The sequence below is a fragment of the Denticeps clupeoides genome, chromosome 17, assembly GCF_900700375.1.
Source record: "Denticeps clupeoides chromosome 17, fDenClu1.1, whole genome shotgun sequence".
Taxonomy (NCBI): Eukaryota; Metazoa; Chordata; class Actinopteri; order Clupeiformes; family Denticipitidae; genus Denticeps; species Denticeps clupeoides.
In genome coordinates this window covers 16,302,233-16,446,411 of record NC_041723.1, presented here as the reverse complement: position 1 = coordinate 16,446,411, position 144,179 = coordinate 16,302,233, and the positions used below count along the sequence as shown (strand labels likewise).

At 43.0% G+C, this 144,179-nt stretch overlaps 1 protein-coding gene and 1 pseudogene across 1 annotated transcript; one reads left to right on the top strand and one right to left on the bottom strand.

Moving 5' to 3' along the window:
* Positions 1-28,109: 28,109 nt before the first annotated feature.
* Positions 28,110-30,358, bottom strand: c2cd4a (C2 calcium dependent domain containing 4A). Its single transcript, XM_028958832.1, has 2 exons — positions 29,625-30,358; positions 28,110-29,513 (listed from the first exon to the last, which is right to left on the bottom strand). The coding sequence occupies exons 1-2, from the start codon at positions 29,850-29,852 to the stop codon at positions 28,116-28,118; spliced, it is 1,626 nt and encodes a 541-aa protein (XP_028814665.1). The 5' UTR covers positions 29,853-30,358; the 3' UTR covers positions 28,110-28,115.
* Positions 30,359-33,768: 3,410 nt separating this feature from the next.
* LOC114766749 (talin-2-like) lies at positions 33,769-134,603 on the top strand (annotated as a pseudogene).
* The last annotated feature ends 9,576 nt before the right edge of the window (positions 134,604-144,179 follow it).

Below are 144,179 nucleotides of genomic sequence, written 5' to 3'. Positions count from 1 at the left end.
GTAAATATGAATACAATCTTATGGGAACTATGTACTTTGTTATGCATTCATATGTCAATCAGATTTAAATGACTTTTCAAATATTTTTTTTGTATTCCAAAGCTTTTTAATACCTTAAAATCTCTTTTCAAATTCCATTTTTTTTCTCAGTTTTTAATGTACGACCAAAAGAACCTTGTGGAATAATCACACTTGGCTTATTTGAGTTTGCTTTCGATTCAGTCAGGTCATTCATAGGCTGTCTTGACCCCCTTCCTAAAAAAAGCCAAGGGAACTATTTTTTAACTAATGGTAAAAAAAAAACCATGATCTTTAATGATGTTTAAATTAGGAATGTGTGGGCCTGGTACTGCTGGCCTGCAGGAGAGCTGGAAGTGCTCATTCAAATAAACTGTCTTTTTCCCTACCCTCGGTGTCCATCATTTCCATTCCTCCCTCGGTCGGGACATTTGTAGTGCAGCATATCACTGTTGATTTGTGATCTGAACCAATGACTCTTCACAGTTCGGCAGGCACGTAAAAAATGATCCTGTGCACACAAGTTATTTATCTTGTGTGCACAAGTTATTTAAAATACATTTACTCTCAATTCATTTACATCTCTAAAATTGAAGATAGTGGCCTGGAGTGGGACTCATCTTCAGCCCTGGAGTTTCATGCCTCAGACTGGCCAACTTTAGATCACGATCTATTATTATTAAAATCATTTAATTTTAACCTTACATGTTAAGTCTTTAATAGCGCACTGTTCTGTAAAGCTTTGAAATTCTTAAAGCTTTTAACCCATCACCCTTAGTGAGCTGTAGGCAGCCATGACAGGTGCCCAGGGAGCAGTGTGTGGGGACGGTGCTTTGCTCAGTGGCACCTCATGGCACCTTGGCAGATCGCGATTCGAACCGGCAACCTTCTGAATTCGGGGCCGCTTCCTTAACCACTAGGCCACCACTGCCCTATGAGGCACTTCTCCAGCAAGTGTTCACAGTCTCCATCATATTAATTCTAATATCATTCACTCAATGAGGAATCCTACCTGCCCATTCTGGACTTGTGGGCTCATAGTCTTTGTGTTGCTGGATCTTGCTTCTGACTTTGAGGGGATACAAGTTTCCCAGTAATTCAAGATTCAAGATTGGTTTATTGTCAGTACAACAGTATACACAGTATACCGTGTATTAAAATAATGTGTCACACAGACCCCCCCAATACATACACACACACACACACACACACACACACACACACACACACACACTAAACTATACTAACTAAATCTAATGCTTAAATACTGAAGAGGTTTCTCTACAGGAGAAAAGTAGAACTTTTCTGTACAAAGAAACAGGACATAGCTGGACAACATCATATAGGATGCTTGTAAGTGGATATGTTGGATATTTCAAACAGGACACACAAGACAAGACATACATGCAAAATGTGTAGGAATGTGCAAAAAGAGTGTTCCTTTTCTCCACGTAATCCTAGCTCTTTCTACTTTCCATCTTTCAAAAAACACTGGCCCAATGCTCTGACACCTCAGCAAAGTTAACAGTGAGTTTTGTATTCAACAGATATTCATAGAACTTCACTAAATTTTCTCTTATTCATTTAACTTTTACAAAGTCGTGTATGTCTGTGAACCTACACACACAGTCATGAAAATAAAGAAAAGACATTGAATGAGAAGGTGTGTCTAAACTTTTGGCCTGTACTTTCTCCAGAACCTGGTGCTACATTTGAATGATTAGACAAAGTTACATACTGACATAAAGGGCACATGTGTGACACAGACAAACCGGGCTCCATAAAGTGCGAACAGGGTACACAGCCAGAGCAATTTATTGATTCTTTATTGAATGATTTTCATCACTCGATATTGAAATAGTTCTACATGATAAATGTATCTTCAGATGAAGTACGTAAAAAAATGTTGCACGTAGTGCAATCCAATTTGTTTTTTCAGTGTAGAGTAACTTATTAAGGGTTTATGCATGAACTTTGTGGCCTTGAAATGAGTACAAACACATATCTTGAGGTACAAATTAACCATTGGGGGTACATTCTTGAAGATTGTTAGAAACAAAAACTGACTCATACTGTTTCTAGCTGTGATTTCTTTTTACTTTCTATTTATTATTTATTTATTCATTAAGAAGTATAACTATGGAATCTATATCCAGCCAATAAAAAAATCCCCCTCTGCTATAGTTGGAGACTTCTTTTTTTGTGTATATAAATTTCTTGTTTGTACTTGGTGAGTCCTCTCAAAGATTAAAGGGAAGTGGAAGACACCCTGAAATGTGACATCCCATGATATCAAAGGCGGCGAATGCCTTTAGACTATTTACCAGTGTTTACTGACGTTTCCTCCAAAGAGTATTCAATACCAATTTTCCTCTTCATTTTTATTTTTTACTCTTTTAAATAAATGACACTTTATGAATAAATTTAGGTGGCCTGATTTGGAAAACTAAAACCCAGAGTCACATTTGTCTTTAAATCTTGCAGCTGTGTGAGATTTCTTGGCCATGATTCCCTGTTAGTGTCATGGTTGTATCTACAGTATCATTAATTTATTAGAAAGTGTATTTTATCTGCCTGATCATCAGCTCTCTCTTTTCCATGTGTTTAGTGTAGCTCCTGCATTAATAAATTGGAGTTGGTGAATAATGAAGAGGCGCTGTCTGCGGTGCTGATTCCTGAGTTTTTAGGGTTCTTCATGTCACGACAAGACGCAGCGAGACTTCGCGGCTTCAGAGGCTGGGTGTGTGGCACAGATCTTGGTAGGGAAGGAAAAAAAGGAGAGTAATGGGAATGGTGAACGTGATGCACAAGTGCACCGTTTGCAGTAATATTTCTGTTACCGATGAATGCTGCAAACCCCCCCCCCCCCTTTTTTTTTTTTTTAAGAAGCAAAAATATTTTTAGAAAAAGCAGAGAGATGATCTGAAGCTGCCGCGCCATTTGGATTATTCTGGCTGCACTCAAATGAGACACAAGAGAGAGGATGAAGCTGGGAGAGACTGAGAGACACAAAGGCAGAGGGAAGAAAGAGAGATTCTTTTTTGCATCGCTTACAAAAAGAAGACATTCATATTTAATGTTCGTCATTGCGGCCAGGCTGGAGTATGGAAGATGCTTCTGCTATTTTCCCACACCCCTTGAGCCAAGTCCTTGACAGGCCTCCTCCGCATCCCGGCGAATTACCCGCATGAGCTGCCATGAACAAAAACAGCACAGTGCAGGGGTAGCAAGGCCCAGCCGTGGAAGCCGGCCCGTGGTGGGGAGACACGTCACTTTGCATCAGCTCCATCCACATACACTCGCATCATCTCGAGTGGAGGATAACATGAATGCTAGGCAGGAGGGGAGGAGAAAGTAAGACAGAAAGACAGAGAGAGTCCCCGGCGGTCGGCTCTTACTGCCCACCAACCTTGTCCAGCGGGGTTGCTGGAGCGAAGGCTCTATGCGGTTCATTGATGGCCTCGATGTAATATTTGTTGGTGTAATATATCTTTTGGATTGTATAATTGTGCAAGCAAAAATCTCTGACTCAACTCTGCGCTGTTTGTCCACATATTTCTGTGTGTACATTGAAATGTGCAAGCATTTTAGGCAGTAGCGAAACTAATTTAAGGTTTTTCATCTTACCATCAGTAACTCTGTAATTATAAAACACACAAATACTAACGATTAAAAAGTGTTGGTCTCTCCCAACTAGTGAACAATCTACAAGCAAAAGTCTACCGTCTTGCTGCTCAGAGGACAATATCATCAGGTCTTTGTCTCTACACACATAATGTCATTGAAAATATGAAATGAACTCTGATCAAATTAATATTTTTGTTTTTTGTGCTTAGGACTTTAGCATAATGCTAATACAATAATATAAAGCAACACTGTGTTTAAATTCGGATGACATTCACATCTTCCCCTGTGAGCCCTGATTTAGGAAAGAACACTGCATTTCCTTATAATCTGCAGGAGATTAGATACATTTATATCCATGGATGCATTTAGAAAGAAGAAGACGTGATTTTACTTGAAAGAAAATTCCCCCCTTCCTGTACATCAAGGCATAGATGTGGTATTATATTTGTATTTGTTATGAGTTTTCATTGCTACTCTTTTGATTGAATTTCCTGGCAAAATAAAGAAAGCAAATAAATCTTCAAACTACAGCATAAAATTGCTGTGATTTCATACGCTTTGTTTGTCCATGTACCTTCACAAAGGAGGCAATATGGATTTGAGCGGCTGGAAAAATAGCAGCAAAAATGGATTTGTGCACGCAACAAAGGTGATTTATTGCAGAAACCGGCTGCACTGGGTCTTAAAAACCAAGGACAGCAGCACCTTCGATAGAGTTGCCATACCAATGACAGCTTTTTTTTGTTAAAGCCGTGTCTTTACACTTCATCCCATATTTCCCTGTAGTGCCCCATAGTGAACTGAACATTTCATTATTTTTTTTTTTGCCACAGATCTCCATCTCACACTTGCACTCCGAGTGGCACTTCGCCACCATCCTCCCATGGTGTGGAATATTGCTCCGGTGCGCTGCCCCTGGGGCCCGTGCTGTTGATGCTCACTGTGCAATCCATTAGGCTCTCTGAGAAACAGCCCGACATTTCAGCTCCGACATCCTGCCTGGAGGAGCCTGGCCTCAGACGGAGCTCAACAACGCCCCATGCTGGATGGCCGTGCCAGTGCAGGCTGGGTAAAGCCTGGTCCAATCTGTCCGCCGTTCTTCTGAGACCTGATTACGAATCAGCTCTCCTTTCTGACCTCTTTCTCAAGGATATGAGATGACGCTTAAGGAGAGCTGAAAAATTGAGCATCGCAAAAATAAACTTGTCTTCCAAGATGTATGCTCAGCCTGCCCAAATTGGCCTATCTAAAGCTATATACATAGACATCCTTTCAATTATGACCCAACAGGAAAGAACAAGGCGGACGAACCCTGGCTCTCATTCAGATATTTATCAAGGCAATGTGGGAAAGATCATCTTTGAAGGCACTTGGTTCAACCAAAAATTAATAAAAGACAACAATAGAAATCAAAACGACTGCTGATGTATTGCACCAGACATACGCTTTCGAGAAGCTGGTGGCATTCAGCACAGTTTTGGTTGGGGAGAACTCTGTCTGAATACAGAAAAGCAAGTATGAAATCCTGTGTCATACTATGTGCCGTGTAAAATTTCGTTTCCGAGTGCTAAATATAAACACAATAGCACTTGCACGGCAATACAAAATGTTTAAAGGCTCATTTCCATTTTTAGTGAATCAGTGGTGTGCTTTTTCCCCCCCTTATATTTTTCTGTAAAAATAAGGAGCTTTAATACATTAATATTCATACCTTTTATAATATGGATTTGTATTTATGTTGTTTGGAGGCTGCCTTGAGTAACTCGGCACAATCTATTTCTGTAAGCACTCAAGATCACAAAGGCTGCATTCTGATCTGTGAAGCAGACAATGAAAAGACTTAAATAAAAATGCAGACTGCAAATTCTGTCACTCTTTATCACTCCAGTTTAAAGCCTTATCTCACTAATGACCAATTAGAGCAGTAGACAAATACCTTTTATTTTGAATCATTTGGAACTTAAGTGGAACATTCATTCTCAAGATCATTACATTTGAATAAATGATGATGTGTTCAGTAGCTAGAATGGTTATACACTGACTTTATTAACAGTCATTTGTTATTAGCAGTAACTCTTTAAGTGTTTATTAAATATGGCCTGTGTCCCCCAAAGTTATTAATAGTGGGTTTCATGTAGAGAATTTATGAAAGAATCATACACATGAACTTCTAGCCTGATTGTGTTTCTGTCTCTCTTTTTTTTGTGCTTAAAAGCACATTCAAGCGCAGCGCGCAAGATCCATATTCATGTGGTTATGGCTGGAAGGCATTTTTTTGTCTCCTAAAATAGCTTTGAGACGAATACGGCCTTGTAAAAATGCACATTTCTACATTCAGAAGGAGCATCTGGAGAAATGTCAGCTTGCCGCTGTGTGAACTTCTGTAAATTATTTCCGGGGTCAGTTTGCAAAATTTTATCGCTGCTAAAATACTGAAAACATGGAGAGAATCTACTTTTTTCATGGATTTTTTTAATTAAGAGGTGTGGCAAACCAGGGTCTTCTATGCAGTATATGTGTATATTTTCTAAAGGGCTTTTCAAAGGTTGACAAAGCAACCGGTAAACCCCGCACTGATTCATTTCATTTTACATTCCTACTTCATATCTCAAACAGACAACAATGAAACACAGATTCTGCGGGGGTGGCAAAAACCTTTCTTTACTGAGCAAAATGCATATTTGAGGATTTATGTGGCTTTGAATGTGACTGCCTTCTTCTGAATGCTCTGAGCATGTGACTGAGCCCTAAAGCAATCAAAAACTACTGGGATGAAGTGTACATTGCCATCTAAATATAAGCAGCTCTTCTGCACTGTTCAGAGCATTTAGCAGAGATTAGTAGGATTTTGTTGAGGGGCTTGGAATGTGGAAATATTTTTACATGATTATTTTTCTTTTAATTTAATTTATATAAATGTTAGCCAATATAATGAGCTTAAGAATATGTGCAAACGGTACAAAGAAAACATTTTGCACCTGTATAGAGATCAAAACCGGTTATTTTACTCATTCTATATACTGACTTATTAATAAGCTGAACAGAGGCAGAGCAGGTTGTGGTGCAAGTCCAGGCTACCAGCAGAGGACAGCATTCACCTACATATGTCAGGTCCAGAGATTTCCAGGCAACATACCAGTCTATTTCTCTTCTTATATTTCTCTTATTTCTCTTTATATATTAATTACTCCTTCTTTTTGTTTCGGTGAGGAACCATAAACACTGCAATATATACAAGACGTCCTACCATCATGTCATGGAACGTTTCCCTGCCTGCATCTAAACTAGATTTATTATAGAACGTTTTTCATTTTGTGATTGGAATTTTTCATTTTGGAAACAAGCACAACAACACACACACACCTACACACACTAAGCACATGTTTTTTTTTTTTTTATCTTTGTCCCTTCCTCTCTGTACCCTGATAAGACTTTATTTCCAAACAAATGCAGGCAGAAGCACATAAAAGCAGCTCAGTGGACCATGGCAAAGGTTGAAGTTGCCTCCTTTTCGGAAACACTAATTTCCGCGGATCAGAGGAAACTGCTGGCCCGCCTGGGGCCACACTCTCCCCGTCGCACATAGCAGGCCGAGTAGCCGTGGAAAATGTGGTGGGGTGGGGGAGACCAGGGCATGATGGGTACCATCTGTGGTCAATGAGCGATGAGCGATGTGTTCAGAAGTGGGGTGTAGCATTATCTCTGTGGGACATAATGACAGTGATGAGTGTAATGATTGCATTTTAAAAAATAGGAATCTGATCTCATTTACAGCACATTAAGAATTATGCAAATATTTTTACAACCATAGTTAATTTTTACAACAATAGTTCTATTCACAGCTAACATGATAATGGAATTTAAATGTATAAACCTCTAATAATGTACTGTTCACTATGCTTCCATTTTTTTTCCAAGTATTTTTATTGTATCTGTTGGATGTTCCTTTTATAAGGTTTTTATGACAGAACTGCTGTACAGACAGATGCAGTGAGAAAAGCTGCTCTCTTCCACATTAATTAAACTGAGGGCTTCACACACTGTAATGAGGCATGCTGGGAAAGATTTTCAGGGTGAAAACACAAAACATGCCTAAGGCTCTATTCAATTGGGCTGTTTCACAGGAAAAAGAAATTGAGAGATCAATGGCAATTTCCCACAAATTACTCAACTAAATTGAGCCTTTAGACGGATCTTAGATTTGATCTGTTGCTGTTTGATATTTTTGCCTGATTTGTTATTAAACCACCACCAACTCTGCCTTTACTAAAAAACTAAAAAGCGCATTAACTTTACGTTTTACTGCTTATGTACAGTCTACTGCATGCTGCCATTAGCAACTCCCATCTGTTCCTGCTGGAATTGAGGTTTTTCTGGAATGCAGCTTGTCCAAATTGGTTAGCCTGATATATGAATAAAGTGATGCACCTGCATCAATGCAAACCAAGAAGAGTTCTGCTCTCACACGTGACTTCTGAGATCAAATGTACCTACACATGGACACACACACAAACACACAGCATGTGTAGCAGATGACATGTACTCTAGCCTCATGTATGGACATGACAAAGCTTGACCACAAGCAGGAACATGTGCTTCATAGAGTCTGTGAGATCTGAGCCACTTGGCCTTTAGATGGTAAACTGATCCGCTGACAGCACACAAAAGCTCGGACCTAGAAAATCAGCAAACCCAACAAACAGCTTTAAAATTCTGCTTTGGTCAATGAAATATCTTTAGTGGCAATAAAAAAAAAATGTTTATATACATATTTTTGTTCAGTATGTGTTTATGAACATAATAGATACATAATATAAACATGTGTTAACTTGATTTTAATACATCACTGTATTCAGAACAAATTAATATACAGAGATAAATATATTAATACTGCTCAATGAGCAACAAAAGCATCTTGGACTCTTAACCATAATTTGGATTTAGTTTTTTCTGAAACCTTCTCTGAATCCATTTAACAGAATTACAAATCAGTGTCTGAACTGCTTGTCAACTGTTGCAACCGGAATGCCACAAAAAATGTCACTGTTTTGGTTCAATGATGGTGAAGATGGTGAATTTTAGATGGTCAATTTCTTCAACATGAGAATCTTAACCTTTTCAACTTTACACTATATTTATCTACCCATATTTCTATTTAAATATTAATGTAAGCTTTGGTGAATAATATTATTGAGTTGACTTGGTGTTAAATTCAAGTTTACCTCTAACAAACTATGACACATGAAATGCAACACCTGAAGCTTCTGGACCTACGAAGGTTATGAAAGCCCCACCAGACTAAACCTCCAGACAGCCATGATGTTCATTATTAAAAGGGCAAAGATCCTAGCCAGTCAACCTCTGGTCAGTTTTGTTAGATAAATGTCAGTAGGACTACATCTATCAGATTTCCATGAGCTAAAGATAGATGCAGTAAGTCCTAAGCTATTAATCCAAATAAGAGACCTCAGATTCACACAATATAATATTTCGAAAGATAATTCCTTGCCATCCTTGACATTCACCTCTCATCCAAATGCCAGACATGATACACACACCATTTTTCATCTCAACTGAGGACACAGTTTAGCATATTAGGCAGTGAAGAGACCTGGGGAGAACTTGATCCTGTCTGTGCAGCCAGTCAAGGCCTCAGGTCTGGGTCACGCTGACCTTTTTCAGGTGACTTGGAGGACTTGTCTGCTCACACAGAGCATGTCTTCATCAAGAACATCCTTAGGACCTATGATAGATAAAATAAACAAAAAAGAAAATGAATACTTTTTCAGTTATCTTTAGCAGTTACAGGAGCAAACATATGCTGAGCCATACTGTCAATTATGATATTGAAAAATGCACTTCTAAAAAAATGTCTTGCATGCAATCTTTACTGCTAGGTCTTCTCTCACACCCTTCTATCTAAATTTTGGACACATCCTGGACTGAGGGAATGGGAGATCAGACAAATTGAAATGTGCTTACTTGAAATGTAATAATAATATTTCTCTAAATTATTATTATTACTCTCAAAATATGAGCTAGAATTGTGAACCCAGTCAAAGTTTAAAGTCATTTATTGGATGTGAACAGCACTTTGTGCATGGCCTTCAGCGTTAAAACCCTGAGATGCTGCTGCAGATACCTCCTTGCATTAGCCTCTGTGTTTTGACTACCTCCACGTCTCATTAACACTGTATTCCACCCACACGCAGACAAATCTCTGTAGCAGACATGTGTGTGGGTGTGAGAAGAGCACTAAAGGAGGCAAAAAAGTGTTTTTTTGTGTTTGTTGTTGTATTTTGTGCACATCTTTAAATATGATCCTGATTGTATTTGTATTGTATTGTACTGTGTTGCTTGAGCAACAGTAACGAACGGAACCAAAGTCCTTGTGTATTGTGCTAACATATACTCACGCTGGTTTGACATGGTGAGGAAAGAGATCTGGAATGATGGCTGGACATGGCGAGGAAGGACGCATACGCAAGATGTCACGAAACAGGGGTTTAATACATGGTGAACAGGACAGGGGAGACATCCAGTAACAATGACCCGACGTCGAACAGACACGAACTGGGCAGCTTTATACAATCAGACACAGGTGAAAACAATCAGGAAATATAATATCACAGGAGGAACATGAAACTCCGGTCCAAATTCCGGATCCGGAGTAGCTCCTTCTGGACCGGATCCTGATACATACTTGGCCAATAAACATGATTCTGATAAGAACATTAATATTGAACATAAAAAACATGTTCATGGTTGTAAAAACTGCAACAGTTGGATACCAGGCTCATATTTCCCAAACATGTCATAATTTGATTGATTGATAAATTATTATGTGCATTATGATGTATTGCATTGGAGCTCTCAGTAATATTGTTCTGCTCATTGTCTGTTAGATTGCAGATATCTGTGTTTTTAATGTACTGTAGACAATTGCTTATTAAAAAGCTATCAATTGTCATACATAAGCAGCTGTTAGCAGGTGATATTTTAAGACTTTATGATAATGGGCCATTATGGAGAAAATGTATTTCAGTAATAACCCATAATAAAAAAACAAAGAACTTTTATGATGCTATTAGTGCTCACAGCGAAGGGTAAAAGCCATTTGATTCCATTCTGTCACTTGTTCAGGTGAAACAGTAAAAAAATTATAGTATTTCTGTCACAAACACCAGACTTTGCAGCTCAGAGTATTATGTTCCAGCATCATTATTCTGTTTGCGATTATGAATCCAAATCAATATCATAAACATTTTTAAGGCTTTCTGCACTAAGCACTTAGCAATGGACAGCAGGACACGTTGTGACAGACAGGGAATCGTGTTGGATATTCAGAGAATGGAGATAGCATCTTGTCAGCCCACTAAATGTGTCAGTTCCCCCATTACTATACTGACTGTATGTCAACAGCAGCTATTTGCCTTTACGAGTCAAACAAAAGGTCCTATCAGCAGCTCAACTGATTATTCTACTGAGCTCTTTCACACACAAAGCGGTATCTGGGACAGACAGCAATCACAGCAATCACTGTTATTTATCTCATGTGTTGTCAATACGTGGTTCCAGCTTTGTTCATTGTCAAGTAGTATTTCAAATGTTTCAGTTCAAACTACCTGCGCCTAGTCCAGCCAACAATGGGGTTTTATAACCCTTTTCATAGAACACATTGCCTTACATCAAAATAAATTAAAATGGCCTGAAGCTTTCAATCATTTATTTAGTGTCATGGGATTCAAGTCAAATTTAGTTTCTTCAGAGCCACATAAATGACGGTAATTTGCTCTCCTTGCCTGAGGCAAAATCAGAGCATGTGCACAACCAAACATGGCTCTTGGCCTAAATAGCAAATCAACAGACAATACTAAATAAAGCCACCGTGCACGGTTACCCTGGATAATCATGAATGAGTCTTAAGCTTGAGCCCGTTTCCAGTACAACTCATTTTCTGACCTTTTACATTGTGACGTGATGAAATATTATGACCTGCACAGACCCAGTTGGTTGAAACACAGTGCGCATGAACAGGAAGGGCCATAGAGGGAAATTTGAAGAGCATCACGAGCAGTGAGAGAAACCCTTCAGGAACACTTTATATTCAAATCTGCAGCATCTGTGCTTATTTGAGCTCCTGATTAAATCAAGGGGTCCATCTAGCAGCTCCAGGCCTTATGGTTCCTCTTTTGGGGGTTATTTTTGATAACTGAAGGGATAATGTCAAACTTGCTTTGAAAGAGGGAGACTTGTGCTGAAAATATCTCCTAATCATTCCCTTTCTTTTGTCCTGAGCTTGAATTTAAAATCCATGAATGGAAGGGTGCCATTGCAGAGCAGGTCATGACATACTTAGCATTTGGCTTACATGCATTTTTCACATACCCCTTGTTTTTTCACATTTTACATAAATATATTTTATTTATTTATTTGTTTGTTTGTTTGTTTTACATGTATTGTAAAAACAATTTGGGAAAACATAAACATTATAGGCAACCAACTCTGAAGCATTTTTAAGTTGAAATGTAGTTGTGACATAGGCTTGAAGTTGATAAATTTAAAAAATGCTTCACAGCCAATTACTTTCCATTTGAAAGTTATCCTAACTTCTTTGTACTCTGTGTGTGTGTGTGTGTGGGTGTATAAAATCCACTATTACACTGAGTGTAACAAATTGTACAAAACCACCTAAAAATTGTCAAGCTAATTAAAAAAAACTAAATTAAAAAACATTACAGGCAAGCACACTTTTCATAATTTCTCATTTCTAGCATTTCTAGTTGATTTAGCTGTGGTGCTAATCTTGCTTTCCAGTCTGGTGCATGAACTTCAGAGCTGTGCAAACAAGACATCTGAACTGCAGGAAATTCCTCATTTTTAAAAATATTTGTTCATTTAATTTAATTAGGTGGCTGCTATACACATGTTATTCATGCTTATTTTTCAGGTCTCTGAAAAAAAAAATATTTTGTTATTGTTAAGTTCATGCTTTTACATTTCCTGTAGGGGTAGCTGTTGCTGTGTGACATCTCAGTTCCATATCATTATCATCGTCTTCATCATCGTTCTGCATCATTCTTCATTGAGTAAGAGGTACAAAAAGTAAAAAGGTTACAAAAAATATTTTTTGCATCATTTGCATCCTTGGTTTCAAGAGAGAAAAAAACAGCGTGAAATTTGCCAGAAGGCTGTACCAGGCCTTTGCAAATAAGTGTAAGCATCATGTGGACCTTTAAAGAGCAAAAAGTTTTATTATTAGTCATTTTCCCCAAAAACAATGGCAAGAAACAGAATAGGTTGGTGAGAAGGGAAGCTCTCCTTTAATCTTGTCAAAATGCAGTGATGTTTCTTCACAGCAGAATTGTCCTTTGTGCCCCTAATGGGGCTCATCAGGAGTAATAAATTCCATGAAAAACTCAAATGATTTCTTTCTTCAACCCATCGGACTCTTGTGTGCCCCTGGCTGGTTAGAGCAGAAAGATCCTGCAGTAGATATAAGTGAGACTTCCACATTGGTGGCTTTTCAAAGCAGGAAACCTTGCTTACAACGTGAAATCCATTGTTATGCTGGAACTAGGTCAATCACTCAAGCTAAGGAAATTGAAAGTCGACTGCAAATCCGGTTGCAGGTAAGAGCCTAAAACCTGGTGCTATACCTAAATATTTAGCATTCAGTCATAAACATATGAGCATTCATATCAAATCATATTCTTTCAAGTGTGGATCACAGTACCACGGTCAATCAAATGAAACTGAGATTTGTCTGCATGTGGGTGGAATACAGTGTTAATGAGATGTGGAGCTCAAATCACAGAGGCGAACACGAGGTATCTGCAGCAGCATTTCGGGGTTTTACCAGTGAAGTCAAAGTGAAGTGATTGTCATTGAGAAATGCTGCCGCACAGCACATGGTGCACACAACAAAATGTGTCCTCTCCTTTTAAACCATCACCCTTAGTGAGCAGTGGGCAGCCATGACAGGCACCCTGGGAGCAGTGTGTGGGGACGGTGCTTTGTATGGTGGGATTCGAACCGGCATCCTTCTGATTACGGGGCAGCCTCATAAACCTCTAGTGGTGCAGTTCACTTCCAAACCTGCCTGCTAAGCAGCTTGGGTTCACAATTCTAGCTCATAATAAGGAATTTCAAATCTATCCAGCATTCCATTTTCATTGTGCTCACAATCTTGGGACACTATTCCCACAATATTCGGGTCAGAATGGTTTTCATGAGGAGAAAAGTATGGGTGTGAGTTTAAAAATGGATCAACAGTATGAGCTCTCCTGAATGGTTTCAAGCTCATGAATTGCACTCTCCAAAGACCTTTGTCCATGGAGAAAGAGGAATATGTGACAGGGACAAGAGATGAGTGGCAAGACTATTCCAAACAGCATTTCAGACCTACTCAGTATGTGGGAGTGAATCAATACACAAAGTAAGTCAGTTTCCAAACTATCTCAGTTTCCACACTAACTCATCTAAAGCATCTGTTGGTTTCACTTAGATTAGATAATGATGCTTTAGTAGTCTCAGAAGTGGGAAATTTGTAAGACTGTAGTAAACTGTAGGGTGCAAAATGAGAAGCATATGGGCAGTGACGAGTACATTCATTTGCACAGTCCCTGTTGCTGATATGGACTTGAGCTGAAAGAGATCGGCAGCGCTCCTCTGAGATTAATAGTGTAGGTGTCTGCATGAAAGCCCCTCACACTTGAAAGGCGGGATCTCCATGGTTTCTCTTCGCAAGGCTTCGTTGCCATGGAGAGAATGGGACAGCCATTAGGACAGGAGAGGGGAAAAAAGGCCATGTTACAAAAGCAATTGTCTCTATTCCAATGCAAATTTCAAATAACTTTCTTATCAGCTTTTTAGAAATGGATTTATGGGGAACCGCCTTCTGGGAACTGCTGCTGGTCACCGCTTCAAGCTAAGTACAAATGTGAAGTGGTCAGACGGAGCAAATAATTTGAACAATTCCTTTGATAAGCATGGCCTATTCACAATGTTCTGTGTTCAGTACAAATCTTTTTGTAATACAGCTTAATGCTGTGTTACATAATTTCACTTTCTCTCATGAGATGGAGAAAAATGCTTGGTCTGGAGCCAAGTGAATGTAATACATTAGATTTTGCTGAGTAAACACAGTTGTGTCTTTTATAAAGCCCACTGAGACTGTTTAATACAGAAATACAGCAACATTTCTCAAGCATGTAATGCTTTATATGTAATGTAATTAATGTAATCAGAGTCAAAATTACATTTTAAATGAGCTGAAATCCAATAATGTAAACATTTTACTAAACAACTAACAAGTTTGCACCCACTATTAAACACTGTAATAAAGACAAACAATATGAAATAACAGGGAAAATTCCAGATCAGCAGTTTTTAAACCTTTCTTTGATTGGTGAGATTTGGCTAATCATCGTGTGTGTTGGTATTGCCAAAGAAAAAATTCATTGGTTTCCAATTTATTCCAGCTATCTTGTTGTCATGACTGGATCTTGAGTCATCTTAATTATCTCAAAAATATATGGGGATCTAATTATTCCGGAGTAGCTGGAAATGAACCCATGGGCATGACTGAAAATTCTCACATCCTGCACCATCCTCCCTTTCTGATTGTTACCTTCTTTTTTGACACTCTAATACTGCTTGTACATGGGGTGAACATCAGTGTGACCTCTGCTATAGACATCTCTGGATCACAGCAACTACTTGCAGATAGATTATCGGCACTTTAATGTAAGCGTTCAGAGCATTCTATTCAACAGGGCTTTAGCAAACACTCCTAGGTTTGTAATAACAGCATTAAAATATGGCCCTGTAACATACCAGACATGCATGCAAGTGCAGTTCTGGATTAATATGTATTATGATCATAATCAATTAGGAACGCTGGTAGACTCAGTCTTTTTCTTTCATCTACTTAAAGTCCAGAACTTGGGTCAGCCAGTTTACAGAGACCACATCTTTCCAGGCAGACCGACCCACACTACTAAGCTTAATGACTCCTAAGAACCTTTATTACACAACTTCCTGTAGGGTCATTAGTCTGGCCATCTGCAAGCACCTGCATCTGGTCAAAGTGGAGAGCAGGGGAAAACCACTCCTACTTTCGTAGGGTAACCAAATTAGAGTACAGACCCTGGTGTTTTAATGGATCGGCACTAGAATGGCATACCCTTGGATAATGTGCATGTGTAGTGTGATCATTGTTGCATCATACCACCGAATAGAAGTAAGAAATTGTACATAATGTCAGTATACATGTAAGTAGGTTTAGGCTTAGAGCTATCAGTTTGCTCTACCTGTATGCTATTCTGACAAAGAATGCTGATCTGTCAGAACACCGTCCTTGTCACTTCCAAATTGGTAGCACTTGCACATGTACAGTAGTTAGGGTTAGGTTTAGGGATAGGGTTAGGTTTAGGTTTAGGCCATACCATTGTGGATGTTATGCGATTGTGGATGCGCATGTGAACCGATCACAATATATGGTACGGTTTGGATACTGACAGGCCCTAACAAATTTGGAGCATGATTAAATAGTACACCGGCCCTGTTAGAGTAAATTTCTTTTGCTGTATAAAATACAGTCAGAGCAGGTAGGGCATTTAGTGCAGTAAATTGTAAGCCATATTTCATAAACCACCCTAAACTGACATTGAACATATGTCATATTATATATTATACAGCTGGTTTGTTCAAATCAGGGTGATAGAGTGATGTGGTTGATACTGTGTTATGCTCCATCATGTTACGGTTGCTATGTACTCTTGGGCGTGGCTGACGTCACATCCATATGGTGCCTCGAGTGATTTAGAGGGTCTATATAACCTGTGCAGGTATAACCCCTACCAGATCAGTCCAGTACATGCAGCACAAGCAGGCCTCCATGCTGCCACCACGACCCCCGACTGAGGTTCATCCAAATTAGCCTGGTCATTCAGTCTGGTGCCTTTCTAGGGCATGTTTGAAGTGTCTTTTTTTTTTTAAGAGATAGTTATCTCATCAGATAACACAATCTTTTGACCCACTGATTCTCTCTTCTGGGGGCTGGAAAATCAATAGCCATAGGAATATAGAATATCTCTTCAGATTATAATCAAGTCATAAAAATGAAATGAGAACATTGAGACCTGGCATCAAAACAAACAAAAAATTTCATAACAGAAACAACCTTCTAAACGTGAACTGTTACATATCGGTCGCTATCAAACTCATTTTGTCTTTTGGCATGTTGTCCATCTACCAGAAACAGATTTTGATTAGTCTATGGTTTTGTCATGTGATAAGTGTACATTACATTTTGTACACATACCTGTGTATCATACTCTCATTGCCATTAAGATAGCAAAACAACATCAGAGACTAATTTTGTTTTATGTTAAACTAATGAAAAACTTCAAAATTAAATACATGCGCTAGTCCTAATAAAATATAGATTAGGTTAGTCAACTGTGAAACTGGTAATTTGAGTATTGTATTCATAGAATCAACCTCATGAACTGAAATGTCATTGCATTATTATTTTTTTTTTTTTTTTTCTAAGTGAATCCCTCAAACATAGTTCTGAATTATAAAGCTTAAGGCTTGATACAAAACATGGACATGTAAGATATAATGATGTAGGCTCTTTGTGCTGTTTCTCTGTGGACACTGCAGCCTCAGCCCTACCCTCTGTCCACCAGTTGGCACTTTGCTGAGAATGCACTGTTGTATTAACCAGAGAGCCTCTTAGACAAGCATTTATGCCCCACAAAGAGCCTCCTAATAGCCAGAGGCAATGGGCTGTGAAAGACGACAGCATATTTTTAGAATGGCTGGGCTTGTGGACAAGGCAGGAGAGATTCTAAGAACCAAGGCGATCACCTGAGCTCTTTATTACAGCAGATGCTGCCTCAGGAATGGTCCGGGTCTCTATGAAGTCATCTGGGCAAACGAGGACAGCGACACGGCCCCTCGGGCCCGTGACTGCCACCCAGCACGACTGCTCCCTCTCACGATGTGTGACGCAAGAACATGACGCAGCTCCGATACTCGTGCTCAGGAAATTACTTCCCAATGATTGCTCCTGGGCCTACAACCAGTGCTGGGGGCTTTAATTAAGTCAGACAGCTCAAATTCATCATAGACAAAAACACATTATCAACATGCAAGAAAAGGCAGCGCTGCAAGACATCTAAAGAGGAGAACCTCAACGGCGATGCTTCAAGAGTAGAAAGGAATAACAGGCATGCATCATATCAGAGATACTATCAGACCAAATAAACAATGGCCCGCTTCCTCAAACACATTTTACGCAGCTTAAAAGGCCCTGCCAGTAAGTGAGGGCTTTTAGTTGGACAAGGAAACACTTTCAAAGGCTGTAAAATGATACATGTGGCAGTATATTCACAGGTGAACGTCCTTCCATCAATTTGACTGGCTCAGAATGATGAAACCTTTCAATTGTTTTTATTCATATGCAGATGCTGCTTTGGGTTTTTGCATAGATGTATGTTCACTGTCCATTATTCTGAATCCTTTAATTGCTGAAGGAGGCTGAAGTTTATCACACCAATCTCCTGGTGCAAAGCAAGAATGATCCCTGGCCAGGGTCCTCAGCCACGCACGCACGCACACACACACACACACACACACACACACACAAGCATACGTGCACCTGGAGACCTCACTTAATGTTCCAGAGCACAATAAACAGCCTGAATTTTGGCATAAAGTCAGTGTTGAATCTGTGTGCATGTGTTGTAATCTGCAATTAATTAATTTTACTGATAAGCCAAACCAGTAAATTGCTGCATGCAAATGGAAGCAAGTTGACAAAACCGGTCCAGCAGACCATAGGCTGCTAAACAAAACGTTTACATGCACGAATCAATAAATATATTCATTCTTGCTGACGAAAGTCAAAGTCAACTTCGGTGTCATCTTAGCTACACACAGTCCAGTATACAGAAAGACAAGATGACGACGCTCAAAACAAATCAACAAATAGGACACAGATTAGATATATTTACATGGGGTGTGCGTATGTACACGGACTAGGCATATGAAAGAAAAAGAAATATCTACATACTCTAAGCTCGAATGACCAGAGGATGTGAAGTTAAGTTACATATAGCAGGACAGTGATGCTGCAGCTTGCATCACTGGATACACCTTGCATCTGGTTTGCCACGAGATGCATTTGGGGAACAGCAGTGCATCATCAATTAAAGAGTCATCTGCCACGTTGTCATTTACATGGTCAAAAGGCCAGGTTTCCATGGTGATACAACACTACTATTTGAAAGCCTGTGAGTCAGGCACATGCTTTTACGTCACCAGCTAATGCCAAATCCTTTGTGCTGGAGCGTGTAAATATATTCAGGGATGTTGAAGTTAAGGCGTTAGCCATGATTTGGACTTTCAATTGCGGTCAAAACACGTTACTCAACACCACCGGGCTTTTATCTAGAGTACAGTCTAATCCCAGAAGATTTTTCCCAGGCACTGTGGCCAGCGCTGTCTTATTTTGGCAAGGGCGCTGCGGCAGCTGTTGAAACACCGACGTGTGATAAGGAAGGAAGGTGCCGGGTTTTTTTTGAGTAATGGACGGTTATCGCCAGAGATAGCAGGGAGGGTGGGACTGTTGTGTGTGTTTTGGCTTTGGGGCACATTTGTGTACACACACCCCATGACACCTATGAGTAAAACTTGTCCACCTACGTTACAGGTCACACAAAAACAGAAAGGTCGTGCATGTTATCTGGACAGCATCACTTCGCATTCGGAATGAGATGTTATTTTCTAGGAAACACAGTGTGATTCGGGCAAACTTTGTGTAGGTGTCATAAATTCTGCAGGTCGAGATTTGTTTCTCAACTACACAGTTTGGGTGGCCGGTGATTTCACATCAATTAGTAATTTATCGGCCCTTGTGTCCTGTTGAATGCCCGTGGGGTCAACATTGTCTTTTGTTGACTTTTGGAACACAGCAAATAAATCTTGGGTCCAAACACAGAGAGGGGAAATATTAATGAACACTGGTCTCACGCGTCCCTGACACAGACAAAGGACAGAAGCCTTAGTCTCCAGCAGCTATAAACAAATAACAGTCAGTAGAAGAATATATTAACGGTCAGGTTTCAATACACTGAGAAGTATGGTTATTCAATAAGCCAGTGATAAATGGCAGGAAGTTTAAATATGTGTTTTATATTGTTGTTATTATTATGTGCTAATAAAACTAATAAAAAGTAGCATTTTCATTTGTCTTCTTGTAATTCTTATATTTTTTTCTGTATTTGTAACATATTATTATTGTTTTGTATTATTGTTGTTTTATATTAATTATATATTGTTTTATATATTATTAATGTTTTATTAAGGATGTAATATTACCAAATTATCTGACAAAAAATAAATAAACAGAAGTAAAGGGTCATTGAAGTGCAGGCGGAAGCCTGTTCTGATTGACAGTCAGATTAATTTGACAACTAGCCTCGACCTTTCTTGACCTTATATGATGTCTAAATACAATAAAGGATTCAATCATTAAATATGATACAATATATGATATGATGCTTTCTTCAACACAATATGCAAGTAGTGATATTTGAGGAATTAGAGATATTTTTGCACAATAATGTGTTACATTCATGTTTTTTGGTGTTTGTCTCTTTTAGGTGCAGTGGGTGTCCTCATTATTCACATCCCAACATCGGCTGAGACTGGAGCATGACGCTTTAAAATGCTGACTTTTTGGGGTTATTGTAACCATCACCAACATTTAATTCTTACGACTGAAACTGGTGGTGAACATATTTCCCTTGGATGGTTAGGCTACAATATCCAGTTCTGTCATGTGCTGCAAGAAGATCACATTGTAACCAAGCAACCGATGAACACACAAGACGGCCTTTTCGGTCTCAACCAATGCTGACCTAAACCAAAATTTACTTCCAGTCCATCCATAGGAACAACGTAACATTCTGAACAAGTTCCACGTTTGTATAATAAATGTGGTGATAAGTCCCACCACCTGGCCCCCAGGGGGCATGCAACAGGAGACAACGACCCAGAAGTGAAAGAAGACAGGGTTAATGCTCAGATTTACATCATTTATCAGACGCCCTTATCCAGAGTGACTTACAATCAGTAGTTACAGGGACAGTCCCCCCCTGGAGACACTCAGGGTTAAGTATCTTGCTCAGGGACACAATGGTAGTAAGTGGGATTCGAACCCGGGTCTTCTGGTTCATAGGCGAGTGTGTTACCCACTACGCTACTACCACCCTATTATTTCTCATTGATGCTCGCCTTTTCGTATCGACTGCCTTTTGATCTCCGACCCTTGCCTGATTAATCAACCACAAGTTTCTCCTACCCCTTCTGAACTTTGACACCTAAATGACCACGAACCCTTTGTCCTGACACAACAGTCCTACACCTCCCCCTCACCGGACCGTACTCAACAGGCCGCATTCCTGTTTTTTCCTGCCGCAGAAACCCAAAGCCCTAATCCCACAACCCCAGTCCCAACGCTCCCCACTGAGCCCGGCTTTCCCTCACCTCGCGTCTCGTCTTCCCCTCCCGTTCCAGCTCACCTGCAGCCTCCCTTCGCCAAGCACAATGTCGGCCAGTCACTTCTTCTGCCTCCCCGGAGCTCGCCTTCCCTCCAGCATGCCAATCTGAACCCGCTATGTCTGCCTGTGTGTCCCCGGACTCCGGCGGTGACATCAGCAGTTACATGACTGCTTGGCAGATATCTGTACCTTGAAGAAGAGAAACTTCCTTTTGTTGTTGTGTAATTATTTGTACCCAATCTTTAATGTTGTTTTGGTGAACATAGCTTAAAATGGGAGGAGCCAAATGATTGACATCGAGTGGTAGTAGCCTATTGGGTAACACACTCAGGTGTAAACCAGAAGACCACAAAGTCACAGGTTCAAACCCCAAGACACTTTACGCTGAGTGGCTCCAGGGTGACTGTCCCTGGGTGTCCGATAAATGTTGTAAATGTAAATGACTGTGCGGTGTTTCACAATGACACTTCACTTCAATTGGGGAAGTTCTGGCCTAGGGGGCAAAAGAGCTCACCCTTAATGGGAATGTTGCCTATTCCAATTCCCAAACCACCAAGGTGCCACTGAGGTGCCACTGAGAAAATCACACACTGCACCTGTCATGGCTGCCCACTGCTCACCAAGGGTGATGCAGAGGACACATTTCATTGTGTCACCGTGTGTTGTACTGCAGTGTTTCACAATGATCACAATCACTTCACTTTCGTCTGGATCACCGCACTCCTCACTACATCAAATGCAGAAAAATGTAGTTGCCTTCTGTTGTAAAATGTAAATCCTGAGGATGTCTTTGACCCCAGATCCAACACTCCAGTTCCCTTAGTCTTTCAATGATGTAATTGTTGTTACAAGCCATTTACGTCACAATACATATTATATGCATATGTAATGCATATAATTCCCCAAATTTTTGTCTGCAGCCCCAGGACCACAGATTTAAATAAATTTAGCAACATTTAAATTACAATCATTACAGGCTATGACGGTGGATGCAAAGAAAACAGACATTGTAGCGATTAATCATGAGCTAATCAGTTGACAGCTGGCTGGGGAGAATCTCTAGTAGGGTCTTCTTTTATTGCCACCATGTCACAGCTAACCCAACACAGAACACAAATAGGACAAACAGACCCTGTTCCCACTCAGAACCACAAACAACAAGCAGCGTCATCTGCATTGTTCGAGGGGCCGGGCATGAAAGGTTGGGGGTGGGGGAGGATGACACTGTCCACATCAGTGATTCAGGCTGGAATACCCTGTGATGTGAGTTTTGTGCACAGAATAATGCCGCCAGGCCTTGGATTGCTTGTGTGCACAGATTTGCAATTAAAATGGACACGTGTCCCTAAGCAAATGAGGCTCATGAGCCAGGCTTTTCCCTGAGCTTCTCCTATCAGCAGTACCACATACAGGATAAGGGCCACTTTTGTAAAAGGCCAGCACTTCAACAGTGCACTAGGTCGCATCATGTGCACTAGGTTGCATCATGTTACACATAAGGTTACGATGCAATCACAATTTATTGCACTGTTTGATACAGAAATATGTGACATACTTCAGCTTCATTGTTTTCTTATATTTCATAAATGTGATGCAAATATCATTTAAACTGCATCACATGGTCAGATACTGATTCATTTCATTGCTGTAGACAGTATCATCTCTCACAGTGTATTCAGATATATGTCTGCAGGGTTCAGAATCCTCTTTGATGTTAATCTTTAACTCTGATTGATGTGAAATGACTGAACAGAAGCAGGTGCTTTAAAAAAGGAACTGGGCAGCAGAGAGCAGCAGGATGTGGCTTTTTTTACCACAGTTGTCACAGGGTCACAGTTTGAGGTAAGAAAAAACCCTGAAAACAAGGCCAATCTCGCATTGTGTCAAACCCTTTTAAGTAGGGTTAGGGTCTAGTAGGTGATTTTGTCTCACTTTATAAGTTAGTTTCTTCCTCACCCACAGTTCTGCATTAATGGGCTTTCAGTGCTTTGTGTGTTTTCAGTTTATGTGTCCTGTATGTTTTGGCCATTGTGTCGTTTTCTTTTTGTTTTTTTAAATAACACATTTACTTTAGAAAATTGAGCATTTGCGCCTTCTTCCTTCTTCACCTGTGTGGCATGGCACAATGCAGGATCTGTCTTGTTGACAATGGCGTAGACAATGTAGACCAGGGAAATCGTAATGGGAGCTGGATTTCACTTGGATCGCCAGAGTGCCACACGAGGCAGTGAGTTGTCCTGGGGCGGAGTGACGTGTGTCGAGTTGCTGACCCCAGCGACCCTGGGAATGGTTCTTCCAGTCGGCGTAGTGCTGGGATGACTAGCCCAACGGACACGACAGCAAGCAGGAGGCTGACTGCTGAGAGGAGCCCTTCCAGGTCCCCACCAGGTGCCGAGCCCTGCCTTCTAGCCTCCGGTTCCAGCGGGGCTGACTATGTCCACCCCCGATGCCCACGATCCACAGCAGCTCAGAAGTCAGTTCCGCTGAAACCACCTTGGCGTCTGGGCGGGCCTGCCTCCTTACTGGCGGAACTAGGAAAAGATCGGTGATATCCAAAGGGATGCCGCCAGAGTGCCCTACCACGCCCCTGTGCCTGAAGCAAAGAGGGAAAGCACCTGAGGGTCCGAGTCCACCTGTGCCTTGGAGGATGGACCCTAGTGTTGTGCTTCCTGCTCAGGTGCCACTGGGCTTACCCACCTGGTGCCAGTTGTCCTGATTATTGGGTCCTGATCACTCAGAGCAGCCGCTCATGAAGCTCGAGGGATCGGAACCCTATAATAGTGTGCTGGCAGGACTAATAGGTTGGAAATTTAGCTGTTTCATTGTATGCTACAGGTTCTATTTATGTTTATGGCCATCATGACATTTATTTTTTGAATTCATAAATGAATCTGTTTGATCACGATGCTGATCGATTGAGCCTGTCTGTTCCTTTTCCGCCATGGCATGACTATTGTTAAAATTAAGATTTTGTCAACAAGTGTGCTGCAAAGGTAGAGACCTAAACTCCTCACTGAGACATTAACTGTTCCATTTACTATCAGGGGCAATATCTTAAACATGATTCATGTTCTTTGCCCCAGCGGTGTTGGCCTAGATGGTAAGAAAGTTGATTGGAAGGTTGCTGCAGTGCCACTGACGCCTTTCATGGCTGCCCACTGCTCAATGAGGGTTAAATGCAGAGGATTTTGTTGTGTGCATTGTGTGCTGTGCTTGCAGTGTATCACAACGGCAATCACTTCACTTTCACTTTTGAATGCCCTCTGGTCATTCATTATTTCACCATTCTCTCAGGCAGACTTTGTGCATCTTGTCAGGTCCCGGTCTTACTGAGTCTTGGGGACTAGGGGACTTGGAGACTATTGGGCTCGGGGACTCGGGTCTGATGGATGCGTAATTCGAGGTCTCGGCTGTGCCCTATTTGCTTGTGCATAGTTTTTCCTGCCTCATGTCTCATGCGCTTGTTGGCTAACTGATGGGTTTACCCGTATTTGTGAGTAAAAAGAAAAAGATTTGGTTTCAGTTTTGAAACCAGTTTTTTGCCTTTGGGTACATTATTTTTCACAAGAATAAAGGGCATAAGAAACTTTGCATTTGTGCCTTGGGCCATCATTACATTTTGCTATTATGAAATGGGCAGCTCACTGTTTTTTCAGTAAGTATCTCTGTTACACAATACATTGACATATTTGCCATAACAGCAAAAACACAATTCCTTTCCATTCTATTAATAATTTGTAGTAGTTTTTTTTAACATTCTAAATGTTTTTAAAATGCAGACAAATTATGGAATGTTTCTGGAGTGCTTAGTAAGATAAATCTCAGATCAAGGTTGGATATTGTGCTGCAATTCCCATTATTTAAGGTAAATCAAGCTGGAACGGGTGTCTACTGGTGACTGGTCAATCAACATGGTGTCACTGGAAGAGGCATGGGCCCTTTATTACGTATGTAGACAGGGAACAGTTAATTCACCTGGAAGACTAATAATACATTACCACTGGCCTTGTCTCAGCGTTCAGTTCTTGACGTGGCAGTGGGCCTGATGAGTGTAAATGGAGTTGCTAGGCAACTGTCCTTTCTTTCAGGTTGGGTCTTGACTGGATCACCCACCGGAAATCAGTGTAATCTCATTATTCATACCACTCTGGCATTTGTTTTCAGCTCATAAATCATTGCTGAACAGTGACTGCTTAATGGCACAGGATAAAAGACATATATTCATTATTTCATGAAATGTGCTAATCCTGTGTTTTCTACTCAGGTCAGGGACACCTTTTGTGTCAGCAAGATATCATTTCAAGCTATTCACATTCATTACACTTGACGTGGAGCTTAGAATATTGTTGATCAGTCACTAACAGTTTATATTTGTGTGAGTGTGTGTTTGACTGGGTCAGCATTAATATGAAAGCATGTAAACTTAATCTGCTTTCTCTGCTTGTTAATGCAGTAGTGAACAACAATTAATTTAACAAAAAGAAGACAGATTACAGGGAAGCAAGTGCATATGAGCACATGTGAACATAACGTGGTCTGGGAATGCTCTCCTCCTCCCAGGGGAGTCTGAGTTCAAAGTGCAGAGTGACTGGAAAACTACCAGTTCGACCACGTCATAAGGCAACGAACTGGACTTCCCATAGACTTCAGTGGCTATGAATTCCCAATGGATCCAGACCTTTAAAAAATGCGGTGTTTATACTTCATCAGTAGCTCCGTTCGTAAGAAGGGTGATGAAAGTGAGAACTACTCACATGCAAGGTTCAGCTGGCCATCCACGCGCTGGACTCGTCATCACGCAGACATCTGATTTGAAGTGAATGGCCGAGGTTTCAGGTTACCATGGATATTTTCAATCTCTGCAAAGGTCAGGAGAAACAACTGGCTTAGAGGAAATGAGAGAGGCTGTGTTTTCCTCAATGCACTACAGGAGGCATGTTTACCACTCAACGCAACTAAATTCATCAGGAAGAAGAAAAACAGTGTATCTGTAATCACCATTGGGGCATTGAACCACAATCGATTTTATTTCAAATAAAAGCCATGTTGAAACTTCAGTGTCCATGTTCACTATCTCATTTTCTACCTTCCTACTTAGTTCATTAGACTTACACCTGCTAATTTATATTAAGTGTCATCACTTGACACCTTTTTTATAAATGTGCAAATATAAAGACAAGTTGTGTAAGTTTCGAAGGAAGTCATTTCTACATTCTACATGAGTTGATTGCACTACTTGGATAAAATGGAAGTACAGCAACGGAATCACCTCGAAATAGAACCTCGAATGGGCAACCCTGTGCTGATGTCTGCAGAAATTAGTTTTTGGTAAAACAGTGCCTTGTACCTGTAATTGACATGTTATTTAGTCTTGTTTTATGAGATGGATTTGTACAAAGTGATAAAAGCCCCTAAAATGTTCCGTTGCAGCCAATCAAAAGTCACATAATTATTGAAATGAAGTCCACTTGTGTGCAATCTAAGCGTCGCCTGATCTGTCAACATAAAAACCCTTTTCCACAACAAACCCGCCAAAACTCACAGACCCGGCAAGAAGCACATTGATCAGAGAGACAGCACAGAGACCACACCCTGAAAGAGTTTAAGAGTTCCACAGCAGAGACTGGAGTATCTGTCCATAGGACCCCAATGGAAGAGTGGCCAGAAAAAAAAACATTACTCAGTGTTAACATTAAGAAGGCATGACCTGAGGTTGCCCAAAGGCATGTGGGTAACTCTCCAAATGTATGGAGGAAAAGTAAACTTGAACTATTCAGCCAAATAGGAAAAGGTTATGTCTATCGCAAATACAAAGCATCCCACTGGCCAGCTCACAGAAATGTATTCGACTTGCAGCTGTAGTTGTCAAAGATTTATTTTTGTTAACATTAAGTTAATTTCTGTAAATGAAGTGGCACAATCCATTTTATTTCTAGGTTATGAGGCATCAAAACATGAAAAATACGAAGGCAGTAGCCTTGTTTGTTTTCTTCAGGCCCTCAAAAATGCTTGAATGTAATTAATAGAAAAACAAAGTAAAAGTAAAGTGAAAGTCTCGTGTGCTTCATGTAGTTTTCTTGTTTCCCAGGGAATTCTGTTGAATTTGTATTCAGGAAAGCAAATTTGTTCTTGAATCTCAGCAATGAGCTTTCAAAACTATCATGCACATCCATTAAACTAATTAAAAATTAGATATGCATCATTTTAATTTGCAATGTCAACAATGTCATATTGTTACCTACTCCATCAACACAGGCATGTGATGAGATGATTAGTTAAGAAAAGATAAAATAAAGTTATCTAGTATAAAGGTCAGTGAGTAGATAGCACTGAGGCATGGTCGTCTTTGCTTTCAATTGGCTAATGTGGTGACAGAGATTTGGAAACATTGTTGCACAGTGAAGAAATGTAAAATCTTTGGAATATGATTCTTTTTTTTATGTGCGTCACCTTTGATATGGTTTATTTGGAGTCCATCAGAAATGTGCTTATCTTTAATTACAGTTAGATTGTGGATATGGTCAGATATGTTATCAGTTCATGAAAGACTAATATCTTGCATGTACTTTGTTTTGTGATTGCACTGTACTTTAAAGTTGTTTTGTAGGATTTATCATTTCATTTTATTTATTTATCTACCTTCGTCATTGAGAAGCAGGAAAACTGATTAAATGAATGTTTCAAATGTTTACTATTGTTTGTGTCAGTGCTTTGAGGAATTATTCATGGCAAAAGATTAAATGATTTGAAACAAAAGCAAATTTCTATATATTAAAAAAGTTTTTATTATGACATACATAAAATTATTTTAAAAATCTGTAAAAAAATAAAATAAATAAATAATATATTTTATATTTACACACTGAATAAATAGAGAGGAGTGAATGAAAGATTTCAGCATGTGACGATGCTAGTGAGGGGCAGCTCACAGTCTCCCAGCACATAGTCTCTTTTCATGGATGACATTTTGTTGACCACTTTAAAGCGCATGAACCACTGAGAGAGTCCCTCCTCAGAGATCCCATCAAAGAAAAAGTCCTCATTGAAAATGGGATTGCGACTCTTCCTAATGACTGTGCTGCGCTGCTTCTGGACCTTTCCGGGTATGAGGGACAGGCTGATGCTGCAGTTGATGCTCTTTGGGTCCACAGACAGTGAATAGAGACCTTCTGCACTGATCAGTCGTACCCGGAGACGCTGGTTCTCTGAGCAGTACTCGGCTGAGAGGTGCAAGATGCCATCCCTGCCCACGGGCACAAGGCTCTCTTTCATGACCCGCTCCCTCTGTAGAACCAGGTCCATGGGAAAGATAGCTGGGGGAGCCAAGCCATAGCTGCACGTCATGGGCTCCATCAGACCTTCTGAGGCCCTTCTCAGTACGTTGGGACTGTTGTCCGTGGAACTGCCCTCATCGGTAGACAGGGAGTTGTTTCGGTAAACAGCAGCCTTCCTGATGTTACGATAGAGCAGCCGCTCGTGGCTCAGAGCTTTGAAGAGGGAGGACTTTGGAGGAGACCTGGGCAGCAGTGGTGAGCTGAAGGGAGAAGACTCTGTAGAGGAAGTAGTGTCACTGTCCAGAGTTCCCTGCCTGTTGAGCCCGAAGACCTTTGGGGAGAGTCTTGAGGTCAAAGTGTTCAGGTTAAAGGAGGAAGATGAGGAGGTGGAAGGAGTAGGGGATGGTGGTAATGAAGTTGGGGACACTCTGGAACAAATGTTTGACCTGCTCCTTGGGATAACAAGAGGGATTCCGACCGAATTTGGATCATTGTGGAAGAGGGACTCTTTCCTCCTGGTGTGGGGACTCTCCAGCAGGGTGCAGAAGCCATAGCAGGTTTGGGCTTTGGCCAGGTGGGGCAGTGAGAGGGCAGCCTGACTCTGGGGGTCAGCGTTGGTGTTCTCCTCGTCACTGTAGCCATCAAAGGGCCCATCATCCACACTCTCCACCTGGATGAGTGTGATGATGTCCTGCGACAGGGGTTCCCTCTTGGGGCTTCCCTTCTCACAGGAGACCTTGATGCCAGGAACGGGCTTTGCCTGCTCTGTGTTCTTCATCTCCGACGGGGATGAGATCTTGGGAGGGATGCAGAACTCTGGGATTGTGTCCGGGGTGATGACGTTGGGACACAGAGAGGCCTTCTTGTTCTTGTCAGAAGGAAACTTGTCCCCAAACATGATGTCTCCGATTTTGAAGCTGTATTCTGTCACAGGAAGGGACAGGTTCGTGCGCTGGACTGACACGCGGATTTTTTCAACCACCCACATCAGCACTTTACTATGGATCTGCTGAGAAAACTGCAGAATAGGTGGGTACCATTAATCTCACTCTATACACAAATATCTTTTTATGTCAAAATTAGTATAGATTAAAACTATAATAAATGTAATTATTTTTTTAGTGCTTACCTTAGAGGTGAAGTAAATCCACACGTGAGCTAAGTAGCTGTGTTGCAGGTGATGTGTCCAACAGCTGACTTTTACAAAAGCAGACTCAGATCTCTCATCTGTGACCGCACCGGCTTCAATGGAACCGGCTGCAGGAGCCTCCAGCGTTTTTATACCGGTCTGATACGTGGGTGGAGCCCAGAGCCTCCCGCTTACACCCTCCTGGGTTGCTCTCTTATTTGTTCCCATGGGGACAAACTAGAAACATTACAATCAGGTAAAGGCCAAGCAGATAAGTCAACTGCTCTCAAATCCCTCAAATGCACTTGATAAAAAAATGTTAGTTAGTGTGTTTGTTTTTCCATTCGTGCTGTAGGGACGGGACGCCAACCTGTTCTCTGAATCACAGATGCACGCATGGCTGGTAAAAAATACATCAGGGCACAGGTGGTCAAGGTCACTGCAGATATGTAAAGGAAAATAAGCTCAGCTATTTCGGGGAATGTGAAATATAACTGTGACTTAAGGAATCTAGGTCAGTTATGTTTGAATGGTGCAAATAAAGTTGAAATTGGCAAACAATGTAAAGTGATTTGTGGTTTCCAGTTTTATTCTTAATGGTACGTCAGGCTTTGTATGTTATTGTCACACCTGAATGTGAAATGTCAAATAATGAATGTCTTTCTTTTTGTTAAAATTGATATACTTTATGTTGAAATAGCTTTGCAAAATATATTACTTTAGTTTTACTGGAGGGCCTTGGTTCTCAAGCTGGTGCTAGTCAAGCTCCCTCTAGTGGTCCTGGCCAGGAATTTATTGGTAATATTCACAGCTGCTTATTCTTATTCTTAATATCCTCAGCATAGTACAGATAATATTGTGTGTTTGACTGCAATATTGGCAGGGGATTGGCAGGGGGTTCATAGTAAAAAATATTCATATTAGAAATATTTTTTTGTGTGTTAAACAGTTAAACACTACTGTTTCTTGATTGAAGTACTTGTGGAAATGTTCTAGAATTGTGTATGGTTTATGATAACAAGTCATGTAGCACTATATAATTATTTGTCAGTGATTGAGAATTCATTTGAATTGTTTTAAGACCAAATAACTTAATACTTCGGTTAATTTACTTTAAGTAATTTATTTTTCAAATAAAAAAACTAGGACTATTTTCTGTAACTAATCTGTACGTTTTTGCCAAATGTAGGGAAGAAGAAAAAGCATCTAAACAAGTAAATCAAGTAAAGTAAAAGTAAAATTAGTCAAGCATAAGTAAAATCAATTACTGGCTTAAACTGGTCGCTTCTGAACTCTCAGCACTGAGTTTGTTCTCCCTATGTATGAAACATCTCAAGAGTACACTCTTGTGGCGGAAAATTGTGCCTTGAGAAAATTAAAGAAGACAATAGTGCATCAGCAGAGGCATATACACCAGTCAGCATTAACATTATAATCGCTTGTAGTTGAAGTAAATAATATTGAGTATCTTGTTATAATGTCAGCTGGAAAATCTGTGGAAAATCATAACCATGTGAGAGACTTTGATATAGATGAGTGTCTATAAAACTACAAATGGGGTGTTGCTGGGTGAAGAGTACATTAGAAAACCTTAATAATGGGCACAGAAGACCCTGTTCACCTACAATACACACATGAGTGTTATAAATGGACAGTGGAACAGTGAAGAAGGTGACCTGATGGGATGAAATTGGATTTTGACCCGTACATCCAATGCAAAGATTGCTGTGGAGGCCCCTTCATGGTGATCTGTACTCCCTTGTGGCAGTGGCCTCTTTCAGCATGGTGACATGTCCTTTCACACTACAAATGTGGCTAAAAGTGGTGCAAGAAATGTTGACTTGGATTCCAAATCCACCAGATATTTGTAATATATTTTTAGGAGGCTTTAATGCTCTGGCTGTTTGGTATATGACACATTGAGAGGCTGCAAAAATTAAGCATTCAAAGCATCAATGAGATTTTCTGAGAATGTTAAATTTGAAAAATGTAAGCCGCACTTTATCAGCAACAGGTGGCAGCTACTCCAGAGCTCTTTGACTTTATAGCGTTGTGTTTTACAATGGGTGGTGAGCAAATAAAGCCAGAGGGGACATCCCAGGCATCTGTTTCATATTCTCATTTAATACTGTTACCCCTGTTCAGATGATCACATGCCATATGTCTCCACATTTAAACCAGTACCATAAAGCTGACACAAAATATGCGTCCTGCACCAAATGTAAGTGACCCTGTGAAAGTAAACAGTCTGTGTCTAGCCTGCTTTTAATAAACTCAGAGGGTTGCCATGTAATGAGAGTCATGTGTCTGGAGTTTGCCTTATGGTATCGACTCTGCTCCCTCCAGACAACTTCACAGTGGTCCTCCTTTCACGTCACGCTGGTAATTAAACATGATTGATGGGCTAGTGTGTGTATTTCTAAAGAAAACCACTAGATGGCGGCACTTCAGCACATTTGAGTCTCAGAGCCAGACACGCAGACTAAGTGATGTATTAGTGAGAGCAGGAACTATACAGATTACATTACATTACAGGGGCATTGAAGGTCAGCCTCTCTTAACTGAATTAGATCCAGGACACTTTGCTGTGTTTGGCCTTTGTTCTGTGCCATTTTGGGCACTTTTAGAAACAAGTCACAATCATCAAACTCATGGCCATTTGCAAGGACAAAGACTTGCTCCTACTTTAGATTTTCAGCCTTGAAACTAAATCCGGTTTCAGCAGCCTCATGATGACCATGAATACACAACATCAACATCGACTATTAATATTGTAAATTCATTTCTAAACATTTTTAATTCAAATTCTTCCCCTTATCCAGAATCTACAGGCAGTTCTGGCCTAGCAGTTAAGGAACCTGCCCCGTAATTAGAAGGTTGCCGGTTCGAATCCCGGTCCGCCAAGGTGCCACTGAATGAAGCACCGTCCCCACACACTGCTTCCCGGGCGCCTGTCATGGATGCCCACTGCTCACCAAGGGTGATGGTTAAAAGCAGAGGACACATTTTGTTGTGTCACTGTGTGCTGTGCTGCAGTGTTTCACAATGACAATCACTTCACTTAAAAACTCACAGCCAGGCACAAATACGCACATCCTTCAAATGCAGATCTACCTAATTCAAGGTGCTGGGATGGTTCAGATGGTTTCTGTCCCCTTTAACGAGCGTCCCTTCTCATTCTGAGCAAAGCACCGACCCCACACACTACTCCTGCCTGTCATGGCTGCCCACTGCTCACCAAGGGTGATGGGTTAAATGCAGAGGACACATTTCACTGTGTGCACCGTGTGCTGCGCTGCTGTGAATCACAATGACAATCACTTCACTCTGTCACTTTCCTCCTCTGCAACTTTTTGCTGCAAGTGGTAGCACTCCAGTACACAGGCCGCTCTCCTGGGCTCCATTAATCTGCTGTGGAGGAAAATCACTGTGGCATGCGGCTCCTCCCCACTGGTGATTTCAACCCAGACAGGAGAGCACCTCTCCGCCCGGAGAAAAGGAGGGAGAGGGTAGAAAGGAGAAGAAATGATCGGAGAGGTGGCATGGGCAGGCACGCCCCGTTTGACTGCCACAAATTTATTTCATGACCATCACTCCCACAACTAGTGTTATTTCGCGGTAAATCAGAGGCTAATAAATATCTTCAGGACACGACACCACATCCTTATTCATGGCTGAGCCACATAAACAACTGTTTCAGAATGTGGTTGACACCAGACCAGCATGTTAACATGTCCCACATACAAACACACTGAAACACGTGACCAAAAAATAATAATCATTTTTTTCTCTTAAAAATGTACGCCACAAAGTTAACACAGCCAAGACCACAGGATTATTATTATATTTTTTGGGAGATTGTAGAACGTACACATAATATTATGCACGCACGTAACTAGTAAAACGACGAGTATCTTTATTTTAAGAACCACGTGGCCTTTTTTAATCCGCAGATTTCGAGAGAACGAGCGTCGCTGCACGCGAGTAATTCGTCGGCATTTCGGTTGTTTGTGAAGGATTAAAAATCCCTGGGCTGAAACGAGCGAGGCCGCCGATTGGCCGCCGTCGGCCGTGGGCGGGGCCTGCGAGCGGAGAGGCGGGGCCGCAGCCTGCTGTTCCCACATCCACTCATCCCTCCGGCAGGCACGAGGACTGGATCTCAGGTAGGCACCGTGGGCCTTTCACTCGCGGCTTTTCCGGCCCGGCTGCTGGTCGCGGTGTGTCCGAAACGACGGTTTTTCGGTGCGGCGTCGCCGCGGCCGCGCACGCGCTGTCGGTGATTCCACGGGTCGGTGTGAGAGGGTGAATGAATGGGTTTGGTCTCGTGTGTCGGGATTTCTGCACGCGTCGCGAATGGCCGGTTTGCTGGTTGCCTGTTGATTTTCGCGATGTGTTCGTTCCCGTGTGAACGCGCTCCAGAAGTCCCGCGTGTCGCGGAGCTGGCGTCCAGGCGCGCGACCGGGATCCCGGGAAAAGGAAAATCCCGTCAGCGTTCGCGTGGAAGCGCCCCGCGCCTTCGTCTGCAGCCGCAATCGCACGATCGCCGGGGTCATTCGCTAAAGGGCGACATTTGACGCCGCCATATTTCCCACCCGCGGATTTTTAATCTCACTCTCGTTATTTCCAATATCCTCCGCCATCGGGGGTGGAAGCGTCGCGAGTGGGTCGGCGTATGAACGAGGTACCGTTAGGATGGACGGCGGCTGCGTGGAGGGCTCCTCTCGCCGCCAGCAACTTTTGCTGTTATTAGCGCAGGTCAGCTGACACGAGTGGGAGTGGGAGGGGGGGTGCTTGACGCAGAGGCGTCGCTCTGCTTTCGAGTGGCCGTGGGCGTTTTGTTGTTTTTTTTCCCCCCCCTTCTTTGCTCGTTTACTTGTTTGGGGTGGTGAAATGGAGGAAGTCGAGGTTCCCGCCGCGAGGTGTGGCGCGATCCCGCCGTTCCACGCCGGTGGTGTTTTCCGCGGAGCTCGGGCCACACCCCTCAGGATGGAGCACGAGGACCACCGGATTACAGAAGCCACCAAGACATGAATACGTGTTATCAACCCATTTTCACACCCCTGCGTTCCTTCCATCCCTCCTTCCATCCCAACAGGATTAATAATAATTATGGGTACAGTACAGTCATCGGGGAAGTAGCATACATCATCGTGCTCAATGCTCGTCCTGTAAAACTTGTATTCAGTGTACTAGTATTTTTATAAAAAGTGAAGTGACGTTCGGACGGAAAGGAAGGGTGAAACGTTGGAAGGACCTTCACAGTGATGGACATTGTGAGACTCAGCAGCACAGCACACGGCGACACAGCGTATTTAAAACCATCACCCTTGGTGAGCAGTGGGCGGCCATGACAGGCGCCCGGGGAGCAGTGTGTGGGGACGGTGCTTTGCTCACTGGCACCTTGGCGGTTGGGGATTCGAACCGGCAGCCTTCCGATTCCGGGGCCGCTTCCTTACACTCCAGGCCTCCACTGCACCACTCATCCGTAAGGGAGCCAATGCAGTGTTTGCTGTTGCTTGGTATCTGAAGGTGGCGTGACCTCACAACCTATGAATTTGCTTAGAATCACCATCAGTTTACCGGTGTATCTTGTACACCAACAAATATTTCAAACGTTCAATTGAACAATCAATGGGACTCGATCTAACAAGACTGCGTCAGCCAATCAATGAAAGCCGAGTGAAACCCGAGCTGCACCTGTAACGGCCGCGGCCGGATGAGAAGTCGCTGCTGGCTGTCTGTCTGGTCACGGTGACCGTCACCGGGAAGTGCGCAGGTCTCCCACGCGGAGCTGCCGGAGAGACAGACACGACGATGTCCGGCAAGTGGGACCGTGTGCTGAGAGGAGCGGTTTGCCTCTGCTCTCGCCATGTGACATTTGGTGTCGAGCCATCTGTTTATATATCGCCACTCTCCTGTAATGGACTCCGTTTGGCAGTCATGACGTTAAATTGTGCTTTTGCATTTGGTCCATTACGCCTAAAATGTTATTTAATGGATGCTAGTGGTGGCCTAGCGGTTAAGTAAGCGGCCCCGTAATCAGAAGGTTGCCGGTTTGAAGGTGCCACTGAGCAAAGCACCGTCCCCACACACTGCTCCCCGGGCGCCTGTCATGGCTGCCCACTGCTCACCAGGGGTGATAGGTTAAATGCAGAGGACACATCTCACTGTGTGCACAGTGTGCTGTGCACAAGTGACAATCACTTCACTGTCTTTCTTCTTTATATTTTTGTGCCCCCCCATCTCAAGCCCCAGGTAGTACATTGACCCTCACCAGCGAGTCAGACATTTTTTTTTTTTTTTTTTTTTACGTGCCGGCGGTGTCTGGCGCAGAAGGTTTCAATAATGGATGAAAGTGGCAGTGGCTTCCCGCTGAAAGGGCTTTTCCTGAAGTCGGGCTGACATGTGCCAAGAGGGATAAAGGTTAACACGGCGAGAAACCTCCCTTCCTAAAAATAATAATATTAATAATGGTGGTGATAATGATGAGATTTAAGGCCCGATGTGTTTGGGTGCATGATCCATCCTTGTTTCTGCTTTTAGGTTCTTTTATATGGCTCGTATAAGGATGGCGGTGGGATTTTTAAAGATCTGTAATTCCATCCCGTCGCACCTTTAATGGTTTATGAAACAGCCTGCGATCACAAGTGACCCCGCAGGTTGGTTTTTTTGTACACCGCCAGTGAGTCCTCTGAAATGCATGCTGAAATTCCGGCGTTAACCCTGCGGCCGCCCGGGAGCGAATCCAGCGACTTCTCCGCAGCCCCGCCCGCCCTCGCATGTGCACCGTTATAATTAGCTCGCCGCACGGCGAGTGGCGCGGACGTACATGCGGCGGCGCGCTTGCCAACAGCGACTGATGAAGTGCTTCAGGTCCGCTGACACGTCCTGCTGTCGCGAGGCCGACAGCCATGAAAAGTAGGGCCGCGCAGTAAAGCCTCTGGAGGGGGTGCGGCAGAGGGTAATATTAAACTGGCCTGCAGTGTATGGGGTTAAACGCGGAAGTAGAGCGTCATTTTGGGATGTTTTTTGGGAGTCGTGGCTTGATTTCCACGGACGTGTTTAAAGACGTGAACTGAACGTTATTTTTGGTCTTGTTCGTGAGGCTGGAACCCCGTCTTCACCCTGTAATGTAGCCTTCGCCGTATTGCATAGGAAGAAATGCAAGAGAATACAAATAAATAAAAATTGAAAGTGATTGTCACATGTGCACACATTGAAATGTGTCCTCTGCATTTAACCATCACCCTGAGTGAGCAGTGGGCAGCCATGACAGGCGCCCAGGGAACAGTGTGTGGGGACGGTGCTTTGCTCAGTGGCACCTTGGTGGATCGGGATTCGACCTTCTGATTACGGGGCCGCTTCCTTAACCGCTAGGCCACTGCTGCCCCGTACAGTAATAATAATAACTGTAAGTGCTATCAGTTTACGTCTCATTGTAAGTTCCTCTAAAGTAGTCTCATATTAAAACCATGTTTTTAATATAAAAAAAAATGTATATTAAATCTGTATGCCGTCTCTCAAGTGGTGTCCATTAAAGAAGACATTACCACAGCGGTGTTTGGATTTGTACGGGTGGGTCCATGTAGTGCTCCGTCCTTTTACGTTTGATTAGGATAAAAGTAGGTATGCTGTTTTCCACAAAAAGGCAGTGCTATAGATGAGTTGTGCGTCCTGGAGTATAAACTGTAATGTCCTAGTCACCCCCCGAAGTGCTCTCTTGCGCCCATGTAAATGTTTTATTAACAGCAGTGGGTGGGAGCAGTGTGGAACACACTTTTAAACCTTATCGTAAGAGTATAATCAGCTTTTGTCAAATGTTAAGTAGCCAAATTGCACTATTATCCACTGTAATAATCCATTTTACAGATTAAGTTTTATTCTACTATTTAGTAGGAAATAATAAAGCCCTTTTGTGTTGAGTGCATTTCAATTGAAACAGGACATAGAAGTGTAGTGTTGGTTAAATCCAGTTAGTTTAGATGTTTCTGGACGTCCCTCTTTCTTTTTTTTTTTTTTATATGAATGAACAGTGGACTGTGGGACTGAGGGATGGACTGTCCTAAGAGGAAAGACAGATGCTGAAGTTTATTAGATCAACTGTTGTCCATTAGCAAGCCCTGTTATTCCTTTGATTCTGATGCTAGATAAGTGTGTGTGTGTGTGTGTGTGTGTGTGTGTGTGTGTGTGAGACGGAGAGACATGTCGAGTGACCTTGCCCTGTTTCTGATGTTTCAGGTTGCTGTTGTGCTTGGAGTATTTATAGAACACGTCCAGATATTGTATTACATTTATGTAATTGGACGTTGACACGGCAGATACCTTATTTCTGAGTTGGAGGAGCAAGCAGTGACATCTTAATATTAAGAATTATGAAAAGTCTGTGCCAGAACATTTCCCACTTAAATTAGAATTAGGGCAATCAGGATTTAGGATGAATAAGAGCGTTCATATCTGAAACAATCTGTGCACCAGCGCAGCGCAGCACAGCGTTCCTGGTTGGAAGTCCCCAGGAAGTGTTCAGGAGGTCTGGGAAGTGAAAGGTTTTGTTGGAGTGGTCACGACTGTGAGAACATGTGTGCGCTGCGGCCACGCCCTCCCCTGGAACTGCTTTGCGGAGCCAGACTGGCTTTTTTTTTCTTTTTTTTTCTTGGTTTGTTTATGATGGTAAAAACCTCATAATTCTCACCAGCTGTCCTGAATATGGAGCAGTGATGTAATTTGGAAGATCTGGGTGAAAGGCGCGTTACGTAGGCTGTGGGCGAGTGATGGTGGCGCTATTCTACATGCTGTGCGTGTCGGCGGTGTTTGTCCAGACCTGGACAGGTGCACCGTGGGTAATCTGGGTGTGCGCACGGTCGTGTGTGTGTGTGTGTGTGTAACGGTGCACGCTGCTCACTGTTTCTCTCATCAGAGAGATGAAACCCGCTCCTCCGGGGACGGAGTGTTTGGGGTGGCCGCACCTTCGCTCTGTATAGGTCCGCGTTTTCCAGATGATCTAACCGTGGTGAGCAGCACGTTTGTCCACCTCGGCCCAGGGGAAGGATGGACTTGTCCGGCCGAGTGAGTGACTGGGCTTCATTGTTTGAGGTTTTTTTTTTTTTTTTCTTTCCTGAGCTTCTCTCATTTCCTCTCTCGCCCCTCCTTCACCTCGAAAGCCAGCACTTTTCCAGCGGAGTTTTTGTGGTGTGTCGGAAGTAGAAATAATGAAGGGAAGACCCACAGAGCGTCCGACTGTGCATCTGGGTGGTTATAAAGCCGTTCACAGAGCTCCGCCGGGTACGGCAGCAGCAACTTTTTTATATTTCAGGAAATGCTGGAGCGGTTTTGATTAAAAAGGTCTTTTGGATAAGTCCTCCTTACATAATGCCCATTCCAGCTTTTCCCAGATATTTAATGTCAGTTTCTAGCTCTGATCCCCTGGCTGCATATTTTACATTTTTTTTTTTTTTTTTGTCTTTGTCCAAATGTAATCGGTCAATGCGTCTTCTCTTATGTGGTGCAATATGATCGCTTTGATGAAGTCATGGCTGTGTGCTGACTAATGGCAGATGGAAATGTGATGAATGTGTCCAGCGAGGTAGCGTGTGTTGGACATGGGACACAGGCGGGCCAGAAGTAGGTCAGTAGACTACAGTGCGGCATCTGACCTGGTGTTCCTCAATATCGCCGTGTGTGTGTGTGTGTGTGTGTGTGTGTGTGTGTGTGTGTGTGTGTGTGACCTAATGGCATGGTAGTCGTTGTATTTTACTGCCTTTTTGTGCATTTTATTTTAAAATAAATTTTTTGGAGGCTTTTCTTTTTATTTGGCGAAATAATCTTCATTCGGCCCAACATTTAAGTACAAGTGGGAAGCCATGAATTCAGTTAAATCTGATGATTTAATGGATTGCAATTCTATGTAAGGTATTATATACAGGGTATACAGATGTTTACTATTTTACTATATTCAGTATCTGTATTGTGATTTGGAAAATCACTGTATTACCACAAAAAAAGAAGCATATCCATTTTTTAAATATATATATTTATTTATTTTTGGCTTTTATCTGTCTCTGGTAAGATGCCTCCTTTTGAATGGTGAGGAACGTAATGGTGCCTGCAACAGGGTTGAGATTATAAGTTTTAGGCCGCTGTCACACAACAAGTTTGTTCCCCCCCACCCCTTGGTGCGGTTTGCTTGGTCCAGTGTGAACACCGTAATCACCCCAGAAAAGAGTCTTGATTTGAATCGAATAGCGACCTCTGGCCATTTTGTTTGTGCACTCAGCACAAACAGTGTGTGGGGACAGTACTTTGCTCAGTGGCACCTTGGCAGATCGGGATTCGATCCTTCTGATTACGGGGCCGCTTCCTTAACCAATAGGCCACCACTGCCCGACTCACCGACTGGTTCGGGCCAAAGCACTCTAACTCAGGGCTTCCCTGGTGCCTAGGCACCACCCTCACAATGCTTTCAACTTGCCAAAAACAGAATTACAATCACCAAATACTAATTAAACAACTCGTAAAGAAGCTGTCTGGTTTCTTCAACTGTTTTGCTGGTCTTGGTGAAGCAAGGGCTCAAGAGTAAAACTGGCGGTTTGCTTGAAATCTGATCGTAAAAGATTGTTGAAGGTAATATTGTGACCAGAAGTCTGGTGGCATGGCGAGGGGAGTTGCCAGCTTGTGCAGATATCATCGCACAATTTTCTTTGGGAAAAACCACTGAGTGTCATTTGAGTATTGTTGCATAATGCCTAATGTTTAAGCATTACTATAAATATGTACTGTTTTAACCAAACTCCAAGGCCCTTCAGCTATCAAGTAATAAAAATATCCCCAAATGAAATACTGCCTGCTGTCAGCTTTAGGTTTGGTAACATCTTGCAAAAATGTTGAAATGGACAGTGCGTGTTAAACCGTGGAATTATTTATTACTGCAACAATATGACATTCATCCGCTTGTAATGATGAAACCACCACTGTTGACGTTGGTGTGACTACAACTGGGAACGTACAATTTGTGTAGTTCTTCACACGTTCCTGTTGGCAGCCAATGTTCAGCTATGTAAGTAACTGAGATACTAAGCAGTGGGCGATGAGTATATGTGGATGTGCCTTTTAGTAGACACACACATGGCTCAATTTAGCTCAACACTTCCATTTTAATGTTGTCTGCACTTCGTCAGTTCAATACATGGGTCCGCGTCAGAAGCCATTTACTCCAGCAAAGCGATGGCAACGCGCTAGGACGCTGCTTCTGTTTGAATAATTGAATGTAATGAAAAGCGATGTCTTATATTTAAACATTACAAGGAATGTCTGCTCCAAATCATTATGCCTTGAGAACCGCGATTGATTATGCAGTGTGTCAGACCTTCTGCACAGAATCACATGTAGTGATGAGGTGATTTTTTTTGTCTGGCAGCGTGCCGACTTGTCCTTGGGAGCTGCGAATGTGTTTTGTGCTGCTAAATTGAGTTGTGACAGAATCTCACGATTCTTCCTTTTTTTTTTTTTTTTTTTTTAGGGCCCTATGAAAGTCCATGTTTTCCATTATTAATGTATTTATTCACCTAAAAACTGTGATTTATGGAGTGGGTGGGGGGGAAATAATAACCTGCAATACGACAAATCACATTGTCACTGTACAACAAAGTGCTTGGGCATCTACTATTTGCTTTTGTAACCCATTTACATGTAAATAATATGTGCATTCCATGTGCAAATCATGTTTTGAATAAGCTGATTTGTTTGCAGGAGTTTGCTGAACTGTGCAGAGTTTGTGTGGAACCAGTCGGGCAAGTGGTCTGCATTCGGTCTGCAGTGGCCAGAAATGCTAATTATATGCAATTCCCCGTTTTACAATGGATTCCATTTTATTTGTTGGATTCTGTGATCAAATGTGTTTTCTGTGTTTTAAAAATCATAGGACCCTATGATTAATGTCCTGATGCAGCTGAATCTTTTTATATCGGCCTTAGTGGTCCCCTTATATTGTCGCTGAAGTCTCATTTTGAAATTCAGCCATGGTGCAGAATTAGTCACTTTTATCCACTCCCACAATGAGATGTGCCGTTTCAAGGTCTGTTGCTTTAAATGCTTATGAAGGGGAAAGAGGTGGGACGCAGGATGAGAGCGGCCTATAGAAATGAACAGGCATTCGCAGAAATGATGTCAACACAATTCACCAACCACAATGTTTGGCACAGAATAAATAGAAAGAACCCAGTTTTTACAACCAGTAAGTGAGAAACTACAATGCTTCCCATGTTTGGAAGCCATGATGGTCGGTGGAGGTAATGTTTTAGGGGAGGGGCAGACAACGCATGAGAAACGAGAGGTAACCTTTCCCCTTTAATGTCATAAGGGGACAAATTCCAGATCCAACCGTCTGAGCTGCTGCTCTCTCAACTGTGAAGCAGATTGACCAAAGAACACTTTACCCATATCACCTATCTAGCCACTGCAGGACCACAGACAGGCTGGGGGAACTCGTATTTGTGAGATTATTTAAGATTAAGTCACATTTTCATAATTGGGGACCTTTTTAAGGTTATTTGTTTGCATAGTGTTCAATTAAACTTGTTTTAGCTTCAGATAAAAGGTCTTGCATGGACAGATAAACATGGGGCAAAGCTCTCATAGGGGGAGAAAAAAGCATGGGTCTGTCCTGGGAAATGTAGACATGTGTCCTGTTCTCCCCTGCGAGGCTATTGATTATCAGCGTGCAGGTCGCTTGCCTGCTAGGCATGGTTCAGAAGGGGGATGTGCTCGGTGACATTTTCTGCATAAATGGATGTCCCTTCACCCCAAAGGTGATTTAATGTTTCTATGGAGCTTGTGGCAGTGGCACTTAGATGGTGCTGTTATCTGTTGTCTTATCTGGTTTTCTTTTTTCTTTGACTGATGTTGAAAGGTAAATGTAAAGTGACCTGTTTTTTTTTTTTTTGTCATGAAACACATTTGTTTTTTGTTCCTCTCTCCCACTGCAAGATCCCTCTTTGGGCTTTCTCCATTCAGGACAATTGCGTCACGTGAACTGGAACCCGGGTTGTCAAGTGTCACATGTAAACACTTGTGTTTACCACGCTCGATTTGTAATTTTTTAGTCCACCCCCGTTTCATGATTTAAGAAATTGTCTTTCCTCTGAAAGCTCAAGTGCCTGTCATTATTGGCAGCGGTTCTAAGGAGCATTCTAAGGGAATTACTGTGTGGTCTTGATTGCAAGCATTGTCCCCCACCCCCCTTCGGTCAGACAGCTTAGTCCAGCTCCATGGGCAGGGGGTCCCAGAGGGAGATGGCGCTACTTAAGAGATTGATGCTCATTCCTCAATTTATTGAAAAGCCAAGGCTTGGGGGGAGGCGGGGCATTTGTCAGCTCCTGATTATCCTGAGTGTCTGTCACAGCCTGATGGCGTGCTCCTGTGTGAGGGATTCAGACATTCTGCTGTTTATGTACAAGCATGGGATATATTAGCTCTAGCCCGCAGATGATGCATCTAGACGCATTTGACCATCAAGAGGATATTATGCAATTTAAAAAAAATAAATAAAAAACTGAAATACCCTAGTTAACATGTATAATACACTTTAAAACACATCCGATGAGCTGTTGATGAGTTGCTGAATACGGCTTCATTGAGTCCACAGCAGGCATTTGTCTAGTTAGTCGTGTAGTCGGCGTCGGTAAGAGTGACGGTACATTTTAAAATCGCAGCTGAAGATCTATTCGGATTGTGCTGAGCGCGGTATCACTCGTCTCGGGGAACGTCCTTGTCAGTCTGCCGTGGGCAGGCCGCATTGGCGTGCTGGAGCAGTGAGAACCGTCTTGCTCCTTAGTCCCCCTGCGGTGTGCTGAGGCAGCAGTTACGCCGCATCCCCCGCTCCCTTCCCGATCGCTAAAGACTCCCAGCTCAAGTGTCAGCACCTTCAGCCAGATGCAGAGAGTAGTGTGGCTTCATTCTGGTACGTATATTAGTTGGAGAGATTGTGTTTCTGGCAGAAATGGAGGTAACAACGTTGGACCGAGGCTCATTTTATTTAACGACCAGGGTCCTGTATCGTCTGATATATAAATTTACAAGAAATATATTTATAAAAATATAGTGATTGACACACTGTCACAAGGCACAAGACACTCAATTTGATGACTGATTCATTTAGCATACTATATAAAACAGTAAAATATCCTGTCTTAATAAGAGCATTATTCAGTTTCGATGCACAGACATACCTTTTTGTTGTGTGTGTGTGCGTGTGTGTGTGTGTGTGTGTGTGCGCGTGCGCACACAAGGCACAGGTAGTCCATTCGTGTCCCTTATTAACATACTTCAGTCACCATCACAGCCACAATGTAAAACTGGTGCTTGATGTGTAGTTCTCACAACATTGACCCCTCAAGGCAAGGACTTTACAAGATCTGTGGTTTCTGGTACATTTTGGTTTTAGGTCGATGATTGATCGCAATTTGGCAATTTGATACATTTTTGGCAATTTGATACATTTTCAGAAAGCTGAAGGAACAAATGACATCTTATGGCCATTTTGATGTAAATAGATAATTGCTGGCCTAACCTTCTTAATTATTTTGAGGTGTGTTTTCGGCATAACGTGTAATCAGAATCACCAAACCATGTTAAAAGGGATAAAATGAACCACGGTAGGTTTTCATAGTCCGCAGCATGAGTGAAGAGCTGCAGCCCTGTAGGGCCCGACGTAATGGATACCGTGAGCTGCATTCTTTGTACCTTCCTCCCTCATACTGCACCATCACACCCGCGCTCCTCATGTTGACCCCCTGAAACTCATTAGCCGCAGGGCAGGATTTAGTATCACGGTTGAGCTGGGTGCTGCTTGGGGCTGCTTCAGGTGTGCGATTTTTTTTTTTTTTTATGGCTTTATCAGTGTACCCGTGCTGTCCTCTTACTGGTGGCCTAGCATTTAAGGAAGCAGGCTCATAACTGGAGGGGTTGTGGGTTCAAATCCCAAACAATCAAGGTGCCACCGGGGTCCCCTTGGTCAATTTCACATGTAACCCAGACATGCTTACAATGTGTTTATAGAATCTAATTTATTCCTCTGACAACTTTTTATATTAATTTTTAATTTTTTTTGTAGAGTTTGATTGAAATAAGAGCAGAGAATCCACCTGGCAGGTCCGAGGTAGGTTACGGCTTGCAGGGTGCAGTGCTGTGCTTGACTCCATGCTGGAGAGGGTCTCGGAGGCACGAGAGGCCTGGCCACGTGACTAGGATCGTGTTGATTGAGCCGCCTTTCAGCCACAGTTGTATTGTTTGTCTATAATGGCCGATTATCCAGTTACAGGGCACCCTATACCTCAGCCCTTTCTGGCCACTGTGGCAACTATTTTCCCGATGGCTGTTTCAGGGTGACATACGAGAACCCGCTTTTTTTTTCTTTTTACCTTTAAATGACATCAAACTACCTTCTTTTGCTTCAATGCTGTAAGACTATCTGAATGTCAGGATTTCTTCTTTTGATGAAAGGTGATATTGATGGAAATAGTTGTTTCTGTCTCCAGGCTGGTGTAATTGTGTAATTTTTGGATGGCCAGGGTTACCAACTTCAGTGACTTGTGTGTTATTATTATTTTTTTTTATCCTACTTAGGGGTTTTAGAAAATAACTATACAGCAATATATTGCAATATTTTACATCGCTATTTTCTGTCAAGCCTTTTCTTTCGTAAGGTCAGCAGAGATAAGAATTGGCGTGTGACTACAACCTGCAAACATTTAACATTGCAAAGCATGACAGGCCGATCACAGCATCTCATATTTCAGCTCTGTTTTTACATTTTCAGTGAACTGTACAGTATCACAAAATATATCATGATATAATCATATCAGGATCCATGTATCATGATGAATATCATTCTGTGTCCTTTTAAGATAGGTGCATTATTCGTAGCACATACATACTTTTTTTTTGTTCCATATACAGGTACTGGTCATATGATTTAGAAAATCTTTAAAAAAGTTTATTTATTTCACCAATTCCATTCCTAAAGTGGATCTTGTATAATGCATACACTAATTCCAAACAGACTATTTCTTTTCATTTTGATGATCATAACAGACAACTAATGAAGACCCCAATTCAGAATCTCGATTACTTAAGACCAAGACAAAGAGGATTTTTAGACATCTCTGCTAACTGAAAGTAAGAACATGTACAGCATTCAATACTTAGTCTGGGCTGCTTTTGCCTGAAGTACTGCAGCAGTGTGGCGTGGCATGGACTCGATCAGCCTGTGGCCATGCTCAGGTGTCATGAGAGCCCAGGTTGCTCGAACAGTGGCCTTCAGCTCTTCTGCATTGTTGGGCCTGGCATATCACATCTTCCTCGTCACAATTCCCCATAGATTTTCTAATGTCAGGCGAGTTTGCTGGCAGAGATACTGTGGTCCTTAAAACTGGTAGCTTTGGCGCTGCTGGAAAATGAAACCTGGATCTCATAAAGTTGGAAGCATGAAGTGCTCTGAAACCTCCTGGTATACAGCTGCGTTGACCTTGTACCTCAGAAAACACAACAGAGGACATTACGTCTGTGCGTATTGCTTCTTGAAGCACTGACTCCAGCTGCAGTCCGCGCCCCCACATTTTTGAATGGGGTTTGTTTCAGAACCCTCTCCAGGGTGCGGTTATCCCTATTACTTTTTTTTTTTTTTTTCCCTTTACCACATCTTTTACTCCCCTTCGAACAGCCAGCCTCTTTGCAATGACCTTTCGTGTCTTGCCCTCCACGTGCAAGGTGTCAATTGTCATTTTTTGGACAATTGTCAAATCCATGATGGTGTGGCCTGCAGAACTAGACCGAGAGCCCATTTAAAGGCCGTTTCAGATGTTTTGAGTTAATTGGCTGATTAATTAATTGAGTTAATTAGTGTGGCACAGCATTTATCAGACACCCTTATCCAGAGCGACTTACAATCAGTAGTTACAGGGACAGTCTCCCTGGTGCAACTTAGGGTTAAGTGTCTTGCTCAGGGACACAATGGTAGTAACTGGGGTTTGAACCTGGGTCTTCTGGTTCATAGGCGAGTGTGTTACCCACTAGGCTACTACCACCTCAATAATGAACCTTTTCACAATATTCAAATTTTCTGAGATACTGGAAAAATGAAAAGGAATAAACACTTGAAATATATCAGTCTGTGGAATGAATGTATACATTTTTAAAAGTTTCACTTCTTGAATGGACTTTGTGAAATAAATAATCTTTTTGAAGGTATTCTTATTATATTACCAGCACCTGCATACAAAACCAATATATTTATATAATAGGCTCTGTACACATTTCCCTATGCACAAAATTTGACAGGGTTCTTTTCTCTCCACTGTGTCCTTTCTCCCCTGTTAAGTCCATTTCTTAAAAAAAAAAAACAGAACGTGTGATGTGCTACTTTTCCCCCCTTGCATGAAATATTTATGTGCCGGAGAGGCTGTGTGGCTTTGCGTTCTCCCTCACCGGAGTGTGATCAGAGGGCAGCTCACAGGAGATCCTCTTGCCCAGCATGGTAATCAGTTTGGAGAAGGACAAGGGGTGTGTCTCCATGGTATATGAATGCCAAGTCAACAAAAAAGCGCAATGTCCTTAGTAAACAGTGCCTGTTGATATACTGTACAGGTCAAATGAGTTTAATATGAATAATATGCTTTAAATGTGATTGTTTTTATAGAGAGCAATATTCTGTGTGTGTATATTAGGGCTGCAACCAATGATTATATTAATAATTGATTAATCTTTTTTTTTTTCATAGAATAGGCATTCATTTTATTCAAAAACAGAACTAAAATCTTTAAGTGCAGAAATATCTTGCTCCTTGAGCTGTTAATAATAAAAAGAATAATAAAATAAAAATGGACTAACACAAAAAACACACGTATGCTTTACATCTGCCAAATATATTCACTTTTAAATAAAGTGCCACCTGAGCCGGAACACATCATTAAAAAAAAAATAACAATACAAATCAGAAAATGTAAGAGGATTCTCTACACTGCAGACGCACACGTACTTTCTCTCACTCCCTTTAATCAGACACTTTGCATTGCAATGCAAAAATGAAAAATGTGAGCATGTCCACGTCCTCCTGGTTCAGGCTCAGGTTTGAGGCCATGTTGCCTGCTGCAGAAAACAGCCGCTCAGATGGTGTTAATGCGGCAGGGATGCAGAGGAAAGAAGTGAAGTGATCGTCATTGTGAAACACTGCAGCACACAACGAAATGTGTCCTCTGCTTTTAACCATCACCCTTGGTGAAACGCAGCGTGCAAAGGGAGCAGTGTGTGCGGATGGTGCTTTGCTCCGTGGCGGTTCGGGACGAGCACGTTGTTTTGTTGTGAGAGGCGAAACGGGCGGTCAGAGCAGACGTCTGTTACACCAGACCAGTCTGTGGACCAGGCTGTAAAAAAAGCCCATGTAACGCGTGGTCGTGTTGAGCATGTGTTCAGACCACTGCTGGCTGCCTGCTTCCACTGGCGGCGTCAGGGAACAGGCGTTTTTTAAATGAAACGTAGAACCATGCGGTTTTTGATTTTAATAATCAAATGTCTCCACGTTGCACGACACAGCAAATTGATTTTGAAATTCATTGCTGACTCCTCCTTTATTTTTTATGGATTTAATCGATTCGTTGTTGCAGCCCCAATAATAATACGTTGTACTAGTACTATGTATAAATTAAGATCAAATTTTGGCAGATGCCTGATCAAAATAAAACTCTTAGTGCAAGATGTGTAAAGTGACTCGGTTAAAATTGTGTGCAATACCACCATACAAATGTGTGACCATAGTAATGATCACAATATCACAAGTTAAGTGTTCAGTAGAATAGATTAAAAAAATGTGCTTAAATAGGAATACAGTATTGGGGCAGTGGTGGCCTAGCAGTTAAGGAAGTGGCCCTGTAATCAGAAGGTTGCCGGTTCAAATCCCGATCCGCCAACGTGCCACTGAGCAAAGCGCCGTCCCCACACACTGCTCCCCGGGCGCCTGCCATGGCTGCCCACTGCTCACCAAGGGTGATGGGTTAAATGCAGAAGACACATTTCACTGTGTGCACCGTGTGCTGTGCTGCTGTGTATCACAAGTGACAATCACTTCACTTTCATTACATGTCTGCTATTAAGGACATGAGTAGTTCGTTTGTAGCTCACAATTAAAAGGTTTTAATTTTTCTACGGCGCTCAGGAGTGTAAGTGTTTGCCCACTAGGCAGAAAAATATAGACTGCAGAAAAGTACTGATTAGGCCGTTCCTTAAAAAGCGCCATTGTGCAAGTGTGCTCGGGCTTAAACAATGGCCACAAGTCTGCTGAACCGGTCTTAAATGGGCTGCCAAAAACCCAGCGGCCATCTGACAACGCGCCGGGCCCGGCCGAGCAGCCGGCTCATGTGCGCGCTACTGAAATAACCGCATGAATGAAATGCCGGCTTCGGCCCGGCCCTGGTGGAAATGCGTCGGGTAAGTTTAAAACGATACGGTGTTAACTCCCGACCACCTCGGCCATCTGTTCGGAGAGAGGGCTCCGCCGGCAGCTGTGTTGATGGAGCCCCCAACACGCAGTGTCGTGTTCGGTGGCCCTGGCCACTGCCTACGCGACCTCCCTTGCTGACACCTCAGAAATGGCATGACTCCAGTGGGTTTTTTTTTTTTTTTTTTTTTTTTGGGGGGGAACACCCTCGCACCCCTTGTGTTTTAAATAACCGCTTACCTCTATTGGCTCCCACACACATCAGGTTTGTACCCTGGTAATCCCCATTTCGGCATGCTCCAGGTCAGTTGCCTTTATTATTTAATGGCTGTCCGGGTAAATGGCCTGTGCAGTAGGGTCTAGTGTGTATGAATTGAACCGTCGCGCAGAGATCGCTGCGGCCCAGTGTTGAAGGAACTGTGTACAGGCTGAGGAAGGAGGGGACAGTCCTGTACAGGAGACAATCGCTGTAATTATACTCAGCATGAGATCATCTGCTCTTTTATAAAACTGATAAATCAACTGTCTACACATGATGATGATGATGATGATGATTATTATGATAATTCCAATGCAGAACTTGTGTATTGGCAGGTATAGGATGCAAATTCTGCAAATACATGTTAATTATGTAAGAGAATCGTTATTTAGATTCATACAATGAACCAACAAGCACAACATATTCAAAGTTTGTCATTTTTTCTTTGTTTATTGATAACAAGTCTGAAGGAGGTGTGAAGAGGTGACAGGGTGACGTTGTCATCGTGCTGCACCTCCTTAAAAAGCCAGTATTGCACTGTGTCTGGTTTATTAATTCAACATATCATGCATCAAAGGCAAACCTGATCAGAGCAGATCTGTATCGAATTCTGCTCTTATTTCCGTACGACAAAGGACACCTGGCTGTTCTGTGCTGTGCAGAATGTATTTATACCCTCTGTATAGTGGTGTTGGATCGAAATGCTCAGTTACGATGAAATCATTCATATAGCAGGAACGTTATTAACCCTACCTAAGGAGAGAGGGATGCTGTCTATACGCGGTGCAGCTCGATCCGTGTCACATTATCCCCTGACCACCAGGCTCCATCCATGCAGCAGTGTTCAGCTGGGACGTCCAGAATAAGATAAGCAGCAGGGGAAAACCAGATCTGTGTGTGTTTTTAACGCAAGGCCCAGAGAGGCGGTGTGTGTATCTTAAGTGCCATATAAAGCAGGTTCGTATATAAAGCGCTGCCAGTAACACGCTGTTCGAGACGGACCAGTGACGGCTAACTGCGGCGACCCCTCTCTGAGACCGGCGTGATTCCTTTCATGGCTCTGGCAGGACTGACAGCGCTGGGACTAATTGAATTACAGGCCCAGCCCCTGAATCTGGCCTAACCCCACGGGAGGGCACAATAAATCATTTGGGATCTTTATATTTTTTTCCGAACGGGAGAGCCGGGAGGAGGCTTTATCTTGGGCTTAATGGCGTCTGGAATCTCTGTGCTCGGATTAAATGGCATTTCTCCAGGCAAGGCTCCTAACCCAGTGGCATCCAAAAAGGGGGCTGGCAGCAGCTGCTCTGCAGATGTGCTTAATACCCCCCACCAAAAAAAAAAAAAAAAAAGGTCTGACATTAAGGCCAAACTTAAAGAGCAGCATGTCAGAATGTAGGCTACTAAAAAGCGTAATTTTCATGTCACCTCTCATCTTATGTCCTTGGAATACCAGGGTTGAGGATTTGATGGGCATGGTGCATAATTATCAAATGAAGGTGCATCAATTTTCCAATTTCACCCGCAGGTTTGGCATCAGTAGGCACAGTGGCTGTTTCCGTGCGTATCAAAATTTCCGAAATGCCCGTGCAGCTGGCCATTAAATTGCCCCACATCCCTCTTTTCACCACCACCTTGGTGAGTGACTGACTGCAGGTTTTAGGCAGCGTCCTGTCTGATGCGGTCTTCTGCATAAATATCACATTTTTACTGTGGTAATAAAGCGAAGGCACAGCCGCTGGGAGCAAATGTGCGGATTTTTCCTGCTGACATCCAATTTCAAGTTTAAACAGTTGGGATCGGGATTTACTACAGGAATCACGTCCTGAGGTTTTCCAGCCTTTAGGAGTAACCAGATCGTTGCGTAATACGGTCCCACTGCTGCTTTCTGCCAGTACGGTTCGATATTTGGAAACGAAGCAGAACAGGCTAAATAGAATAGGACTGTCTTCACCTCCAAATGCACTTGGAGAAAACCGGGGCTCCATGTTGGAGGGAATTACCATGGCGGTTCTTGTATCTCCCCCCCCCCCTTTTTTTTTTTTTTTGCGTTATGTAAGCAGAATTGCATATAAACGCTCAGACCACACAAGCCAGTGTGGTGTAAACAGCATGGAGGAGGGAACGTATTTCTTCCCAAATTCCGATCAAAGCATCTATGCCTGGCGGTGCGAATGCAGGCCTAACACACACATCAACGTAGTTTAACCCGAACCTCTATTCCCTGCCCCACGCGCCGGGCCTGTCTGATTTATCTAACCCTTGTCAGGAATCTGTAGGCCCACGGCCCGCTGGTCTCAAGGAGGCCTTTCTGAGAAGATCTGCGGCTTGTTCACCGCTCCTGACAGCGTGAGATTTGCAGAGCTTTATCACGGCACCATCCACCACTACTGTTATCTCATGCAACTTTCATGCCGCCAGGCTTGGCTTGCAGGCCGAGCAAATAAATTAATCATGGCGTCTCCACTGCTGGCTTCGGAATACCTCGCGTCTCTTTCCTTTTGATCCCTTGCTGTTGCTCTACGATGTTGGCGTCCAAAATACCCTAATTCTCTTCCCGTGCCATACTGAACCTAGATTGGCCCCTTGGGTATGGTGCGTTCACTTAAAGGTGTGGAGAAAAGCAGAACTACTAAAATTACCAACTGAGTATGAACAATGTGATGAGGCATTCTGTTGCTGAAACACGCTAGTTAGCGCCCCGACCGGTTAAAAGAAGACTGGTAATATTGGGAAATCCGATTCTGTAGATTTCCCAGTTTCCTATGATTTGGTTAAACAGTTTTCTTGGGAAATAGCGCCCCCTATTCCAAAAAAAATTATTTATTTATTTATTTATTTATTTATTACATTGCATTACTCCTTCAATTCTGTGCCAGTTCATATTCATCAGTTTTTAGTTATGGCTAATGTTTGTAATGACAAATGAATTGGTCCATTAAAATACCACGAAGGCTGTCTTATTTATGTACAAAAATAAGTACATTAATTTCAAATGTTTCAAACTGGCAACGTCATTTTTGCAAGCTTTCCCAAAACTTTTTTTTAAGCCTCTGTCCATATCCATATTCAACATTTAAATAACCCCATAGTCAGATTTTTATTAAATGTATTACACAGGATAAGACGCCTGAAATACCAAGTGATGAGCGGTTTATTACCAAGCCACCAACAACATTGTTATTGCCCTGTCCCTTGGTGTACAATTGTTTTTTGCTTCTAGTTATTGAGAAGTTACTGTGACTTGAGTAGATTTTTCAGTTCCTCAGCCATGAGAACTCTCTCTGTCACCCTCAGCTATTTGGGGTCTACTGATATCCATCAGTTCCTTGTTAGTGGTGTTATTTCGAACACTTGGGGTGATGTGACACCGCCCGGTATGTAACCTTGCTCTTGCTTTTATGTTCTTTTTTTTATTTTTTTTATGTTAAATGCACTGCTGTCAGTTTTCTATCTCTCTCCTCTTGTGACTGTTCAGTCATAGTCTACTTCTCTACTAGAGGTTTGTTAAAATGGCTTTTGCAGTAATTATGGTTTCTTTTTTCATTGTAAAAACCTCTTGCCGATCAGAGTGCCGTGTGTGAGTTGTATGTTTTATACAACAATGTTACAAAAACTGTGGTGTCCCACAACAGCACAGCGCCCAGTGCACGCAGTGAAACAAGTCCCCTGCTTTTAACTTATCACCTTTAGTGAGCTGTGGGTAGCCATAAAAGGTGCTCAAGGGGGGACACCTGCGGTACCTTCGGTATTTGTACCTGCAACCTTTTTATTTATGGGTTTGCTTCCTTACCTGCAAGACCACCACATCCTCCGCTGTGTGGAAACATGGGAAATTTGCACGCCTTATTGCATGTGGGAAATTTGAATTTTACCAATAGCTGCATTGCTATAATAGAAACACTGATTTCAGGCAGTAGATTATTAAGACTATTCAGGATTAAATGGCCAAAGAATTCCATTTATTGGAATAAACCTTTTTTTGAAAAGGTTGGGGGGGGTTTGTCTTCTTGCAGCTGTAGGGTGGTGGCCAAATCTTGTTTACCGTGACCAGGGCGCCACGGTTTTCACATGACCCTGCTTTTATTGGTAAAAACTAATTGATTTACAGGCTCCTTGGGCAGAAGGTCAGGAGAAGTGCTCAGATGACTTAACAATCAAGTTACCTTTGCCCAGAGTCAGGGACCGATAATGTGTATGCTAGTGGGTCCTTCATTACCACATTTGGTAAGTTTAATACTACTTTTTATTCAACCTACTCAGCTGTCTGGGACGTTTGTCAGGATAAATTGGCTCTTGTTCGAGAGCCTGGATAATGTCCCGTCTTCTGGCTCTGGGCTCTTAACTGTACTCTGAAGTACACAGTTGAATGGAGTTTGACACACAGCCAGTAAAAATAGTGCTGAGGGGGAGCCTGACTGCTGGTATATTTGAGAGATTTGTTCTGTGTGGTTTTGGGCCTTTTCAAATTGAAGAGGAACTCAGCTTGCTGCAACTTTAATGATTTGGGCTGACAGTGACAGGAGACTTTAAATTTAAAAAGCTCGTTGTTGGCCCTGTCGCTGAGTACAAAATGAGCCTATTGGTAAGAGCTTTGCCAAAATACCTCAGTTATGTATTTTTTGTTTATGTAATTATTTTTTATTCATATAGCATTTGTCCACAAATCAACACGGGATTTGTGGACATGTTTTATAATAATCACACCAATGAAGGAATTAAAATCAAACAAATCACTCACATACGTGTAAGATTTAAAGACTGAAATGCATTGGTTCAGTTGGCAGGTGCTTCCAAAGTTACAGCAAATACTCTGCCACTCTAGTATTTGAACCAGAACCTTAAGACATTTTAAAACCTTTTACACGTAACAATTGTCACTTTAATTCAGTCACAGATTGTGCTATTTGTAGCAACTTTCCACCTTAATTCCAACTGGGGCTGCAACTATAGAATATTTTTGGAATCTTTTTTTTTTTTATTTTAATCGAATTTTTGATTAAATCGAGTAACCGGATAAATCCTACTTTTGTGTTTTTAAACAACTATATCGATTGTGTCCTCTTAAAATGAGCAAGCAATTGGCTGTTATTCTGCACAAAAAAAGCTTTTTATTCAGACTTTTTTTATTAAATCAAAGCTTAAAACCTTTTGGGTTACTGGCTCCAGAACTAAGCCCATTTAATCAATCTTTCTGTGAAACATTCATGATGTACATGGAAATTCACAAACATAGGTTAGCCTATTTGTCCTTAGTTTTATTTTAATAAAAAAGGAAAAAGGGGTGTACCCCTGCTATAACCCATCTGAGAATAAAGAGAAAATAAAAAGTGTGTGTGTGTGTGTAGCGTGCATGCTCTTGGCTGTATTTGCTCTCTTGCTGCTTATCATGCCTCGTCACTATCGACCCATAACACAATAAATTACAAATAATGTACGTTCTAAGAAGCGCTAATGTTAGTTAGCAATCATAAAAATATATTTTTGAAAAATAGCTTGTAGTAGAGGATGTGAGTATTTACGTGAGGATATTTTTGGTCAAGGTGCTGTAGAATTGACAAAGTACTTTAATGGTAAGCCGGGTCCGTTTTACAGTGTCTACACCGCACTACGTTGTCCACGCAGCATAAAATGGTCCCACACTTTAGACATTTTATGCCTTTTACGCGCACCGGTATCGTAATTTTCCGCAATAAATCGCGCCTCCTTAAATCTTGTGCTTCCTTAAAAATGCGCCTCAGTTAAAACAGTCCATGTAGAACAACGATTCCAGTGCTGCGCAGCTCCGAACTGCGTAGCTCCGCGGGTGCGATGCGAAAATAGATGGACTTTGTGACGAATTAAACGAAGCCTCGAGGCAAAGAATTTCTCAACATTTTTTGTAATCGAATCATTCGAGTTATTCGAATAATCGTTTCAGCCCTAATTCCAACATTGGAACATTTTCATAGTTCAGCATTTTGCTTTCCTTGCATGTTTCCTTGGTGCTAACAGGAGGATAACAATCTCCTCCTGTGATTTCTGTTGTACGGCTGTATTGATGTGACACTTTTTTTTTATTGGGGCTGTGGGGAGTAATGGCTCTGCATTTGCATTGGAATCTGGAAGAAATGCATTTTGTTTAGGCTCTGAATAATACTGAATATTGTGTCTTGTTTCATCTTTCATGTTTTTGACCATAACTCTGTAGGCCTCACATGTCCCTTGTGTTCGACTCTTAAAATGAGCCTGAGATTTCAGACTCATGACTGCCTGCCAGGCCTCAGTGTGACCCATCCATCATGTTTGGGAATAGAGGGTCCTTTGGGCCAGATTCTTCTGAGCCTGTAGGGGTCTTCCCTAAAAGGGCCTTATTTCGCTGCACAGTGTCTCCTTTCAGCCGTCACCAAGGCTGGATTACTGCATGTATGGGTTCTATAGCTAATGTCACTAGTGCAGACGGACAATAGCTTTCTATTCCCATGTGACCTGGGGCTGTGCAATAAATATGTGTGGTTACATTATACATCTGCATTATACATGTGCGAATATTGTATGAATTGTTCTTAACTAGTGACCTAATGACCGTGAATTCAGAGACTGGATTTTACATAGATTTCAGTCAGAGCAGGATCTACCCTGTTCTAAAATGCTTGTAAAACGCGGGTTATAATGGTCACATATAAGGAATTTGAGAGAATTTGCCGTTAATAGCCTGATTCATGTTTAAATTGTCTTTCGATCTTTTCACCTAAATTATGAGCATTCATAATTTCAAAACTGTTAACCAATTCGAACATGATTACGACATTTAGCTAAGGATTTATTTTTTTGTAATGGAGAAGTTGTGTAATTAGTCCAGTAGACCACTAAGCGCATATAGCCCATTATTTTTGTAGTCTATTACATAAATATATTGTCTATTATTTTATTGGTCAATCGGCCCATATCTAAGATAAATCATTTGGTGATTCTTATGGTCTTTTTCTGTCTTTTTTTTTTTTTTTTGGTTTGGTATATTGCCCAGACTTTGTATATCATCTAGTAAAGGGGTTTCGATGCCTGTGATGGACTGAGACTGCTGAAAAGTGCTGTGTTGCTGAATATTGTGCTCCTGCTAAAGCACAATGGTCCCCACTCCCCACCCTCCCCACTGTAATCATTTTAATGCACGATTGTCAGCCAACTGGCTCACATTTTGTAGGAGCTGCATGCTATTTAAAAATAGTCCCGATGTGCCCCTCCATGCTGGAGAATTAGTGGGCATCACAACATGGGATCATCAGCCCCCGCTCATGCCCGCCCTCCACCCCATCCCTCCTTTCCTCAGCCAGCGCCGATGGTCCTTTCCTGCAGAATATCTGGTTTTAGAGCTCCCCGGGCAGCGTCAGAATTATAAATCATAACGTGCTTGCAGATAGGGAGGGCTTCCAGTAAGTGCCGAACAGGCAGGAAAAGACGCCTGTGGCTGCAGGCTGTGCTGTTTAGCTTCTGCTTGAGCAACTGGCCTCTGGTTCGAGATCGAGTTTGCAGAACTACAGTGGATCTCATCAGATACCTCCTTTTTAGGATTTGGCAAATATTTTATTTATAAGGCCATTCAGCGTAGTGGGTTTGTAGGGAAATGAGGTCTTAAAATTTTGGGATGATTTAATATGGATTGTTTAAGATTCTACACTGGTTATACACTACATATTGGACGCAGCATTTGAACTAGAGCTAAGCACAGCTCTACACACTAAGCATGGGGCTTAATACATTGCATTTTATGTAGTGCAACAACCAGCCAGAATGATTATTTTCAATTAAAAATTCTAATTGTGAAAGTGATAAACACCACAGCAAAGGGTGCACTCAATGAAACGTGTCCTCTCCATTTAACGAATCACCTTGTGATCAGTGTGTCGGGAGGCACCTTGCTCAAGAGGACCTCAATGGCACCTTGATTGTTCAGGATTTGAACCCACAACCCTTTGGTTACAAGTCCACTTCCCTACCCACTAGGCCACCTATGTCCATCATCCTTTATCCAGCTGTTTGTCAGTGAGACACAAAAGTTAAGGTTTTCTTAACTCTAAAGGTAATAAAACAAAAATGTGGATAGTCTTTGTTTTGGGTGTAAACTCCTTTGCACTGGTTTGCCTGGGTTCACCGACTCTATGATCAGGGTCCATATGCTCCCACTATGAGAGGCTCTGTCAGCAAACCAACAATTGCTTAACCTCCCCACTGTGTCCGATTAGGTTCTGTAATATACAGAACAGGCCAAAAGTTTGGACACACCGTCTCATTCAATGTGTTTTCTTTATTTTCATGACCATGTACATTGGTAGATTCTCACTGAAGGCATCAAAACTATGAATGGACACATGTGGAGTTACGTACTTAACAGAAATTGGAGACCTGGTCTCCACAGTCACCAGACCTGAACCCAATCCAGATGGTTTTGGGGTGAGCTGGACCGCAGAGTGAAGGAAAAGGGGCCAACAAGTGCTAAACACCTCTGGGAACTCCTTCAAGACTGTTGGAGAAGCATTTCAGGTGACGACCTCTTGAAGCTCATCGAGAGAATGCCAAGAGTGTGCAAAGCAGTAATCAGAGCAAAGAAACTAGAATATAAAACATGTTTTCATTTCACCTTTTTTTGGTAAGTACATAACTCCACATGTGTTCATTCATAGCACATTGATGCCTTCTGTGAGATGGTCATGAAAATAAAGAAAACACATTAAATGAGAAGGTGTGTCCAAACTTTTGGCCTGTACTGTACATACACACTTATTGAATTTCACCGGTCGTGGTTTACAGATTTGCTGGACCTGGTGCCTGTGGACCACTGTGGGTTGAGGAGTTAGTTCTTGTTTGGTTTGCACTTTCCCAAAGTTGGTTTCACAAGCCTGCCCGGTTTATTTTTATTCTCCGGATGTGCAAGTTGGGGCTTCTGCCCTTCATCTCAGTGTTCCTCTGCAGTCAATCTTTTACCTCGAATTTCACTTTCATCTTGTTTGTATCACCATGTCCACATTAAGACTTCCTGAATGATGAAATTGGAGCGAGTGTTTATTATGTCAGGTGGGCTTGTGGTCTTGTGTGATGTGTGTTTTTTTTTTTTTTTTTTTTTGATGAATGCGAGTGGGTTTCTACGCCTCCCTGTGTGTAGTGTTCAGGGCATTCAGGATTCTCTAAGCTCATTACTGTAATAAGGTTAAAGATAGGGTTTTTTTTTTTTTTTTTTTTTTGTAGAGTGGCGGGGTCATGGACAGTATGTTCATCAAGCCACTTGCATTACCAGCCCATTCCTGTTGTCATGGGCAACCAAGCACCAGTCATGTCAGTCATGTGCTTCCTGTCTACCTAATAAATAGCTTAATTCCCACTGTGTGTGGGTGTGGAACCCTTGCTGGTGTAATGCCCAGCTCATCGTCGCAGTGCCGACTAGCCCAGCAAGTGGCCTTTTGTTCCACACCATCCCCTGAGTGGCACATGGCAAACTGATTATGTTCCTGGGTGTAATTATACCCCTGACATGCACCCTATGTAAATCGTAATCTGCTTTTTTTTTTAGGCTGCAGTTGACCGCTCTTGCCCAGGGAAGTACGAGAGTGTCCCGCTACTGTTAATTTACCGCTTGTTCCATGGCCATTTTCATGGCTGTGCTCGGCTGCGGCCTCGTGATCATCTTGATGGACCTTGTAAACACCAGATGCATGTTCTTACCTCAGTGGCGCTGATATCGCTGGCGTGTGTTGTACAGCTGGGGGCCTGAATCTCAGCTGTTCCCCTCTGTTGTCCCTGGAGGGGGGAAATCTTGGGCCATAATTAGCTCGTTTCTTGAAAGGAGCCGTTTGCGCAAACTCCTGGTCTTCATCGCAGCAATTCCTGTCAGTGGTGTGAGGTGTGGATGGGGACACTGACACTTTCCCTTTGGTCTTCTGTGTTGACAAGATGCTGTTAGTAGATATATGGTAGACCCTTCTAGGCTCCGCATGTCATGTCAGGAATCTAACAGTAACTTTAGTAGTTTGCCATTTAGAATGGATGGATTGCAAATCATACTGAAATGTTATCTTATAATGTGTAGTGCTCTTATAATATTCTACACTATGCAGAATCATTGTCATTCAAAAATGGGCATCTCACACACGATTCACTTTGGCTTTGTACTTGGACCCCTACTCATTTGGTCAAACTACCTGCTGACTGCTGATGGTTCCTTTCATTGCAATATATCTTTTTTTTCGGCAATCGTCTCAGACAAATCCTCAGCTCTCAGACTAATAATTATTGGGGGTGCTTATAGGCAAGGATATCACGATATGATAAGGGTCCCGATACATGGATCCCGATATGATTATATCATGATATATTGTGATACTGTACATATTGCGATAATCTACAGTTCACTGAAAATACAAGATCAGTCTGTCATGTTTTGCAATTTCACTGAAATACCAAGCAGTAATTCAAAGTACCCAGCTGTACAGCGCCATCTACAGCAGTGGAGGTTGTAGTCACATGCTGATTCTCTGCTGACCACAATAAAAAAGAAAATGCTCAGCACCAACCGGTGGACTAAATTTTTATACAAAAATATAAAATTTCTTATATACAATACAATATCACAATATATTGCTGTATTAAACCGCACTGTCCTTCAGTTCTCCCTTTGTCTCCTTGTCCTTCTGATTGACTGATTTTTTTATTTTTTTCTCAGCTTTGAGAGTCTGCTGAGGTCCTTGGCCATTTGATGTTTCATCCTTTCGGTAAGTTTTAAGGTGCTTTATTACAGAAATCTGTAGCTGATTGTGTATGGAAGCGGCACTCTTTAAGGTTTGTTCTATTTGGTCTTTTGTTGGATTTACTTCTGCTTCCAAGTGCTGTTGGTTAAATTGTGGCTGCTGGTGATGTGATTAGAGACTACTGACCTTATATTTTTGTTTGGGATGAGTTGTTAATGGAATTCTAGGCCACTTGTCATTCAAAGCAGGGGCTCACGTTCATGAATGCTTCTTAGCATGCTTTAAAAAAAAAAAAAAAAAAAATCTTTAGGAACCAAACCAAAAAGCCACCAGAGGCCTGGGAATTGCCCCAAAAACGAGAACCCTGGTTGCTGTGGAAACCTGCGGATGTGGAGCATGAAATGGCCGAGCCTGCGAGCCTTAACAGAGCATGGCAGCATCCTTCCCATGCTCTGCTTTCATCTCCACTCAGGAGGACCTCGGCGTGGCTGGACCCTCTGTTTCCCCTCAGCCCTGCAGCATTGCTGCCAGGCCTGGCCAGTGTCTCCATGGCAGGTGGAGCACATTGATGACACTGTGGCTTTATGGGTGTTTATTCTGTGAGGGGATTCTCTGACAGGCACTAGTTGCTTTTTTTAATTTTTATTTTTTAATATCTAAAGCTTGCTGACCATGAAGCTGTGCGTGTGAGTGGAGGTGCTCCCTGTAGCAGACTTTTTGTTTGTATCTTGTTGCTTGGTACAGAGCCCTATTTTCAGGCAGGAGCTGCCGCTGTGTGATCAAATGTATCACCGTGTGCAAAGTTATTTTAAAAATCTGGTGCTAAGCAAGTTACAACTGGGAATGTTCAATGTAAATGAGCTCTTACATTGGCATGTTCATGTAAAGTAAATTACAAATGTGGGAAGCAAAGTCAAAGTAAAATATTCAATATTTAAGGTGTGTGTGTGTGTGTGTGTGTGTTTTTTATATATATATATATCTATTTGATTAATTATCATTATTATATATTAATATTACATGTAGTTACCCAAACCAAAAATAAATCTTTGGACCATCAAACATTACACCATTCATAAGGTATGTCAATAAATATCTACTTAACTCTTTTAGAGTCCTGATCAAAGCTACCCCTGCAGTCCTCCTGCGGGCTGAGAGAAATTATTGATGTAGCAACCATTAGCATGTGACAGAATGCAGTCTTGCACGTCATTGCCATTTTCAGTGTTTTTATATAATAATTATTAGTTATTATTATTATATAATAATAGTAAGAGAAATTCAAATTTTTTTTTTTTCATTTTTTTTGGAATTCAAAGACTGGGTTTTGTGTGTTTTTGTGAAGACAGTTGCTCATTGAAATGCAAGTCCATGCAAATAATTTATACCTTGATTCCCCCCCCCCTCTTTTATTTCAAACACATTTTTCTGTGTGCTATTTGTATTTATTTCCAGACAAGAAACCAGGCTCTGTGTGTTTGTGTGTGCCTTGATTTTTGAGAACAGGCCTGTGTGCTCTACATCTTCAGGAGGGTTCTCTGAAGTGAATAATTTGTTGGACATAAAAGCTGCATTTCTCGCCTCTTCCTGCCAATTTAAACAGTTGATTCTCTACTGCTTTTAAAGTCCACACTGCAAACTTATTCTTATTTTTTATTTATATTTATGTCAGGCTAGGTTTGAGGGTGAATGAGAAACGGCCTTTATGGATGGCCTCAGCCTTCATTTCCAGGCACTGTTGGCATTGCTTGGATACCAAGAACCACAGCAGGAATAAATAAATAAAATCTTCCGTCATGAGAGGGAGGAAACAAGTTCAAAGATTTAAGCTCGTCTTGCAGCTAGCAAAGGCGCGATCTAGTAAACAAAATCAATCACTTGTAATCATAAAAAAATGAAATATGGTTATATCCAGATGAGTATATACAGAGGCTAAGTGTATATGAGCAGAGCTTACCCTGTTCCCTTATCTGCTTTTGGTTTGAATCTGAGGTGAATCTCTGGAAGTGAGGTTTATTGAATTATATTGTATAAATGCACACATTTCTGTTGGACGTTCTGTGTATCCGGAATCTTCCAGTGCAGCACCTACAGCAGAGTCACTCCAGCCAATCAGGTTTTCCTCCCATTACAGGGTCCACTGTTGTAGGGGCAGTGGTGGCCTAGCGGTTAAGGAAGCGGCCCTGTAATCAGAAGGTTGCCGGTTCAAATCCAGATCCTCCAAGGTGCCACTGAGGTGCCACTGAGCAAAGCACCGTCCCCACACACTGCTCCCTGGGCGCCTGTCATGGATGCCCACTGCTCACTCAGGGTGATGGGTTAAATGCAGAGGACACATTTCACTGTGTGCACCATGTGCTGTGCTGCTGTGTATCACATGTGACGATCTCTTCACTTTATTTATTAGCGTTTGCGCTTCGATCAAATAAGATGTTATTGTGTGAATACGTACACTCAATAGCCACTTTTTATTTTTAGAATCCACCACCCTGTTGGTGCCATGTATAGTTGGGTATGTTCTCACTCTTAAAGGTCCCCTATTATGAATGTATTCCTTTTTTTGCTTTTATATCAGTCTTATTGGCTTTCTAATACTGTATCTGAAGTCTCTATCTGTAGTTCAGTCATGTTGCACAATTACAGTTTTGTGTGTGTGTGTGTGTGTGTGTGTGTGTGTGTGTGTGTGTGTAGCTATAAATGTTAATGAGGAGGAGAGAGGCGGGACTAGGAGGAGAGCGACCTATAGAAGTGAGGGGGAAATGATATCAACACCATTCACCAACCATAATGTTACGCGCAACCAGGAAGTTGTGTCAGCGGAAAAGCTACAAGGGGAAAGATACAAGGCCTCACAGGCTTTAATTCACCTGCATTTTAACGTATGGTTTTACCGTAGTCTTGCACGTCATTCTGAGAAAATTCACGTCATTCTTATAAAATCAGTGAACATGCTCAACACGACACGCTGTAATGTGTTTGGTCGGTGTGGTGGAGGAAACTCTGTTGAGGCTACAGAGAAGGAAGATCCACCTGGAAGAAGGAGCTCACTACAGCAGGCAACGCAGCCTCGAAGATAATAGCCAGAAGCATGTGGTCATGCTCACATTTTTCCATTGCAATGAAGTGTCTGAACAAAAGGGAGAGAGGGAGAGCACGTGTGTGTGTGTGACAGTGAAGTGATTGTGTCACCGTTTGCTGTGCTGCAGTGTTTCACAACGAAATGTGTCCTCTGCTTTTAACCATCACCCTTAGTGAGCATGACAGATGCCCAGGGGGCAGAAAAGTCTATATGTTTGTCAGATGTAAAGCATACATGTGTATGTTTTTTGTGATATTTCATTTTCATTTTATTATTATTATAACAGCTCAAGGAGCAACATGTTTCTGCATTTTCTGAAGTGTTTAGTTCTGTTTTTGAATAAAGGGTTGGAAATGAATGCTTTTTAAAAATCCGATTCATCGATTATTAATATAATCGTTTGTAGCAGTCTTAAAATACATTTGGTCTCATTTGTACATCCAATCACCGAGCAACTGCAATGCTTTAAGTTCTTTATAGAGCACCTTTAGACAAACAGTTGACCATGGTGCTGTACAAGGTAATGTGTACATAAAATTGACTGTTCCGAATGAATACAAGTAAGCATAAAACGTTTGAAACATACATAAAATAATAAAACGCTAAATAAAGCAATAAAACATAACCACAGGACACGTTCTCTGGGTGGACAAAACGAATCGGGAGGCAACCCATGTCATCATAAGGGGACAAATTCCAGGTCCAACCATCTGAGCGAAGCAGAAATGAACAAAGCACTTTTTACACCATTTCTAGCCACTGCAGGACTATAGACAGGATAGGGGATCTTGAATTAATGTTCATTTCACTTTGTGAGATTCTTTTTCATGATAGGTGACCTTTCAAGAAATGATTTTGCAGAAGCTACTAATTGTACAAGGCATTGTGTATGATTTATTACAGCCGGATAGAACAGAATGAACAAGGGAGGAATTGGGTTTGGAGCATCCATCGTAACTATTGGTTTTGAAATCAAGTGCTAGGGCTAGGTGGGTTAGGTGGGTTTGTCCTCTTCAAGATACATGGGTGGTAGTAGCCTAGTGGGTAACACACTCGCCTAAGAACCAGAAGACCCAGGTTTAAACCCCACTTACTACCATTGTGTCCCTGAGCAAGACACTTAACCCTAAGTTGCTCCGGGGGGGGGCTGTCCACTACTGATTGTAAGTCGCTCTGGATAAATGCTGTAAATGTAAGATACAGTAAATTAGCAAGCAGTCCTTTCTTCTTGCTATCTGTTGGTATTTCTTTAAATCCACATGCACTACATTTTACAGAGTTCTCACTTGGTATGACTTTGAATGTCTTCCTTCACTGCAACATCTGGTCCTTTCTGAAGTTGTTGGTAGGTTTTAATAGCCTAGCCAGCGAGGTGTTCTTCTGGTCGCAGAACGTCCTTTGTCTTTCCTTTTCAGTTGTGAATCGTGGCGCATGCCTCTCAGCTGGAGAGCGCTGTGGTTTTTAAAGATGCGGCCGACTCTTCAAACAAGCCTGACCTTGAAGTAAACCGCACGCCGCCTTCCTGATCTGGATATATGAGAAGCGGCAGGCAGGTAGTGCAGCTGTCATGACAACGAAGTTGTTCATGTAGAAACGCTGTCCACAGAATGACTAGGCTTTTATGTAGTTATTTAATTTTTTTTAAAGCAAAAGATTGCTTTAAAAAAAAAATTTTTTTTTTTTTTTTTTTTTTTTTTTTTTTGACAATTGAAACTCATTCAAGCTCAGTCCTCACATTCATGATCTCGAAGGCCAAACTGACATGACTCTGTCCCCCCCCTCCACCTCTCCTTCCCCATGGTCAACACTACCACATTCCTAGATTGGCTCACATTTCTTCTGGAACGGCGTACACTCCATCATGCTTTGGTGTGCCGCCACGTTCAAGGTCTAAGTCACCCCTCTTGACATTACAATCAGCCGCCTGACAACGGACCAGCGTCCCTGTCTGCGTTCTTCCTCCAGCGGGCTGCCGGGGTGTGAGGGGGGCCGGCTCCCATCCTGCCGGGAGCGGAGATTATGGAGGGCTGATTTACAAGGCGTGCAGCACGACGCGGGATTTATCTGTCCCCGGGACGTCACCTCCTAAATACTGATGCCGAGAGGAATCCAGAGAAGTTCCCTCCGCCTGACCAATATGCTCCTGTAGCTGAACTCTTTCTTCATGACCTCTGCCTGCGGACAGATGATAAATTCAGATTTAATTTAACAAATTAATCTTTCCCTGTCCGTGCTCCTCACGTTCCCTTCACAAACCCTGGACAATTTGAAGTCTGGCCCGTGAGGGAAGAAGTAGTCAGCAACTGAGAGCGCTGTGTCATGTCACATGCCCCGTTCCGCCCAATCAACAGCCGTAAAGAACGAATGTTGTAACTCATCTCCTTTTGAGTGTCCACGTTCTCAGGATTGTAATCCCCCTGCTGCGAGTGAGTTCCACGTATCAGATACGCCTCGGAGCTGAAACCGTGTATATATAGCTTTTTCTGCTTTGTAAAGAAACAATTACAACCTTGATGTGGATACTTCACCCCTGTGTAGTAAACGTTTTTGCTTCTTCTATACAGGTACTTTTGTGGTACTTTTGCTAAAGTACCAAATTTGTGTGTCTATCTCTATAAACTGTATAAAATGAGAAAAACCCGGTGTGTCTCGTATGGCAGGTCATATGTCCATGTTTGTCTCTCCAGCTCATCTGATTAATTGCTGTCGCATTGTGTTTTGATGCTCCGTTCCCTGGTGCGTGTATCCGCTATAATCGTGCCGTTCCGCAATTAAGCCCTCTTCTTATTTCCTATATTTACCATTCACCATTCAGGGCTTTGGTGATGAGGATGAGAACCAGAACCAGGACAGCACCTGAACTCTTTAATTTGATTCATTTTGATAGAGAAGGTTACTACATTGCCATTTCTTCATTTCTCCCTCTCCAACCACACCCCCTCCCTTTCATTGGGTTCTGGTGCTCCACTAGTTTTCCATACCTGGCAGCATCCTGACATGACCGCACTTCCATCAAAGCAGATGGGTGCCAGCCACGCTCACTGCACTCCTTCCCCATGGTGCTTTCAGAACATTCATTGGACCTGAGTTGGGACTTAAATCTGTCTAGGGTCCGAATTGATTCACAGACAGCGTGTCACCATGGGGACCAGCCCTGGGGGGGAGTGGAAAATTTTTTACATTTTATTTTCTTATTTAATGAAAGTTGTGATTCTGTGAGTCTGTGGCCTGTGTGTCAGTAAAGTGAAAGTGAAGTGATTGTCATTGTGAAACCTGTGAAATGTGTCCTCTGCATTTAACCATCACCCTGAGTGAGCAGTGGGCAGCCATGACAGGCTCCCGGGGAGGTGTGTGTGGGGACGGTGCTTTGCACAGTGGCACCTTGGTGGTTCAGGATTGGAACCGCCAACCTTACCTGCTAGGCCGCCATGAGTAACAGCTGGCGGGATAATGACACTTGACAGCCTGCACAAACCAGAGACTGACTGTTCTGATATCCCATAATGAGGGAAGGCAGGAGTTTAATTTATTGGCCAGGCTAAATGAATCCGCTTCTGAATTTCCCAGCAGTGCCATAGACCCTAAGATCACACACTTTAACTAATTGGCTGTGCTGCGGGCCGGTGACAATAAATGTGTGTGTGTGTGTGTGTGTGTGTGTGTGTGTGTGTGTGTGTGTGTGTGTGTGTGTGCGTGTGTGCGCGTGTGTTAGTACGCACAGATGCATATATTTGAAAATATAGCTCATTCATGTGACCATTGCCTGACATTTGCTTTTGCATTTTAATACTTCAGAGCATAATCAGCGTGCTACCATTTCTTAATTCCAGCCTAACCACTGCTTGTTCAGATATGAACTGTGATTGAACCTTAAAGGACCTCCGAGCACGAAGTCACACATCACATATGTACCTTCAGATGACCTCCAGAAAAGTGTGTTGAGAGCTTCATGAATGGCTTTCTATGGGGTTGTTTTTCACCTTTTGGGTGTGGCCCCTTAGATCCAATAAATGGAACTTTGAAAGCTTCAGCATACCAAGATCATTTTGGTCATTTCATGCCCAGCGTTGTGGGAACATTTTGTGGAGGGCACCATCTGGTCCAACATGACAGTGCACAAAGCAAGGTCCATGAAGACGTGGATAGTGTGGAAGAACCTGACTGGCCTGCGACCAATCAGAGATTGTAAATGCCAGGGCCCGCCTCTGAAAGCTCTTGTGCTTCAGTCAGACAGAGAGAGGAGAGTAGCCTGGACCAGTCAGATAGACTCCTCTTCAAGAAGAGAAGTTCAAGTGTTGTGAAGAAGGCTTCAGGGCGCCCAAGAAAGTCCAGCAGGCACCAGGATCGTCTCATAAAGATGATTCAGCTGCAGGATTGGGGTGCCACCAGTGCAGAGCTTGCTCAGTAGTGGGTGCATCTGCACACACAGTGAGGTAGAGACTTTTGGAGGATGTCCTGGTGTAAAGAACGGCAGCAAAGAAGCCACTTTTCTCCTAGAAAAACATCAAGGACAGGCTGATATTCTGTAAAAAGTACAGGGATTGGACTGCTGAGGTATGGAGTTTCTCTGATGAAGCCCCTTTGGGGCATCTGGGAAAATGATACCTAAACATCTTCTGACAGCTTCTCCCAACCATCCAAGAACAGTTTGGCCAAAGTGATAACAAAACATTGACATTTTGGTTCCATGGCCAGGAAACACCCTGGACCTTAATCCAACTGAGAACTGGTCAATTCAAGGGCCGGGTGGACAAACAAAAACCCACAAATTCTGACAAACTCCAAGCACTGATTATGAAGGAATGGGTCACCATCAGCCAGAAAAGTTGAATCTGTGATTCCTGCAAATGGTAGCGTCAACTGCAAGTATTGGCATGTTTTTTTGTTGTTTTTTTGCAGGTGAGGTTTGAGATCCACTAATCCATAATCTGTAGAGCACCTATGCACCAGATCTGATGTTTACAACATTATTTTTTTTTTTGGGGGGGGGGACTGAAATCCTGCCAGCATCTCTGACTATCTATGCTTGAGCACTTCGCTGGAGGACATTCCAATTTGTGGGGTATTTTTAGCGTAAGAGAAGCTGTCGTTTTTCCTTCCCAGAGACAAGGACAAGATTCATAATTTCTTTCAGCGGCTGTGGCTTGATATATATAATATCAGGGTTAGAGGCAGCACACAAAGCCAGCTTGTTACCACAATTAATGTTATTTCACTGTAGATGAAAAATGAAAACAATTTTCCAGCAGGCAGTGGTGTGAAACAACCGGCATTTTCAACTGGGGACTCCGGTTCCACCCAATTCCCTGGCAGAAATTTCTCATTTAACCTCACTTTCCAGCTCCCTGGTTCTATCGCGGAAATCTGATTGACCCAGTTACTTTACCGTGGTGTCTTGCATTAGGTTGTGCCGCAACCCTGTTTAGAGGATCGCATGTTTGCTGTCTGACTTTGTCATGTAGACCTGCTGTCAATGCTGAGTGTGGCTTCTGAGAAGAATGTTCTATTAATTTTAGTCCTAGTGGTTTTTACCCATGCAGAATTTGCAGAAATGAGTTCACGCGCATGCCTTTTACTGGAAAAATCAGAGGCGTCTTCTTCCATCCTCGTTTATTTAAATTAGCAGATGTTGAGATTGTATGTGGAGTGAAGGTTGAGTGGAGGTTTCACGATAAACTATACCTCCAGAGAGATGTTCTGATCTGCAGAAAACATTGCATGTTGCTTATCATAGTTGAGTTATACTGAAATATGCAATGGGGGGATGGGGGGGTCATAAGCAAATTATCACATCCATAATTGCTTTTTATGTAGTAACTGTTGAGTGACTTGGATTACTCAATTTTAAAAGCAATATAATGATGTAAGATGTTATAGTGGCTTCTGCTATTCACATAACAATTTATTCAAATCACATCTGTTTATACTGTGGCAATATCTGTAGTTCTATAGGTTTGTGAATAAAATGGAACAATTATGACACCTGTAACAGAGACTGGTTTATAGGGTTTTGAATGATTTCTGTGGCTCAACGCTTCCAGAACATTCTTGTTTTGTTGCATGAGACCTTTTTGTATCTAATGGTTTAATGCTTACAGAGGCTGAGCAGCAGCCACTGGTCTGGGGTCAGTTTTTAGTTTAGAACATTTATGTGATAGACATCATATCCAAGGCAGCACATAAATGTCTTTGGCACGAGGCGCTGGAGCATTTGGAAATGCAACTGGTAACCTGAGTAACCATGCAATAAAAAAAACTAAATAAAAATGGCCTTTTATAGCTTTTACAGTTAAATAGACCTGTAATTTTGCCAACTGAATGGCTATGTAGCTGATGGTGGGTCTGTTAATTTGGCACCTTTTGCCAGTGTTTGCACTTTAGAGGCTTTTGGCAAAATGTGGCTGATTAATAGAAAGATCAAATAGTGTGTTTTGGGCATTTTTTTTGTGAGAATTATATACCCTGGCTTAATTGTTCAGTGTATATTCATTATTTAATGCTGTCTCTCAAAATGTGATGATGGGAGTACATTTATTGGTTTGGTGTCTTGGCTCTAATAAGTACCTGTGTGTGTGTGTGTGTGTGTGTGTATACACGTTGTGTACATTTACATTTACATTTACAGCATTTATCAGACGCCCTTATCCAGAGTGACTTACAATCAGTAGTTACAGGGACAGTCTCCCTGGAGCAACTTAGGGTTAAGTGTCTTGCTCAGGGACACAATGGTAGTAAGTAGGATTCGAACCCGGGTCTTCTGGTTCATAGGCAAGTGTGTTACCCACTAGGCTACTACCACCCTTGTGTACGTTGTGTGAATGAGCCTTTGTCATAAGGCTGTCTCAGTGAAGTGCCACTCAGTGAATCAAGTCATTGAGCTGGTATGAGACCCTCCTCTCATTGTCTCTATTTGGAGAGGACCTTGAAGGTTGCCACAAGTGCCTCTGGAAGGAGCAGCCAGATGTGGGGCAGGTTTTTAAATAACTCTTGACTGACCTTCACATTGTGCGCTGGCTACGGTCCAGATCCTGTCTGGAAATGAAAAGAAGTCTGACTGGACCAGGAGCCTATTAGACCTGCCAGTGCTGCCAGCCAGTGACCCACAACTGGGCACTGCTGTCCCCTGAATTAAGGCTCAATAGTTTGCCTGTTCAGTCAAGCAGACTGATGCTTACAGGAGGATGCCATTCTGCAATTGCAGATAATCCACAAACATTTTAAATCTTAATTTTGAAGAAGAGACATGGAATTATATCATATCAAATTTTTTATATATATATATATATATATATATATATATATATATATATATATATATATATATATATATATATATATATATATATATATATATATATATATATATATATATAAAAAATCTCATATTAAATTACCTTTCTGCAAGAATCCTCTATGGATGTATCATTGTGTATCATTGTGTTTCTGGGTAAACATTTTTGATTGTATAATTAGCCTAATAGCCAATATACTTTAATCCAACAGTATATATTTATTTTTAAAAAATTGCAACAGAAAATGGACAAAAAAACAATTATTGCAACATTGAAAATTATCTTTCTGGCACTTTCCATCTCCAGCAGTGACAACATAGGGTGGTAGTAGCCTAGTGGGTAACACACTCGCCTATGAACCACAAGACCCAGGTTCGAATTGTGTCCCTGAGCAAGACACTTAACCCTAAAATTGCTCCAGGGAGACTGTCCCTGTAACTACTGATTGTAAGTCGCTCTGGATAAGGGCGTCTGATAAATGCTGTAAATGTAAACATACCAAGATACAGACATAATGTACATACACAGAAATAATAGCTGGGAAAACGCATTTAATCCATGAAACTGACACATTTTACATCTCTGCAGGATGCCAAAGACTTTCTTCACAGTATTAAACAATCCATTTAGCACAGTGTTCTTGAATCACGCAATGCTGCGCCGTCAACTGAACTTGAATTTGACCGTGTATCAGTCTCGCCCTTCTCGCCAGCTCCCGTGAGCATGAAATCCCTCGTCGTGTAGAGCATAGCCGCATATCCCACTGAAGGTCCCATATTCAGACCCAGGCGTAGCCAGATGGATGGGAGCCCCCCCCCCCCCCCCTTTTGTATGTTCATAAATCACATGCACCTCCTTTGTAGGAGATGCGTTTATGACGGATGATTAATATCTTCAGCCGGGCAAGCTGATGTTAAACCCTTCAGATTTATAGCTTTTCAATTAAGGCCACATGCAGCCGAATTGAAGTCATCTCACTACTCCGTCTTTCTAGGACATTAATATGCACGCCGTCCTGGTGAAGGATGCAAACGCTGGCATTTTAAGGGTTTGTTTCACTCCGCCAAGCGAGCCACGCGAAGTATTTCATCATGTCTGAGAAATGCTGCTATAAATGTTCAGCGTGCATCAGATGGGGAATATACTACTGGTATCTGATGCTGCGTGAAAAATAATATTTGCCCAGAAGAATTTATTGCGAGTCTTTTTTTTTTTGCAGGAGCAGACATTATCTGCCGGTGTGTACATGACACCCAGGCTGGTGTGTCGCTCGGCGCAGTAGGTGGTGACTGTGAGCACAGGGATGAACCTGTGGAAATCTGTTAAAAACCTGCAGGAAATTACTGTGAAACCGAGGACATTGAGGAACGGCACGCCTCTTCTAAATCCAGCAATATATGGTCCACCACGCTGGGGGTGTGTGTGTGTGTGTGTGTGTGGTTTCATGACCTTTGAGTCCGTTTGTGCTATGGCAGCTGATTGAGTTTCACAAATTAAATTAACATGATTTAAAATCTAGTGCTTTTTTTTTTTTTTTTTTGTCCTTAGTCACTCATCTGAAATGTCCAGCGAAGCACTAGGTGCGTGCTGAAGATCAGTGTGCCATGCTGCACAATTCTATATCTCATTAAAACACACGATTCAGTCCAGAATAATCGAATATGAGGTTAATCCAGCTGTGTGTCTGATCTCCAGCTCCGCCTTTCCTAATCTACGGAGTCTGAGTGAGACACCGCCTGCCAGACGGCAAATTTGACTCCGGCAGTTTGTGTGGTAAAACACCTCTCGGTAGAGCGAAGGCTCCCGTTTGATCCCCCTGGAGAAACGATGGCACTGGTGTCCGCTGCATCTGAGGGAGAGAGGTCATGCCGAGAAGCGGCGTCTCCTCGAAGTACACTGTTCTTAATCACGTGGGACGTTCTGTCCTTACATGTCCTGAGCGCTTCCTTTTGGGGTAAAACTGGTTCCAGATTGAGCAGTGGATGGCCTGGCTTGCATACCAGTGGGGCATGAGAGAAATGTTTTAGGAGTTCCACATGTCCTAATGATACACAGAGAAGCAGAAAGGACAGCTGCCATGTTTCTTAAAGGTCCATCATGAAAATGTCACTTTGTGACATTATTTAAGATTATTACTCCAGTTCCCCCAGCCTGTCTATGGTCCTGCAGTGGCTAAAAATGGCGATAGGTGTAAAGAATGTTTTGGCCATTCTGCTTCACCATTCAGAAAGCAGCAGCTCAGACATTCTGATCTGGAATTTGTCTTTTTATTCTTTGCCTGCAGAGAATTTCCCATCCCTACCCTAAAAAAAAAAAAAAAAGTATTTCTACCAACAGTTGTGGCTGGAAAAACGTGTGAATCATTGCAGTTTGGTCACTTATTGGGTGTAAAAAATGAAAAAATATTAATTAGTTCTGTCACACGAGACTGAAGGACCAGTGGGTTCATAAAAAAAAAAAATTCTGGAAAAACACTGACACAACTTCCTGTCTGAACCAAACATTGTGGTTGGTGAATAGTGGTGATGACTTGATTTCCGCGAACGCCCGCTCAACTTCTATAGGCCGCTCTCCTCCTGGCCCCGCCTCTCTTCTCCTCATTTGTTCTTAAAGACCAAAAAGGCGTGTCCTGGGGAAATGGATCAAAGTGGCCATAATTTTCATAATAGGGCACCTTTAATATCAGTACATCCTGATGTCGTGTCCTTAAATGACAATACGCCTCCATGCCAAAGGAAAAATCAACACCTTTATTTGATTAATGATCAGTGATTTTCTTATTGCACTTTGTCCAGCAAATAAAACTCCTATGGAAATTAAAAGGAATAACTAAGGACATTATTGTAACCTACAAGGGAAGAGTGTCATCTTTTTGGAAATACAAAAGATTTCCATCATTGTGTGGAACTAGAAGGGATTTCCAGGTCCTCAGGTGACCCTTCCACTTCCATATGGTTCAGTGTCACCGTTTGTATGAGTTTATTTGAGCTGCCATGGAACAGTGTCCTGTCCAGTGGGTTGATCCCATAGGTTGCTGGTGTTTGCTCTTCATCGTCACTATAAGTGGTGACATCTGTACGGTGGTGTGACATTTTTGACCTTGTGCTTCCCTTCTATCACAGAATATAGAATCACCTTAAGTATTGTGATTTTTATCACACTTTCTGTGGCAGTTGCGACAGTCATGAGATGAAGTGGTTCGTCTCTAATCTTAGCGTTGCTAGGCAACGCCATTCAGGCTGCAGTGTGTTGCATGACGTTGCGACCATAAACAACGTAATGAGCTGGAATGATATTTAAAGGGACTGTGTTGGTGATGTTATCGTTCGATATTCTCACTCCCTCGATACCGCTCAGCCAATCAAAATGCTGGATCAGAGCGGCTGCAGTGAATCCGTATATCTTTCTGTTTTTACAAAAGGTCATTGCTGCCTTTTCGTGATGTAACATATTTTAGAGAGATACAACTTGATTTTGATTAATATGAAATTAATTATCCGGACCTACTTTCAGACTACCTGCCCTGCAGCACAGAGCTGTTGTGAGTGGCCACTCAGATGAGTCTGTCTGTGGTTTGAGGGACTGGGTCAATTTTTCTTTTGTCTGGTTCGTTTTTTGGCCAACATACTCTGTGAAGTCAAGGGAAAAGACAGTTGTCAAAGTTGTCAATTTGGAAGACACGGAGAAGTAAAAGGTTTGACTCACTGCTGCGTTAAGGGGTTAGTGGCGGCACTACAAATTGGTGGGGAAACTGACTCTGTCTACGGACGTTTTGGGGCGTGCAAGGGGTTTTGTGCACACTTAACGATAATGAGAGCTTGTTTTGAGCTTTTGAAACTGGCTGCTTTTCTGGACTGTGAGTTGTCTATGGTTATGTTTCACCTTGTGATTTTTAATTTTATTTGACTTTTGTCTTTTGAAACATGACTGGTTTGTAATGTATTTTTTTTCCTCTCTCCCCCCTCTCCTGTGTGTGTGTGTGTGTGTCCTGCTAATGAGTATGGCCTGAGGCCTCGGGGGTTCAGCTCCCTGCTATTGTTATTACTGCAGATCACCAGTAATAATTCACTACCAGATGGCCCCTCTCTCGCAGGCCCGATTGAATTGGCTGTATTTATACCGCGTCTTTGGGATTTATTTATTTATCTCTTTTCACGGAATCTGCCCACCACCCACTTAGAAACCTTTTTCCGTTTTTTTAATGCCTCTGAAAGAGTCGTATCAAATGCAGGCGGGTCGATCCCGTGATGGCTGACGTTTGATGTGAAAGGTTGCCCTTGTAGAGGGAATCTTCTGGCCTGAATCTGCTGGTTGTGTAGCTGCTACAGCTGTGCAAGAGGAGGGAGTGAATGTCTGGCTGGGTGTGTGAGCCCTTAGTGTTTTTTTTTTTTTTTTTTATAGATTTTAATTTGTAAGATTCTCTCCCTACGCTGCTTTAGTTGTCACTGATAATGCCGTGGATGTTCCGTTATTACCTCCTGTCCTTCACTGATGTGACCGTAAGAAAAGACATGATTAATGCTGCATTTCATTAGGCTGCTGTTCTTTTACTCATTTCATGCCCGCCTCTGTGCATTTATACATTTTAAAAAATGTGGGCAAATTGCTGTGAGAAACTGACAGTACGAGGTTTGCGATTTCTATTTGTTACATTATTCGTTTATTTTAGTATAAATATCAGATGTCATCACAATAACATTTCAATGACTGTCGAAATGAAGTTATGCGCCTCCTTCAGAATATTAGAACCCATGCTGACATTTAAACATCTTGCACAATAATAACCACAAACATCCGTTTTTGCTTTAGTGCCTTGTTATCAATCCACTTCTCTTCTGTGAACTGTCTTTGTAAGTGAAGCGTCGAATGGGACCCACCACATCACGGCACCCAGTGCACACAGTGAAATGTGTCCTCTGAATTTGGCGGAACCACTGCCCCGTGGCTATAAGCTGATAAACGGGCATATTGCAGTTTCTAATGAACACAGGGACATTTATTTTCAGGTTACATGGTCTAGATGTTGGTCAGCATTATTTATGTCTTTATTTGTTTGTTTGTTAGCAGCCATGTCATTTGTAAACTGTGCTGGATCAGCATTTTTTCATGGGATTGCAAACGTCCTGCAGGTGCATTTTCCACATTTATTTTTTTGCATTTTTAGGGGAATATATTGGAGTGACATGGTTTAAGACGTCGTGGTCTGAACATGTCTTGTGAAAATGTCCTCATGAAAGGTAAGGAAGCGGCCCCGTAATCAGAAGGTTTCTGGTTTGAGTCCCAAATCTCAGAGGTGTCACTGAGCAAAGCACCGTCCCCACACACAGCTCCCCGGGCGCCTGTCATTGCTGCCCACTGCTCTCCAAGGGTGATAGTTAAAAGCAGAGGACACATTTCACTTTCACTTCACCAATCTGTTCATCAGGGGTTTGTAGGAATTATTCCTTAGCCCCGTCCAGTTCCTCTGTATGTACTTGTCCATTGGTGATTCTCCATTATGGATCTGCAAGACTGTCATATATCAAGGTTATTGTGTGTGTGTGTGTGTGTGTGTGTGTGTGTGTGTGTGTGTGTGTGTGTGTGTGTGTGTGTGTGTGTGTGTGTGTGTGTGTGTGTGTGCGCGCTCTCTTTCCTTTTTTTTTTTTTTTTTACGTTTAGAGATGAGACTGGTTTGTGCTGGTAATTGTAGGAAATTCTGCAGTGGAATAGCACAAAGAGCAAAAGTCATTTCACAAATGAGGACTGCGCCATCAACACTCATTTAAATCTCATTTGTATCTAATTAATGAGTTGTTGATGCCCTGCATGCTCTGCATGTTACGCTCAGTCACCACCACACAGCCAGCATGCTATCAGGTTTTCTGACGTTATTACCCATTTTTCGCACATTTCTGCGATTATTTCTGTCACATGACCGACACTGAATGCGTTTCTGAGAACCAGAAATCTGACTCTCCTCTTCGTTTATCTCCATTATGCCCTCAGTAATAAGGTATTAGCTCTCGTAGGTGGTTAATGGTGATTTGACCTGTAGTGTTGAGTCGAGCAGAAGTGATAATTATGCTCTGCTTGATTTGTGCCTACAGCAGCTGAGGTGTCACAGCAGAACATTCCTCCCAATTTTTTAAGGTTACCTTGATCACCAAACGCTACACTTTGGAGCTCTTCTGTTTTGAAACTGTATTGAACCACATCATTTAAAGAGTTCTCCTTCTACAGGGTGTATTAGTGGGTGACCCCATTACACCAGCGGTCAAGATGGTGGCCCTGTCGCTGAAGATCTGTGTCCGCCAGTGCAACGTGGTGAAGACCATGCAGTTTGAGCCTTCTACGCCGGTGTACGACGCCTGCAGGATCATCAGAGAGAGAGTCCCAGAAGCTCAGACTGGGCAGGGTGAGACCTTAACATTCACCTCTTCAGTCCCAATTATGTGAATACTCATAATAGGAGTAGTGGTGGCAGCAATGGATATAGCGTTTGTGTCTCAAGGGGTGACCACTTTGCATATATTGTAAAAACAGGGAAGAGAAAAAACTCTCTACACACAAAAGCACTGTATTCAAACCACTCCAACTTGATGTTGCCTGGCAGAAAGAGGCGTGGCACAATAGAGGTTAAAACGATGAACAGTTTCTAATTTATTAACACCAGTAAATTATTATTGCAGTTACATGAATATTGTATGTAAAAAGGTACCAATGTTACAGAGAAAACCAAAATGAAAGACAGGAGAAAAGGTAGAGAAAGACAGTACAGCTGGAACCAAGCTTTAGAGACATCACCTGATCCAGGAGAAAAATGAGAGGAGAGAGAAGACTCGAAAACCGGAAAATCCGGTCTTCGATGGAAAAGCAGCTGAGAAAGAAAAGTGAACTCCCCCACACGTGAACAGATCTTTATACACCTGGCCTACAGGAAGCTGTCACAGACCAATAAGAACCTGTTGTTTCTGACGTGACGCCCCCGGTGCCTCCCATTTTGGGAAGACAAAGAGAGCAGGCAGTCCCGACGGCCGGCACCTCACAAGTTTGGCTCGGGGGAGGGCCGCCAAATGTTGCAATGCCGTTCGACAAAGACATGCAAAAATGCATCGTTATCTCGATGAACAACAAAAGCACAGAAATGTCATGGCTCCACGACGTCTTACAATATTTATTTTATTAGTAGTTTTTTTTATATACATTTTACATTCCGTCTATGAGCTATTTCGGGTGTAATCTTTCAGTAGGGTAATGCATCCCTCCACACTGATTTGAGTAATATCAAAATGAGATTGAGGTGTTCTCCAGACCTCAATTCAATCAAGTATCTGTGGGATTTTCTTATCCGTGGATTCACCACCTCACAATTTATAGGACATAACGTATCTGCTACTGAGGACTTGGTGCCCATGATATGTCTTCAGAGGTCTACTGGAGTCTATGCTGTGACTGTTTCGAGCTGCTTTGGTTGAAGGTGGAGGACCCACTAAAAATGGAGTACAATGTTCTGGGTGATCCTTTTACATCTGAAGGTTTGGCAATTGCTCTGATGTAGGGACATTGGGAAGAGAGTATAGATGAAGACTGGGATCTGATGGAGCTGCAGCCAGCACAGTGTCAGTGACCTTGATGCCTCCAACAGAGCTCTTGTCATCTGGGCATAGTCATTTTAAAAAAAGTCTTGTCAGTGCTACTACAGTCAGTTGGTATCAATCAAAAACAGCAAGACTGACAGATGTTTGAGTAAGACTCTACTGCATTCTGTAGAAGTCAAGAATCCACCTTTAGCAGCAGACTTTCCTTCCATTTTTGGGAGTGAAATATGGACAAATGTCCTAAGAAGGGGTCTTTTTGTCTGCTGAAAATGACATGAATCCCCCTGCTGGCTCAGGTAATATGTGTTTTGTCCTCTACTGTTCTGATGAGAACTGGTTCCATGGTCGAACATGATTCGTTTGTGGTCATCGATGTTATTTTGATCATGTTTTTTTTACCCCCCCAGCCTCAGACTACGGCCTCTTCCTTTCAGATGACGATCCAAGGAAAGGCATCTGGCTGGAATCTGGGAGGACTCTGGATTACTACATGCTCAGAAATGGGGTAGGTCAGGGTGTCGATGATTAGCAGGCATTAGTGTTAGAATGAACACTGAAAATAAGTGAATCTGATCAGCTACTAATCCCAGTTGCAATCGAGCAGATGATTATGTCTGTATGAATCTCTGCCATGCCAGCTCATTTGCTTCATCCCACAACACTTCCTCCATCTACCTACTCCAGGACGTGCTGGAGTACAAGAAGAAACAGAGACCCCAGAAGATCAAAATGCTGGACGGTGCAGTGAAGACCATCATGGTGGACGACTCTAAAACTGTGGGCGAGCTCCTGGTAACCATCTGCAGTAGAATAGGTGGGTCAGTTCATCTGGGTTTTTAATTCTGCTTGTACCTGCAGAAAGGTTCTCTCCAGCTTTGTCCTGTTCCCTTTAATTATTCATCTGCTTTCTCTCAGAGTTTTATAATGACTGAGGCACGCTGAGGGTATAACAGCTCTACAGTTTTTTTTTTTTAAAACAAATATTTAATTCTTTTTAGACTTAAGCGACGTTTTTTTGCATGGTGCTTCCACAGTAAGGAACAACACTGACCGTAAAAATATAAAAATAGTGAAATATTGAATAATTCTGTTGAGTCAGCTCTAACTGCTCTAATATGTATTATTTTACTGCAGTTAGGTTTTGCTGTGGCATTAAGATTTGCTGAGAGGAATCCTTGAAGTGATCTCAGAATATTTGCTCTGATTTATCTCTTTAAATATCATTCATTTGTCGTTTTTATGCCTGTGACTGCAACACTGGTACAATCTCTCGTAATAACTGTGATGGCAAAATCCTTGAAAGACTGTGTGTTTGTGCAGTGTTTTTGATATTTGATCATTTAAAGTGAGAGGACGAGGAAACATGAGAGAAATTGTTATCCAGGCTTCTTTCCCCTCCATTCTCCCCTCTTCTCGTCTGTTTGGGCACTGCATCCACTGTAGGAGGGGGTTGGGGTGTGGTGTAATATGGTGTTTTTTCTTTATTGGCCTTTTTCCACCCTGCCCTACTCCTCAGGCATCACCAATTACGAGGAGTATTCACTGATCCAGGAGCAGGCGGAGGATAAGAAGGATGATGGGATGGGCACCCTGAAGAAAGACCGGACGCTGCTCAGAGACGAAAGGAAGATGGAGAAGCTGAAAGCCAAACTTCACACAGATGATGACTGTGAGTCACTCAACAGACACGCCGTTGCTTCCAGACTCTCATAATAAGAGCTCTGCAGATAATTCATTAACTACTAAGTTTGGCTCATCTTTGTGTGTGATGTGGCATTAATGTTTATGCGTGTGCAGTTCAAGGCATGAGTGTGTTGCATATGAAATAATGCGGGGGTTGATGCATGTGTTTACATGATGTGATTTGTCTGTACTTGTCTTTGTGTGTGTGTGTGTGTGTGTGTGTGTGTGTGTGTGTGTGTGGGATGGGTTTGATCAATGTGTATGTGTGTGTATATATGTAGGGTGTTAGTAGCCTAGAGGGTAAGACACTCCCCTATCAACCAGAAGACCACAAAGTAAAAGGGTCAAATCCCACTTGTGTCCCTGAGCATGACACTTATCCCTAAGTGTCTCCAGGGGGACTGTCTTTGTAACTACTGATTGTCCTGATCACTCTGGATAAGGGTGTCTGGTAAATGCCATAAATGTAAAATGTATTTGTGCGTCTAGTGAACTGGCTGGACCACAGTCGGACGTTTCGTGAGCAGGGTGTCGAGGAGAGCGAGACATTACTGTTGAGGAGGAAGTTCTTCTACTCCGATCAGAATGTGGACTCCAGGGACCCGGTCCAACTCAACCTGCTCTACGTCCAGGTCAGAGCTGCATTCACTTACTGCTGGTTATTGTAGTAGGATTGTATTCGGCAGTGTGCACTGTGCTGTGTCCAGCACTAGACTGACCAGGGATTTTCTGAAGGAGCCATTATTGTGTGTATGCTGAGGGTGTGTGCGCATGAAGAATTGTAATTTTCAGAAAATATAGAACTATAGAGCTCATGCAAAAATAAAATGGATACATTTTCATTTTGTGTGACCAGATTGTTCAAATAATCTAGGTTTCCAGCCTTGTTGGAAGTGAAAACCATGACCTGTTCATTTTCATGAAAGACTCTGTGTCTTGCAAATCTCTGGTCTGTTTTGAGGCTGCACCACAGGGAACATTCACACACTGCAGTATATATTCCACCTTTTTAACGGTGTCTCCAACGCTCCTTCATAATTTCCAGTAGGCATATATGTGCATTCTCAGACACTTGACAGTGAAAGTGCTGATTGAGATGATTCATCTTTTGTGTTCGTATTTACATTATTTTATTATTACACTTACACACTGGAGCAACGTCAGCTTTTTTTTTTTGTGGTGCATAATGTGAATCTGAAGCCATTAGACGAAGGTACTGCATGTTGTTTCCATTTTATTTATTTTAGTCTGCAGAATGTTAAAATGAATGTTAGAATGATCATCTCATCTGGGCCTCTTTCACACATTTTCGTAAATATGTGTGAAAATGAATCATGATTGGTCGTACAATGATAAATTCTGTATTCTAGTTTCCCCCCACAGACCCCCGTACTCTATTCTCTCTAGATCACACCCCATAACCACCGCTGCCTTCATTCATCTCAGCACATCACCATCTGACACTCTGCTGAAGGCCTGATGTTCAGTGTGTGACTTCTCATTTCCTGAGGGACGCCGCAGTTTATTAATGATGTGCAGCTTCCATGACCTCATAAGCCACCCGTACACAGCAGTGACTGCCAAGAGTGCACACACACACACACACACACACACACACACACAGTCATTTTCACACACAAACGTAAAACGCAAGCCTGTGTACAGTTTTTTTTTTTTTTTTTTTTTTTTTTTTTTTTCGGCGAGTCTCACTGGATAGAATGAGGTTCTTTAGTGGGAGCAGACAGCCAAAGTGTTTCATGGACTGTTCTGGGCTTGTGTGTCTGTTTTGAACCATAATTTGCCCTTCTCCAGTCAACCGGCAGCTGCCCACAGTGTACAGCAGGGCTCAGGTCTGACAGCAGGGAGGTTTATAAGCCGGCCCGTCACACACCACACTGCGTCAGGCGGGTTTGATAAAGTGTGACTCTCCAACCAGCAGAGTTCTGGGTGAAGAATGTCTGCTTTTTCACCTCTCTCTCCCCCTATCTGTGCACTCTGTCCACAACTTTCCTCTCTTTTCCTCCCTCCTCTCTGATCAGATTTCTCGCTCTGCCACAACGCGGACGCGCTGACACATAATAAAGATGCCAGGAGGGGGGATAAACATAGGTGGGGGAATGCAGATCTGTGACTGATAGTGTTTGGGAACGATTGAGGAACCTGCAGGCGTGACATCTTGCCTCAGCAGATGTCTCGGGGTATTGTAATAGCAAGACAGCCGTCTGACTGACGTGCCTCTTTAAAAAGATTGTCCCGGTCTCAAACCTTCATTAGCACCTCAAGGCAGCTTATTATCGATTCGCCGCCGTTGTCGCGGAGGAGCGTGATGTAATGTTTTGACAAATGGCAAGCTCTGCGGCGCTCGGGGTCTCTGGTTGGATAATTAGAGATGCTGGCGGCCCTGTAAATGTTTACAGACTGGCTGGAATGCCAGGTCATGGTTTTCTAGCTTTTATGAAGTCATCACACGTGTTCCGAATAAGTAGTTGTTTCATGTCACATGCCCCGAAACCGGATGAGTGTGACGTCCCTAATAAGGCAAGTCTCATGTGGAGTCACTGCTTTGTATTCGAGTTCAGATCATATTTTTATTCTAACCTTCCGCGTACAGAACACCTGATACTAATTAAACACGGGTTGGTGGGGCGTGGCTTCAGGAAGCGGATTGGGAATTAGATATTTGCATTACTGGCATAGGTCAATAATCATACAGCTCTTCAAACAAAATGAGCATTTTTTTCCCCCCGTTTATTTGATCTCACGTCTCTGTAAAATGTAGAATAGAACATGTTCTTTATATCCCTCAAAAAACTTCAATAATACTTTGACTTTAATTTGTATAAAAAAAACCTCAACCAAAAAAAAGGTTCTGTAGTCATAACAGTATGAAATAGGAGGGGTCAAGTCCACATTGGAGGTTGTGACCTGTTTTTTTGGGGGGTAATTTGGTTGAGATGATCTTCTGATTAGCAGCTTGTTCTGGTGAAGGTGTGTGTGTTGGAATTCAGTAAAAAAAATGTGCGTAGAATGGCCAGTTCTTCAATGTCTTATGTCTCTAACATTTCAGATATGGATAAGGAAAAGCAGTTCTTAGGTCTGTGGTGCAAATAAGTCCATTTCCTTTGTTCTTCCAGGCCAGAGATGACATCCTGAATGGTTCCCATCCTGTGTCATTCGACAAAGCCTGCGAGTTTGCTGGAATCCAGGCGCAGATCCAGTTTGGACCACACGTGGAACACAAACACAAGCCCGGATTCCTCGAGTAAGCCTCCCGGTCTGATTGCTGCATGGATGAGAACAGGATATTCTGCAATATTCCACCCTGTCAGCGAGACATTCCCACTCCTGAGCACTTAGTCCCGTCCTTGTTATCTGATCATAGTTTAGGCTCCTCTTTTTCCCTTCGTGGAATGTTGAGGGGAGTGGGTGTTGTGGAGTGGAGCTGAGCTTCTCTGCCAGATCTGAGCCAGGATGACCTCACATGTTTCACCGCAAGGCGCTTCCGGGTGTAAACTTGTAAATCTGATTTATTTGTAGCCTGAAGGAGTTTCTGCCCAAAGAGTACATCAAGCAAAGAGGCTCAGAGAAGCGGATTTTTCAGGTGCGTGTCATGTTCTGAAGAGCTCTGAGTTTCGAGTGCACGGGTCAGCATTAATGCGCTGTTCTGATTTGTCTTCAATTAGCCACTTTCTTCACTTGCAAAGAACATTTGGCCCACACACTGTACCGTAATCATTTCCATAAGTCAGTTTATACCTGATTTCAAAGCTCCGCGGCCTAATACGCTTGTGGATTGTTCATGGCTCAATTATTGAGGTGGGGTGATGACTGGAAAATGTACCTTTTGTTCCCAGGAGCACAAAAGCTGTGGCGAGATGACTGAAATTGAGGCGAAAGTGAAGTACGTGAAACTTGCCAGGTCCCTCCGGACGTACGGGGTCTCTTTCTTCTTGGTGAAGGTGGGTTACTAAGTGAAAATGACATGCTTTAGAGAAGGAAAATGCAGACTCAGTATTAGAAAAGAGCTTTGAAGAGCTCTTGGAAGCTTGAGAAACCGTAGTAATTTTTTTTTTCATAGTTATTTTTTGAGGGCTTTTGATTGCACCAGGAGAAGTGGAAGTTTTTTGTTTTTTTGGGAGGGAGGGAGGGAGGGGAGGGCACATCCAGAAGTCTAACAGTGAGCTCGACCATAAAGACCGTGGGAATGACAGGAATGTAGAGCGAAGCCCTCTGTCAGAATCAAGTTCCACCTGAACAGGGAATTCCTCACCCACAGCAGCAGATGTTCTTCAACAGGGCTTTATTTTAAGTGCTTACAAGGAGAGCTGCAAACATCCTGGGTCTGTCCTAGTTGAGGAAAATAGTCTGCAGTTTAAATTGTACAGAAGTGTTTTATAATGAGATGTGTGGGTGTCGAGGTGTCAGATGTGCATTTCTGACACCTTTTCCTTCTTTCTGATTGAAATGGACATCTTTAGGGCACACATGAAAATAATAAAACTACATGCAACAATACATGCGTTTTTGCTTCAGTCTTTATCAGTACAGAATAATTAATATATGCTATTGAAAGCTATCTATTGGCCAATTGATCAATCAAACCTTGTTGGAAAAGCATGTTTCATGCAAACTCAATGTCCTTTGGATTTGTATTTACTGTTTTTATATTTTTTATAGTTTTACACCAGCCACTATATTTAGGTGAACACTGCACATCTAATTTGTGTGGATTCCAGTTCCATTTATTTTTTGTGTGTTTAAATAAAGCGTCTAATCGTGTACTAACGGCCAAACGCCCTTGTGTTTCTCTGCTATTTTGACGAACATTAGAGCCCACACATTTCTGAAATACCATATTCATAGCCTGCAATTATTCACATATGGATTCATTTACAGCAGTCTAAGAGGAGGAAAAAGACATAGTGATGAAAGAGCTTTTCAGGTGAAGAGAAAGAGTATATGTTGTCCATAGTATTAAACTGATTGTAATGAAATCTGCATTCTTGACTGCATTCTTGGGGAATTGTGCTTCGTTGTGAGAAACTGGGGCATTAAGGGCATCCTTCCTAGCGTGCCGAACCAGTGGGGGCATGCGAGAGATGCATATAAAGGTTCTATAAAAGGGAATTTGTCCTTGGATACGGTCTGTTCATGAGCGTGCTGAACCATTTAAGCCACTTCAGCACTAAACAGAATATCTTATCAGCTCATGAAAACAATAGTCTGGAGGACTTTTAAAGTATTTTTGTCTCTCCTCCCTGGATTACGGTCCATTTGTTAGTTTGGGGGGGCGGTCGGTGTTCCTGGAAATGAGCCTGTGAGTAAAAGCAGGAAGGTTCCCTGACCGAATCCCAGCGAGGAAACACCAAGGCCAGGTGGCGTGTATTGAAATGCGCTGACCCTGGCAGGCTGGTAGTTCCCCTGGCAACCCCACCAGGCACTTTGATGCCCCGTTCAGCCAAGCGGCAGCGAGCGCCGGTGAAAGAACCTGTAACTCCGCGTGGTCAGCTGCAGACCGGGACTGATCAGAGGGAGAGAACAGGGACATCGGACTGGTAGAGGTGGAGGGAGGGGGGGTCCTATTTGGGCCTTTTGCTGTCCCATTTTTTACGCAGCCTGGCATTTTTAATGAAAAGATTATAAAATAAACCCACGTCTTGTCTCATGACAGCTGCCGATGTCGTGTGTGGTTTTATTTTTATTTTTAAACAGGAAAAGATGAAGAGCAAGAACAAACTTGTTCCAAGGTTGCTGGGCATTACCAAAGAGTCGGTTATGCGGGTGGACGAGAAGACCAAAGACGTGGTTCAGGAGTGGCCCCTCACCACTGTGAAAAGATGGGCCGCCTCCCCTAAAAGCTTCACCCTGGTAGGGCCCGCCGCTCCCCCGTCCGCCCGTCGTTAAGTCTGATGCACATGATATTTCCATCTGACTCTTGTTCTGTACTTGTTGCTGGAACGTGTGTGTAACAGGCACAACACACTGCTGGAACATCTGCACCAAAGGCAGGTGACATTTAAAACGGCCGTATGAGTTCAAAGAGCTTTTTCCTTCGGTGTACATCTCTGCCATATCCTTTTTCCTCATTAGCACATGACAAATAATAAAATCTTAGTGATTATTTATGCAGTAAATTATAATGAGCAGGGGCAAATTTTGAAGTGGCATCCAGCATTAGCCTGGAGGATGCTGGTTCTGCCTGTTCAGTTTAGTTTATCCTTTGTTTCTACCTTTCATGTGGTAAAGCCGTGGTTAAATGGAATGCTGGCTTAATAAAAAGACAGTGCTGGTAGGTGCGTTTGCCAGCACTGGTTTGAATGAAATATTGCATTCCTATTTCACAGAGGATGCTTTTGAAGTGAGAGGATTTTGGCCTCTGGAAAGTAGGCCGCTTCATTTTTAATCAGCACTCAAAACATCACTATAGGGTACACAAGCTGTAAAAAAAAAAAAAAAAAAAAAAGTAACTTCTCGCTTTAATGTCTTACAGCTTAGTATTAAACAGCACAGCCACCAGTGTTGCCTAGCAGGGCCTTGTGATAGGATTCCAGAAACTACAGTGATAGATTACCACCTCAAATAATTCAGTAAAGGGCATGGAAAGTTACAGTAGTAGTGCATTTGAAGATTGATTTCAGAGACAGTGGAAAGAGAATGTTGGCTTAAATCAAGAAAATGCTGAAGATTTGAAGTACTATTGCTATTATATCTACTCACAGTACCTGCAATTGCTATTTAATGTGCTTTCTGTAACTTGCTAGCAACTACAGAAAATTGGTATAAATAATAGTTCCAGTCAGTATGCCGTGAAAATCTACAATATATCTACAACATTATGAATCAAGAAAAATTATCTAGTATTGGACTGTATTGATGGATGTGGGGTGAGAATTCCAATGAGCTCTATGCAGAATGACGCTTCATATAACTACATCTATTCTTCAATCATCTAAAGATATGTGTATATATAGCTCTGAGGGGGAAAAACTGCCACTTAAAAAAATTCTATGTCGTTATTTGTTGAATCTTTACACCAGCACACGTTCAAGAGGATCAAATTAAACCATGGTTGTGTATTGGTAGACTGGTACTCCTTTAAGCTGCAATATAGAACAAATTACAGCAAGTAATAAAAATAACATTCCAGTCTTGTGTGTGTGTGTGTGTGTGTGTGTGTGTGTGTGTGATATATATATATATATATATATATATATATATATATATATATATATATATATATATATATTATATATATATATATATATATATATATATATATATATATATATATATATATATATATATATATATATATATATATATATATATATATATATTTCGCCCAGTTTATTTTAATCATGTTTTTACTAACAGGCCTATGATTCTATATGATCTACATTAATTGACTGTGTCCTACAAGGACAACGGTGACCTTCAGTCACTGAGCTCAGACCATGCAAGCTGGCTGGGGGACTCACAGGAAGCAGAACAAGGATTTGTTAAGGCCCTCTGTTGACTGATTAGCCTGCATGGGAAATGTTATTTTAAAGGAAAGTGGGGAAATGACTGCATTTTTTTTTTTTTTTTTTTTTTAATTCAGGACTTTGGCGAATACCAGGAGAGTTACTACTCAGTCCAGACTACAGAAGGAGAGCAGATCTCCCAGCTCATTGCTGGATACATTGACATCATTCTCAAAAAAGCAAGTCCACATGCTTTTGAAATACCCTTTTAGAATTACCGATCAATGCAGATGGCACCAATATACTGTATGTTTGCTTGTTTTTTCTTCTCTGAACTCTGCCGTTCTCTCCACTAACAGAAGCAGAGTAAGGATCGTTTTGGTTTAGATGGTGATGAGGAGTCCACTATGTTGGAAGAATCAGTCTCCCCAAAGAAGTATGAGCTGCTCTCTTCGCTACATAATTGCATGAGAGTGTTGTCTTGTGATGTTATATATAAAAACAAATTGGTGACAATTACACAACTGAATGCATTATTGTTCATTTCTTGGCGTTGGTATTTGTCTGTGTTGGTTTCTTCATGCTTATACGCTTGATTTCACTTTAACATTTAATGTAGGCGTTTATATCCAAGTATTATGAATTGGTCAGTGGGATTTTACCAATTGACATATATGCTCACCCACAGAATTTGAAAGGATTGGCGTGGGCGACGATTTCTGTCCTAGACTACCTCTCTACCAATTTAACATCCCTATGGCGTGTGTGTGTGTGTTGAGTGTGCCAGTGAACACTTGACTGTGCTTTATAGATGCTGCTCTGCACGCTGATGGTTTGTCTACTAAACAGGGCCATGTTTTAATAATGGCCAACACCAGCTTATTATTGCATGTGGCTCAAGCGTCAGCTCACATTTCTCCTGGTTTGTTGTTCTACGGGTGAAAGGAGGTGAAGCCCAGCGGACTCGCTGTCTGACTTAGAGAATTCGTTTCACAAGGAATCCAAATGGCTTTTTTTTTACTGTACAGTAAAAGGGTCTCATGGCCTCTGGCAGACGAAATGCATGTTATAATTATTTCACTATGAAGTCATCAGGAAGATTTCAATTAAGCTATCCTGTTCCTGGAAGCTGACATTACTTTCTCCGCAGCGCTCGCCGGTCTGAAATAGCCGCCTGGTCTTTATCCCGGAGACAATCTGATATACAGATGGGCTCTCATCCTCTCATGCATTGCCTAGGAAGCGGTTGTTATTGGATACCGCCTCCCTCTCTGCACAGCCTTCTGTGACAGACACCAGGCGTCACATCCGCGCCGCTGGCACTGCCAGCGCTGTTTTTTTGTTTTTTTGTTTTTTTTTGCTCCCAGCCCCTCCGTCTGTATAATACACAAATTGATGCTTCTCACAATCAGCTGTAATTATGCAAAAGTGCCTGAAGGCTGTGCTTACAGGAGCCGGGGAACAGCGCTTCTCCAGAGCCACAGTTTAATGGCTGCGGAATATGGGGAATTACGTCTCATTAGCACCGTATTTAAGATTCCGGGTAGATACACGCTGAGGTGGAACGAGCCAGGTTTCCAAATGCATTAATATGTTTTTGTTGAAGCCCCTGCACTGGAACAGGTGATTTTGAATAATTAGTTCTGCTTTCTGTCTGATGAATTTGGTTAATTTCATAAATAGTGTTAATTTGGAAAAACGGCAACAATGTAATTGCCTTTTTTCTAGTCTGTGTGTGTGTGTGTGTGTGTGTGTGTGTGTGTGTGTGTATATGTGCTTTTTTTTGGCTGCTTGTGTACTGCCTTGATATTTAACTGTGTGTATCTCCAGGTCGACCATCCTGCAGCAGCAGTTTAATCGGGTGGGCCGGGTGGAGCATGGCTCGGTGGCGTTGCCGGGCATCATGCGCTCCGGCTCCGTTGGGGGACCAGACACCTTCAATATGGGCACCATGCCCTCTGCACAGCAGCAGATCACCACTGGCCAGATGCATCGTGGGCACATGCCCCCGCTGGTGAGGCTGCCTACTCACCACAACCTGCTTTTACTTTTCAGTCAGTTATTTTGGATGTTAATGTGTGTGTGTGTGTGTGTGTGTGTGTGCGTGTGTGTGTGTGTGCGCACAGAGTTTGGCCCAGCAGGCCTTAATGGGGACCATCAACAGCAGTATGCAGGCGGTGCAGCAGGCCCAAGCTGACTTGGGGGAGGTAGACAACCTGCCTCCTCTGGGACAGGACATTGTGAGTGAAGATCCTCTGATATGTTTGCAATCATAGGAAAATATATCCAAGTAGTAATTTGTGTAACTTTACAGTTACTCCTGATTTGATTGTAATGTAACTATTTTGAAAGGACACAGCACTAAACATGGGGCTGTTCACTACTGTAAGGTAGTGAAGGAAATAAAATAGGAAAGAACTGCTTTGTATTTGTCTGCATCTTGAGGTTGCTTGTTCTATGATTTATAGTCACACAGGCATGAATTTATCAGACATATTAAGGGGGAACAGATTTTTTACCCCCTTAAATTGCAGCTCCCCTATTCGATGGTTTGTGTTCTGGGTGACAGAAATAATTTCACAATCTTAAATAAGTATTTAAACTGGGTGGAGCCAGATGATTGACAGCTCTCATATTGGATGATTTCAAACTTGTCAATGAGTCACATGCACCAACTTAATTAAAGACGTCAGATACCAGTCTGATTAGTACAGGTTTCCTTCTGTCAGCTCCTCTCAAGTTCTGGAGGGTTCCTCCTTGTCACTGGCATATTGGTTTCTTGAATAATTTTTCTGAATGTAAATGATTTAAGGTACTTGTTTTAATTCAGGTGTAATCATGCAAAATAGGCACATTAATGCTGACTGCACCCACTGCGTTGTGCTTACACAATCGCTGGCCTATGACTGAATGTTTTTCCCACGGTGCACCGGAGACTCGTTTTAGGCTCAATTTGATGGTCTAGTTGTGATCATTCTCTTTCCCCTTAAAAGGCATCAAGGGTTTGGATTCAGAACAAAGTGGATGAGTCCAAGCATGAAATCCACTCTCAAGTAGATGCCATCACCGCTGGAACGGCATCTGTAGTCAATCTTACAGCAGGTGAGTGTTCAATAGCCGCGGACTTGCCTCCCATTACCTAAGGCGTCGGCTAACAATTGCCTTCCTTAAGGGGCTCTGTTTTAAAGGGCCTCTACCACGGATGGATCCTGGGTCTTTCAACTCCCTTATTTAAGTTTGGAAGGCAAAGTGCTGGTAAGAGAGGAACCGGAGATGTTCGCTTGCCTCTTCTGTCCAGTCCAAGGCAGGGGTGGCAGAGGAGAATGTAGTCCATGTTTTTGGAGTATTTTTCCAATTGCCCCAATAAATATTTCTATTGATGAATAAATAGTCAGCATGGTGTGCTGAAGCTGAACGGCTTGGCAGCATCTCCACAGCTTCCCGGGCTCTGGAGAGGCGCCGTGCAGTGCTGTGCCAGATCGGCGTTGGATTTAATATCCTGCAGCCATCTGTTTGATGGCACAGAGATTCCCAGTTAACAGCCTCCCAGCTGAAACTTCACTCTGTTTCGCCCAAATTTTACATCTGTTCAATTCTGTCTCCGAATGAGTCCGTCACCTGTACCTGCTTCCCTCTCGCCGACCTGCTCAGGAGACCCAACAGACACGGACTATACGGCCGTGGGCTGCGCCATCACCACCATCTCATCCAACCTGACCGAAATGTCCAAAGGGGTGAAGCTGCTAGCCGCCCTCATGGAGGATGAGGTTGGCGGAGGCCAGAGCCTGATGGGAGCTGCGAGGACGCTGGCGGGGGCCGTGTCTGACCTCCTGAAAGCCGTGGAGCCGAGTTCTGGAGAGGTGATGTTCTAAAGCTTTGTGGAACTGCTGCCATGTTTAGTTGGGTGTTCGTTAAGTAATTTGAATGAGTCTTTTAGGAATGCCAGTGACATGATAGGCTTCATGCCAGTTTGGGACACACAGAGCCACCTGCATGCAGGATGGTTTTCATTAAATGCTTGATCCTTCTGAACCACGAGTAATCATTAACTCTTAAACCACTTTTGTTTTAGTGTATTGACTTCATAATGTAATGTAATGATTAGTCTTGGCTGGAATGGAAATTAAGGTTTTAAAACTCCAGCAATGGACTGAGTTCTTGGACTGTTTGCTAGCTCTGTCTGGATTTACAGATGTCAAGGACTGCTTGTTATTTATGGTGTTTAGAGATGAGGCAGTAAAGACCCACGCAGTCCTTTTTTGTTGCATCCAGAAGACAAACTATAGTGGTGTTTTGTTTTTGTTTTTTTTTTTATAATTTAAGTTTAGAATGACTGACTGTTCTCTCACACCCTACTTCCTCATTCGGGATTATTTTGAGACCCGTCCTGTCAATGATTCAATGTCCCTATCCCAACGTTTGCTACCAAATCAAAACTAGATCCAAATCAAAACTAGATCCACTTTAATTTAAGCAAACTGATTGGTAAACTATGCTCCCAATATGGTATTCAGCACCACAAAAAGTCAAATCCCAAAGCACCATTAAGCCGAGACATGCTGCGATCACCCCCTTAATCATCCATGGCTACATGGTGCATGTCGCTGCGGTTTGTAACAGTGTGCCGATGTCCTCCACAGCCCAGACAGACGGTGCTGACTGCTGCAGGAAGCATTGGCCAGGCCAGCGGGGACCTCCTTCGCCAGATGGGTGAGGGGGAGACGGATGAGAAGTTCCAGGTACTCACTCGCTTCAAAAGCTTCATTTGAAGGATTTTGCTATGCTTTATATATTTTTTATATATTTTAGAATTGTGCCAAAACCCTTAAATTAACTCAGGCCAGTTGTTCAATTTAATGTCATGTCAAATGTATTTTGCTAATGAAATGGCTGATCCAGTTTACTGTTTGAAACAGCGGAGTGAATCTCACTCTGCTTGTGCGTAGTGTGTGTGTGTGAGAGAGACTCTGCTAAACACGTTACAGGACATTCTCATGAACCTGGCCAAAGCGGTGGCCAACGCAGCTGCGATGCTGGTGCTGAAAGCCAAGAATGTGGCGCAGGTGGCCGAGGACCCGGTGCTGCAGAACCGAGTGATCGCCGCCGCCACGCAGTGCGCTCTCTCCACCTCCCAGCTGGTGGCCTGCACAAAGGTACAACGCCGCTGTGTATATGCGATATATATCGATTCTGAATCTTCCTGCCCAGAGATACGGTGCAAAACAACCTGCAATCGGTCTTAAACCTTTTTGGATGAGTGCTGCATTTTTTTATTGGTTGATAGAGATTTGAAATTGGTTCTGAATTCTTTGAAAACATATAATTTTGTTGTGATTGTAAAGTCTATTCTGCTGAAAGTGTACTGGTATTCTGATATTACGGGATTATGAATGATCGGTGAAGTGTTCAACCCATGTTTTTTTTACTTCATTTTGGTTTTTTGGTATTAGCTGCTATCAAACTTATATACATCTTTATAAAGTACTGTGGAAAGTTTTCTGCAGTGTGAACAAATGCATTCAAAAGAAATGCATTCATAAACAAACAAGTTATTTTTATCAGTTCAAAAAATGAATGAACAGAATGAAATCTAAACCAAATGACCACATGTACACTTGCACACAGTTTGCTGAAAGCTAAAGTGAAGTGATTGTCATTGTGAAATGGTTCAGGATTGGAACCGCAAACCAGTTTGAATCCCGTTCCACCAAGGTGCCACTAAGCAAAGCACCGTCCCCACACACTGCTCCCCGGGCGCCTGTCATGGCTGCCCACTGCTCACTCAGGGTGATGGGTTAAATGCAGAGGACTCATTTCACTGTGTGCACCGTGTGCTGTGCTGCTGTGTATCACAATGACAATCACTTCACTTTATGGGTCCGTTTCCTTACCCGCTAGGCCACCACTGCCCCTACACTACCACAAACTTACACTGTTCACCTCAGATCTTCTTGCCTGTAGGTTTCCTACATGTAATCCCAGAGAGACATGGTGATGTTGAGATCAGGGCTCTGGAGGTGTCATAGTGCATTTCCTTGTTCTTAATTATGAGAATTGTCTGCCTGACAATTGTCTGCCTGAGAATTGTCAACTTTGAGGACAACATTAATCCTGACTAAATCTCCATCTCTGATGGCAGAAATGCAGCCCCAAACTTGCAAGGACCCTCCACCATGCTTCACTGTTGCCTGTGATCATTCATTATTGTACTGCTCTCCGGGCATTTTACTACAGATATTTCTAATGCGGACTCGTCAGTCCTGAGCAAATCTGCCATATTGCTTCTCCCCGGCTCCTATGCTTTGTGATTTGTTTGCCTTGTTTTCTATGTCGGTCAAATGGCTTCCATGAAGGCTTCTGGCCAGACTTCACTGGATGGTTGATGGGTGTACCTGGGTCCCACTGGTTGCTGATGGCACTGCTGGACAGTATTCAGTATAATGACCTTGTGTCTTGTTAGGGTGTTCAGTCTTGCCTTTGTGTGTGACCCCTTGGCAACCTTTTAGTAAATGACCGTGTTTGAACTCGTAAGGGCAATTGATAATCAATAGCAACTGTCTGATTGTTAGCGCCTGTGTAATACTACAAAAATCTGGACTTTGTGCAAGTGTACCTATAATAAAAGACAAAGGTTAATAACACCAAATGTTGATTTGATTTTAGAGTGTTTTTTTTGCTGGAATTGAAATTAAAAAAATAAACATTCTTAGTTTATAGGATCCACACCCATCTACAACTTTTATGAAGGAATAACATCTCCATTGCCTGACTGTTTTCCAGGTGGTGAGCCCCACCATCAGCTCTCCCGTTTGCCAGGAGCAGCTGGTGGAGGCCGGGCGGTTGGTGGAGCGCTCGGTGGAGGGCTGTGTGAAGGCATGCCAGGCAGCCACAGATGAGGATGAGTTGCTGAAGCACGTGGGCGTCGCTGCGGGCACGGTGAGCCAGGCCCTCAGTGACCTGCTGCAGCACGTCCGTCACTACGCCAGCTGCGGGGAGCCCATTGGACGTTACGACCAGGCCACCGACACCATCATGACTGTCACTGAGAGCATCTTCACCTCGATGGGTGATGCTGGTGAGTGCTTTTTTTTTTTTTTTTTTTTTTTTTAAAGAACTATACCACATTACTTTCTTTATTAAAAGCTCAGATACAGCCCAGCAGCTCCGATGTCCGTTGTGATATAGATGGGCTTCAGAAAAGTGCTTTAGGTTTGGTAGCTTGTGTCTGGCGTTGATGGTTTGTTGTATCTGGATGTACTTTTTTTTTTTCTTTCTCCCTCACACTGTGGGGATGGTGCTTTGCTCAGTGGCGCTCCCCGGGCTCTTTTCGTGGCTGCCCACTGCTCACTGAGGGTGATGGTTAATGCAGAGGACACATTTTGTTGTGTCACCGTGTGCAGCGCTGCAGTGTTTCACAATGACAATCGCTTCAGCTTTCACAAGATGCAGCCTTTGTTGCCTGCTAGCGTCTCTCAGTCTCTGGTCACATGGACGTGATTAACCGTCCCGTTGTCCAACTTGAGGTGGTGGAGCCAAAACTTTAAAATGCTTCCATCACAGCAAAAATTCCCTGATTTGGAGAGATGTAAATGTTCAACTTTTTTTATTACATAATATTACGAGTTTTATTTCGTAGTCCTGTTTCTTCAATTTTGACCCATAAATCCAAACTTTTGACAGATAGTGTTTGTGTTAGTGCTAATTGTGAAATGAAAAGTTGGGTTGCGTTGCAGTGGATTGGTGAGGGTGGTCATGACAATTGCATTTTTTTTTTTTCCTCTTTTGTGCCTGTTCACATCTTTACAGCCTTATTATTTAGAGTACGTAAGAATTCGAGCTGTTTCTCCAGGTCAAGGACCATTGATTCCATTTGCACTGGTCCGGTTTCATCTCAGGAACATTTCCCTGCATCCTGTTGTATTATTCAGTATCTAGTGGCACATTTGTTCTCTGCACCGTTAGATCAGTCATTAAGCTGTCAATACTGGCAGGGGCGTAAACAAGAGGTTTTCCGTTCATCTGTTCCAGTGCTGTGGGAATTGACACTGCACCCCACTGCCCACTTTAAAAAAATAAAAATAAAAAATTATTATTATTATTTCCCCAGTTACGAGATCCTCTGTGCAGCGGGTCGTTTCCCTTTTCGAGCGAGAGGGAGAGATCTGAGGTGCTCCCAAAGAGCGACGGTTTCTATTAACGGGACATCCTGCAGTCCGTCGCTGAACTGTTTCCTGAAATATTTGTTATGGTATGGCTGCGAGTTTGAAGAATTTCCCGCCCACTCTGTGCTGGCGGGGCTGTTGAAAACATGTCATCTAAAACCCACTACAGAACCCGGCGCCTGGTCTCAATCATGTTTGCTGGGGGCTTTGAAACTTAAAAGAAAACACATGGCATCTGGGGTCTTTTTTATTAAATCAACAGTATGCTCAATCTGGAGATATTTGCATCCTACCGAGCAAAAATGTCCAACATCTGTAGAGGTTACGCACCTCGCGCTTTTTCATGTGTCAGTCTTTTGACGGGCTATTTCGGGGCTGTTATTTTCGGATACGGTGTAGGTGTTGAGGAAAACACAAAGCCTTGTACATAGAGCAAGAGACAGCGAATTTCTTCTCTGCCTCCACGCCCCCGTCCCCAGAATCGATTACCTACCCATGGGGTCACCGGGGTGCACGTCACTGGTACGTTCCTCAGTCTGGGCCGGGAACGAAACGGCGAGCCTCTTCCAAACCCCGCTGGCAGGTTGGGTTGAGGAATGCGGGGTGTTTTATTGCCTGTTGGGCTCCGAATCGCTTGTAGTCAAAACACCGAGCCACGATGTCAAATGAGCAATTAGTCTGTGGTCTGAGGAATGCTTCCACTTATGCAGTTGTGTGTTTTTTTTTTTATTAAATTTTTTTTATTTGTTGTTTTTTTTTTTTTTTACTTTTTTAATGTTTTGGTGTGTGTTTTTGTAGGGGAAATGGTACGGCAGGCACGGGTTTCTGGCCCAGGCCACCTCCGATCTGGTGAACGCGATGAGGTCCGACGCGGAAGCAGACACTGATGTTGACAGTTCCAAGAAGCTCTGGCTGCCGCCAAGCTGCTGGCCGATGCCACGGCCCGGATGGTGGAGGCTGCTAAGGTGAGCGAAGGAGCGGCATATATAACGTCTTAAAAGGGTGTCACTGTGTTCCATCTATCTCTGTTTGAGCGTGGCGGCGCGCGATCTTACGTCTAAAGAGCGCGTATGAAAACGACCTTCTCTGAGGCTGGCTAATTGAAAAATGACAGGTCAGTGCACTTAATGTGGAGAAAGTTGCTCTGTCTGCCCACATGTTAAAATATACATTCTGAGGAGCTGGGCGTGCAGCTTTCATACAACTCAATATTCAAATGAGCATCACATTCAATCACATCCCGTTGCCAAAGTTCATTTCAATAAATAACTAAATATGTTAGACAGGAAAGAACGCAATCTTTCATGATCTTTGCCTATGAGATGTGTGGAAGTAGTGTGCATTAGAGCTGTCATTCTTGATTAAAGTTGAACTCAGTTCCTCTGTAAGAAAAAGGTAACTAGCGTTACCTTCTTGCATAGCTACTTGCGTAAATCCTGAGGACGCTTTTGACCTTTCACTAACACTGAAACACAGTGTTTTTCCTTCCAGTCTGAAACCGTGCCAATGGTGTTCATAAGTCATTTTTCCTCCTCTGTTTATTCTGCATTACCCAGTACAGACTCTTTCATCATATGTGATACAGTGCATGCACCCTTCAGCATTAGTTTTAAATTACAGACTCTTATTTAATCAGCCTTCAGAGGCGTGGACCAGTGTAAAAGTCCAGCCTGTGATTTATCTGAAAGCCCAGGCAAGTGAAACGATGGCTTGTGGCCTTGTTAGATTGGTTTTGATCTGTGACACATTAATCACAGCATCGTTGCCACTATCGAGAGGAAATGGGAACGCAGTTGCCGAGGTTTCCTTGGCAACCTCATAAAGGAAACCCAGTTTAAGGCCTATTTGCGTTAAACACTCTAAAGAAGAGGGTGTGGGAGGACTGATCACTGCAGAATCTACAGAGATTCTGTACTGGAGGGCAGGGTCTTTTTTGAGGCCTAGTTTGGCACTGAAATTTCCATTTTTTATTTTATTTCAAATAAATGTTTTACTACCAGCACCTATTTGTGCATGTAAGTGCTAAATACTTGAGTTCCAAATACTGTGACAAGATAATTCTGTGTGTGTGTGTGTAAACAGGGAGCGGCAGCGTATCCAGAGAACGAGACCAACAGCAGAGGCTGAGAGAGGCTGCAGAGGGTCTGCGGGTGGCAACCAATGCCGCGGCTCAAAACGCCATCAAGAAGAAGCTGGTCAACCGGCTGGAGGTGAGAGAGAGCGCAGGAGACCGGTTTATCGTTGCAGTCTAGTATGCTGCAGAGTTCAGTGAAAAATGCATGAAGCCTATCAAGTGGCCACCTGAAATGAAGATCTTCTCAGCACATGATTGGTGACCTCTCAGTGACCTTGTTAGAATAATCCAGTCCCGTACTCTGTCACCGTCAGCACAGAAATGTGAAAAGGTCTTGACCCTTTGTACACTGCATGTTCCATTATGATGCTACTGGTCCATTTGAAGATCCCTGAAAGCTTCAGCCATTGTGGTGTTGGTGGCTGTGGTGACCCTCTGGTAGATTTCAGCATTGTATGCCTCATCAGCAGCTCAATGCCAGGAACCAGGATCTAGAGTAACACAGAGAGATATAGACTAGATTCGGGTGGTTACGGTAGATGCCTGTATACATGTTGAGTGCTACATGGCCCAGGGGTCAACTAGGACAACCTAGGTAAAAAATAAGTCACAGTATATTTTTGTTTTAACTGTTATGGAATGCTTGGCTAAAAGTATCTGTAAAAAATGGCTCAAAAACTGTAAACTTTTCATATTTTGAGGTCCATTTGTAAGTCCTACACAAGCAGTTCTCTAAACCTGTGGCTGATCATGGTTAGATCAACAGTTGCACTAGTCAAGTACAACAGTATAGTCTATACTAGTGAAGTATAGACTTCACTATAAAAGTTTAGGGTTGGCTCATTACTACTTGCACCTAGCAACTTTACCTCCTCGGAACTTTACACCATTGCCATGGGTAAACTCGAGCTGCCACTGACCTCAGGACTATCTCGTGCCTGTTGCCCTCCATTTATTGGTTCCTGAGGACGTGCTCATTCAATACACCTGATGGAAAATGCTTTTTTATAATAAGATTTAAAAAAAAAAAAAAAAAAAAGCAAATCCTGACTAATGTTTTTATCTGTTTTATCTCTCTGTTGATCAGACCATTCCTCCTCCCTGCCATTAACCTCAAGCTGCTTCCGGAGTATCGTCCTTTAGGGTTTAGCCCCTTGTCCTGAACACGGTCTTGTCCTTTATGAAAGCAGACTTTTAATATTCTAGACCGAGAGGAAGAGGAAGGAGAGGGAAGGAATGTGCTCTCCTCCGCCGATGTGGCTATTGCACCACGCTCTACAGGCTGTTTGTTTTCCACCCCACAAGATCACATTGTTTGCTCAGGTCCTTTTTTCCTCCACTGCTCTCCACCCACCGAAGATGGAATGTCCTCTCTTCCCCTCCTCTGTCTTCCACACGCTCCTTGCTGATACATCAAAGGCATTTCATTTGTGCATTGGCAGGAACATGCAAAATGTCCCCTTGAATGGTTTCACACTTTTCCTTTTCTTCCCCCGGAGACGCGTTTTGCAGGAATGCTCGTCGTTTTGAGAAATTGCACCGTCTCGTGCCTGTCAACCAGCTTTCCTGGCTGATTGATTTCAGTAGATGTCAGAGATGTCCACAGTCCTCTCCGCTGTGTCATTCTTCATGGCTCTCAGTGAGATTTCGAGAGAACAGATGAGCTTGTCATTTTTATCTGCTTGTAGGCCCAGCCCAGTATAATGGCGTCACTCACAGCAGAGCCGCGGGAAAATCAGTCAAGATGGTGCACAAAGGCTGAATAGCTGCTTCTCACTCTGCACTGCTGGACTCTCACATCAAATGTCTTTTCTCCCTCTCACTCTTTACTTCTTTGATGTAGAATGCAGCAAAGCAGGCGGCAGCTGCAGCCACCCAGACCATCGCAGCCTCCCAGAACGCCGCTGCCTCCAACAAGAACACCGTCTCTCACCAGCAGCTAGTCCACAGCTGCAAGGTATTGTTTCATGTGCCTAGTGCATTTGTACATTTAACAGTTGGTTTTAAACAGGGCAATAATATGCACAATCCTTCATAATCACCATATAACCACAAGCGAAGCCTGAAATAAAAGTCTGATTATTAGGAATACATGAAAGCATATGTACGCATGCATGGTTCTTTACATTCAGCAAGTGCAAATTTCTACAATAAATAACTGAAAGTAAAGTAGTCAAGAGAGGTTGATTGGTTTTGAAACTGCCAAAGCAGCCCTCCATGTTTTTGTAGGTAGCTGTTGAAAAGTGTATTAATAATATCTAGCAAACCCGTAGTGAATTTTTTTTTTTTTTTTTTTTTTTTTTTTTTATAAAATGTTGTACCTTACCCTGCAGGAACGCTAGACAGTTAAGGTTGTGGTTGTGTGTGTGTTTCTATGTGATGTAACACCAGGCTGTAGCGGACCACATTCCCCAGCTGGTTCAGGGCATGAGGAGCAGTCAGGCACAGCCTGAGGATCTGGGAGCCCAGCTCAGCCTGATCATTGCCAGCCAGAACTTCCTCCAGGTTCCATATCCTCCATCATTACTCCATTGCATGTAACTTGATCTAGACACCTGAAGGTCTAAGTTCATTTCTTGTTTTTTTTCCCTTCCCCCAAGCCTGGCAGTAAATGGTGACGTCCGCAAAGTCAGCTGTTCCCACAGTGGCTGACCAGGCAGCTGCGATGCAACTGGGCCAGTGTGCCAAAAACCTGGCCACTTGCCTGGCAGAGCTCCGGACAGCAACACAAAAGGTGCGCTGTGCCCCCTTCTCTAATTTCTCTCCCAAAATGCACACCTTTCACGTTTTCAGCACTAAATGTCTTCACATGTTTTCTCTTCATATCTGTTCACTTTAATGTCATGATTCCAGGCACATGAAGCCTGTGGGCCACTGGAGATCGACTCTGCTCTCAACACAGTCCACACACTAAAGAACGAGCTCCAGGATGCCAAATGGCTGCTCTTGAAGGTCAACTGAAACCACTTCCTGGAGAGTCGGTGAGAATCCTGGTCTCGTGTCTGCACAACTGGCCACATTATTAGGAACACGTTGTTATAGCCTACTGTATGTTTGGACCTGGTGGGACTACTTGATTCAAGTTCTGATGTGTTTTTCAAAAACAAAAGATAAACTTTTGTCATTGTCAATGCTGTGTTGAGAGTGGTTTCTCACCTAAATATCTGATTAGCAGTATTCCTGATGAATGGTAGTCCTAATGTCAGTATGGCACAAATATAAGATTTTTTTTTTTTACAACAGATAAAGTTGTGTTGTTTTACATTTCATGGGGCAGTGGTGGCCTAGATGCTAAAGATGCAGACCTGTGACCGAAGGGTTGTTCAATACTAAACCAGCAAGGTGCCACTGAGGTCCCAAATCAATTTCATTTGTGTGTTTGTGCTAAAAAGTCATCTTATGTTTGGGGTTGTCTTATAATTGGGCTAATACACATTAATCTAATTTGAGTGTCCATAATAAACAAGATATTTTTTGGTGGACACAAAAAGACCCCACTGACCTAGTGACTTAACTCTGATTTGTGGCTCTCTCCAGTTGGAGAAGTGTGCTCAGGATCTGGGAAGCACATCCAAAGCTGTAGGGTCCTCTATGGCTCAACTCCTCACCTGTGCAGCACAAGGCAATGAACACTACACAGGTATGTCTTATAAGAACCCTGCCAACATTTTCTATCTGTAGTTCATGTGAAATCATTTTTGTTCAGTTCACACACTTCTCTCTCTAGGATAACAAGGCTCCCCCAGCCAGAGAGATGTAAGGTTACTCATCGTAACAGAAGAACGAGTCTATTTCATTTGCTGTCAGCTTCGCTTTTAGTTTAAAAATAAAAAAATCAGGGCTGCAGCGGCATCTACTTAAGCTTCTCTGTCTTCCAGGATGCCATGCAGGTTGAGATTTAGGGCGACATAGAATTTAATCATGCTGATTGAGCAACAGAGCCTACTCACTAGGGGAGAAGTGGGGGAATAGTGCCGCTTGCCTTCAGGTCTTGCTCACCTAATGATTTTTCACCAGCCCTCCTGACTCAGTGTTTGTGTATATAAAGATTTTATTTCTTTATTTCTTTTCCCCTTAGACATTGAGTAAGACTGATTTTAATAGTATATTCTTAACAATGAGTCCCGAGCTTCCAAGTTCTGCCAGTGGCGAATGTGCTCACACTGCTCATTAATCTTATTTTCACCAGATTTAACATACCATCAGCAATTGCATCTGCTTGGCTGGGTAATGCAATTTGATGCAATTTGCTGCATTCTCTGAGCAGCTTTTTTGCCAGAATAAGTAAAGGCCAGCTCCCACATGGTGCCTCCTTTTACCATTGAACTCATTTGTTTTAACAATGGGGGTGTTCTGGTGCAGCCCCAAAATGTGATAGGCTCTTTATTGAGTTGCTATGAATGTTCTGGAGGGAGGTTTAACTTCTGGGTCGCTGCTATAAAAACATGAAGCCTCAATAGCTGTTTACTTTTAAGCGCTGGAGGTCTACTTCTCTTTTCACCCCAGTTAACATACTACAGTAGATTTTCCTTTATCAGACACCCTTATCCAGAGTGACTTACAATCAGTAGTTACAGGGACAGTCCCCCTGGAGACACTCAGGGTTAAGTGCCTTGCTCTGGGAGCCAAGTGGGCTTTGAACCTGTGACTTTGAGGTCTTCTGATGTTAGAGGCAAAAAAATAATAAGAACTTGCTGTGGACTTATGTGGACTTGTCATGTCTCATGTGTTGCAGGGGTGGCAGCCAGAGAAACTGCTCAAGCTCTTAAGACATTGGCTCAAGCGGCCCGTGGTGTGGCTGCCAGCACTACAGACCCCCAGTCTGCGGCGGCCATGTTGGATTCAGCAGGACACGTGATGGAAGGGTCAGCCATGCTGATCCATGAAGCCCATCAGGCTTTGGTCTCCCCTGGTGATGCTGAGAGTCAGCAGAGACTGGCACAGGTCAGGAAATGCTGGAAAATGGTACATATAGTCACCGTGTCAGAACCTTGGTTCTCAAATTATGGTACGTGTACCACTGTGCAATTATTGCTCCTTCTAGTGGTACACAAGGAGACTGAATTTAAACACACAAGCAGCTGTAACTATTAGTTATAATCTCAGTATTGTTCTTCTGTGTAGTTTTTTCACTTGCTCTGTGTTTGCAGTATTGGCAGTGGCGTGTTGAACAAAAATAATTCATATTAAAAAAAATAATAATAATTTTCACACAAAATATCCCTTTTGTAAACTTTAAATGCTGGTCATTATTTTTGGATACTCATTGTGAGAAGTGTGAGAACTACTGCCTTAGATCTATTGCCTTGCCTGTCCATACGATCTGACAAAAATCATTTGTAATTCATTTTGTAATTCATTGTCTCCTAACAGCGGGTAGCCCGTCTTAACCCATCGCTTCTCTTCCGAAGTAATTAGCTTGTGTAAACTGTGCCTTTTCTGATTCACGGATGGTAGCACGCTGCCCTAGTTTTCAGACACACAGCAGCTAACTTTATGATTTTGTTGACGCCCCTGTGGGATATAAACATATTCCTCGGCATATGCTTGTGACAGTAGCATAAATTAGGCACATCTCCCCATCTTTCCCCTCCATGGGGCTCTTTTTGCTCATTTTGACTTCTCTGCAAATTTTCCCTGGGCAATTGTAAAGTTCTTAATGGTTGTCTCACTCATTCTATGTGTGTGTGTGTGTGTGTGTGTGTGTGTGTGTGTGTGTGAGTGTGTGTGTGTGTGTGTGTGTGTGGTGTGTGTGTGTGTGTGTGGTGTGTGTTTTTGTAGGTGGCTAAGGCCGTCTCCCACTCCCTGAATAACTGTGTTAACTGCCTGCCTGGACAGAAGGATGTGGACATGCACTCAGGAGCATTGGAGAAGCGCAGTAAGAAGTTGTTGGTGGAAAATGTGAGTCTTCCAGTACCTGTGGGAAGAATGTGAATGTAGTCTGTAGACCTGTAATTGCCTTAAATGTGTAATCAGCTGGTTTATTTTAGTGAACCAGGATTGTTGTGTTGTTGTCAGAACCATTTCTCTTTATATCTATATAATTTTTTAATCACTGTTTCATAGTTGGGACATATTTCCTTTGCACTACTTTAATTTAACAGTGCAACTGAGAATCATGGGTAAAACCCCACAGCACTGCATTGGGTCCATTAGACCAAATGAGACGGAGAGCATAATAAAGCGTTTCTTTCACATCTGTGGAGGATGGGAGACACTCAAAAGAACTGATTCGCACAAATTCTCAAAATACCGGCACGTCACCTGACTCAATATGCCGAACCTTCAGCCAAAAGACTAAATATAGGTTGCATGATTGGTTGTTATACAGATGTTGCTGCCAACAGTCTCTCCCATATTAATTGTGGCTTTCTGATTACTTCAAATAATGTACAGTGTACCAGAAATGATTGGTTTGGTAACCAATCCACATATCTAGTATATTATATCTATTTATTTTTAGTGCAAATTTTATTTACATGTTTTATTCATAGCAGCTATGGGATTAGCAGCGGGAAATAAAGCAGTTAGCATCACTGAAATTAACATGCGTTGCGTTACTGTTCTCGTCCAACCAGCCTCAGGAGCTGAAAAGCTTTTTACCTTTCTTTGGTGAGGGGCAAGTTCACCACCTAACTAATTATGATTGGCTAAGGTTGAGCAAGGGTGACACTGCAATATCGAGTGCAAAAGTAGTGTATTGAATTGAAGGTAAGAATGTAAATGTTTAAATGTATATTATGCCCTGGAACTAAGTCTTTATTCTATTATAACAAGAAATTTAAATCTAATTAAGCTCCTCTATCATCTCACACTTCATCAAAACTAGCAGCCAAGAATGTGGGAAGTTGATAGAAGCACAAATCCAAGTGAGGATAAAGAAGGAGAAGGCGGAGCCACGGCAGCCACTTTTTTTTTTTACACATCATTTAACACGTTAAATTACTTTCCCTGGTAAATAGTTACTTTTACAATGCCTTAACTTTGGAAAGAAGTAACTAGTAACTATAACTTTTTCATTAGGTATATTTGTTATTAACCTAAATCCAGGGTAGAATGAACAGAAAAGGTTTATTGCAGTTATTTGCGTGCCTATTGTCAGCTACAGTTTTCGTGATTTGACCGCTCTTATCAGTGTGTTTTGAAGAAAATCTTCTGGATTAAACAGCAACGTAGTGGCTTGTAATATGATTAACGACACTCACCCACTCTCCAGCTTCCACCGTGCTCCAAGTCCTTTCAAGAGGCGCAGAGTGACCTGAACCACACGGCCGCTGAACTGAACCACTCTGCGGGGGAGGTGGTGCACTCCTCCCGCGGCACCAGCAGCCAACTGGCCGTGGCCTCCAGGAAGTTCAGCGAGGACTTTGATGAGTTTTTGGACGCGGGTATCGAGATGGCCGGGCATACTCAGGTAACCGACTGCATTTGCTGCTGGTTTACCATGAACAACAATGACGTGCAAGGAAATTCAATGACCAAAATGTTATTAGTACATCCACCCAAAGCTGGGTAGTTTATAAGGGTTAATTCTTTCTTGCTGATTGGTCCAGACCTTTATGAACAAAAGTCTTTCAAAAGAGGAAACAAAACAGTGGAACTACTCAAAAAGAACTACTCTGAACCCCACCGTGACCAAAACTCACCTTTTTACTAACCGGAGAATTGAAATGCAAACTTTAATTTCACCTAAATGGTCTTAATTTTTTCATCACGGTTATTATAACAGTTGTTCGAGGGACCCTTGGTGACTGCAGACGGTGGAGCTCCAGAACCCTCAGAGATCAAGTCAAGGACTCTGAACAGCACAGTGTCTCTTGTCACTTAAGCATTTAGGCTTTTTTGATTCATTTGTTAATTAGACCCACTCATCTAATTCACTTAGACACCCGATTGTCCCCGAGAGCGCTTACGCATTGCGACATAATGAGATCTTTGATGATGTTCTCGTTCTGGTTATTTTGCTCATTAATTTGGATGGATCGTTGGGGAAGGAGTTGATGTAGCATGACACCCAGCTCTTAATCAGGGTTTGGAAAGGACCTGAGAGGCCTGTGGGGGGTGACAGGATGGAGGGGTGGTGAAGCCTGGATCAGATGTTGCTTCAGTCAGTTCCGCTGCCTGTCAACAGCAACATGGCTATCATGTCTCCACAAACACAACTTCTCCTGGAAATCAGAATATTGATGCACAGTTAGTGGCTTTTTTCAGTGCTGTTGGTGCACAATGGCTTTGGCGACTGCAGTACGCTTTGTGTTCTTATTTTAGAGCACGGATGACCAGATTCAAGTCATTGGCAATCTGAAGAACATCTCAATGGCCTCCAGCAAGCTTCTCCTGGCTGCCAAAGTCACTGTCGGTGGATCCAGGTGCAGCCAACGCCAAAAATCTCCTGGCAGCAGCAGCGAGGTAAGCCAGAAACAGCCCAAATCAGCAACACGACAGCCTCTAGTGTTTCCATGGGGAAATCCGGGCCTGGTTTTAGATTTTTTCCCGCTGCTTAATGAGCGACGTGGAGGTTGCTTCTCAGTGGCAGCAACACTGAAACCGCTGTGTGACCACTTTGTGTGTGTGTTACAGGGCGGGTAACGGAGAGCATCAACCAGCTGATCACCTTGTGTACGCAGCAGGCCCCGGGACAGAAGGAGTGTGACAACGCCCTGAGGGAGCTGGAGGTATTAACATATATTATATATACTGTTTTTTATATTTTGCACTGAGATCAGATTAACTTCCTGATCAGCCATGGGCTCACTTGTAATAATCGTTCAGCCAGATTGTATCTTTTCTATTTGAAAGATATTTTCAGCTATTTTGTGAAAAACATAGTCCTGGTCTCTAGTTGAATAATATTAAAATAGATTTATAATCACAAATATGTAGGAAGTTCCAGTTGTATTTTCCAGGCTTTTAAGGCACTCCCTCTGTCCTCACTCAAGGCTGTCAGAGGGCTGCTGGACAATCCCAATGAACCGGTCAGCGAACTCTCCTACTTTGACTGCATTGAGAGCGTTATGGAAAATTCCAAGGTATTTGAAACTTGTTAAGAATGGCCAGTCCAGTCAGGAATCTGTCCGACAGCTGCACGCCTAATGGAATCTCTCCCTGCTGCGGTGCTGCTCAGGTCCTTGGGGAGTCCATGGCAGGAATCTCCCAGAACTGCAAGACTGGGGACGTGCCAGCGTTCGGGGAGAGTGTGGGGGTGGCGTCCAAGGCCCTGTGTGGGCTGACTGAAGCGGCGGGGCAGGTTTGCAATTAGCCCGGCACTGCCCATCTCTCCATCTCTCTACAGAATTTTACTGTTAAACAGTTTACAGGCTATAAACGTGATTTTTTTTTTATTTTTTTTTTTCCCTTCTGTAACCTATACTCTACAATATTTCCGTTTTTATTTCCAGATTTTTAAAATACTGCTTTTTATTTGTGTAAAATAGAGATATGTGAAACTTTTGATCCTTACTGAAATATTCTGTTTCCATTCTTAGAATATATATATCATTCTATATTTTTGATGCATTTTAACCATTCTTTAATTCTTATAGGATGACCACATATAGAGTATCAATATAAACTAAGTTCAATAAAAATTCAGGATTACCATGGAGCATTAATGATGTAACATTTTCCTTTTAATGTCCTTAGTTTCCTCATGTTTCCTCTCTCATACTTGCATCATAATTTATTTGTTTGATTTAATTTTTCATTTGTAATTGTCATTTGTAAATATGTCAGTACATAAATGTTCTGTTTTAATAAGTCACATTCTTCAAATATAAAACAGGCCTCCTACCTTGTGGGCGTGTCTGATCCCAACAGCCAGTCGGGTCATCAGGGGCTAGTGGACCCTATCCAGTTTGCCCGAGCCAACCAGGCCATCCAGATGGCCTGTCAGAACCTGGTGGATCAGCCAGCAGCCCCTCTCAGGTGAGCAGGCTCATGAACATTTTCCCTCCAGCCAACATTTGACATCCCGACCCTCTGGTAGGGGGAGTGCAGTGAGCTGATAGGACCTTCAATGGTAAAATCCGTAATCATTTCCCCTTTCCAGGTCCTGTCTGCAGCCACGATTGTAGCCAAGCACACGTCCGCCCTGTGCAACGCCTGTCGCCTGGCCTCCTCTAAAACCGCCAACCCTGTTGCCCGACGGCACTTTGTTCAGTCCGCCAAAGAGGTGGCCAACACCACCGCTAACCTGGTTAAAACTATTAAAGTGAGTTGCAGGCATCTTGCGTTCTTTGGCCTTGTTTAATGAGTATCGGCTTCAGAGGCTGGGTGAGGAGTCTGAAGGGTTTTGTTGTGTGTCCCCACAGGCTCTTGATGGGGATTTCTCGGATGAGAACCGTGAGAGGTGCCGTGTCGCCACCGCCCCGCTCATTCAGGCCGTGGATAATCTGTCCACTTTCGCCTCCAACCCTGAGTTGCCAGCATTCCTGCCTCAGATAAGCAATGAGGTCTGTCTCTGTGTGTGCGTATATGTTTCTTTCTGTGCTTGTGTGTGCATTTATCTCTGTCTCTATCTCTCTTTCTTTTCTCTTTGTGTTTGAGTGTGCACACGCACGTCTTTTTTTTTTTTTTTTTTTGTGTGTGTGTGTGTGTGTGGTGTGTGTGTGTGTGTGTGTGCATGCGTCTCAATTTTGTGTGTATGTCTCTCTCTCTCTCTCTCTCTGTGTATGTGTGTGCAAACGCCTACCCTTTTTCCACTGCAACATTACCAGGAGTTTCGGATTAGATTTCCACTAAGTTGTTTGTTTAGCCAACATCCTCTTGTTTACTGTGTACAATAAAATGGACCCCGAAGCTGCATCATGGCACCGTTCATCAGGCTAATTGCTGTGCATTGAACACCGTTTTTTTTTACTGTGGTACCAGGGCGCAGGGGGTCACATCATCTGGAGCCTTTCTTACAGCTGCTCTTCATTTATTGTCTGGGATTTGGGATTTGAGATTTGTTTCTACGTGGGGCAATTTCCTCAGCCTTTCGGGCTTAAATGTTTTTTTTTTTCAACTTTATATATTAGAGCTTTAATGATATGTTAAACTGAGACCAAAAGTTGTTTAAAAACATTTACGGGGATGCACACCTCCCTAACCCACTACTAGCCTACAGATGCAGCCAATGCACCAGAAATCACTTTATGATCTTCAAATTATTTTCTATTTAGTTAAGGCCTGTTTTTAGGCCGTTTTTTCATAGGGGTATTTCCTTGCCCCTGTATAAGACTACAGGGATGTTAGGAAAATGCAGGGAAACATAGGAGCGGTGGTGGCCTAGCAACTAAGTAATCAGAACTGTGACTGGAAGGTCGCAGGTTTTAAATCCCCATACCGAGCAACACCCTGCTCCCCTGGTGCTGTTCCTTGCTGCCCACTGCTCACAATGGGGTGATGGGTTAAACGCGAGAACACAAGACTCTTTACTTACTTTACTTTACTTATTTGGCAGACGCTTTTATCCAAAGCGACTTACAATGGGAAGACACCAGCAATTCTCGTTCGATTTCTATAGAATATCAAGTATACAAACTAAGAGCCCTGATAAGGCTTAGACTTGTCATTGAAGAACATGCTCGGAGAGTGTTGGGTGCTAGACTAAGAAAAATTATAATGTATTTATACATTTTGTATTTGTTTGTTAAATGTGTATGCATGTGTATGTGTTAAATTTGTCTGTAATATTTTTGGAATAAGAAGGTTTTCACCTTCTTCTTAAAAGTGGTGATAGTCTCGGCTAGTCGTGTGGAGGAGGGCAGGTTGTTCCACCAGCCAGGGACAACAACGGAGAACAGACATGATTGGAATCGGAGACTCGCACTGCACTGTGTCTTTTTGTCAGGAGGGGATTTAAATCTTTTAAGAGGTGTTTGTGAATTGTCACTGATCACTATCGGGTGTTCCCATATTAAATTAACTTTGGATTTAGACAAATTATTATTTCCATAATTGTTGGTGAGGTCATCCACAGCATGTGTTGTCACATGCCGCGTCAATATTAAGCTGTTTCTGTACCTCTTAAATGAATAGTGAAAGTGTCATAGTTCAAGTCAATAGTGAAAAGGCTCTAATAGCAAATCATTTGACCGAATCGCAGGGTTTCTGCTGCACAGGAGCCAATCCTGCGCTCTGCTCGCGCCATGCTTGACAGCTCCACACACTTGCTGGAACAGCCCGTTCGCTTCATAATCAACCCCAAAGGACCCGCCCACGTGGTCAGTCCTGGCCGGCCACTCGCGCACGGTGTCCGACCTCAATCAAGAGCCTGATCACCGCAATCAGGTAAGTGCAGTTCTGTGGTCCCGCCTCTCACAACGGCTGCCTCTTCACCTCGCGCAGCCTAGTTACTTTTGAGCGGTTTAAAATGACTACTTTCAGATGACCATCAAAAATTCAGTAGTAGCTGCAGCTATTTTACCCCATTTACCTGAAAATATTATTCAGAGATCAGAGATTTTGGCACACCCATAAATCTGAGAGACAGCGGCATTCGTCACTTATTTCTCAGTTGATTTCATGTATCTGTTTTTAATATAATGCTTTTCTGAATCTGCAAAAACTTTAATTCGCTAAAATGCTCAAAACAGAAAAATATTATTATATAACAAAAATGCTTATTTAGTCCTTTATTAAAGATCCATTATTTTTTGTGAGATTATTTAACATTAAATACGCGTTTCCCTAGCCTGTCTGTGGTCCTGCAGTGGCTAGAAATGGTGATAGGTGTCAAGGGTCCTTTGGTCATTCTGCTTTGCCTTTCAGAGAGCGGCATAAGGGGAAAGGTTACCTCCCGTTTCTCATGCTTTGTCCGACTAGAGAATTTCCCACCCTTCCCCTCATTAGCATTTAAACTAAATTACACCGAAACTGCATGTCCAGGGGAAATCTCATTGTGGGACTGGACCAAAGTTGTTGTAATTCTGCACCAAAGGTGAATTTTGGAAAGAGACTTCAGAAACATTATTAGGGGACACTAAGACCAATATAAAACCAAAATAAAATGTTTTAATAGGGGACCTTTAAATAATATTGCAGGGGTTTAATAGTCGAAACATTAAAATCCAGCAAATTGTGGACATGGAATGACTGATTGCCGTAGAAATAGAAAGGCAGTTTTGTCACCCGACCGTCACCCAGTCGTATTATAAAATGTAAAGATACACACTGGACGTCCAGGTCCGAATGTCTGCTGAGCTGGAACAGAGATGAGTCTTCTCCTTTCCCCTTCCTCAGTTTCTCTGCTTTGTCCATAGAGTGTTCTGGCTGCTCCTCAGGCTGCGTTGTGAAGGTGTACCTGGGGATTTGCTTTGGATCGTTTTCCTTCTCACTGTGTTCCCCCAAGTGCTTTTGAGGAGAGAAGGGTTGCGGAAGCTGACCAGGAGACGACCAGGCCTCTCGTGAATTGTTGTGCGTCCCGACTCGGTCATTACCACTGCTAATCATCCTATGGCTTCCAGCTAATGCACACTCAACACTGGCTGGGAGTCCAGCCCATCTGGAGCCCGTCCAGAACCATTGTCCTCCAACTACATCCAATCAGCACTGGATCTCTGCCACGCGCGTGGTCCTGCTGTTTTTATTGCTTTAAGTCATTTTTCCCGCTTAAAAAGCCTGATCCTCCTGTGCTGCAGTCGTGCGTCATGGCGGACTAGAGAGGGTAATTGCATTAGCAGTCAGCCTTCGCTGCTGACAGCGCCCTCACACTGCACCCCACCCTCCTCCTCGCTCCTCTCCTTGTCAGGGACAAAGCCCCAGGGCAGCGCGAGTGTGACCACGCCAATCGACGCCATCAACAAGTGCATCAGAGACATCGAGCAGGCCTCGCTGGCAGCCGTGGGACAGAGCCTACCCAGCCGAGACGACATCTCTCTGGAGGTAATGGGAAAGCCCTTTCCTCCCCCTTCCTCATGCTCATCTCGCTACTACCTACAGTGTTGGATCAAACCCAGCTTCACTGCAAATCTAATCTGGATCATGTTTGGAAGTCGAGAGCCGTGCTTGCTGCGACCAACGTGCTACGAGACTAGAGGTGTTTATGCTAATGTGCCCGACTAGGCTCTGCAAGAGCAGCTGACTTCTGCCGTGCAGGAAATCGGCCACCTGATCGATCCCATTTCCACCGCCGCCAGGGGGGAGGCTGCCCAACTGGGGCACAAGGTAGATCACTTACAGTCCCAATGAACTGGGTTATAGGTGACAGGGTTATTGTGTCAACATCAAACAATATTTCCTGTTCATCTGTGACTTGTCACTGCGTCCTTCCCAGGTAACCCAGCTGGCCAGCTACTTTGAGCCCCTCATTGTGGCTTCAGTAGGGCTGGCGTCCAAACTCACTGACCACCAGCAGCAGATGAACATCCTGGACCAGACTAAGACCCTCTCCGAGTCTGCCCTACAGATGCTGTATGCTGCCAAGGAGGGAGGAGGCAACCCCAAGGTGCCAACCCCATTACTCTTCATCCAAAATGTCTTCCACATCAGCACAACCAGCACATGTAATTAAGGGCTCGATTAAGGGCTGGTTTGTGCTGGTAGGGAGCCACAGCAGTGCAATAAAAAAGATTTTTAGGGTCATGGAAATGTTTCTGTTTGTCATTACCAGCGTGGTTCTTGTGCAGTTTTTTTTTTGTGGTGTTTTTTGTACAATTTCTGCTTTTCTGTGCTTGCCTTCAGGCGGCCCACACCCACGACGCCATTGCTGAGGCGGCACAGCTGATGAAGGAGGCAGTGGATGACATCATGGTGACGCTGAATGAGGCAGCCAGCGAGGGAGGCATGGTGGGAGGGATGGTGGAGTCTATCGCTGAGGCCATAGGCCGGGTGAGTGGCAGTCAAATAACATGCAGAACAGACAAATACTGCGTTTAATATTTTCTGGAATTTACAGTGGAATGCAAAAATGTGGACACCCATGTTTAAAATATCCGTTCTTATGAATAGTTAATGAAGGGAAGTCGAGGCATAAAGCTTAACAAGATACATTTCTGAGCAGCATTTCAGGCATGCACTCAATTTATTTTTTGTATAATTACAGAAAACAAGGAAAAAAGAGTGTCCTGTATTCACATGAGAAGTTCTAATTCTGCCTGGAAACATGACATGGCAGGCGACTCCTGCTGACCTTTTATTTTTATGGAGCGCACGCCACCATGAGTATTACTTGCTCTTCCTCCAGTTACAGTTCCTCCATGCTGCTGTCAGCACGGCAAGATAAAAATGGCTAAGCAGGTTTTAGTTCCAGATGTTGTTGTTTATGGAGTGCTGGCGCGACAGCCATTATATTAATAATTATGAAGCCACACTTGGCTGTCACAGTCTCATCTGCCAGTTTACGATTGCCAAGGAAACGATACCTCCTCTTCATCGCCGAGAGGTTCTGCCTGTAATCATGTTTTGTCAGACGCTGTAATCCAGTAAAATGGCAAACAGTCATAATATTTCTGTGTTGTGTTAAATGAAGCGGGTTCTTTTGGGGAATTGTGAACACAGCATGCATATCTGTGTGGCATTTAAGGTGAATTACACTTAAAAGCTGATATTTAATATTTTGTTTATGGGCACAGTTGGATGAGGGAACTCCCCCAGAACCCGACGGGTCTTTTGTAGATTACCAGACAACCATGGTGAAGTTCTCCAAAGCCATTGCCATCACTGCACAAGAGATGGTGAGTAATCCCCTCAACAGGGCTGGGTGTCAGTCTTTTTTCTTTTAATTTAACACACCAAACACACACATATGTATAGATGTAAAGTATATTTAATTAGAATTTCTGTTATTATATTATGGTGTGTGTGTGTGTATATATAAAATAGTATATCTAATTGTGAATGTTCACTAATATAGTGTGCTCAAAACACAATAATGTCCTGTTTTTATTGATTTACTTTAACTTTTATTCTGAATATATCATTGCTCTTGGCAACGTTTCCATTTATTGTAACTGATGCAAGTAAAGAGTTTCCGAGTCTGAATGTAAGTCACTGTATGTGGGAGAGAGTGAGTCAGTGCCTGCCAGACACAGAGAAGCTGAGCGGTGGTGCAAGATTCACCCAGTACACTGCTGGAGTGAGGATCTGTTTTCTCTCCCAGATGACAAAGTCGGTGACGTGTCCAGAGGAGCTGGGTGGGCTGGCATCTCAGGTGACCGTGGACTACAGCCAGCTAGCCCACCAGGGCCGACTGGCGGCGAGCACGGCCGAGCCGGAGGAGGTGGGGACCGACCTGCCTTATCATGTCCCCACACATTCCTTCTGAATTTAAGAGCTTAGTCATTAAGTAATTAAATAAAGTGTAATAGGCCATGCTGATGTGGCGTAATCAGGTTATCTGATGAAGTGTGTGTGCATGGTACATCTTTCAGCCCAATAGAGTGAGCAATAGGGGATATTTTGTATGTTTGTTAAATTGTTTAATTTTTCACCTTCAGGGCAGTCAGACCGATTGGGTATAAATGTGAGGCTAATTCTGGAGTTCTGTCAAAAGAGTGTGAATTTGAGCTGACACATTTTCTCACCTCTGAAACATCAGTGTGTGTGTGGGGGTAGTCTATGTTTTAAAGCCTGTCTTTAAGGATAAGGCACCAAAGTGTGAAAACAGTCTATTAGCCGCTAGCGCTCATCAATACCTTTACAAAAGCGGCTGTTGTAAAGACCCTGGTTACCATGGTGATGCTGCAACACCCCCTCATGTACACACACACTTGCACATAGTCTTAAAAGCCTATGGTGATGTTCGTTGTGAAGTACCACCACCCCATACATCTTGGTTCTGGAAAATTAAAGGTGTTAGAGCCACCCAGCCCCCTCATAAAGGTTCCCAAGCTTTTTTATTCTTGTGGTATTCATCCTGCTGCTTCATATGAAGCTTGGCTCTGGACTCCGGGGAGAAGGCTTTCTCCGGCTTTACAGTGGAGTGTGAAATGTAGTGGATTTGAGTTTGATGCATGGAGCTCATGGAGCTCGTCTCCTCTCAACAGGTTGGTTTCCAGATCAAGAGTCGGGTACAGGAGTTGGGCCACGGGTGTATTTTCCTGGTGCAGAAGGCAGGAGCTCTGCAGATGAGCCCCACCGACAGCTTCACCAAGAGGGAGCTGATCGAGTGCGCCCGTGCTGTCACAGAGAAGGTAGGCCACTGTTGGTGTTAAGATATACTGAACTCCATCAAGCAACTGGAATGTGTGCGTGTTACTTTTGTATTTTACTGTCAGTAGCCATGCATGACATTTCCAGTGCACAGTGGAATGTGTTTGATAGTGGATTTGACATTGCCACAAAGAAGTTTTATTATGCATACAGAAACATGAGCAGGGAGGAGACAGGGTCTTGCCCTCTGTGTTGCCAGATTGTCATTTTTGTACTTATGTTGCTTGTTCAGAATAGGTTTTGAGGAATCCAAATGTTTAGTCACACCAATGAAATATTTTCATTGACTGACTGGTACTTCGTATGACTGACTGGGCTGACAATTTAACTGGATCAGATATAAATAGTCCAGAATGAAGAAAGTAGGGTGCATTTAGTGCGGTCAGTCATCACCATGGGCTTCTTGCATTTTTTAAAACCCACATTTGAGTTCATCTTCTGTGCAACATAATTAATTACACACCAACCTAAAGGGTATTTAGTTTTATGTAAATGCAGTTGCCCTAGCGATCAAGCCTCATGCACTTCGTCTGTTATTGCGCTTTGTTAATAAGACTCTTTATGTTATGATCAGTGCATGTTTCAGTGCTCTGTATTTCCGAATGACTATGGTAATATTTTGGTTGCTAGTTACTAGATGAAATTATATGGCTTTAGAGCCTAGAGCCGGTGCTGATTAGAGCTCTTAAAGTGAGATGCATCATGCAGATTTATGACAACTTTATGTGGGCTGTATTACTCTTCACACAGCATTCTCTTCTCATATTCAGCGCGTTGTACCTCAGATATGCAATCTCATGAGGCCGCGATTTATTATTTGTAATATCTTGTAAGTGAATGTTGAAGATTATATCAGTAGTGATTTCTTTCTCCATGAATGCATTAATATGGCGAAGTGGGACCACTCTGTCCATGCTAGCTGCACAACTTACTGCCTACAAATGAGCCAAATCTTTTACCTGCCTGATATAATTCTCACTTCTGCAGTCATTTTAATATTTCATATGCATTGGGAGAATTGCTTTCTGTGTGCCTTGCCTGAATCCCTCATCTATGCATAATAAAATCCATATCTGGGGCATTGGACAAATTATTCTTTGTATTTCTTTCAGTCAGGGTGTAAATAAGTTGCCCTGCAACTCAATTTTTTTTATTTTTTCCACCACCTCTACATATTCACCCACTGATAACCTGTATTATACCATGATAGGCTGACTGGCACAAATATAAGACAACCCCTCCCCAAATTTTTCATTAGCTTTAATTAGAACAAATATCCAACATATCCAATTAATACCAAATATCCTATTTGGCGCCATCTACTGGCATTGAGGTTTTTTTTTTTTTTTTTTTTTTTTTGTCTAGACCATAGATGTGAGATGACATTTTTTTTTTTTGTTTTTTTTTTTTTTTTTTTTTAGAATTCATCTGAATTTTTGGCCAGTAGGGTATGGCCAGTACATGCATAAGTTACACTTGTCCATAAGATGCAGGTGTCCCGTTGAAATATGGAGATATTAAGAGAAAGATTTTATTAACAACATTTAATTAAATAAATGTAATATCCAGTAATATCCCCAACTACATACATATCGCAAATTCCTTTCTGTCAGAACAGTGCTCAGAAAAAGTTGTCTTCAGTATCTGAATTAACACACTTTCTCTGCGAAAAATGCAGAAACCAGTTGTTGATGGCGAACTTATTGTTAAGCAATTATATGTGGTGCTGGAGTTTTTATAAAACAAACCCATCATTGTAGTTTGAACAAGTCGCGGTGGTGCGAGGAAGTGTGTTTTGTGATTTTGGGCTTTTGTGGGGCGATGCTTATTTGCGACAGTAGCCTCCTTCCCGCTTATCGTAAAGTAGTGGCGTTTCCCTGCAAAGGCACTTCACGATGACGCATGAAGTGTCAAAGACAACAGAGACCTTATGCGTTTACTGTAAATAAAATATCATATGGCTCTATTAGCTTGTGCAAATACTCAGTTTTCTTCTGAGCATGCTCAAGTAACTTTCTACTGTATATTTAAGACATTGCAGTAGAACATGGCCTCTAATTCGTAGTGATACTCTTTCAGGCTTTGCTAAATTTGTCTTTGTCTAGACAGTGCTCTTGGTTTTTAATTTTTTTAGCATGCTTTGTTCTGCAAAATTAACGCTGGAGCTGTTTTCACCCGCCGCCATGTTTTAACACGTCTCTAACGTACCATTGGGTCTGGAAGAGGGGCTGCATGCTGCAATGCCGGTTGAAAATTGTTGTAGTCTGCCAAGGATTTCCATGAACTCTGATTTTAAATATCGATACCAGTGCTAATTCATATCGACCCTAAATAGTACTAACAATTAGTATCGATTAGTGAGAATCCTTTTATCAACTTTGTTGCCTCTGCTGTCACCAAAGTAGCAATATTTATTGCTACTGGTTGGGCTTAGAGCAGTGAAATTGAGATGAAATGTATTAATTTCCTGTTTCAGATTTTCTGTGTCCTGTGCACTTATAGATCATGCTAATATATAGCGCCATCATTTGTCACTTCGTAATTCCTGGATCCTTTTTGTATTTTGGATTCTTGTATAGGTTTTTTATTTTGTACTTTTTTCTACATTTCATGTCAGCACTTTTTTCACTCATTATATATGCCCATAGTGACAATAAAAGGCATTCTATTCTAATGAGAAATTTCTCTAAAAGAGATCAGTGTAGATTTTATGTAGACCTGAATTTGCATTTTCTTCTTTTTATATTTTTGGTAATTTTAATTGGTCATTTTTCATTTTTCTCTCTCTCTCTCTCTCTGGAGTCTCATTTTCTAAATGTGATGCAAGGCTCTGCACTAATGCACTCTTACCTTTACCCCCCCCACCCTTTCTTGTTTTGTTGTCTGTTCATCTCTCAGACATCTGTCTCCCAGGCTTTTCTGCCCCCACTCATCAGCTCTTAAGTGCATGACCTCCCGCCCCACCTCCAGCCCCCAATGTGATCATGGGGCTTTGACTTTAATCACAGATTAGAAATGATCAGAACAGAGATATGAATCACTGCAACCGTGGGCGTCGCTGCGCCTCGGTTTGATGGAGGACGTGTGTGACGACTGGTGGTGTTGGCGCTGCCAGCTGTTTGTCATTTCAAGTGTTTGCGTCTTTACCTGAATGTTGGCTTATTTCCACATATCAGTTACTTCGTTAATATAACGACATCATTATCACACTTAATCCCTATATCTTACACTAATAATGGTCCACGGCTGTAGCTAGACTTACATAAATGGCTGACTTACATAAATGATTTTGTAAAGCTGAATCTATCCCTTTGAGTGACTGTGAAATGTCAGAGAGCTTAGTGTGTGTGTGTGTGTGTGTGTGTGTGTGTGTGTGTGTGTGTGTGTGTTCTGAGCCATTTTTTTGGTCCTGCTGCAGGTCTCTATGGTGCTGTCTGCACTTCAGGCTGGGAATAAAGGCACCCAGGCCTGCATCACAGCAGCCAGCTCCGTCTCCGGCATCATCGCAGACTTAGACACCACCATCATGTTTGCCTCCGCCGGGACTCTTAACTCCGAGAACGACGAGTCGTTCGCAGACCACAGGTGAGTAAGCGTTTTACCACTTGTAAGAGTTTTTTTTTTTTTTTTTTTTTCCTTGTTGTTTCTGCTGATCTTTGGAGTTGTGCAACAAATTAGGAAAATGTATACTCCAATAACTAACAAAAAAAAAAAAAAAGTTGCCTTTTGTATTCTGTGACAGCCATTCCATTTTTCGTAAAATTAATAATAAAATAATAAGATCAGTACAGTTTTTATATAATCTTAATCATGTGATTAATATAGTGTATTGTATTGGATATATTTGTAATGGCTAGAAGGTGCCAGACTTGTTGAGAATAATTTAATAGAATCTTGTTTCTTTATGTGCTTTTCAGTGCATTTCTCTTGTTTGTTTGACCAGGGAGAGTATACTGAAGACAGCTAAGGCTCTGGTGGAGGACACCAAGCTGCTGGTTGCTGGGGCTGCTTCCAGTCAGGATAAACTGGCTCAGGCTGCTCAGTCCTCCGCCAAGACCATCACCCAGCTGACAGAAGTGGTCAAACTGGGAGCTGCCAGTATGGGCTCTGAGGACCCAGAGACACAGGTACATCAATCCATCTGTAGCAGGTTTTGAATTTCTGCACTTCTGTTTTTTCTGTTTTTCATTTACTCCTTTGAGGAAATGTGAAGTCCATAACTTGTCTGCCAATGCATGCTCAAAGTAATAAAGGGAACATTTAAACACCACAATGTAACTCCAAGTCACACTTCTGTGAAATCAAACTGTCCACTTAGGAAGAAACGCGGATTGACAATCAATTCCACATGTTGGAAATTATAGGCAATTAGCACGACATCCCCGTTAAAGGCGTGGTTCTGCAGGTGGGGACCACAGACCACTTCTCTGTTCCAATGCTTTCTGGCTGATGTTTTGGCCATTTTAAAATGCTGGCAGTGCTTTCGCTCTAGTGGTAGCATGAGATGGAGTCTACAACCCACACAAGTGGCTCAGGTAGTGCAGCTCATCCAGGATGGCACATCAATGCAAGAAGATTTGCTGTGTCTGTCAGCGTAGTGTCCACAGCATGGAGGCATTACCTGGCGACAGGCCAGTTAATCAGGAATGTGGAGGAGGCTATAGAAAAGCGACAACCCAGCAGCAAGACCACCACCTTTGTGCAAGGAGAAGCAGGAGGAGCACTGCCAGAACCCTGCAAAATGTCCTCCAGCAGGCCACAAATGTGCATGTCTGCTCAAACAGTCAGAAACAGACACTATGAGGGTGGTATGAGGGCCTGACGTCCGCAGGTGGGGGTTGTACTTACAGCCCAACAACATGCAGCATGTTTGGCATTTGCCAGAAAACACCAAGATTGGCGCCCTGTGCTCTTCACAGGTGAAAGCAGGTTCACACTGAAGACATGTGACAGATGTGACTGGAGTCTGGAGTACGTTCTGCTGCCTGCAACATCCAGCATGAACGATTTGGCAGTGGGTAGGGTGGCCGCACCCCTCCATGTGACTGCATTAAGTACTGAGATGAGATCCTCAGACCCTTGTGAGACCCTATGCTGGTGCGGTTGACTCTGGGTTCCTAGACAAAGCTAGACCTCATGTAGCTGGAGTGTGAGTTGTAGGTAGATTATTGTTGCAGTTACAGTAAATGTTGTAACGTAAAACTGGTACCAGAAAAAACCCAAAAGAAAAGAGAAAAGGGAATCAAAAGAAGCAAAGAGCGAGAAAAGCTGGGAACCAGGCTTCAGAAAGCCGCCTGGCCCTGGAGAAAACAGGGGGAGAGATAAAAGCCCAGAAGCCCCCGATGGAGGAGGAAGAGAAGCGACTGCAACACACAAAAGAAAACTCTTTTATGCTCTGTATATGACTCCCAAAAAGGTTGCCAGAGACCAATCAGACTGTCCTTGACGTCTCTGCCTGGTCCAAACAGAGATACAGGAATACAAGAAGACAGTAGTGATATAAGACATTCCTGTCATGGCACCTCAAGCCATTTGCTGGCTTTTGACACCTCTTGCTTGGGGGAGGTCGGGAGTTCTTCACCAAAGACAAAGGCACAAAATGCCATGGACCTGGAATTTCCTATCTTACCAAGACGATGGCATTGCTGCTATGGACTGGCCTGTTTGTTCCCCAGACCTGAATCCAATTGAGCACATCTGGGACTTCATGTCCCAGATCATCCACCAACACAACAAAGCACCACAGATTGGAGACCATCCTCCAGCTCATTAGGAGCATGCCCAGGCGTTGTAGGGAGTCATGTGGAGGCAACATTTCCATAGATGATTTTTGTGTGATTTTTGTTGTCTGCACATTCAACTATGTAAAGAACAAAGTATTTAATAAGAATATTTCATTAATTCAGATCGTTCAGATCTTGTTCCCTTAATTTTTTTAGCATATCTACTTGTACAGGTCGTGATTATATGTCTGTTAATTTTTTTCTTTTCAAAAAAACATTTTGCACAGTATACATAAGACTACTCTATTATACTCCTGCACACCCAAAATGTCTTCTAGCTGGAGAATTTACTTCCTTCCAGAAGTCCACAATCTGAGCTGATGTCCTAAACAATTCTGTTAAATATTTTTATTTTCTAAATAAAATCTGCATCAAAATTTAAGTAGGAAAATTAGGAAAAACATTATTCTGATAGTTTGTATTATTTCAGATAATCCTGCTTGTGTGGTATTTATTCCCATCTTGTTTACCCAGTAGGGTTTGATTCATCATATCACACTCTACTCTCTCTTGAGTTCCCTTTTTTCTGTCCCACCCTGTGGATTGATGCATGTTGCTTACTTGTGCACCTTTCTTCTTTTTTTTTATTCCAGGCTGTGTAATCTGGGCTGCCAGTGTGGGCCCTTTTTTCTCTTTGTGCCATTAGTTTCCATTTTCTCATAAGAACCATGGCAGTGGGTGTGGGAGATAAAGCAACATTTGCACCATGCACGTTTCCCCACGTGGCAGCTCTGATTTCTCTGGTCTCGGGTCTGAGTCTCTCCGTGTGATCTCCTCAGGAGCAGAACACATCCTCGGGCGTCCTGTTTCGTGTGTCTTATTGATTTGTGTTCTCAGTGCCGCTCTCTGTCCCTCCATCGCAGGTGGTGTTAATAAATGCAGTGAGGGATGTAGCCAAGGCCTTGGCTGAACTGATTGGGGCCACTAAATGCGCTGCTGGGAAACCTGCAGACGACCCCTCCATGTACCAGCTGAAGAGCGCTGCCAAGGTAGGAGTCCTTAACGCCGGCGGGGGACACGGTCCGCGTCTACATACTGCAGGGGTGGAACGAGCCCAATTGGATCTGCTAGCCTGCTATTGAGACCAGGCTATTCTAACTTTCACTCATTGTGGGGCTCAGGCCACTGGGTGGGTGGGTGTGGTTGTGTGAAAGAGAGACAAAGAGCTTCATAGGTTTCTCAGCAGGGGGGCACCAGAACTGACTTTGATAGTCGTACAAGGACAACATGATTGAAACTCTTTCACACACATCCACAGAGACAAGTATTTCTTCTCTTCCACTGGCAGCTTGAGGTTTTATTTACTCCTCCTAACTCAGACCTCATTTGTTTCCTTGTTAAAATATAGCTATTGCATTTATGTGGTGTATTTATCTTAAGCAAAATTATAATGTGTTCTCATAATATTGGACAAATGTATCTTAAACATATTATTATTAATGCAACTACTTTTGCAAATAATACGTTTTTTGCTAGGAAGCTTCTATTACTGTTTGAAGGCTAATGAGTCAAAATCCAATATGCGCGTCTCATGTAGCTCGATAACAGACTGTGTTCATTCCTGCAGCATATGGCAATGTGCAGAATGGACCCCTGCCTTGCTAGCCTTTTGAGTACTGTGTGTGTTTGAGAGTGAGCTAGTGTGTGTGTGTCTGTTAACAGAGCCCATCCCACGAGTAATATTCCTGAATGATCCCAGTTCCCTGGTGTGGTTGATTTTGTTTGACCAATAACAGAAAATGCTCCTCTAGCTCACACTAGTTTTTCTGACATTTCTTTATTTCTTGCCTGGTCTTCCGTCTCCCTCTTTATCAGGTCATGGTAACTAACGTCACATCGCTGCTGAAGACCGTTAAGGCGGTGGAGGACGAAGCCACCCGTGGGACCAGGGCACTGGAGGCTGCAATCGAGTTCATCAAACAGGAGCTGATGGTAAGATTCGTCCTACCGCCACACTTTTTCCTGAATTCTGTCTTTATATTGCATGTGCTGCAGAGGAATAAAACGTGAATAAATACGTGGAGAATCTCTTTAAGCAACCTATAGCAGCAGATGAGGGGTGCATATGGGAGTTATAAAACCTACCATTGCAGAATTTGCAAACATAGGGTTTCGCATAGCGTATGATGAGCAGTGTTGCCAGACTCTATGGCTTTTTCAGCCCAAAATCATTAAACCTCAACTATTTGTCATGAAAGTCTGTTATTTACACAAAATTGTGCAGGATAAACACAATACTTCACTAAGCATCACTGAGTATTTTACTAACAATTTGATTTATTTTAATTAATATGAAGAGTATTTAATATGATATTGTGGTATTTATGCTGCTTTCTATGCTGCTGGTTGGTTCATCTTAATTTTTTTTAAATACTTGGGATGGGATACTCTATTTTATGCATATGGTATAATTTGTTTGAGGTGACATTCAAGCAGAAATTTAATGAATCTCCTTCAGCACACGGCTCAGTGTAGCAGCACCTATAAATTGAATTTGAATAGACATTTTTCCTATATTAAAATTCCACCTTGAAGGTCATGGCAGATGTGACAGTGGCAGTGTAGCTGGCTTGCTCTGTAACTCCGCTGATGTCTGAACGTGTTTTACAGCATGGCGCTCTGAGTGAGGCTAGCCCCTCAGTTTAATGGGGCCTGCAGAAGACCACTTTTTTGAGAACATGTTTAAAAAAGGAGGCGGGGGCGGAGAGACAGTTTCTTTATCAGTTTTACTTCAGCTGCCATACCATCCAGTATAAGCAACTCGAGTCATTAGTTATACTCTGTTACTCCCTTGTAAAAGGGGATAAAGCACTTGGGAGGCTTTTCACTCGTTCTGCTTAAATGCTTGTAAAGCTGGAGTGTCAGAAAGTGTCTTCTGCTCTGCTGCCTTCTGCAGCTCCAAATGAGAGGAAATGAGGGTTTGAGTTTGTCACTGCTAACGTCCCTCAACTGCAGGTGCTCCAGTCCAAGGACATTCCGGAAAAGTCCACCACTCCAGAGGAGTTCATCCGCATGACTAAGGGCATCACCACGGCAACAGCCAAAGCAGTGGCTGCAGGAAACTCCGCCCAGCAGGAGGATGTGATCTCCACAGCCAACCTAAGTCGCAAAGTAATCTCTGACATGCTGACCACCTGCAAGGTGTGTTGCATAAAAAAGACCCCAGACACAGAAACTACACTTCTCAAAAAAATAAAGGGAACACAAACATAAGACATCCTTTGTTGTTTACATAGTTGAATGTGCTGACAACAAAATCGCACAAAAATTATTGATTGGAATCGAATTTATCAACTCATGGAGACCTGGATTTGGAGTTACTCAAAATTAGTGGAAAAACAATAAAAAATTTTAAATGTCAAAATGAGGCTCAGTAGTGGGTGTGGCCTCCACGTGCCTGTATGACCTCCCTACAACACCTGAACATGCTCCTGATGAGGTGGCGGATGGTCTCCTGAGGGATCCGCAAACTCCAGCCACATGAGGTCTAGCATTGTCTTTCATTAGGAGGAACCCAGGGCCAACCGCACCAGCATATGGTCTAACAAGGGGTCTGAGGATCTCATCCCACTACCTTATGGCAGTCAGGATACCCCAGGCGAGCACATAGAGGGCTATGCAGCACCACAAAGAAATGCCACCCCACACCATTACTGACCCACTGACAAACCGTTCATGCTGGAGGTTGCAGGCAGCAGAACGTTGCAGGCAGCAGAACGTTGCAGGCAGCGCTACCTGAGCCTCTTGTGGGTTGTAGACTCTGTCTCATGCAACCACTAGAGTGAAAGCACCACCAGCATTCAAAAGTGACCAAAAAATTATGAGAAGTGGTCTGTGGTGATCAGCTGCAGGACCACATCTTTATTGGGGACGTCTTGCTAATTTCCTATAATTTCCACCTGTTGTCTATTCCATTTGCAGAACAGCAGGTGGAATTGATTTGTCAATCAGCTTTGCTTCCTAAGTGGACAGTTTGATTTCACAGAAGAGTGATTGGCTTGGAGTTACATTGTGTTGTTTAAATGTTCCTCTTATTATTTATCCCTTTGTGTATATAAAGTGTGTGTGTGTGTGTGTGTGTGTGTGTGTGTGTGTGTGTGTGTGTGTTTGTGTGCGAGAGAGACAGAGAGAGAGAGAGAAAAAACCACAGCTCCTTCCCTAGCACGCCAACCACCTGCCAAGTGCTAATTCTGAGCTCTCTGCCAGCTCCACATGCGCTGAAACACACTCACACACTCTCGCTGTCACTCTTCCTCTCAGTGTGTGGCACAGCAGGCTGCAGCCTCCTGGCCAATGTGACTGAGCTGCTTGGTGTCACCGGTGCCACCTAGTGCCAGTGTAGATGATTGGTGAGGCTAAATTATTTTAAAGGCTGAAATCTGTTGATAACAAACTAATAAAGGCAACACATTTACATCGAACCTCGAACTCCTGAATTCCAGCCAAAATGCTTTAAAGAAGGACTGGGTCTCTGTGGTTTAGTTCTTAGATCAGCTCTCCGGTATTTAATGTGTATTGCACTTGTACCACACTGGAATCAAGTTCCTTATATGTCTTCGCTCACATATTTGGCCCATAAATGCTTTTCTGATTCTGTATCTGTGCATGTTGAATGGTGGTGTGATGTGTGACAAGACAAGTTGGTTCTGCAATCCTGCTGTTGCTAAGCAACATTGTTCAGTCAGCACTCAGGTGGATATAATATGCTTGTCACCTTTCGTTGTGACCAGGCTAACCAGGTAATAAGGTACTGAAAGAGACATCATTCAGAATTTTAGAATTCTCTGCCAATCGTAATGCAGGGCTGGGTATAAATGTGGTATAATGACCTGATTATATACAGAAGAAGCCTGGCCTGTGTGTAAACAGGACAATCAGATTTTTTTGTCCACTTTATTTCTATAAATTGATGCATCCCATGAGACAACAACCCTGCAGAGCTGACATCGCTCGTCCAAAGCTGATGTGATGAGTCTAGTGTGATAACTCATGTGTCCTGCCTGCAGCAAGCTGCCTACCACCAGGAGGTCAGCGAGGATGTGAGGAACAGAGCTCTGCACTACGGGGTGGAGTGTACCAATGGATACATCGAACTGCTGGAGCACATTCTGCTGGTGGGTCAGAGTGTAGAAGACGACCTGAAAATATGTTCTCAGCCTATTCTTTATTCCTCCTGTGAGATATTTAAGATTTTATCCATAACGTTCTTGCTTCTCGTTTTGTATTTTATTTGCCATAATACAATTATGCATCTAATAATAACTGGCAGGGTAATAAGTCTGTCATAAACTCAATGCTGACTTTGAATGAATCAATGAATTTGACTTTTTAATTTAAGTTTTTTTTTTTTTAGTTTGTTTTATTATTCTATCAATAGATTGGTTGATGTACCAATGGTGTGTGTGTGTGTGCGTGTGTGTGTGTGTGCAGGTGTTACAGAAACCCACTGCTGATCAGAAGCAGCATCTGGCCGTGTTCTCAAAGCGTGTGGCCGGATCAGTCACTGAACTCATCCAGACGGCAGAGGCCATGAAAGGTGAGGCCTCACACGGTGTGCGTGCACACACACACACACACACACACCACACACACACACACACACAGTCTGTCTCTCTTTGACACACACCTTTTAGGACATGCAGTCATCCCCTCAAGTTTGTTTAGGCACTACCCCATCCTTTTTGGGGCGTGGTTGCCTAGTGGGTCAGGAAGCAGACCCGTAATCGGAAGTTTGCGGGTTCATATCCCGAACCGCCATGGTGCCTTTGGGATCCCCTTGATCACGGTACCGTCCCCACACACTGCACCCCTGGCGCCTGTCATGGATGCCCACTGCTCACCAAGGATGATTGTTAAAAGCAGAGGACACATTTTGTTGTGTCACCGTGTGCTGTGCTGCAGTTTACAATGACAATCACTTCACTTTCACTTCACTTATTTTTCCCCTACTCAGCCTCCATTTTTTAACATAATATTAAGTCATGATAAGGAATATAGATTACCTCTAAATAAAGTTAATAATAAATAGTTTATAGTACCTATGATGCCACATGCCATGAACATATATCAGAGGACCCCTGAATGCATCTTGATGAGCATTCCGGGTTGGTAAAAAACATTGGCCCTCTGTCTCCCGTCTAATTCTCTCTCTGTCTTTGCTTTTTTTTTTTTTTCCTCTCTCCGTGCCTCAGATGGCTAGGTAAGTAGAAGTTGTGCAGTTTGTGAAGTGTTGCCCCCCCCCCCTCCCCGTATTACCTTTCCCACACACAGGGGGCTTGCTGAATAGCTGGAAGGGGTGGGTGGGGTGCAGACAGTGAGGGTGGTGCCGTGCTGCGCTCCCCTGGGGAACCCGACGTAATCTGCAAAAACACGCTTCCATCTGTTTCTCCAGGCTGTTGATGTCGGAGTTTTACGGCCACTTGCAACTCCGTAAAGAGAGGCACTAACCCGGCAAAAAGAAAATATGTTGGACGATAAAGACTATAGCCTAGTTTTTGAAAAACTAGGGATGATAATTGAAGCGTGGAGGCGCATTTATCAGTGCAGAGCACGAATGACAGGATGGATCATAGGAGCTGTTGCAGCACAGCAGTAATGTAACAGGGGCTTTGATGTGTGACTTCTTTGGTGGTTCCACCAGCAGATGGTGTTTTGTCTGATGTCTGGTGTGTCAGTCAAACTGTTCTCGCTGTCCCTGTGTGTGTGATGTATAGGCAGGGAATCATATAGTTAGTTTCTGAAGGTCAGATTATTTTCGTGACCCTCTTGTATTACTCTGCTGCTGCCATCGGTTGCGCCTGTAATCAGTATAATCTATGTTCAATATATCAATATATTTTCAGGTTTTGAGACTTCTGTGCGCAACAACTATTTCCAAGAACTATTTTTTGCAGACTGAATGCCTATATTTTTGGTATTTATATACTGTGTTTTATTCGGCACACAATACAGTACTTGTTTTAACTGCTGGCTATTCCCCAATGCTGTCCCATTGTACTTTAATAGTGACAACAGTGACAATTGCATTGGAAACTCTATCCTGTGCAGGGCTGATAAAAAAAAATAAATACTCATGTTTTGCCCAATTAAATATTTTCTATAATTGAAATGTTTCATGTGGAAATGAATTAATAATCAGCCAACTGTTATATATGCATCTGAAACACATATTCTATTGTGTTTTATGTGAGTGGATTAAAGAGTCTGCAGGGTTTTGCCCTCTGCAAAATGTCAAGAGAGCAGTGCAACACCTTTTTAGCACAAAGATTGTTGTAATGCTTCATAATGCTTCAAGAACCTTGTGTTTAGCAAAGAGATTTTTTTGTTTAAGTTAAAAATTAATTCTTGACACTGCAGTACTGTGGCTTATAAGTATAAGTACTGAGGACATTTTCATTATGTCTTTTTGCCTTTTGTGTATTATAATTTCTCAACATTCATTTCTACAATATTACTGTGAGGTATTAAATGTAGCCCTGCAGTATAGAGTACATCTGTTTTGGGGTGGATGTGTGTGCGTTTGGCTGGTAGCTGAGCGTGACCTTTCTTGGAAACCCTTTTCAGGAAGTGAGTGGGTGGACCCAGAAGACCCCACAGTCATCGCTGAGACAGAGCTGCTGGGAGCCGCTGCTTCCATCGAGGCCGCAGCCAAGAAGCTGGAGCAGCTAAAGCCCAGAGCTAAACCGAAGGTAACCCCCCCCCACCCAACCCATCTGTGTTATCCACACACCACCCGGCCCCACCCATTTTAGTACGGGCGGACCCGGGGCTCTCATACGGCCATTGCTTTTGTACCTGTGGTGCATTAGACCGGCTCCACTGGGCTTTACGAGCCGGGCTTTATCTCATGTGCTCCGTACTTTCCTTTTTCTGGGATTTACCCTCCTGTTTGTTTCCTGGAGATGCTTGCGTGTTACGTGGGGCTGGTTGCTTATCTTGGGCCGTGTTCAAGTTGGGAGTTGATCTTTCTGAAACTCGTATTGAGGGGAAAGGTCAATTCTGCTTTTGAACTGCTGAACACCGGCATTATGAAGCACCTCCACCACAATGCTGCTGAGAGACTTAAAAAACGATAAGAAGGAATAAACGAACGTAAGAAGGAAAACATTTCCCCACCCTGGCCTTTATTGCCCATTCATCAACTGAATGTTTTTGCACATATACCTGCTGTTAGAATAGCCCTTGGTGTTCCTCAACCACGTAACAATGTCAAACATTTGTTTAAAGTGGTGTAGTTTTCCTGTATGAACATCTGGAGATGCAAAATTGCAGCAGTTATTGTAAATGGCCTGCATGAAAGACTGTTTATTCTAAAAAATAAAAGGGGTGGGGTCTTTACAAAAAGCAACGTATCCGATCACCAGTTTTACTTTTCATTTGCTTAAATGAAGTACATGTTCAATTATGTTGCTTAACTGAAATGAGAGAAATGTTCCAGAAATACGAATGAAAAGATGAGGATAAGCACATCACCATTTCCCCACCACCTTTCCACCATTATGTTCCAAAAAATAATAATTTGCTGTAAAAAAAAAAAAACTAGAGGATTTGTTGTACAAAATTGGGAAGGGATTTGTCCTGTGTGACACAGATTAAATTCTGCCTGATGTAGTGTAGGGGTGTAGGTTCTGAGTGTTCTCTCCTGACTGCGTATCTGTAGAGGGTTCATTTTGGCATGTAACCCACCACTAGATAATAGGTGTCCCATTAGGACTTATGTATTCAGGAGTTGTCGCTTTCTTGTGCAGCTTTGAGAAAGAGCAGGTTTGTCATCCCATAGAAATCCCAGGTTCAAACCCCACTTATTACCATTGGGTCCTTGAGCAAGACACTTAACCCTGAGTGTCTCCAGGGGGACTGTCCCCTTTCACTACCAATTGTAAGTCACTCTGGATAAAAGCGTCTGGTAAACGCTGTAAATGTGAGCATGACAGATGTGTGCAGATAAGCAGTCTGTCAGGTTAGACAGGTTAGACCAAAAAAACGTATCTTTCAATATCTTAAATGTCTGTAACCCTTGTTTTGCTGTGAGGCTGACTGTCTGGTGTTGGTGTGTAAAAACACAACACGTTCCGAGGACCTCCCTTCTCTCCTCATCACCCCCCATTCTCTTCCCTCTCACTCTTCCCTACACACCCCCCACCCCGCATGTCCCATTGACTGTTCCCCTCATTCGTGCAAGGCGAGGTAGACCAGGAATCCTTCTCAGCAGGGCTCTGTCTGATTATGTTTGATATATTAGGTTGTTATTCAGTCCAACTATATATCAAACATATTCCTACAGTGTCCGCCTGTCTCCAAGACTCGTGTGCTCTGTGTGTCCGCTCCTGGCATGGGGTGTGTGCTCTCAGACCCGGTGGCATTTTTTTTTTTTTTATTTAGTGTGTTTGGTGCGCCGACTCTGTGGGGGGGGAAAAAAAAAAACAAACATATATTTGAAGAAATATATGTGTACTTATTACGGTACACACATTATTGTACGCCTTGAAACACTTTCTTTTGGCCCAGTAAATATTGTACTTTTGCTACAGTTGCCACAAGGTGTCACTCTAAGGAGTTTTTGTGTACTTGACTGTGATTGGTCTGGTAGTAGCCTTAGTGGATAACACACTCGCCTATGAACCAGAAGACCCAGGTTCAAATCCCACTTACTACCATTGTGTCCCTGAGCAAGACACTTAACCCTCCACGGGGGGACTGTCCCTGTAAATACTGATTGTAAGTCGCTCTGGATAAGGGCGTCTGATAAATACTGTAAATGTAAATGTAAATTGGTCCTTATTTTTAAGGATTAATTTTGGTCTTGTAATTGTAATCTTAGTTTAGCAGATAAAATGACACCTTGTTAGATATGTACTTATCTGCCCTTGTTGGATGTAATTAGTCTTATGATTTTTTATTTTTTTTTTTTTTTTGCAGCAAGCTGATGAGTCACTAGACTTCGAGGAGCAGATTTTGGAGGCAGCCAAATCCATTGCCGCGGCAACCAGCGCCCTGGTCAAGTCGGCCTCTGCAGCTCAGAGGGAACTGGTGGCACAGGGCAAGGTGGGTTGATATCACCTCAGGTCTGAAACAGTATTCAGTCACATCCTGCCCCACTTTTAACCTAATCTAGCCAGATCTAATAAATATATATATACCTTCTTCAGGTGGGCTCTATTCCTGCCAATGCAGTGGATGATGGCCAGTGGTCCCAGGGTCTCATATCCGCTGTGAGTCTCTCTGGGTTCTTCACTGATAATATCCAAGCTGATTTTTTTTTTCCCAGATCTGGCCACTTGCATCATCTTCCCAGCAGAGGCCTGTTTTCCTTAAGATGTTCTTACGCTTCCTTATAGGCGCGGGATGGTAGCAGCTGCCACCAGTACCTGTGCGAGGCGGCCAACGCGTCTGTGCAAGGTCACGCCAGCGAGGAGAAGCTCATCTCCTCCGCCAAGCAAGTGGCCTGCGTCCACTGCTCAGCTGCTGGTGGCCTGCAAGGTCAAAGCTGACCAGGACTCCGAGGCCATGAGGCGACTGCAGGTACAAAACTCACACTTACAATCCTCATCCTCTCAAATTACAGATGGGAATCACAGAGAACACCATCAAATATTGACTTGTTATTGACCTGTTTCACAGTACAGTATTCACCTGATAACATACTGACCATTTTGCACATCTCAATTCAATTTGCACATCTCTGCTCTTTACATTTCTGTTCATTTTGCACATGTTTGTCTTGTCTTGTCTTGTCCTGTTTGAAATATCCACTTACCAGCATCCTATATGATGTTTCAGTTATGTCCTGTTCATGTACAGAAAGAGATCTGGACAGTATTTAAGTTTTAGGTTGTATAGTTTAGTTTAGTGTGTAGTGTGGTTACCAAACTGAGTGTCGTAATATCAGTCTTTGGGGAAACTTGCTTTATTTTCTGTTACAAAAACATACACACTTACAAACAGGTTCAGTGATATCAAACACTATCAAAACGAACATAGTAATTGTTGTAGTCATTTAGAAATATGTAATATTTTTAAAGAATTGAATGCAATCAATAGCGCTCTGTTTTGTTAAGCTCCTCTGTGTGGGATATGCTGAGCAGTGTAGAAGGTGTATCAGGATTGTTCCACACATCAGTGTCACTGCTCTGTAGCCAGTCTGTGCTCTCTGTTCATTTGTCTCTCTAATGAAATGGATTTGTGTGTGTGTGTGTGTGTGTGTGTGTGTGTTTCTCTCATCTACTTCCAAATCTCTGCCTGTGTGAGTCAGCTCTGACCCTTGGTGTGTTACTCCTTCAGGCTGCTGGGAATGCTGTGAAGCGGGCATCTGATAACCTGGTGGAGGGCTGCTCAGAAGGCAGCGTTCGACAAGGCTGAGGACGACAGCGTGGTGGTGAAGACCAAGTTCGTGGGCGGCATCGCGCAGGTGGGACTTCACATGGGTTTGTTACACTTGCGGAACTCGCCGTGACCTGCTGCAGTTGCAGGCATCCAGAAAACTTCCACACCAGTTACATTTCAAAAGCGTTGCCTCATCCGGCATCATCCATCATTAACATTAAAGTCCAGGAAAAAAAGAATGGTCGTGGACCAATCCTCTCCCTTTTCATCCATGGCCAGATGGGGCATAATTAAAGAGTGCATGTTTGCCTATTCAAAACCCCACATTCCTTTTTTTTTTTTTTTTTTTTTTTTTTTACCCATAATTCCTTGTGTTCATCTGGAAGGAGTGAACTGAATAGCCATGCTACCCTGTAGAAAGCGAGTGTGTGTTTGTGTGGTGGAGATCCCAGCCAGCTCCCCTCCAGAGGCATTTTTCACTCAGCTGGTCCTTCTCAAGTGTACCGCTCTCTAATCTATGCCTGCCACTCTCCAAATCCTCTTCATGCATTCTGCAGACTAGCATATCACAAAAACCAAAATTCTCATTGCTTTAGCAGTGTGGAGTTATGTTAATTACAGGGTCTGCATTTCCCACTCTAAAAGTCTCCTCTTGGAACCTGGCTGAGACAGACAGTGGTCTAGTCACAAATCATGAAACAACTTGAGTCTATAGAGTCAAAAATATACTGTATTAGTCATTATGTTCATTGATCATTCTTATAGAAGATTTTCTCTTACCTAGGTTTCAATTATTTAATTACCACTTTAATTAATAACCTAGTTGTATGAGCAGAGTTACTGGAATTTGCCACCAGGGCTGCTCCCACAAGAACCTTTTCTTGCATTTTAGAATTTTATCTACGCTGAGGTTACCAAAATTTATATTTGTGAACATTAAATGTATAAAATCCCAATAACACGCCCAATAGGATAATCAAAACTCTGTATAATCTGGTCAATTCTGTCAATCCTCGTACTCAATTTCTATCATTTTAGCTGTGCTCAGGTCAATCAGCAAACGTCAACTTCCGGTCTATAGTGCTGTCAGGAGGGAGGTAGAGGACGCGGACATGGGGTGTGAGGAGGCGGCGTTCCGTGGGCGTGGGTGAGGAGGGGCAAGTCTGCTCGGGCTGAGGTGAAGACCGCCTTAAAGACCATGTGGTGGCAGTTCCGTGGCATACAGGGGCAGATGCTCAGGCGGTGGCACCACAGGGTGAATAATGGAGATGCAATGGAATTATGTTAAGTCGTGACCGCATATTGTGACTAATTTATATTGGGGTGCTTCGTACCAGACGGTCCCCTCTTCACCTCAGTCCAGCTTGCAGAAACTGCTCCACAACCAGCTGGTCTCGCCCGGCGGAGTCCGCAGGGTGTGCGGGAGCAGACTCAGACACCGGTTAGGGTTTTGGGACCTGGACGTGGTTCCAGTTTATTGTGAAGCGCACACAGTCTGTCCGCCAAATCTCTCACGAGCTTCTCCTTCATCCTCCTGCCCACAATTCGGTGTTCCCACACCCAGTGTGTCCCATTACAATATGATTATAATTGCTAGTTCTCATGTGTATGGAAAAAGAGCCTTCAGAGTTTATACATGTGAATGAAAGTTCTCTATAGAAAAGCTGAACTAAAGGGTATACAGTCTCAATGGGCAATGAAGTCAATTGGATGAGATTCACACTAATTTTTTTTTTTTGTCCTATTTGTCCCCAGATTATCGCAGCCCAGGAGGAGATGCTCAGGAAAGAGAGGGAGCTGGAAGAAGCTCGGAAGAAGCTGGCGCAGATCAGGCAGCAGCAGTACAAGTTCCTGCCCAGTGAACTGCGCGAGGATAAGAGCTGAAAAGTCTCCGTGGACAAGGACTGTCCAATGCAATGGACTGGTCTGTTAGCTGAGCTTAAGCATCTTGTACCTGTGATTGAGTGGCATTTTTAGCGAGGGTGGACTTTAAACTGTTACTGTCCTCCTCTCAAGGAGGGGGGGCGGAGCTACTACCGATGATTGTTTTCTTGTTACTGCGGAATGGGCCTTGCACTTCTGATTGGTGGATTATTTCACATAGGGTGGGGTTCAAGCCAGCTCTCATACATGAACATGCTAAAAAACCATGAAGAATGTGTGTTTGTGAGAATGTGAGATATGGACTTTTAAGTCATTTAAACAAGGACCATCTGATTGATAATACATCAGGACTAGCAAAAACTGCAGTACTGCGTCTTCATTTCTGTAGTTGCGGTGTTTCACCCACTCATATTATACAAGCAGAACTTTATGCAATAAATGCTTGGATATATCTGTATTTCATGATTGCAAAATATTTGAGATAAAAAAGCTAGATGTGAGTCAGCTACTGGCACACAGGAAGGGATTCCATTTTTTTTTCTTGTAGAGAACATTCCCCTTGCAAAGCATGGTTTGCAGGCAGTGTTCGATCGAAACATATCAGAAAGCTAATGCTTTTATAACCAATAATATACACTTTGACATAATTTACATCATATCCTCTATGTCGACTGTCCAGAGGGAAAAAGCCACTAAATAAATTTTTGGGGGGTGCGATAAAGCAATCCTTGTTAGTCCAAAAAAAAAACAAAAAAAAAAAAATATTTTAGAGATAATGTTTAGTGTGTACATGTTTAAACTACTGTGCTGAGATTTAGCAGATCTGTCTACAACTACTTCTCCTGTATTTCTCATCCATCTAAACACCACTCAGATGCACACACTTTGTCCATCTTTACGCCTCTGTTTACATTTTTTTTATTTTAATACATATAATTTTGCCGTAATTGACAGTAGCCAGGCCTCTTGGTAGTTGAACCCGGATTGTGTGTGTGTGTGTGTGTGTGTGTGTGTGTGTGTGGTGTGTGTGTGTGTGTGTGTGTGTGTGTGTGTGTGTGTGTGTGTGTGTGTGTGTGTGTGTGTGTGTGTGTGTGTGTGTGTGTGTGTGTGTGTGTATCGGGAGAATTAGTCCTTACTTAGAGATTTCTTCATAAGAAGGGCTTCTCCTCAGGTTATTCACAATACAATACAGTACAATGATATATACAAATAACTTATTCGTATCGTGTGCAATGAGTAACGCAGAGAGTGCTTGTCACGTCTTGTAATGAGGAAATATACATGTCCTAATTCTTTGTTGGGAAAAAAATAAAGAGCAGTTCCTCTTTTGCTCTGTTAGTGACAAGGATATATATACACGACTGTACATGCATGGCTTATAGGAACTATATATAAGAGAGAAGCTTTCAGCACTTTTAGCTCTGTAGAAGACACTGAGACCTTTTTGTTTTATGTCTACAACCGTCTGTGCTCCTTCTTGACGTACTCATGTGATATTCTATGTAGGATAACAGACTTATTTTAATGTGCATCTGCATCTGGTCACACTGCTTGGCACATTAGCGCTGGGACTCCTATTTGGAAACGCCATTTCAGAATCTGGACTGCCTGGTGTTGTCATAGTGCCTTATTCTGTCTGTCTGGAACACTCATAGCTCTTTCTGTGACAGGTGGGGCAGAGCCCGAACCTGTAGTATTCGATTAGCATTTTCTTTCAACAGGAGACATCAGGCCTCCACTAAGGGTATAAGTGCATATGGTCCATTCCACTAGCATGTACCAAGATGCTTCTCAACATAAGGTGAAGATCTTACCAAGTTAAAGTAACTGGCCGTTGAATAAGTTTCATACACGCAGACTAAATGACACCCATCTTTTTGTTGTGGATGGAACTCTAATTTTTTTTTTTTGTTTTTTGTAAATTATATATGTAATGAAGAAATTGAAATGTGGTTGCAAATGTGGTTTATCTTGCTGGAGCAGAAAAAAAAAGAATAAAAGACCGCCATCATTTAAATAGTTATGACTTTCCACAGAGATAGTTACTAATAATAATAACGATGATAAAAAAGAAAAAGAAAAAAAAAAGTCTGGCCATGAAATTATGCTGTAATGTAAAATATTTATCTGGTCAAAAAGGTATTTTTTGTATTCCCTGAAAATAAAGAATTTGAAAGAATTTACATATTGTGTGTTTTAATTGTATGTGTCTGATGGGGTACACGCCAGTCTAGATGCTCGCTGACGTAGGGTGTGACGTTTAAGGTTGATGTGGGTGATGATGTGTGATGGACAGGGCAGAGGACATTCTCCACATTCTCTCCTGCAGATGTCACTGTTCAGTCTTTCAGCCCTACATGAGAACCGTGAAGCCAATGGCCATATTTACTGTGCTCGTTACCATATATGGACATGTGGTCTTTCTCACTGCTGCTGATCGAGGGCGAGGCACGCGCTGAAGAATCGAAATAAGTGAATAAAGCTCTAATATTTCAACTCTCCACGTCCCACATCAGTTTCTGGTACCATATGGATTTATTAGCATGAAGACCAGTTCAGGACACTCCTGGCTCACTGGTGGAGTGAAAACACGTCCAGAGGCTCAGGGCTGGATGGGGAAAGTTCTGCCAATGAACACCATATTTGGACGTTCATGGAACGGCCTGGTTGCACAGGAGGCAGAATGGTGTGCCGGGGTGGTTCGTTACAATAACAACACATTCTACTATGTTCTTTGTTCCATACATTGTTTGCAAATCACTTTTTGTGAAGAACACATACATGGGGGGGGGCTGTTCTTTGGACATAATTTCTTTAAAACTGCGTGCACCATCTTTGCCAATAAACATTAGATGGGTGGTGTTTTTACCTTGACTTACATATATGTTGGTTTTGTCTTCGTTTCTGTTCGACCTTGCAAAGCCAAAGAACAAGGTGCTCCTCAGGAGGACAAAATAATTTTGGATTATTGAGGTCATAAGCAGTGTAGTGAGAGCAGTTTAATGAGAGACCCGGCACGCTGCCTCCCAGTGGCTGGTGGGACGGGTAGTAATCTCCATAAACACACAAGTAGTGTTAACAGAGACGTTATAACGTACCATCGTTTTACCGCTATTTTTCTGGCTAAGGTATTTCATTAGCACGACAGAGTACAGATCTCTGTTTTCATCTGGCTGCGCAGACATACATCTCACGTGCCTTTATAGCCAGTCAGTTTTGCGCATCTTAGTTTTGATCTACCAGGTAAAATGTTAGATTTTAAACAAAAAAAAAATTGAGGATTAATTGTGGACCCGTTTGCCGAACATGTAGTAAATGATCCTGATTCGTTGAACTGGCCCATCATGGCTCTAGGCTAACTCTTTTTGCACTGTTTTTAAATGGCCATGCATTTAATAACGCAGTTTTACAGGTTAACTTTTTGTTCATTTTAAATCGCTCTCCATATGAGCAATATTGACTTGAAAATGACAATAACAATCTGTTTAAGTTCTATTTGAAGCACAATTCTACAAGAAAGGTAACTTACTGAAAATGTGTTGGTGCTTAAAGTGTTTCACTGAGCTGAAATTAAAACAAGCTAAATGAAACATGCAAGTGTTTTACGGGCTTGAACTTGATTATCATCTCGGCCTGATGATCTGTTTGCTGCTACCTGTTGCAGCGGGGAGATGGGTTCAATGTGTTTTAATAAATGCATTGTGACTTTTCAGCGTTTAAATTTAGAACATTTTTAAAAATTACATTTTAAATAAATCTGCTTTCTGCAGGCTTCTTTTTTGGTTTCAGCTGAGCATGTTCAGGTTCTTGGTATCACTGATTTGGAGGAATGAGATCCTTCAGTTCAACAAAATCCAAATTAGTCCATTCTTCTCTCGTATTTCTAAAGCGGCAAACACAGACTTGGAGACCTTCAGCACCACCTCAAAGTCCTCCAAGGTGGCGGGTATGTTCATCTCATTCCTCCGGGGTCAGGCCCACAATACGCCACCGCCATGAGCAACGCATCCCTTGATATCAAGACCCCATTCAGTCATTAATCAGGTTCCTGGATTTATACTACAGTTGACCTGAGGAGCTTTAAACGTCACCTGCACATAGGACTGGGTGATATATTCCTACAGAGATATACCAAGTCAAAAGCAATTTTGGGATAAATATTATTTGTTTAAAAATAATAAAATAAAATTGTTCTGAGAAGAAAGTCTCAGTTTTGGCCAGTCAAAAGCTTTCAGGTTTTCAAGAACACACTAAATATACAACTGTAAATAAATAAAAGTACTATAAGTAATAAGTAAACAAATACAATTTAAAATAAGTAGAGAGAGAAATAAAATAAAAGTACAAGAAATGCCAAGTGTGCCACAGCTCTCACACGATTGGTTCAGCACGTCACTGTTCTCTTATCATTGGCTTCTGGAACGAGTTCTGTTGACTTTCTATAAGCTATATGCATTGGTTATTTTGAGAAACAGATCATTTGCAATAATCCTCTTTACCGCCCAGCACTACCTGCACAAATGGTGATGTCGGCTCCTGAGTAGCCCAAATCCACATTGTTGGCCACCTCCAGCTCCTCCTGGTTGATTTTCAGGAGCTCCACTCTACCCCAGACGATAAGACAAGAGAACTTCGCCACAGTGATCTGATCCATCACTTCATAAATATTTCACTTTTTATATGCATGTCTGTTAATTGGCCACCTTCCTTTTTTTTCGTGCCTCTGACCAAAAGTGGGTATTTCCCTCTGAAAGCGCGATTTCCAGACAGTGCATGTGATTGAAAGCAACTCATTAAAATGAAGCAGGCTATGGAGAATTAAGAAGGTAAAATACATGAACTACACTAAACTAGATGGCATAACCTATTTCTTGGCCAGTTCACCAATTCACCGATTGTCCTCTGATCAGTTTAGCTCAGATGTTTACCTTGGGCAGGCTCTTCTGGAGTTTTCATAAAAATTAAACAAATTGTTAAAAACAACGTTATAGAAGCAGAACATTAACATATTCATCCCACCTCCAGTTTCAAGAAAAGCTTCCAGCTCTCCTCCCATTTAGTAATCAACTGTAGTGCCTGTCAAAGCCCATTAAAATCAATTCACAGCTTGTTTGACACAAACAATGACAACTTGACTGCTGTTAGAGAACGTTGCCCAGACTAAATAAATGCCACAGTCAGCATGGCATTCAATATGCAGCAGAAACAGGGCAGGCGACTAACTCCACCCACAGAATAGTGCCGTGTGCATTTAAAGAAGTGTATATACACACAAACTCACACACATATATATACACGACTGCTACACCTACACCTTACAATGTACAGCTTTTTAAAAACACTGCTTTCTTTACGACCCCTAATAGAAGGAAATGTGCAGGTTTAAAAAAATAATCACCACAGGCTTGCCTCAATTTCAGCTCTTCAGCATCAATTTTAGTACATTTATATAGCAGAACATAATGTATTTCACAATAATGAGCTGTATATCACTCCTCTTTGAATCGTGGTACCAGCTAGATATAGTCGGACTCACCTCGACACATTGCTATGGCTCTGGAACCCAAGTCCTTGAGAGAGGTTGGACACTCTCCTTTGCTAGAGAGGTGGAGGGCTGGGGTTGGCTTTTTGTTAGCCCCAAGACTCTAAGCCTGTTGGAGTTTACCTCGAGGAACTGGACGGTAGCTTCCCTGCGCCTTCAAGTCTGGGAATGGGCCCTGGGATGAGTGCTAGGTAGTTCTCCGACTGGGGACTCCATTTTCTTGCTGGGGGACTTCAACTCTCACGTGCGCAATGACAGCATGACCTGGAGCGGCGTCATTGGGAGGATCGGCCCACCAGATCTGAACTTGAGTGGTGTTTTGTTACTGGACTTCTGTGCAAGCCACAGTTTGGCCATAATGAAAACCATGTTCAAATATAAGGATTCCCATCAGTACACGTGGTACCAGGGCAGCCTAGGTCGCAGGTCAATGCTTGACTTTGTAGTCATATTATCTGACCTGCGGCCATATGTTTTGGACACTCGGGTGAAGGGAGGAGCGGAGCTGTCAACTGATCACCACCTGGTGGTGAGTTGGATCAGATGGAAGGGAAGATGCCACGTAGACCTGGCAGACTCAAACGTTGGTCTGCTGGGAATGCCTGGCAGAAGAACCTGTCAAGATGGTCTTCAAATACCACCTCCGGCAGAGCTTTGACCGTGACCAAGCAGTGGGCGACATTAAGTCTGAATGGACCTTGTTCCGCTCTGCAATTGGTGAGGCGGTTGTTGCTGGCTGTGGTTGCAAGGTGGTCAGTGCCAGTCATGGCAGTAACCCCTGTACTCGCTGGTGGACACCAGAGGTTAGGGGAGATGTCAGGCTGAAGAAGGAGGCTCTCAGGGCATGGCTGTTCTATGGGACTCCAGAAGCAGCAGACAGGTACTGGACAGCCAAGCGGGGTGCAGCAGTGGCAGTCACAGAGGCAAAATCTCAGGCGTGGGAGGAGTTCAGTGAGGTCATGGAGAAAGACTTCCAATCGACTTTAAAGAGGTTCTGGCAAACCATCTGACGCCTCAGGAAGGTAGCAATTCACTCACACTGTTTACAGTGGGAATGGGGAGCTGCTGACATCGACTGGGGCTATAGTCGGGTGGTGGAAGAAATACTTTGAGGAGCCCCTCAATCCCACCAATGCGTAATCCGAGGAGGAACCAGAGCTGGGATACCTGGGTATGGACTGTCCAATCTTAGGGGCAGACGTTGCTAAGGTAGTCAAACAGCTGCACAGCAGCAGAGCCCCAGGGGTGGATGAGAACCGTCCTGGGTATCTCATGGCTATGGAGATACCCCCCATTGGGGGCAGTGGCAGACTGGTGTGGTGGTCCCCATTTTTAAGAAGGGGAACCAGAGGGTGTGTTCCAAATATAGGGGGATCACACTCCTGGAAAGGTCTACTCGAAGGTACTGGAAAGGAGGGTCCGGTCGATAGTTGAATCTCAGATTCAGGAGGAGCAAGGTGGTTTTCGTTCTGGCCGTGGAACTGTGGACCAGCTCTTTAGCCTTGCAACTGTGATGGAGGGGGCATGGGAGTTTTCCCAACCAATCCACATTTGTTTTGTGGATTTGGAGAAGGCCTATGACTGTGTCCCTAGTGGCAGAGTAAGCTGGCAGTAAGTCAGACCTGTTCCCGGTGAGGGTTGGACTCATAACCTGTATGGACAGAATTTCTAGGCACAGCTGTGGTGTGGAGGGATTCGGGTTTGGTGGCCAGAGAATCTCGTCTCTGCTTTTTGCGGATGATGCGGTCCTCCCAGCTTCATCAGGCTCTGACCTTCAGCTCTTGCTGGGTAGGTACGCAGCCATGTGTGAAGCAGCTGAGATGAGGATCAGCACCTCCAAATCTCAGACCATGGTTCTCGACCGGAAAAGGTTGGCTTGCCAACTCCGGGTTGGGAGAAAGGTCCTGCCTCAAGTGGAGGAGTTTAAGTATCTCGGTGTCTTGTTGACGAGTGAGGGAAGAAGGGAGCATCGATCGACAGAGAGATCGACAGGCGGATTGGGGCAGCGTCTGCAGTGATGCGGACGCTGAACCGATCTGTCGTGGTGAAGAGGGAGCTGAGCCATAAAGCAAGGCTCTCGATTTACTGGTCGATCTACATCCCAATCCTTACCTTTGGTCATGAGCTTTGGGTAATGACCAAAAGAATGAGTTTCCTCCGAAGGGTGGCCGGCGCAGCCTTAGAGATAGTGTGAGGAGCTCGGACATTCAGGAGGGACTCAGAGTAGAACCACTGCTCCTTCACATCAAGAGGAGACAGTTGAGTACAGTTGTGGTTCAGGCATTTGGTCAGGATGCCTCCTGGACGCCTCCCTGGGGAGGTGTTTCGGGCATTTCCTGCCAGCAGGAGGACCCCGGGAGGACACACTGGAGAAATTATATCTCCAATCTGGTCTGCGAATGCCTTGGGGTCCTGCCGGAGGAGCTGGTGGAGGTGGCTGGGGAGGGGGCTGTCTGGGATTCCCTACTTGGGATGCTGCCCCCACCACCCGGACCCGGATAAGCGGAGGAAGATGATGATGACTAGCCGCATATCAAAATTTGCCAAATTATTAGGTACACTAGGTACAAATCACTAGTCATGGAAGAAGGGTCCCCGGGGGTGGGCAGTGACACCTTCTTGAGCCGGCTCGCATGCCACTTCGTACCATCAACCAGGCGGAAAGTGGCCATGCCCAGCCGCCCCGTAATCAGCACTGACCCCCGACGAACCCTGACCCAATCATGGACTGCCAGACAGGAACGAGTCACCCCCCGTTGGCAATCAAAAGACTGCTTCATCCGGCGCTGAGAAGTCGAAACCCTGTGGTGCTGGGCCACTGCAATGAGCTGCAGGGCTGAGGAAAAGGCCAAGCCATAGGCCAGGTGAGCCCTAACACTGTTCTTTAAGGTCTATTTGAATCTTTCCACACCACCGTTAGCCTCTGGGTGGTAGAAAGCAGTGCATGTATGTCGAAACCCTCTGTCCCAGAGGAATGTCTGAAAGTCCATGGAGGTGAACTGAGGCCCATTGTCTGTTGTAATGGTGTTTGGAAGGACCCACCTTGAGAACAGACTGTCAAGGAACTCCATGGTCGCATGAGACGCATGAGCCTGTAGAGGCGATCTCGGGACATTTTGAATACAGGTCGTAGGCAACCACTAGAAAGCACTGATGATATTGGACAACAGATTTTCAGCTGATCGTGCTGCCATGGCCCGGCCAGCCACTGCACATGTTGAGGTGGCAGAGTTCTGGGAGGGCCCATCTTTCCACTGACGAGGCAGGCAATCCCAGGCCACCAATCCCAGCAGCAGTGCTTGAGCCATGGCCATTATATGAGGGTGTAGGCTGCCGGGGATGACTGCCCGCAGTCCCCGTGCCACACAGACCTCATTCCAGCAGGACAGCTCATCTTTAATCCGATGAAATGGTGCCAGGTCCTTGGTCACTATGCATGGCCACCCGTCTCAAATGAAAGTGCAAAGCTGTGACAGAACTGAAGCCAGTTGGAGGTCTGGTAGAGACATGACCTCCAGGAGTGGCCAATGAAGCATGTGGATAAGCTCAGGCTCCAGTGAATCCGTGGCTGGGCCTGGAGGAGTGTCTGGAGTCGCCCTGGAAAGGAGGTCTGCCACAACATTGAGAGTACAGTTGTAAGGGCCTGATGGTCTGTACGGAGAGTGAAATGTCAGCCATACAAGTATACATGCCCAGACACGGGCCATTGCCTCCTGCTCCCCAACTGAATACTTCTGCTCAGCCAGAGTCAGAGATTGGGAGGCAAAAGCAATGGGGGACTCAGAACCATGTTGGCACTGAGAAAGGACACCACCCAGCGCTACACCAGAAGCATCACATCAGAAAAGTGGGGCAAGAGAGGTCAAAGTGAGCAAGCACTGGTGGTGAGGTAAGCTGGGCCTTTAGCTGACAGATAGCTGAGGAGCAGGCTTGGGACCAGGCCCATGGGGCTCCGGTTTTCAGAAGCACGCACAAAGGGGCTGTAGTGGCAGAGTATTGAGGGAGAAAACGCAAGTAATATGCTGTCATTCCCAAAAAGGGAATGCTGGAGGGCTCAGCGAGACGTAGAATAACCTCCACATTAGAATTTAAAGGTGTGATGCCCTCTCCAGATAGGCAAAAGCCCTCAAAATCGAAAACCGCTGGCACAGTGAAGACACAAATGTCCCCATTCAGCATAAGACTGTGGCCTGCCAGGATCTTGGGCATGTGATCCAGATGCTCATCATGGGATGTGAGGGTTGAACCATGCACCACAAGGGTGTCCAGATAAATCACTAGCCCAAAACTGCAGCAAAGATGGTGGACACAATTTTCTGGAAGCAACTAGGGGCAGAGCTGAGATGTGTGTGACAAAAGCAGTCAGGTTGTGGCTCTCGGATGCAGCGGAACTTGGAGATAGCCCAGTCGGGGGTCTAGTTTGGGGGTTCAGTTCCTCCACAGTAGGCAGCGGATACTTGTCAGGAACAACAGCTGTGTTGACTGACCTTAGATCCGCGTATGGCTGGAGAGTCCCAGACCTCTTCCATGCCAGCACCAGGTTGGAGACCCAGGGTGAAGCATCGATCCACTCAATTATGCCCAGCTCAAGCAGGTTGTTGAGTTCCACAGTGACTTCATCACGAAGAGCCAGAGGAAGGCGGCGCAATGGCTGAATGACTGGTGCTAGGTGAGACGCATCTACATAAACGCTAGGGGTACTAGTGGTAGGTGAGATGCTAATTCAGCTGCTGTCTCCATCTGAAAAGCGTGAGGTCGTCCAAGGACATAATTAACTTTTCCCGGATTCTGGGATTGTTTGTATGCTCGTCTTCCATTGTTCCAAACTTACAAAAACACGCCAGCCCCCACAGGTCCGAATGAATACACGGACTCTCGAAACGTTTTTGCTTTTTTCTTTCTTTATTTCCGTATACCCACAAGGCCTAACAGCAACAAGCACAACTCGGAACACACGCAAAATTTAATAATTGATATGGTTGGTTGTAAGCTGTGTGAGGTGGAATGAAGTCTTCAGGCAGTGGGTTCTGCTGGTGTAGAGGACCAACATTCCTAACCCAGTGACTTCAGCCTTCATCACCCCTGCTTACTCAGGTCTCTGTGA

What these genes read in the sequence shown, in the direction of transcription:
- c2cd4a (XM_028958832.1), bottom strand. Translation starts at nt 29,852, where the DNA reads ATGGGAACAAATAAGAGAGCAACCCAGGAGGGTGTAAGCGGGAGGCTC. An exon ending in GGATTTACTTCACCTCTAAG is followed by an intron (nt 29,514 to 29,624) that starts GTAAGCACTAAA and finishes CCTATTCTGCAG; the next exon opens with TTTTCTCAGCAGATCCATAG.